Here is a 134,607-nt window from a genome sequence, read left to right as displayed (position 1 = left end):
AAAAAAACCTCTCAGAGGGATCAAAACTAGGATCTGATAGCCTCACACCATGGCCTATATCTGAGAAAACCGCCGATCAAAAGGCGCAGGCACCCGAGGCAAACTGCAGGCCTGCTTCTGTTTCGGAGTCCTGGCTCACTCTGCTCACCGCAAGACAGGCCAGTGAATTTGAGAGACGAGGGGTTGTGGCAAGGAAGAGACTTTAATAGAGGAGGCAGCTGAGCAAGAAGATGGCAGGCTAGCGCCTTGATAACCATCTTGTCAGGGCTTGGTTGCCCGTTCTTTTATGGATCATAGATGAGGGGGGGAGGTGAGGAAATTAAAAAAAAAAAAGACTATTCAATCCCTGCAAATATCCCCTAGAATGGCGAGCCTCAGGCGGGGGAACGTGTTAGCTCCACTTCCTTAGAGTCCTTCACAGGTGGGGAGCTTGGGTTATTTCCCTGAAGAAGGCCTTTATGTATATTTATAATAACAAAAAAGGATTAACGTCACAGGAGATCCAGTGTAAATTAAAATTAACCCTTCCTGGTAACAAATCCCCCTGTCTCAGTGTCCATCCCACAATCTTGTGGGAGAACGGGGGCCGTTTTGCTTGTCAGATGGGTCTTCCTGGGAGTGCCTGCCATTGGTGCCGGTGTTTTTAAATGTTGCGACTTGTCTTTCTTTGTTCCTCTTGGAAAAGTGCCTACTTTACACCTGTAGACTTAGAAATATTTAACTTTAAACATAAGAGGCAGCATCTCAAGTTAAGAAATTTATCACTTTTCTATGCATGGGAAGACGTAAGAGTCAGGGCTCATTAAATCTATTTAATATATCTTAGCTAACTGGGGCCTGTCATCCTGCTTTCTCAGAGTCTTCTCAAGGTTCACCACAGGAAGTGGGTAGAGTGGCTGCAGTCTAAGGACTTTCAGGGGGATGGCATACCCCTTTCTCAGGGCACACTGGCTCCATTGAAGGGCTGCAGTTGTTGATTCCATTCCTCAGGCCTTCCCCTCTAGCTCATGAATGACCATTACTGGGAAACATTTCATGATCAAAGTTTGTCCCAAGGCACTGGGAGCTTCATTACAGTTCACTCAAAAATTTCTTGATTTTTTATCACTCCAGGTGTTAAGTTCCAGGTGTTAAACTTCCATCAATAATTAAAATTCTCTGGATTCTAATTATAAACCAGGAGACATTTTCCCTGATTGCTTCTTCCCATACCAAGAACCACAAATACTACAATTATTTCCTCTAAAATGCTTAGTCATAGAAGCTTTGTTGGAGGCCTGATTTACACACTGGTTACTGTAAGAGATAACAACCTTACAAATTAGAGAGGGTATAAGTAACGCAGACAAGGACACAGAGCAGCATAGACACGAAGCATGATTTGAAAACAAAGAGCAAATGTAACAAATGATTAGTATAACTAGCTATAATCCACTTATAATAATAGAGTGGCCGAAGGAGCTATAATTGACTTAATGAGGTATCTGCAATTTCATCGTACTGAAATTGCCATACACATTTACTCACAGCTTAATCTTTGAAACAAGCATATGTTACTGGCAGGATCAACCAAGTAGAGAGAAAAAGATAAATGTTACAAAAGACATAATCTACCAAACTATTTATTGCAAGTCATAATGAATTGAAGAAGTTTTTCTTACACCTGGAAAACACAGATTTAAACCAAAAATTCTTTCAGATAGAAACCATAATATTACAACCATGCTTACCAGTTTACTTAGTTCTATGTAACTAATCCTTTTTGTCAACAGCTTCATGAAGTCCTCCGGTTTCTCAATATAATGCTTCAATTCTTTTTTTTACTCAGTTCAGTGTTATGTTCTGAAAGTTAGAAACTTTAAGTCCTTTTCATAAATCTTGAAGAGGAAACATTTTGCAAAGGCATTAGACTGAAACCATCAAGTACGGTGATACAGATGGTCACCATACATCGCCAGATGGTCAATACTGAAATCAGATTGATTATATTCTTTGCAGAAGATGGAGAAGCTCTATAAAGTCAGCAAAAACAAGACAGGGAGCTGACTGTGGCTCAGATCATGAACTTCTTATTGCAAAATTCAGACTTCAATTGAAGACAGTAGGGAAAACCACTAGACCTTTCAGATATGACCTAAATCAAATCTCTTACAATTATACAGTGGATGTGAAAAATAGATTCAAGGAATTAGACTGAATAGACAGAGTACCTGTAACTATGGATGGAGGTTCGTGACACTGTACAGGAGGCAGTGATCAAGACCATCCCCAAGAAAAAGAAACGCAAAAAGGCAAAATGGTTGTCTGAGGAGGCCTTGCAAATAGCTGAGAAAAGAAAAGAAGCAAAGGCAAAGGAGAAAAGTAAAGATTCAAATGAATCCCATTTAAATGCAGAGTTCCAAAGAATAGCACAGCAAGGTAAGAAAGCCTTCCTCAGTGATCAATGCAAAGAAATAGAGGAAAACAATACAATGGGAAAGCCTAGAAATATCTTCAAGAAAATTAGAGATACAAAGGGAACATTTCATGCAAAGATGGGCACAATAAAGGATAGAAATGGTATGGGCCTAACAGAAGCAGATGATATTAAAAGAGGTAGCAAGAATACACAGAACTATACAAAAAAAGATCTTCATGACCCAGATAACCACGATGGTGTGATCACCCATCTAGAGCCAGACATCCTGGAATGAGAAATCAAGTGGGCCTTAGGAAGCATCACTACCAACAAAGCTAGTGGAGGTGATGGAATTCCAGTTGAGCTATTTCATATCCTAAAAGATGATGCTGTGAAAGTGCTGCACTCAATATGCCAGCAAATTTAGAAAACTCAGCAATGGCTACAGGACTAGAAAAGGTCAGTTTTCATTCCAATCCCAAAGAAAGGCAATGCCAAAGAATGCTCAAACTACCGCACAATGGCACTCATCTCACATGCTAGCAAAGTAATGCTCAAAATTCTCTGAGCCAGGCTTCAATAGTATATGAACCGTGAACTTCCAGACGTTCGAGCTGGATTTAGAAAAGGCAGAGGAACCAGAGATCAAATGGCCAACATCTGCTGGATCATCAAAAAAACAAGAGAGTTCCAGAAAAACATCTTCTTCTGCTTTATTGACTACACAAAAGGCTTTGACTGTGCGGATCACAACAAACTGGAAAATTCTTCAAGAGATGCGAATACCAGACCACCTGACCTGCCTCCTGAGAAATCTCTATGCAGGTCAAGAAGCAACAGAACTGAACATGGAACAACAGATTGGTTCCAAATTGGGAAAGGAGTATGTCAAGGCTGTATATTATCACCCTGCTTATTTAACTTCTATGCAGAGTATATTACGCGAAATGCCAGGCTGGATGAAACACAGAGTGCCTCATTCCTAGTTTCCGCCCTGAACTCCTTTCCGGGGTGTTGAAGGTCAGCAGCTTCAGTCACCATGATTTAATCTTTGTACAGGTAGATGGCAGAGCCCCTTCAGGGTCATAAATTTGACCACAGATGGGGGCATTACATAATCGTTTTGTCACACACTTGGTGATGTAAGGGACAAAACTTTTTTTTTAATTTTAAAAAATTTATTTTAATTGGAGTACAATTACTTTACAATATCGTGGTGGTTTCTACCATACATCAACATGAATCAGCCATGGGTGTACATGTGTCCCCCATCCTGAACCCCTCCTCCCACCTCCCCTTCCCCCATCCCTCTGGGTTGTCCCAGAGCACCGGCTTTGGGTGCCCTGCTTCATGCATTGAACTTGCACTGGTCACCTGTTTTACATATGGTAATATACATGTTTCAATGCTATTTTCTCAAATCATCCCACCCTCACCTTCTCCCATGGAGTCCAAAAGTCTGTTTTTACATCTGTTTCTCTTTTGCTGCTTGCATATAAGGTCATTGTTACCATCTTTCTAAATTCCATATATATGCATTAATATACTGTATTGGTGTTTCTCTTTCTGACTTACTTCACTCTGTATAATAGGCTCGGGACAGCACTTTTGAAACAGGCAATATAGGTAGCAATAATAAGGTCATCAGTAAGAACTTAAGTCAAGAACTTCCATTATGTGTAGCCCAGTATATACCTAAATCATCTGCCTTAGTTTGTTCCACACCAAACTTTATTTTTTAGGGAAACTATATATTGGCATTGTCCATAAGGCACCCAGCCTAGCTTTCTAGTGTTGTTAGACTGATTATCCTTAGTATGATTTAATTGTTCCCAGTATAGAGGAGACTAAATAGGTGCAAAGTTTAGCTCCTGCAGAGTTAGGGGGCAGGAAAGCAAACTTAATTATAGACATGCAGAATTAGGAGTGGCTAAAGTGAAAAAAAAACACCAACTAGGAATGTTCAGGGCTGCTCACTGTTCCCTTTATCTTCTTTGCTCTCAGGAGGCAGAAAGAGAAAAACTCATCTCTTTTTTTTTTTTTTTTTTTTACTACAACGAATTCCTCTTTTTCCCCCTTTCACTGCAACACAAGTACCTTAGGACCCAGCAGTGCCACACATGGGCATCAGTTCAGCTCAGTTCAGTCGCCCAGTCATGTCCGGCCCTTAGCAACCCCATGAATCGCAGCAGGCCAGGCCTCCCTGTCCATCACCAACTCCCGGAGTTCACTCAGACCCACGTAGAAAATAAAAAATTTAAAAGACACGGGAACCCCTGCAATCTCAGCCCAACAAGGTACAATAGTCAAGTCTGGGAAGCAAGCTGAATGTAGAAATTACGATGAATGGAAACAGGAGACGGGCACATGTACACAATGCAATATTTCTCAAGGATGAGAAAGCAGGAAATAATGCCAAGTCCAGCCCCAGGAGATAAAGGAGCGATGATCATCCCAAGTGAAGCAGGGAGACAGGGAGAGACAAGTATCTATGCTATTACCTGTAGGTATAATCTAACAGTGGATACAAATTAAGTTCTTTCCCAAAGAAACACAGCCTAACAGATTTAGAAAAGAAGCTTCTGGTCACCAAGAAAATCAAGCTGCATTAGATTGAAAAGGAAAAAAAAAAAAAACCCACAAGATTGTAATTCACCTATATACTCCAGTTCAAATCATAGGGCAAAAACAGAAAAATATGGAAGAGAAATGCTGATTCTATTCCCCTGAGGCCATAAGTGACCTGGGCTGGTGTCACATCCCTGGAGCCTGATTGGCTTGGGTTCCAAGGCTGGAGTGTCCTGGGGCTGAGGGAACTGGGAGCATGTGCAGGGAGTGCTCCTCCACGATGGACCTGGAGTGTCTCTTGCCCTCTGCAGAGACCCCAACCTTCAGAAACAAGTGGGAGAAATTAACAGTTTGGAATTAATATATTCACAGTAACATACCTCAAATAGATGATTAAAAAGTAACTACTGAATAGCGTAATCACCCATACGGGAAAATGAACACAAAGAAAACAAATGAATGTCTACCCATAACTGAATCGTGCATCTGTGCAACTGAAACAAACACACCAGAAATCAACAATCTTCCAACATGAAATAACAAGGAAATTACTGGGGAAAAAAAGGAGTGGGACATGAAGAAGTGCTGCTCCCTTGTGGCCTTTTCATTTAACAACACCATGAAAAGCAGCGCTGCTGGGTATTTAATATGCACAAGCATCAAGGGGCTGTAAGTAAAAAATACCTGCCTTCAAGAAATAGCCTAGGTGTCACTGAAAAAAAATTCGAAACAGGGCAGATGTTCAAGTGGCCGATTTCAAGAGGTAAGTTTAACTCACACCCTTTCAAAGAACCACATGAAAAGATGTCCACATCACTAAATATTAGACATGCAAATTAAAACTACAATGAGGTGTTTCCTCACATGGCTCACAATGACTCCTGTCCAAAAGTTGACAAGCAATAAATGCTGGAGAAAGTGTGAAGAAAAGGGAACCCTCCCACACTGTTAGTGAAAAGGCAGAAATCACTACGGGTGGTGACTGCAGCCGTGAAATTAAAAGACGCTTCCTCCTTGGAAGAAAAGCTATGACCAACCTAGACAGCATATTCAAAAGCAGAGACATTACTTTGCCAACAAACGTCCGTCTAGTCAAGGCTATGGTTTTCCCAGTGGTCATGTACGGAGGTGAGAGTTGGGTTGTGAAGAAGACTGAGCGCTGAAGAATTGATGCTTTTGAACTATGGTGTTGGAGAAGACTCTTGAGAGTCCCTTGGACTGCAAGGAAATTCAACCAGTCCATTCTGAAGGAGATCAGTCATGAGTGTTCATTGGAAGGACTGATGTTGAAGCTGAAACTCCAGTACTTTGGCCATCTGATGCGAACAGCTGACTCATTTGAAAAGACCCTGAAGCTGGGAAAGATTGAGGGCAGGAGAATAAGGGGATGACAGAGGATGAGATGGTTGGATGGAATCACTGACTCAATGGACATGAGTTTGGGTAAACTTCAGGAGTTGGTGATGGACAGGGAGGCCTGGCGTCCTTTGGTCCATGGTCCGACTCACAAACAGTCGGACACAACTGAGCGACTGAACTGAACCGAACTATGAAGAACAGTGTGCGGGGTTTTTAAGAAATGGTCATGAGGATGAAATTAGAATAGTACCTGACAGCATGCACAAAAGTAAGCTCCAAATAGTCCAAAGACCTAGATAAAAGCACAGATAATATGAAACTCTTAAGGGAAAAAGCAGAACACACTTTGACATAAAATGCGGCAAGTTTTTCTTGGACCCATCTTTTAGAATCATGAAAAATAAAACAAAAATAAATAAATCAGACCTAACTCCCCTTAAAAGCGCTGGCACATCAGAGGAAACCATAAACACAATGAAAAGACAAAACTCATAATGGAACTAATATGTGCAAACAAAGACACACACGAGGAATTTCTCTCCAAAACATACAAACAGCTTATTCACCTTGATATCGAAGAAACAACCCAGCCAACTAGGGGTACAAGATTTAAATGGACCTTTCTCCAAAGAAGACATAGAGATAGCCAAGAAGCACATGAAAAGATAGTCAGTTCAGTTCAGTTCAGTTCAGTCTCTCTGTCGTGTCTGACTCTTTGAGACCCCATGAAATGCAGCACGCCAGGCCTCCCTGTCCATCACCGTCTCCCGGAGTTCACTCAGACTCACATCCATCGAGTCCGTGATGCCATCCAGCCATCTCATCCTCGGTCGTCCCCTTCTCCTCCTGCCCCCAATTCCTCCCAGCATCAGAGTCTTTTCCAATGAGTCAACTCTTCGCATGAGGTGGCCAAAGTACTGGAGTTTCAGCTTTAGCATCATTCCTTCCAAAGAAATCCCAGGACTGATCTCCTTCAGAATGGACTGGTTGGATCTCCTTGCAGTCCAAGGGACTCTCAAGAGTCTTCTCCAAGAACACAGTTCAAAAGCATCAGTTCTTCAGTGCTCAGCCTTCTTCACAGTCCAACTCTCACATCCATACATGACCACTGGAAAAACCATAGCCTTGACTAGACGGACCTTAGTCGGCAAAGTAATATCTCTGCTTTTGAATATGCTATCTAGGTTGGTCCTAACTTTTCTTCCAAGGAGTAAGCGTCTTTTAATTTCATGGCTGCAATCACCATCTGCACTGGTTTTGGAGCCCCCCAAAATAAAGTCTGACACTGTTTCCACTGTTTCCCCATCTATTTCCCATGAAGTGATGGGACCGGATGCCATGATCTTCGTTTACTGAATGTTCAGCTTTAAGCCAACTTTTTCACTCTCCTCTTTCACTTTCATCAAGAGGCTTTTGAGTTCCTCTTCACTTTCTGCCATAAGGGTGGTGTCATCTGCACATCTGAGGTTATTGATATTTCTCCTGGCAATCTTGATTCCAGCTTGAGTCTCTTCCAGTCCAGCATTTCTCATTATGTACTCTGCATATAAGTTAAATAACCAGGGTGACAATATACAGACTTGACATACTCCTTTTCCTATTTGGAACCAGTCTGTTGTTCCATGTCTGGTTCTAACTGTTGCTTCCTGACCTGCATACAGTTCTCAAGAGGCAGGTCAGGTGGTCTGGTATTCCCATCTCTCTCAGAATTTTCCACAGTTTATTGTGACCCACACAGTCAAAGGCTTTGGCATAGTCAATAAAGCAGAAATAGATGTTTTTCTGGAACTCTCTTGCTTTTTTGATGATCCAGCAGATGTTGGCCATTTGATCTCTGGTTCCTCTGCCTTTTCTAAAACCAGCTTGAACATCTGGAATTTCACGGTTCACGTATTGCTGAAGCCTGGCTTGGAGAATTTTGAGCATTACTTTACTAGCATGTGAGATGAGTGCAACTGTGCAGTAGTTTGAGCATTCTTTGGCATTGCCTTTCTTTGGGATTGGAATGAAAACTGACCTTTTCAGTCCTGAGGCCACTGCTGAGTTTTCCAAATTTGCTGGCATATTGAGTGGAGTACTTTCACAGCATCATCTTTCAGGATTTGAAATAGCTCAACTGGAATTCCATCACCTCCACTAGCTTTGTTCCTAGTGATGCTTTCTAAAGCCCACTTGACTTCACATTCCAGGATGTCTGGCTCTAGATGAGTGATCACACCATCATGATTATCCAGGTCGTGAAGATCGTTTTTGTACAGTTCTTCTGTGTATTCTTGCCACCTCTTCTTAATATCTTCTGCTTCTGTTAGGTCCATACCATTTTTGTCCTTTATCGAGCCCATCTTTGCATGAAATATTCCCTCGGTATCTCTAATTTTCTTGAAGAGATCTCTAGTCTTTCCCATTTTGTTGTTTTCCTCTATTTCTTTGCATTGATTGCTAAAGAAGGCTTTCTTATCTCTTCTTGCTATTCTTTGGAACTCTGCATTCAGATTCTTATATCTTTCCTTTTCTCCTTTGCTTTTCGCTTCTCTTCTTTTCATAGCTATTTGTAAGGCCTCCCCAGACAGCCATTTTGCTTTTTTGCAATTTTTTCCATGGGGATGGTCTTGATCCCTGTCTCCTGTAACAATGTCACGAATCTCATTCCATAGTTCATCAGGCACTCTATCTATCAGTTCTAGCCCCTTAAATCTATTTCTCACTTCCAATGTATAATCATAAGGGATTTGATTTAGGTCATACCTGAATGGTCTAGCGGTTTTCCCTACTTTCTTCAATTTAAGTCTGAATTTGGTAATAAGGAGTTCATGATCTGAGCCACAGTCAGCTCCTGGTCTTGTTTTTGTTGACTGTATAGAGTTTCTCCATCTTTGGCTCCAAAGAATATAATCAATCTGATTTCGGTGTTGACCATCTGGTGATGTCCATGTGTAGAGTCTTCTCTTGTGTTGCTGGAAGAGGGTGTTTGCTATGACCAGTGCATTTTCTTGGCAAAACTCTATTAGTCTTTCCCTGCTTCATTCTGCATTCCAAGGCCAAATTTGCCTGTTACTCCAGGTGTTTCTAGACTTCCTACTTTTGCATTCCAGTCCCCTATAATGAAAAGGACATCTTTTTTGGATGTTAGTTCTAAAAGGTCTTGTAGGTCTTCGTAGAACCGTTCAACTTCAGCTTCTTCAGCGTTACTGGTTGGGGCATAGACTTGGATTACCGTGATATTGAATGGTTTGCCTTGGAAACGAACAGAGATCATTCTGTCGTTTTTGAGATTGCATCCAAGTACTGCATTTCGGACTCTTTTGTTAGCATCTATAAATATTAGAGAACTGTGAATCAGAAGTGGCATCACCTCTCACACGTCAGAATGGTCAGCATAGAAAATCTACAACAATAAATGCTGGAGAGGTAACAGAGGAAAAGAACCCTCCTCACCGTTGGTGGGAATGAAAGTTAGTAAATCCACAAAGGAGAACAGGACAAAGGGTCATGAAAACCTAAACAGAGAAGTACCATAGGACCCAGCAATCCCATTCCTGGGTGCAGAACCACAGAAAACCAAAATTTTAAAAGACAGGTGCACCGCAATGTTCACGGCAGTGCTGTGTACAAGAACCAAGACGTGGGTGAAGCCTCAGTGAGTGAGGACAGATGAATGGGTCAGCAAGGTGGGGTACATGCACAGAGCAATACCACTCAGCCATAAAGAGGGTGACATCACACTATGTCCAGCAACAAGGAAGGAAGTAGAGACCGTCATCCTAAGTGATGTAAGGAAGGCAAAGGAAGACAAGTATTATATGCTATCTCTTGGAGGTGGATTCTAAAAATGGATACAAATTAACTTCTCTACCAAACAGAAGCAGCCTCACAACACAGCAAAGTGCCTTATGGTTAGCAAAAGGGAAAGGCGGTGGGTAAAGGAAGCGAGAAGCTGGAGATGAACATATACACGTGACTCTTTATAGAATAAGCAACAAGAACCCACAGTAGGACAAGGACCCCAACTCAACAGTGCATAATAAACTATATGGGAAGAGAACCCAGAAAAGAACATGTACACGTAGACACAATGAAATATTACTCAGTTATTTAAAAGAATGTATTTGAATCCGTTCTAATGAGCCTATTATACAGAGTGAAGTAAGTCAGAAAGAAAAGCACAGATACAGTATATTAATGCATATATATGGAATTTAGAAAGATAGTAACGATGACCCTAAATGAAGACAGCAAAAGAGACACAGATGTAAAGAACAGACTTTTGGACTCTCTGGGAGAAGGCGAGGGTGGGATGATTCAAGAGAACAGCATTGAAACATGTATATTACCATGTGTGAAATAATCGCCAGCCCAAGTCCAGTGCATGAGACAGGGCGCTCAGGGCCAGTGCACTGGGATGACCCTGAGGGATGGGGAGAGGGGAGGGGGCTCAGGATGGGGACACACGTGCACCCATGGCTGATTCATGTCACTGCATGGCAAAAACCACCACAATATTATAATTAGCCTCCAATTAAAGAAATAAATTTAAAAATAAAAGAACATGTACACGGCTATGCATGAGTGAATCATGTTGCTGTACACTTGAAACAAAAAACCAAACACACTCTACAGCATGGTAAGTCACGTCTACACCAATACAAAATACAAACCACAGAAAGAGAATGCTGACCCTATTCCCTTCAGGCCTTAGTGACCTGGGCTGCTGCCACATCCCTGAAGCCTAGGCCGGCTTGAGTCTCTTGGATGAACTGTCTTGGGGCTGAGGGAGGTTGGGAGGACGTGCCAGTCAATGAGCCCTGTCCCATGGACTGGCGTGTCTTCCCCTCTGCACCGGCCCACGGCCTCTAGATCCTGGCAGTTTCACTGCAGGAGGTGCAGTGAAACTATACCTACTTCACCCAAAGGATGTGGAGCTTCTGGGCTGGAAGAGCTCTGAAAAGCCCCCTGGGCTGCATGTCTCCAGGTGATGGGGTTCCCACCTTCAGCTTCCTTCCTTAGGGTCACCCCACCTATGATGAAAGCCCCCTCCACAGAGCGGTGCTGCAGGAACTGGGATGTGTCCAGGGCATAGGGGGAAGGAAGGAAGAAGGAGTGGGATGCAAGCCTTGGGTGTTTCTTCTAGCACATTCTACTCTAATTGACAATCCAGGAACAGGACTTTCCCTAAGGCTCTGGTTCCCCCAGTAACCAGGGTAGGGGCCCAAAGGCATACTGCCACCTTGTGGCTATTTCCCAGAACAACAACTTTGAAACCTTTGCTCACAGGTACACAGGTACTAGGCTTGAGGGCTGTAAGTAAAAAACACCTGCCTTCAAGAAATGTCCTAGGGGCGGACAACAGAAAAATATTACAAACAGAGCAGGAGTTCAAGAAGCCAATTTGAATAAGTACGTTTAACTCACACTGTTTTAAAAAATCACATGTAAAGATGTCAACATCGCTAGATATGAGAGAAATGCAAATCAAAACTTCAAGGAGGTACCACCTCACACCAGTCAGAATGGCCATAGATGGAAATTCTATAAACAATAATTGCTGGAGAGGGTGTGCAGCAAAGGGGACCCTCCTATGCAGATGCTGGGAATGGAAATTGGGAGCAGCCACTTGGAGGACACCGGGCAGGTTCCTTAGCCTCTCATGAAAATGAGAATGAAGTTAGAATGCTCCCTAACACCATACACAAAAATAAATTCCAAATAGATGAAAGATCTAAATAAAAGGACAGATACTATGAAACTCTTAAGGAAAAGAGCACGCGTCTTGACATAAAATGCAAGTTCTTTTTTGATCCACCTCATAGAATCATGAAAATAAAACAAAAATAAACAAATGGGACCTAAGAAACATTAAAAGCATCTGCACAACAAAGGAAACCATCAGTGAAAGAAAAAGACAACCCTCAGAATGGAAAAAAATTCTTGCAAAGAAAACTATAGGGAATTTCTCTTCAACACATACAAACCACTAGTACAGCTCAATATGAAAAAAAAAAAAGCAAACAACCCAATAAAAAATTGGCCAACCAATAAATGCACATTTCTCCAAAGAAGTCATCAAGATGGCCATAAAGTACATGAAACGATGCTCAGCATCACTAGTTCTTAGAGAAAGACAAATCAAATGTACAATGGGGTATCACCTCACATTGATCAGAATGGCCACATCGAAAGCCTGCAGAGGGTGTGGAGAAAAGGGAACCCTCCTACACTGTTGGGGGGAATGTAAGTCAGTACACCCACTAGGGACAACATTATGGAGGTTCTTAAAAAACTAAACATAGATGTACCCAATGACTCAGCATCCCATACCTAGGCATAGATCCAGAGGAAACCAAAATTTAAAAAGACACCTGCACCCAACAATCATGGCAGCGCTAGGTACAATAACCAAGACACGGAAGCAACTCAAATGTACAAGGACAGATGAATGAAGACAGGAAACGGGGTACATGTACACAAGGCAATATGATTCAGACATGAAGAAGGATGACATAATCCCATTTCCAGTTACCAGGAAGAAACTAGAGATAATCATATTAAGTGTAGTAAGAGATAAAGACAAGTATAAGGTATTACTTCCTGTGGAATTAAACAAATAAACTTCTTTACAAAAAGGAAACAGTCTCATAGACTTAGAATAGAAACTCACGGTTACCAAAAAAGAAAGGCGGAGGGACAGGGAGTAATTAGCTGGTTCAGATAACCTTAAAACAGATGCTAAAGGGCTCATAATAGTCACAAGTCCAAGAGGGCTGTAAATGTCACCTGCCCTCAAGAAATGTCCTGGGGTGAATCATCGGGAAAAAATTCCAAACAGGGTCAACTTTCAAGAAGCCAGACTGAAGAGGTAAACTGTTCTCACAAGATGTAAAAAAAATAATGAAAGCACATGGAAAGAGAGTCCACATGAGTAATTATCAAGTCAATACCAAACAAAACTATGAGGTACCACCTCACTGGCGCCAGGGGTCACCATTGAAAAGATCTACACAGAATAATTACTGCAGAGAATGTGCAGAGAATAAAATCCTCCCGCAGTCTTGGTGGGATGCAAATGGTGAAGCCACGATGGAAAAAGCACGGAGGTTCCCTGAAACACTAAACATCGTATGATCCTGCAATCCCATTCCTCGGCTTAGGTCCAGAGAAAACCACCATTCCAAATGACACGTGCGCCTTGATTTTCAGGGCAGCACTATTACAACAGTCAAGACACAGAATCCACCAAAATGTCCACTGACAGAAAAATGAAGACTCCGCGGTACATCTGCACACTGGGATGCTGCTCAGCCATAAAACAGAATGAAATAACAATACTGGCAGCAGCTTCGATATACCAAGAAATTATCATTTGACAAATACTTTCCAGAGAGAAAAGGACGACTATCCTAAGGTTTCATGTTCAGGCGGAATCTATAAGTTCACACCAATGAACTAATTTACAGAATAGAAAAAGACCCACAGACTGAGAAAATAAAATTATGATTATCAAAAGAAGATTAGAAGGGACAGATAAATTAAGAGCTTGGGATGAAAATATTTACACTAATATATATCAAGTTGATAATGAAAAAGGACCTACTTGATAGGACTGGAGACTCTACTGAACAAAGAATAAATATACATCTATGTATAATTAAATCAAGTTCATGTGCACCTAAAACAAACAAAACAATGGAAATCAACTCTACCCCAATATAAAATAACAATAACTTACAAATTAAATGACATGAGCTCGGTCTAGAGGAGGCCAGACAGTGGTGACCCTATGAATTAGATACGTGACATGCTACAATATCAATAGGACACCACCGAAGGTTCTCTTTCACTCAGCAGAACGCAGAGCAGCAACTCACTCAGAGGCGCCTGACCTCATGTGAACGCAGCTATATGAAGAGAAGAAAAAGGACCACAGGTTAATCAGCGCAACACCCTCAGTTCAGATGCTGGAAACCTCAGAGGGGACAAGACACACTGAAGTAGAGCACATATGGGGTCTCCAGGTACAGGATCCAGACCCATGTGGATGGGGTGAGACACACACAATCCCCAGACCCTGCACCTCGGTCACACAGCCACAGTCTCCAGGGTGACCCCCCCAGACCCTGCACCTGGGGTCACACAGCCACAGTCTCCAGGGTGACCCCCCAGACCCTGCACCTGAGGTCACACAGCCACAGTCTCCAGGGTGACCCCCCAGACCCTGCACCTGGGGTCACACAGCCACAGTCTCCAGCGTGACCCCCCCCAGACCCTGCACCTGGGGTCACACAGCCACAGTCTCCAGGGTGACCCCCCCAGACCCTGCACCTGGGGTCACACAGCCACAGTCTCCAGAGTGACCCCCCAGACCCTCCACCTGGGGTCACACAGCCACAGTCTCCAGGGTGACCCCCCCAGACCCTGCACCTGGGGTCACACAGCCACAGTCTCCAGGGTGACCCCCCAGACCCTCCACCTGGGGTCACACAGCCACAGTCTCCAGGGTGACCCCCCAGACCCTCCACCTGGGGTCACACAGCCACAGTCTCCAGGGTGACCCCCCAGACCCTGCACCTGAGGTCACACAGCCACAGTCTCCAGCGTGACCCCCCCAGACCCTGCACCTGGGGTCACACAACCACAGTCTCCAGGGTGACCCCCAGACCCTGCACCTGGGGGTCACACATCCACAGTCTCCAGGATGACACCCCCAGACCATGCACCTGGGGTCACACAGCCACAGTCTCCAGGGTGACCCCCTCAGACCCCACACCTGGGGTCACACAGCCACAGTCTCCAGGGTGACCCCCCCAGACCCCGCACCTGGGGTCACATAGCCACAGTCTCCAGGGTGACCCCCCCAGACCCCGCACCTGGGGTCACACAGCCACAGTCTCCAGGATGATGCCCCCAGACCCTGCACCTGGGGTCACACAGCCACAGTCTCCAGGGTGACCCCCCCAGACCCTGCACCTGGGGTCACAGAGCCACAGTCTCCAGGGTGACCCCCCAGACCCTCCACCTGGGGTCACACAGCCACAGTCTCCAGCGTGACCCCCCCCAGACCCTGCACCTGGGGTCACACAGCCACAGTCTCCAGGGTGACCCCCCAGACCCTGCACCTGGGGTCACACAGCCACAGTCTCCAGGGTGACCACACCTCCCAGACCCTGCACCTGGGGTCACACATCCAGTCTCTAGGGTGACACCCCCTCCCAGACCCTGCATCTGGGGTGGCAAGACGCTTGGTTAGGACACCAGGTCTCTGTTGGTTGGGCCCCTATGGCAGAAACGAGTGAGTTCCTGTAACCTCCTGGTTTGGTAGATAGAGGAGTTGGTCAGTCTCCTTCCCCCACACTTGTCCCAGAGAAGTCCTCCTCTTTTCCCTTCAGTTCTGTGTAATAGTAATTGCTTTTACAGCCATCATGATAATGTTGAACACATTACCTTGGTGTTGGCAGTCTTGGTCTTTTGTTGTCCTGCTGAGGTGCTGTGATGCTGGGCTGGAAGGCGAGGGGCAGGTCTGGTCTCTGCTGAGTATGGACGCTCTACTGCAAGGAGATCACAGCAGCAACCTCACCTGCTGCCCCTTGGTTTTTTGCCTGATCCATGTGCCCTGCAATCAATTGGCCGGGTAAACCTGCTCTCTTCTTGTCATGCTTGTGCTGGTGAATTGGAATAATTACCAGGTAGCTCTCCTGAGGAGTCTCCAGGAGCCCCAGGGATGGGGAACCTCACAGGAGTAAAGAGGGAAGAGGCACAGGCCTGTATAAAATGATACTGAAAAGCATTAATTCCTAAACACAAGTGGAGCTCACATGTATTCTTCTCTTTTTCTTAGTTTTGTGTACATCCCTCTGCACATGATTTTGACCCACGCAGATGGGGTGAGACACAGTCCCCAGATACCCCTGCTAACCTGGGGTCACATATTCCCTTGGTCAGGACACCATGGCTGTGGTTGGCGGCAGGCCCCCAATATGTAAACAAGCCAGGTCCATATAGTAAGCTATGGTTTTTCCAATAGTCCTATATGGATGTGAGTTGGACCATAAAGAAGGCTGAGCACCGAAGAACTGATGCTTTCCAGTGGTGCTGGAGAAGACTTTTGAGAGACTTTGGATGGCAAGGAGATCAAACAAGTCAATTCTAAAAGAAATCAGCTGTGAATATTCATTGGAAAGATTGATGCTGAAGCTGAAGCTCCAATACCCTGGCCACCTGATGGGAAAAGCTGACTCCTTGGAAAAGATCCTGATGCTGGGAAACATTGAAGGCAGGAGGAAAAGGGGATGACAGAGGATGAGATGGCTGGATGGCATCACCATAGCAACAGCCATGAGTTTGAGCAAACACCAGGAGATAGAGGAGGCCAGGGAAGCCTGGTGTGCTGCAGTCCACGGGATCACAAAGAGTCAGACGTGACTCAGAGACTGAACGACAACCAGGTAGCCTGCTGGCGGTGTCTCGATGAGCCCCAGGGAAGGTGAACTTGTCAGAGGGGAGGATTAAGAGCCCTACCTCCACGCTGACCCTGGGAGGGCCATGGAACGCCACTCAGAGAACAGCACAATTACCCAGAGAAATCCACCTCAGCTCCAGACCCCAGACATCAGAGCACTGACATTCAGACACAGGCATGGAGTTTTCCAGGGCAGAGGCCAGGTGGGGTCTCTACCCAGGTCTCCATGTCCTACTGCACAGAAAACCCGGTCAGGTGTAAATGTTCTCATTGTAGAAGCACACAGTCTCATCTAAACTTAATCAGTGTAGACAGGACTTAGAGAGGTCTGAATCTACCATGTAGATTCAAAGTCGCTTAGGGCTGCGCTCCAGGAGACACAGGTCACACACCTGGGGTGTCTCATCTTTGGACAGGGCGCTCATCCACGTGTACCTTTCTTGAAGAAGAAATCATCACTGGGCTCTACACTTCACCCACATCAGCAAACGGAATAAAAGCTGTGTCACTAAACATTTCAACGGGCAAAACAAAACGGTGACCAGGTTCTACGGCCACCTGGTGGTCAGGGCCCAGGCGAGAGCCAGGAACCTCGTGGAGCGCAGCGCAGTGCTCTGCAAGGACAGACCGGAAGTGGCCCGGCTGCAGCGTCCCAGGCTTCCAGCAGGAGGCGCTGCCCCAGACGCCCAGGGAGAACAGTCTTTTAGGGTCGGGCGGGGAGAGCGGGTCCGTCCATTCCGATGGTTAGTTATGGGTGGAGCGCGCCCAGGTCCTGCTTCCTCGCAGGGTAGGGAGAAGGGTGGGCTGACACCTAGGCTCCTAGTCTGGGCACTGCGCTGCATCCAAGCAGAAATGTGGGCAGAGGCGGGGCATAGATGCCATCAGAGCAGAGAACCCAAGGGGAGCTCCCACCTGCGCCTGCCTGCCCACCTCTGGCCCCAAGCCCCCCAGCCCACGACCCACTACCAGCCCTCCCCCCCACTCCCCGCACACATATGCGCTGCACACCTACACACACTGTGCACACGGATAGCACATGTCTGCAAACAGGTGCACGCACACGCATTGCACACACGGGAATAAAATGAATACCCTAAAGCATTCGTTCCTAAACACAGGTGAAGCTCACATACGTTCTTCCCTTCTTCCGAGCTTTGATGGATTTCAAAACATGAAAGCTTATAAAGTAGCTAATGGTGAATGACGTTTGGATCATGGGACTTTCTGAAGTTATTCCACAAATATTACAAGACATGAGAGATGAATGTAGATATCTCATGTGTCCCTCAACAGAAGAATGGACATGAAGACCGTGGTCCATCCACACAATGAATGTTGTCCAGTCTGAAAGGAGGGCAGTTCTGACACAGCTACAGGTGGATGAAGCCTGAGGGCATTGTGCTCAGTGACATTAGCCAGACACGGAATCCAGTGTCCCTGATTTAAATTTGTAGAGCCCTGCTTCTACAAGATTACATTTCTTGGATTTTGTATTTGTTTCCAACACCTCCACCACATCTTGCTGCATTTTTATTCTCTTCTCTGATTTCTTGCTTCTCAGTACTTTTTAGGATCTTCTGTATATAGGAAGCAGAGAAGGCAATGACACCCCACTCCAGTACTCTTGCCTGGAAAATCCCATGGACAGAGGAGCCTGGTGGGCTGTAGTCCATGGGGTCACTAAGAGTCGGATACGACTGAGCGACTTCACTCTGACTTTTCACTTTCATGCATTGGAGAAGGAAATGGCAACCCACTCCAGTGTTCTTGCCTGGAGAATCCCAGGGACGGGGGAGCCTGGTGGGCTGCCGTCTGTGGGGTCGCACAGAGTCAGACACGACTGAAGTGACTTAGCGGCAGCAGCAGTATATAGGAAGAACTTGAAAAAGAATAGATGTGCATTTAGGCATGACTGAATTAAGTTCCTGTATGCCTTATACAAACACAACATTGGAAATCAACTCTATTCCAATATAAGATCAAAATGAAATTGCACAGAAAGAAAAACAAAAAGGTGGCAGGAAAAACGCTGCCGCCTTGTGGCCATTTACCATAACAACAAGATCAAAAGCTGCACTGATGGGCACATAACATTCATAAGACTCCTGAGGTTGCAAGTAAACAACACCTGCCTTCAAGGAATGTTCTGGGAGTGTTCATTAAAGCACAGGGCAAACGTTCAAGAGTCAGTTGCAAGATGTTTCACTCACACCCTTTAAAAAAATCACAGGACTGCTCCAGGGAGGTGAGGGGAAGAGCCAGGTTATACAGAACTTTGTAACAAAGGGCAGGTAGTCCAAATGTCAAAAGATTATTGTTAAAGATATCCTAAGTCAAGGAATTCAGCACTTTTCTATGTATGGGAAGATGCAAGAGTGGGGCTCATGAAATCATTCCTTTCATATGCACCTCACCTATCTGGGGCCAGCATCCTGAGCTTCCTTTCCTCAGGGCTCACCTTAGGGAATGGCTGCAGTCTGGTGGCTGCTAGAGAGCAGATATTCTTCTCCTTCCTGAATTCCTGAGCGCTCACTGGCTCACACTGGAAGGCTGCAATTGCTGATGACTATGACATCCTTTGGCATTACCTAAACGATGATGCTGTTAAAGTGCTGCACTCAATATGCCAGCAAATTTGGAAAACTCAGCAGTGGCCACAGGACTGGAGAATGTCAGTTTTCATTCCAATCCCAAAGAAAGGCAATGGCAAAGAATGTTCAAACTATCACACAATTATACTCATCTCACACACTAGCAAAGTAATGCTCAAAATACTCCAAGTGAGGCTTCAACAGTACGTGAACCAGGAACTTCCAGATGTTCAAGCTGGATTTAGAAAACGTAGAGGAACCAGAGATCAAATTGCCAACATCTGCTGGATCATAGAAAAAGCTAGAGAATTCCAGAAAAACATCTACTTCTGCTTTATTGACTACACAAAAGCCTTTGATTGTGTGGATCACAACAAACTGTGGAAAATTCTTCAAGAGATGGGAATACCAGACCACCTGACCTGCCTCCCGAGAAATCTCTGTGCAAGTCAAGAAGCAACAGTTAGAACCAGACACAGAACAACAGACTGGTTCCAAATTGGGAAAGGAGTATGTCAAGGCTGTATATTGTCACCCTGCTTATTTAACTTCTATGCAGAGTATGTCATGAGAAATGCCAAGCTGGATGAAGCACAAGCGAATTTCAAGATTGCTGGGAAAAGTATCAATAACCTCAGATACGCAGATGACACCACCCTTATGGCAGAAAGTGAAGAAGAACTGAAGAGCCTCTTGATGAAAGTGAAAGAGGAGAGTGAAAAAGCTGGCTTAAAACTCAACATTCAGAAAATGAAGATCATGGCATTCAGTCCCATCACTTCATGGCAAATAGATGGGGAAACAATGGAAACAGTGACAGACTTTATTTTCTTGGGCTCAAAAATCATTGCATATGGTGACCGCAGCCTTGAAATTAAAAGACATTTGCTCCTTGGAAGAAAAGTTATGACCTACCTAGACAGCATATTAAAAAGCAGAGACATTACTTTGCCAACAAAGGTCCATCTAGTCAAAGCTATGGTTTTTCTAGTATGTATGGATGTGAGAGTTGGACCATAAAGGAAATTGAGCACTGAAGAACTGATGCTTTTGAACTGTCGTGTGGGAGAAGACTCTTGAGAGTCCCTTGGACTGCAAGGAGATCAAACCAGTCAACCCTAAAGGAAATCAGTCCTGAATATTCATTGGAAGGACTGATGCTGAAGTTGAAGCTCCAATACTTTGGCCACCTGCTGCAAAGAACTGCCTCACTGGAAAAGACCCTGATGCTAGGCAAGATTGAAGGCAGGAGGAGAAGGGAACAACAGAGGATGATATGGCTGGATGTCATCACCAACTCAATGGACATGAGTCTGAGCAGGCTCCCGCAGTTGGTGATGGACAGGGAAGTCTGGCGTGCTGTAATCCACGGTGTCTCAAAGATTCAGACAGGACTGAGTGACTGAACTGAAGTTCCTTGGTGGCTCAGGTGGTAAACAATCCGCTTGCAATGCAGAAGACCCAGGTTAGATCCCTGGATCAGGAAGATCCCCTGGACAAGGGAATAGCAACCCACTCCAGGGTTCTCTCCTAGAAAATCCCATGGACAGAGGAGCCTGGTAGGCTACAGTTACTGGGTCGCACAGAGTTGGACACGACTGAACCTACCAACATACCTTCATGTCTAAAGTCTTTTCAAAGGCAGAGAGATTAGCAGTGAAGGCAGAAAGTTCAGCCCACTGGGACGCGGGAGTGACAAGAGAAGGTCAACAACCTTTTTGCCTCACCTCCTTGACATGTTTCCTGTTTGTTCATCCGGGGACCCTCAGTCATTCCTGGAGGGTGTTTGACTTATAGGCTTATGGGTCACTGAACCACCCCCAGCCGTGTCTAAGCTGGTGGTGGCCTTTAGAGGGCGCTGTTTACATAGCCAGTCCCAGGAGTTTTCATTCATTCTGCAGCTGCTGCTAAGTTGCTTCAATCGTGTTCAACTCTGTGCAACCTCACAGACGGCAGCCCACCAGGCTCCCCCGTCCCTGGGATTCTCCAGGCAAGAACGCTGGAGTGGGTTGCCATTTCCTTCTCCAATGCATGAAAGTGAAAAGTGAAAGTGAAGTCGCTCTGGGGGTTCAGCAATTTTTAGGAAAACATCATAGGCAAGAAAGGTGAGAGGCCATTTCCTATCCTGCCTGGCCAACTCTAGGACACTGGGGCTGTCCACAGGGATATCACTCACACCAAAAATGCCTGATATTGAAGAAAAATTTGGAGAGGCAGCGAAAAAAACTTGGGAGGAGACAACTGGAGCCGTGACAAACCTTGACAGTATTAAAAACCAGACATCCCTTGTCGACAAAGGTCCACATAGTCGAAAGCTGTGATTTTTCCAGCAGTCATGTAGGGATGTGAGAGTTGGCCCATAAAGAAGGCTAAGCACAGAAGAACTGGTGCTTTCAAACTGTGGTGCTTGAGTAGACTCTTGAGAGTCCCTTGGACAGCAAGGAGATCAAACCAGTCAACCCGAAAGGGAATCAACCCTGAATATTCATTGGAAGGACTGATGCTGAAGCTCCAATACTTTGGTCACCTGATGTGAAGAGCCAACGCATTGAAAAAGACCCTGATGCTGGCAAAGATCGAAAATCAAAGGAGAAGAGGGTAACAGAGGATGAGATGTTTGGATAGCATCACTGACGTGAGTCTGAGCAAACTCCAAGAGATAGTGAAGGTCAGAGGAGCCTGGTGTGCTGCAGTCCATGGGGTGGCAAAAAGTCAGACACAACTTAGTGTCTGAACAAAAAATAACAACTGGAGATCAGGCTTTGCCATCCAAAAACATGCCACTCTGGTGTAAGAATGACTCTGAGCTGAAACCCTCTGCGCTCCTGAAATTTCTTCTCTGCCTAAACACAGAGCTTTGCATTGTCATAAATCTCTGCCTAGAGTCAACTCTAATTTTCTCTTCTGGGAGAAGACAAGTGGCCTCCCAGACAGAGTTTGTCATAAAGTGTCATGTCTCTCAACTATTCTCCAAAGGCCCATTTATCTTCCCTAAAGTTCGTCTGCTCTCCCATCAGTGGCCTCTCTCGCCCACCTCTCCTCTAATATGATGGTCTGAAAGTGAAAGTGTTAGTCGCTCAGTTGTGTCTAACTCTTTGTGACCCCATGGACTGTAGCCTGCCAGGCTCCTCTGTCCATGGACTTCTCCAGGCAAGAATACCAGGAGTTGGTTGCTATTCCCTTCTGCAGGGCATCTTCCCAATCCAGGAATCAAACCTAGGTCTCTTGCATTGCAGGCAGATTCTTTACCATCTGAGCCATCAGGGAAGCTCATGACAGTCTATGAGCTCTCAAATCTCACTGTTCCTTTGGGGATTCACCTCTTTGATGCCCCAAGCATTTAAAATTAAAAATCAATACAGTTATACACTCTATCTACTGTTAAAAAATATTGTTTGTCAGGTTAATCTGCAGGCCCCCACTTATACATGTAAGAGGGTGGAGGAGGGACTTCTTTGGTGTTCTGGTGGATAAGAATGTGCCTGCCAATGCAGGGGACTTGGGTTCTGTGGCGGCAGTTCAACCATGGGTTGGAAAAGAATTTCCAGACACAAGGCATTTCAGAAAGAAGTGAGTTTATTAAGAACAAAGAGCAGAGATGATGAGGGCTCTATAAAAGCAGTGGGTTAACTTCATGACAGATCAGGGAGAGTCAATGCTTTACATGGGTTAGTAGCCAATGTTTTTAGCCTTAGGACAAAGAAAATTCCTGCTGGAAGATTGCCGTTAGGTGATTGGTTAGTGTGCTGGTAACCAATTGGTTAGGTGATTGGTTAGCACTGGAGTGGGCATCTTTGCCTCATTTGTGGTCAGGAAGTCTGCTGGCAATGATCGGGGTTGCTTTCAGTTCAGTTGCTCAGTCATGTTCGACTCTTTGCGACCCCATGGACCGCAGCACGCCAGGCTTCCCTGTCCATCACCAACTGCCGGAGCCTGCTCAAACTCATGTCCATTGAGTCGGTGATGCCATCCAACCGTCTCATCCTCTGTTGTCCACTTCTCCTGCCTTCAATCTTTCCTAGCATCAGGGTCTTTTCTGATGAGTCGGTTCTTTGCATCAGGGGGCCAAAGTATTGGAGCTTCAGCTTCAGCATCAGTCCTTCCAGTGAATATTCAGGACTGATTCCCTTTAGGATGGACTGGTTGGATCTCCTTGCAGTCCAAGGGACTCTCAAGAGTCTTCTCCAACACCACAGTTCAAAAGCATCAATTCTTTGGTGCTCAGCTTTCTTTATAGTCCAACTCTCACATCCATACATGACCACTGGAAAAACCATTGCTTTGACTAGATGGACCTTTGTCAGCCAAGTAATGTCTCTGGTTTTTAATATGCTGTCTAGATTGGTCATAGCTTTTCTTCCAAGGAGCAAGTGTCTTTTAATTTCATGGCTGCAGTCACCATCTGCAGTGATTTTGAAGCCCCCCCAAAAATAAAGTCACTCACTGTTTCCAGAGGACGACAGAGGATGAGATGGTTGGATGGCATCACCAACTCAATGGACACGAGTTTGAGTAAACTCCGGGAGTTGGTGATGGACAGGAAAGCCTGGCATGCTGCAGTCCATGGGGTTGCAAAGCGTCGGACACGACTGAGTGACTGAACTGAACAGAACTGTTTCCGTTGTTTCCCCATCTATTTGCCATGAAGTGATGGGACTGGATGTCATGATCTTAGTTTTCTGAATGTTGAGTTTTAAGCCAATTTTTTCACTCTCCTCTTTCACTTTCATCAAGAGGCTCTTCAGTTCTTTGCTTTCTGCCATAAAGCTTGTGTCATCTGTATATCTTGGGTTGATTTTTCTCCAGGCAATTTTGATTTCAGCTTGCGCTTCATCCAGCACAGCATTTTGCATGATGTACTCTGCATAGAAGTTAAATAAGCAGGGTGACAATATACAGCATTGAAGTACTCCTTTCCCAATTTGGAACCAGTCTGTTGTTCTGTATCCGGTTTTAACTGTTGCTTCTTGACCTGCATAGAGATTTCTCAGGGGGCAGGTCAGGTGGTCTGGTATTCTCATCTCTTGAAGAATTTTCCACAGTTTGTTGTGATCCACACAGTCAAAGGCTTTGGTGTAGTCAATAAAGCAGAAGTAGATGTTTTCCTGTAACTCTCTTGCTTTTTCAGTGACCAATGGATATTGGCAATTTGATCTTTGGGCAACAATCAAATTGGGGAGGGGGGGGGGGGGCTTTGGGCAATGGTTATAAAAGGGAGTCAGTCAGCTTTGGAGATGACCTTGGCTCTGGGCCCCACTTCTGTGGCCTTGGTGCAAACCTTGCACCTGTGGCCTTGGGGCAAGACTCCACTGCTCCACTCCCTGGTCTGGGAGGATCCCACATGCCGAGGAGCAACTAAGCCCGCATGCCACAACTACCAACCCTGTGCTCTAAAGCCTGGGAACCACAACTCCCGAAGCCTGCACACTCTAGAGCCCGTGTTCCACAAGAGAGGCTCACACGCCACAACAAAGAGTAGCCCCCGCTCACCACAACTAGAGGAAAGCCCATGTGCAGCAACAAAAACCCAGCACAGCCTAAAATTAATAAAAGGTTTTTAAACATTACAAAGAAAAAGTAAGAATTAATACACCAGTACATTTTGTCTCCTGTTAAAATATCTTTTGTCGGTTTAATTCTCAGGCTGTCCCTCATAAATATAAGAGTGTAGAGGAGGGACTTCCCTGGTGGTCCAGCGGCTAAGACTCCACACTCCCAGTGGAAAGGGCCAGGTCCAATCCTTGGTCAGGGAGCTAGATCCCACATGCCACAACTAAGGCCTGGCCAGGCAAATAAATAAATAATTCTTTTAAGAGTCTTTATTTTTTTTTTTAAAAAAGAAGAAGTTAGAGGAAAACATTTTCCTTGCCCATACCACGAGGTCAACTGTTGGCTGATGCTTCTTGCTTCTACTTGGCCTAAATCATCCAGCGTCCAAGGTGGAAACACTTCTGAGAAGCTAGCCCTCAGCCTCTCCTTGGAATCCTAAGGGGACCACTTACGAAGGCGGACAGTGACCCCAAACAGGTGGGACCCAGCCCAGGCCAGTTGCTCTGTCTGGATTTAGTTTTGGGGCCATTTAAGTTCTCACACCCCATCAGACTGTAGAGTTTGCTAGACCTCAGAGTAGAAGATTCACCCAAGAGACAGCACAACCCGCATTAGGTCATAAACTGAGGATGTGACTGGATTTGGGGAAAGGAAGAAGACAGCTTCAACCAAGTGCAGCCAGTTGTTTGAAACTCTTCATGAAATTATTGGTCACAGCAGTGATGATCGGTGGTGTTGAGATAACTAGGTGAATCACGAAAGGGAGAAATCAAGCTACTCTGCATGCTGGAAGCTTGTCTCAGGAGTTTGGGGAACGGAAAACTAAAGCTAGAGTTACCATACGATCCACAATCCCACTTCGGGGCAGAGACTCAGGGAAAACTATAATTTGAAAAGATACCTGCACCCCTACGTTCATGGCAGCAGTATCAACAATAACCGAGACCTGGAAGCAACCTAAATTCCACTGAGAGATGGATGGATAAGCAGTGGTACATATACACAGTGACACACTCAGCCATTAAAGAAACATGAAGTAATGCCATTTGCAGCAACACGGATGCAACTATAAATGACCATACTACGTGGTCATCAGAAAAAGACAAATACCCTATGATATCACTTAAATGCAGAATCTGAAATACGGCACAGGGCTTCCCTAGAGGCTCAGTGGTAAAGAAGCCACCTGTCAATGCAGGAGACATGGGTTCACTTCCTGGTCTAGGAGGATCCCACATGCCACAGAGCAACTGAGCCTGCATGCCGTAAGTACTCTGGAGCCTGGGGACCATGACTACTGAGCTCATGTGCTGCAACTACTGGAGCCCTCAAACCCCAGAGCCTGTGCTCTGCAACAAGAGAGGCCACCACAGTGAGCAGCCTGCACACTGCAACGAAGAACAGCCCCCCCTTGCCACGACCAGAGAAAAGCCCAGGCAGCAAGGAAGACACAGCACAGCCAGAAATGATGAATGAATAAAACACAGCACAAATGTGCCGGGGTCCAGCCCCGGAGGATCCAGGGTGATTCGCAGGGGAGACGGAGTAGGCGTCCTAGGAAAAAACTTATTTAATTATGGATAGATAGAGAGATTAGAAACGGATAGTGTAGTAGGAAAATTAGTGGAGAAAAGGAGGCTGAAAAACTTGGTTCACGTGGAATACCAATCACCACCTACGCAGGCCACAGGCGTCTTTCCGTTCTCCTGAGGGAGAGAAGGCACTGAGGCCTCCCCGGTCCGATCTTAGAAGCCCAGGCAAAATTAGCAGGTTTGGTGAGTACCCACGTACCAGATGGGAATTCAGCCAGAAGGGGAAAGAATGGCACAGGGGAATCAGTCTTTCCAGAAACTGATCCCATTTCTTTATTTTTCAGGTTTGCTTATATACCTTCTGTTATACATAGGGATGAATACAGAGTCACGCGGGGGTCAGCAGACCCGAACTTTGTCAAAATCAGGTGCTTCATATAAATGTATACAAAGGTCTTATGGGTTTTACATCATTTTCTGGCCATGAGGCCTGCTTACATTTTATGGCCCTTTCTGATAATGGTCAGTCAACCAGAAAACTTATTTTTTCCAGGGGTGATTTTTTCTTAAACCAAGCGCCACCCTCCAAATAAAGTTGCATTCCTATAGGGTGAGGGTGTAGTGGGTTACAATCAAGAAAGGAATTTACTTAGCCTAAGGTTTAACATGATTAATCTTAAAGGTTAATACTTATTTCTCCTATATGCTAGTTATATTCATTATAAGGGCAGGGAATATGGAGATTTAGCAGCAAATATTGGCTCAACAAATGAAAAACCCTTTAGCAATATAATTTCTAATCAATCTACTATACTATACTAATAATTTTCTAACTTCTCAAAAGAGTCTATATTTAGAAAGTTTTAAAGCATCTCGTGCCTCTCATGGTTGAGAGGCTGTAAACAATCACATGTGGCCAGAGGAACCCGCTCAGGCAGGCTAGATAACCTTCAGACGAGTTCGTAAGTTGAAACACTCTTGTCACGCCCAGGAATTTTTATTAACTGGAGCTGCAAGTTAACTCCTCCGAGAGAAATGGTGATGGAGGACAGCCCCCCGTAAAGTCAGAGGTGTAGGTGAGAGCATAAAACAGACTCTGGTTTTGGGGGTAGATGCTCGGGAACAGGGGGTCTCCTGAGGCTCGATCTCGCCTTTGCGTAATGCCGAGCCTCCTTCCTCATGACCTTTGCCAAGGGCGGAGTTCCTCACACTGGCTCCCGGCACAAATGAACCTATCTGTGAAACAGAAACACACTTCCAGACATGGAGAACAGACTTATGGTTGCCAAAGGGGAAGAGGGTAGGAGAGGGAAGGATTGGGAGCTTGAGGCTAGCAGATGCAAACTATTACATATAGGATGGATAAACAAGGTCCTACTGCATAGCACAGGAAACTCTATTTAATATCCTGTGATAAAACACAATGGAAAAGAATACAAAAAAATAAAAGAATGTGGGCATTTTCCTGGTGATCCAATGGTTAAGAATCCAGCTTCCAATTCAGGGGACTCAGGTTCCATCGCTGGTCAGGGAACTAAGATCCCACATGCCTCAAAGCAACTAGCTCCACGTATCGAAACTAGACTCGAGGCAGCCAAGTTAATTAATTAAAAGTGGTGACTTAAAAAAAAACTGTATATATAACTGAATTACTTTGCTGGACAGCAGAAATTACCACCATATTGTAAATCAACTTATAATTCAATAACAAACATTTTTTTAATTCAATAAATAAATAAATGGAAGGGAACGCACAAGACAGGCAACCAAGACTGGCAGTTCCACCCAAATGGCCCTCAATGCAGGGTTTGAAGATAAATCTTCTACCTCCTGGGGCTTCCCTAGAGGTCCAGCGGTTAGGACTCCATGCTTCCAGTGCAGGGGCCCAGGTTTGATCTCTGGTCAGGGAATTAAGATCCCATGTGCCTCAAGGTGCAACCAAACATAAAAGAAAGGAAGAATGAGCAAGGGAGTGAACGAGCGATTGAGAAAGCTCTTACACCTCTGGAGAGGTAGGAGGTCTGGGGCTCAGTCACCTGAGCTCCCCCAACCTCTGCTTCTCCCTTGCCTCCAAGTCCTCGTCTCCCAGAAGGTTCTGGGCACCTAAATTCTTCACAAGGTGAAGTTCCCCCTTCCTGGCTCCTCCCTGAGCCAGGGGAGGCCCCTGATACCAAACATGCTCAGCCAAGGAAGCAAAACAAACAAGACCAGACAAGCACTCCAAAGGGTAGGCCTGCAGGTGACGTGACCTGACACACCAGGCATGGGGATCCCCCGGGTCCCATGGCAGTGGGAGGATGGTTACTCTGTGGGCAGGGCCCGCGCCATCCCTGGCTATCAGGAAAATCGTGGACATTGCAAATTGAAACATTTATTCCCTTGGGATTCTTTTTCAGCCCATGGTGCAAATATATTTTACATATGTTTATTCTGGGATGTAAAGTGGTTCTGATGTGGAACTGACAAACACGTAACTTCCTTAACGACAGGAAGACAGGCAGAGAGGAGAGTGTGAGGGAGGCCGCGCTCCAGCTAAGGACACATCCGCTCCACGCCTGCGGGCGGGTGACTCCCACGGCTGCACCTCCTCCGTGTCCCCATCTGAGACACCTCCTCCCTGCTGAGATACCCAGAGCGCCCCCAGCCTCAAATGCAGGGCATAGGGTGCTCCCGCTCCCACTGGGTCCCTGAGCCCTGCTTCCAAGTCTTGCTCTGTGGTGTGCGTCCTGGTGGGGTGTGCGTGTGTGTTAGTCGCTCAGTTGTGTCTGACTCTCTGCAACCCATGAACTGTAGCCCACCAGGCTCCTCTGCCCATGGGATTCTCCAGGCAAGGATACTGGAGTGGGTTGCATTCCCTTGTCCGGAGGATCTTCCTGACCCAAGGGTGGAACCTGGGTTTTCTGCACTGCAGGCAGATTCTTTACCATCTGAGCGACCACCAGCGGCACACCTCTGCAGATGGGGTGTATTCCCTCATGTGGCCATCAGGGGGAGTGAGACCCAAGGATCTGCACCAGCAAGAGGTAAAGGTATGAAGGATGGGGGACCCTACTCTCCTGGTACTCCAGTGCCTTGACCCATTTTCCAGATGGGCATATTGAGCACAAACCCAGTCTCACATGCCAGGGCCAGAACCATATGGAGCTGATTAGAAGGCCAGGAGAGACCACCCATCCAGATGCCTCACTCACTCAGCCTGTCCCACTACATTTATTGAGCACCAACCATACGGCTGAGGCTCAGGACAAACAGACTGAGGATCAACCAAGGACTGGGGGTGAAACACAGATACTGGGCCTTGCGACCTGCATTCTCCAAAGGGGTAGGGAGGACAGTATTCCCCCTAGACCAAAGAAATGTATTAATAAATAAATGAAAGGGAACTCAACTGCACTGGCCACGTTGCACCTGCTCAGTAGCCACATGTGGCTGATAGCTGCAAAGACAGAGAACAGGCTCACTGCTCCAGGAGGTCCTACCAGAAGGCACCTGCTTCCATGGCCCCCCGATACCTTCTCCTGGGTTGGCCCAAAATTCTGTTCAGGTTTTTCCATGACATCTTAGAGAAAAACCCAAACTTTTTGGGCAACCCCATATTTTCAAGTGAGCACAAGAAATAAGTGGAGTTTTGTTTTACTTTGAGACCAAAGGGAGGAGGAACTGCAAACACACAAGTGAATAAGAGAAAGTGGTTACTTGCTAATAAGATTGTAGCATGTCAGGATCCTGCTTGTGACATTGTAATAGACTTTTGCACAATGTTACCACTAGGGGAAATGTTAGTTCTTACAACTGCTGGGAATTCACTGGTCTTCCAGCAAACATTCTCAGCACAAACATTACCTCCATGACCAAATTTGTGTGTGTGCGTGCTCAGTTGCTCAGTTGTGTCCGACTTTTTTTGCAACCCCATGGACTGTAGCCCGCCAGGCTCCTCTGTCCACGGGATTTACCAGGCAAGAATACTGGATTGGGTAGCCATTTCCCACCCCAGGGGATCTTTCTGACCCAAGGGTCAAACCTGTTTCCTGCATTGCAGGCAGTTTGCACCCCCTTAAATTTTAGGCCCAGGCGAGGGTCCTGGCCCAGGTTTGGAGTGGTGATGAGCAGCTTTCTCACCATGGTGTGCTTGGCATCAGTCCCCCAGTGAAGTGAGAAGCGGTCCAGGAAGTAAGGACCATGATGGGACCAGAGACTGGACAAGGGTGACCCACTGGGCTGATAACCTCGGCTGGGGGGCACCAGGGCTCCAACTCACAACCTTCATGTGGTTCTTGTACCTGTGGAGTGGATGCCCCTTTGGACACAGGGCTTCCCTTGTGGCCCAGTGGTGAAGGCTCTGCGCTCCCACTGTGAGAGCACGGGTTTGATCCCTGGTTGCAGAATTAAAGTCCCACATGCTATGTGGCACGGTCAAAACAGAACAAAAGCGCTAGCAACAGGATCGCATCCCTGTTTGTCCCCCAGTCTGTGCTGGGGACTTGCCACCAGACACTCTCCCCAGGGCCCTTCCACACCACCATCCCAGGGCCCAGATCCTGGAGGCCTCCTTGGTCCCTGAGCCAAGGATGTGGCACTGGGCAGACCCCCTCTGGTGGCTTCCTCTCACGAGGTCATCAAAGGGAAACCAAGGCAGGAGAGAGCTGGAACTGGTAGATGTCATGGAAACCCCACAGCACCTTCCCAAAGTTGCCCACAAACCCCAAACCCTGTATGAAGGGGAGCATAAGTCCCAGCAGATGGAAGAGATGAACACAGCCCAGTGTTAGGACCAGAGAGGGTTCACGGCACATGATGAACCCAGAGCCACCGGGCTCCAGACACTCGTCCAAATCCCAGAGGTGAGCAGTCGGGCTGGGAGCGCCTGGCTCATTCATGGGCCCTGCCCCAAGAACCCAGCCCTCCCTTCCTCCTTCCTGTGCCAGCTCACCCCATCCAGGCTTCAACCAACGAGGTAAGTCCTTCCTCTGACTGAATTTCATCACGCTTCACTTTAAACCAGTTTGTCTTCTTTCTGGGTGAGTCAAAGACCAGGACAGGCTGCAGTTTCCTGGGACGGGATGATGAAAGAAGCTGTGAGGATGAACCACCAGGAGGGCCTGGTGTGCGGACTAATGACAGCATTGGGAACAAAACCTGCAACAAATCCCTAAACTCTAGGGTGGAGACGCCTGTGCTGGTGATAAATCACTTTCCCATACACTGAGTGAGCACTTACTGTGTCCCAGACTCAGTACAGACTCAGTCCTGTCATCTTTTTCATTCTTATTGCAGGGAAATTCACAGAATATGAAATTCACCCATTTAAAATGAACACTTCAGGGAATTCCCTGATGGTCCAGTGGTTAAGACTCCAGGCTTCCATTGCAAGGGGCACAGGTTCAAACCCTGGTGGGGAAGCCAAGATCCCACCTACTCCATGGCACAACCAAATAAGATAAAATGAAGACTTTAGCGGCATTTAGCATATTCACAGGGCTGTGTAACCATGACTTGTAGTTCCAGAACATTCCATCACCCCAAAAGAAACCCAGTGCCACCGGCTGTCATCCTCAGCCCCTGACAACCAGGAACTCACTCTCTGTCTTCAATGAGATTTGCTTGTTGTGGACGCTTCACATAAGTGGGATCACACATTATGTGACCTTTTGTATCTGGCCTATTTCACGTTATTTTTTAAATAAAATTTCTTTTTTAAAAAACAGTTTTGAGAGACTTCCCTGGTGACCCAGTGGCTAAGACTTCATGCTCCTCTTGCAGGAGGCCTGGGTTCAATCCTTGGTTAGGGAACTAGATCCCGCAAACTGCAACTAAAGATCCTGCATGCTACAACTAAGTCAGCAAGCACAAGGCTGGGAGCTGACTGTGGCTCAGATCATGAACTCCTTATTGCAAAATTCAGGCTTAAGTTGAAGAAAGTAGGGGAAACCACTAGACCATTCAGATATGACCTAAATCAAATTCCTTATGATTATACAGTGGAGGTGACAAATAGATTCAAGGGATTAGATCTGGTAGACAGTGCCTAAAGAACTGTGGGTGGAGGTTTGTAACATTGTACAGGAGGCAGTGACCAAACCTATCCCAAAGAGAAAGAAATTCAAGAAGGCTAAGTGGTTGTCTGAGGAGTCTTTACAAATAACTGAGGAAAGAAGAAAAGTGAAGGGCAAAGGAGAAAGGGAAAGACATACCCAACTGAATGCACAGTTCCAGAGAATAGCAAGGAGGGATAAGAAGGCCTTCTTAAATGAATAATGCAAAGAAATAGAGCAAAACAATAGAATAGGAAAGACTAGAAATCTGTCCAAGAAAATCAGAGATACCAATGGAACATTTCATACAAGGGTGGGCATGATAATGGACAGAAATGGTAAGGACCTAACACAAGCAGAAGAAATTAAGAAGTGGCAAGAATACACAGAAGAACTATGCAGGACCTAATGCAACCTAATAAATAAATCAGTTCAGTTCAGTTCAGGCGCCAGGCCTCCCTGTCCATCACCAACTCCCGCAGTTTACCTAAACTCATGTCCATTGAGTCGGTGATGCCATCCAACCATCTCATCCTCTGTCGTCCCCTTCTCCTCCTGCCTTCAATCTTTCCCAACATCAGGGTCTTTTCAAATAAATAAGTAAATATTTCTTTAAAAAAAGTTTTAAGGGACTTCCCTGGCAGTCTAGCAGCTAAGACTCCAGCCTTCCAACGCAGGGAGGCGTGCGTGCTTTACAAGCTGGGACGATAATACAAAATGTCGGGACGTACACTAGCCCTGTTTTCCCTATCCTTAGCACTGTGGAAGCTGGGGGAGGGCAGCTCCAGAATCACCCGTGATTCCTCGTAATCTCGGGGTGACAGGTCCATTTTGCAGAAGCCCTGGACCAGCTGCCTGCCTTGAGCTCCGTTTCCTGAGGCGCAGACAGAAGGCCCCAACGCCACCCCGGAAAGCCTTCAGCTCCTCTGTCTCCAGGATTTTCCTGCCACTCCTCCACGTGGAAAGGCCGGGGCCGGCCGTGAAAGGGGCGGGGCCGGCCTGGGATGGGTGGGGCCGGCCTTGAAAGGGGCGGGGTCGGCCTAGGAGGGGTGGGGCCGGCCGAGAGGAAACCGCAAACATCAAACTTAGGGCTGCAGCTGAGAGAACAAGCTGTGCCTGGTGGCCGGGTCTTGGCAGGCGGCAGGGGGCAGGCAGAGGTCAGTGGCGTGGTCTGGCAGGGCTAGGCAGGGCCCCATGCCACCTGGGAGGGTGGTGGCTTAGCATGTGGCACCCACCCCATTTCCCTCGCATGTGCCAGGCCGGGCAAGGGACAGCATTGAGCTCGGGCTTTGGGGAAACTAGGCAGGGGGCCGTGGTCCTGGCTGGGGCAGGGTAGCTGTGGGGTTTGAGAAGAGGGCTCCAGAGGGCGGCTGAGCAAATGCAGGAGCGGGGCCAGGCTCCAAGGTATCCCTGAAGATTCCTCAGGTAGGGCCAAGTCAGGGAGGAGGTGCCACTTGCCAAGCCTGGGGTCCTAGGCAAGAGAGGGGATCCCAGTGCCTACGCCTTTCCAGGAAGCCTTCCGAGCAGCTGGGAGAGCCCCCTTTGAGCCCCACTTCACAACATCCAGGCTGTCCCTAAGCACCGCTAGATACCACTCCCTGCAAAGCACCTATCTGCTCTGTGGGCTCCACCCTTGTAGGCCTGTCAGCCCTCACTGGGCTGGCTGCAAGGGAGACAGTGGTGCCCCACGGGGTCCTTTGGCCCCTAGCCCACACTCCACATGGCATCAAGATCAGTCCTTCTGAAATGACATCCAATGGGGCCTGTGCCCTGCTCGCATTCCTTCTATGGGTGTCCACCCAAGGGCAATGAAACAACATCCAGGCAAACATATGCTATGTGTTCTCAGCAGCACAACTCGCTACTCCAGAAAGCAGGACGCCTCAGTGTCCATCGGTGGGTAGCAGATAAACACAAGTGTGGTCCAGACAATGGGGCTATGACTCAGGTGTGAAGAGGAGAGAGGCACCAACGCACGCTGCAACACATGTGAATCTTGAGGACGTGCTGTTTGGAGACAGAAGCCAGACACACAGAAGGCTCCAGGGGCTGATCCTAGACCGGCCCATTCCAGGCCCTGCAGAGGATTTCCCCCCTCCAACCCTTTGGTGGCACCACATGGTATGATGTTAGTTCCCCAACCAGGGATGAAACCCATGCCCCCTGCATTGGCAGCACGTTGTCCTAACCGCTGGACTGCTTTCTTCTTGTCTTCTTGCTGTGCTACCTGCTGGTTTCACCTGGCTTTTCCTCAAGACCCCTGCTGTCAGATGAGGGAACTGATAAGCACAGCAGTCTGAAAGGGCCTGGAGTTCCAGCCTGTCTGCTGTCCTTAACCACTGGACTTCACAGCCCCCTACCCTTTGGCTTCTGCCTCCCGGAAGCCCTCCCTAACACACTGCTTCTCCCTCTTCCCGCCAGGATCTGAAGTCAGCCCTGGCTGTCCAGCAAAGACCTGCAGATGGCAGGAATATAATCACAGCTGAGAAAGGAGTCTAGAGAGGGAGGAGGGCCAGCCATGAGGGGGAGGTCTGAATTACTGGGTTTTGTTGAATTACGTTGCATTGTCCAGAGGTGCCCCACCCCAACTCAAAGCTGTTTTCCTCCCTCCCTTTGGACCTGGGACAGCTGCTTGCTGACCTCCACTGACCTTGGACTTGGGGAGGCCATGCAGCATGACTTCTGAAGCCAGGCTGCTCAGATCAGCCAGCCACATGAGGAAGCCCAAGTCACACAAGAGACCCCCTGTGGGCACCTGGCCCAGGTTCCGGCCTCAGTATGAGCCCAGCCCACGGTGATGAACCTTCCCAGTGGAGGACCCAGGTGTCCTAGCACAAGGACAAACTGAGCCTTTCAAGCCCTGTCTGCATCCTTGACTCATAGCACTGCCAGGAATAACAACATGGGACACTAGGTTTGGGGCAGTTTGTTGCAGGACAACAGAAAGCCGCAACGTGAGCATGCAAACGGGTTTTTATGACTTTTATTAAATCCTTACAAAACAGAATACAAAATTCCGGCATTGACAGTTGGTGAAAAGGAAAACTTCTGAGCTGTATCAGCTCACCTGGTAGAGTGGAGTTAAAGTGCTTGGATGTTTTTCCCCCACTTAAAAAAAATTTTTTTTTTTTTTTACCCATCTTAACGTTGAAACACTGCTGTGCCCCCTTCCCCCAGCGCCGGAGAAGCCTGACAGCCAGGCTCATTCACAGTAACGGTTCTGACCAGTCCTCCGGGCCGCACTGTTCGAGACAGCGGGGAGGAAGTGGATGTCCCACCTTTGGATTTAAAAAATAAAAAAAAAAAAAGCGGCTCACAGCTCAGCTTTCCCGAGTAAAATGGCCATGGCGCCTCGCAGCGGGCGAGAGTCCGTTGTTTCTTTTTTTTTTTTTTTTTTTACAAAAAGGCAGAATTCTCGGCTGCAAAACGTGGAATCACAAATGGGAGAGAAATGATGGTGGGGGGGTTGCCTCCCCACCCCCGGAGTCTTTGGAAAGGCCAGTCCACAGATCCTGCGGGCGGGGAGGGGAGGCGGCCCCCACCAGCCACCTAGGACTGTGGCAACATCCAGACGTGGGGGGACCACCGAGACTGCGCCGAGCTCCCCACGCCTCGAACCCCTCCCCCCGCATTCAAGTATTCTTCAAGAACAGGGAAGGGAAGTCAACTTTTGTTTTAGAAAACTAACGAAACAGAACGAACGACTAGAAGCCAGATCGGGGTACCCGCAGAAGCCGGCCGGGACCCTGGGGACCGCCTGCCCGCGCCCGCCACCCCGCCCCCGCCCCGGCAGAAGCCCCTGTGCACGTAGAAAAGGAAGCCTGTGTATTGCATAGTGTCTCCCACCCGAAGCCCAGGCGTCAGATCGGGGAGGGCCCAGACTCCCCAGACCGGCGGGTCACGCGACAACATCTGACTCGGGCGCGGGCGGACCGGGCAGCAGCTGCGGCCTTTTCCTGAAGGTGGGCGGGGCAGAGACACCGCCCGGGGTGGGGGAGGGGGCTGACGGGGCATCCACACCGGACCCGCGGGGCGGCCGGGCAGGACGTGGCCGTGGTCAGACTGAGCCCTGAGAAGGGGCACTCGGGTGCCCGGGTCTGGGGTCCGTGGGACCCCCACGTCGGCTGACGGGCGCCTGTCCAGCCCCTCCCGCTTGCCCTGGCGCCCTCCTCCCGGGTGGGCAGTCCCCAGTGGAGGGGCCAGAGGAGGGCCCATCAGCTGCAGCTTAAGGTCAAGGTTCGAGGGAGCCCCGATTGTCAGTCGGCGGGAGGGGTGGGGTGTCCAGTGGGCGTCACTCCGCCCTCCCCGCCCCAGGCTCCGCTCCCGCGACTGCGGAGACCTGAGAAACCCCCGGCCCCGCCGCCCACCAGGGTGTCTATGGGGAGGGAAGAAGCTGCCGTCTCATCCAGGGGAGGTGGGGGGTGGACCGGTCCCTGAAAACACCGCGAGGGCCAGAGAGGGCGGCGGGGCCCCGCCCGGCCCAGGAGACGCCACGCCCTCCTCTCTTGAGTCCCGCGGGGGGAGGGAGGGGCCTTCACAGTGGCCGAGGCGTCCCGGGCGGGGCGGCGGGAGGGAGGGCCCACCCAGCCGCGCGCCCGCAGCTCTCCCCCCGGAGCCTGCTTTGCTTTTAACACCATTGGAAGAGGGGGTTGCGGGGAGAGAAAAAGAAAAAAAAAAAAACCAACAGCAAAAACCTTATATAAAAAGACCCCCGAGCTGAGCAGAGCGCCTCGGAATCCAGCCGGGAGGGGGAAGGAAGGGATGGGGGGAGGGGAGCCCGCTGGTCATGGCGGGCGGGCAATAGCTTAAAAAATCTTTTTAGATCTGACAGGTGGGGAAGGCCTATGTACAGAGGGAAGGAAGGCGTCACGCGTGGTCTCCCACCAGGACCACGGGGGCCGCGGACAGGCTGGCGCGCTGCCGCCGCTGGGCCAGCTTAGACTGGGAGGGCGGGGACAGCTGCAAGCAGCGTGAGGTAGCTCGGATGACCACGGGCTGGCCCTGCTCCGCCTCCTCCTCCGCGGCGTCTTCCTCGCGCTGGGCCAGCTGCCGGTTCATGGCAATGGCCTCGGCCGCGAACGAAGTGAGGTCTTTGGCACAGCTGTTCCTGGGGACCGGGCGGGGGTGGGGGTCACCAAGGAGGGACCGCAGACCCTAAAAGGTCCCAGTCTCCGATGGGTGGGTGTGGGGCTGGGGCGGCAGTGGGTTGGAGTCACAAACTCCCCCCGTGGAGTCACAAACTCTGCACCTAACAGGAGGACACCCAAGCGCTTGGACAGCTTCCCTGCCCTAGGACTGAAAGGGTTTTTTACATCTTAACATTCAGCGCCCCTCATGGACTTGGGGCTCCCCACTTAGGGCCTCACCTCTGCAGGACCATGGGCGTGGGCAGGGTGTTCTCCGGGGCGCACTGCAAGAAGACAGGAGAGGCGAGGTTGGAGAGGAGAGCCCGCCCGCCCGCGTGGCGCCCGGCTGACTCTGAGAACACCAGAGCACAGGGGCGGTGAACGCAGCGCACCAACCCGCTAAGTTGGGGGCGGGGCCTGCCTCTCAGCACAGCTGCCCCTTCCAGGTGGTTCCCAGCTCCTGGAAGAGGGTGGAAGCCCCCTCCACCTTGAGTCTTTGCTCCCCACGGTGCCGACCTTTGGCCTAAGCACCTGCCCCCTGGGACGACCACTGGGCAGAAGACAGACACATCGCGCTTTTCCCAGACTGGTGGGTAGAGAGCCTGGAACTGCCGTTGGCAGGCCATGAATCTACCTTGGCTTGCTGCCCGAGTGCCACCTGGCTGACCTCAGCTTGACGCTGTTCGAGAAAAGAGGCCCCAGCACCTCCTGGACACAGCTTGGCAACAAGGAGCGCCTGCAGTGCAGACTGAACTTGGCCAGCAGGCAGTGGGGGTTTCCCTACTGTGCCCTAGCTCACTCTGGGGCTCTTCGACCCTTGCTCTGAGTAACCCTGGCCCATTGGCAGAGGCTTGATGGAGGTCTGAGTACTCCCACGCTTCCTGGGGCTCCCACTCACCCCCTGCACCCAGGGGTGCTGCAGGACTTGGGCAGCGCTCAGTCTCTGCTTGGCATCGCGGACGAGGAGCTTGGAGATGAGGTCTTTGGCAGCAAAGGAGATGTGGGCCCAGTCCTTATCTGGAAACTCGTACTTGCCCTCCTGGATGCTCTCAAACAGCATGTTCTGGAGAGGACACGGGGAGAGGGGTCAGCTGCAACTAGCAAGGGCTGAGCCCATGTCCCCAGTGCCTGGATGGGCAAACCCAGACCTGGAGGAGCACCCCTCCTCCACCACATCCCGTGTGACCTGGGCCTGGGCTTAGGGAAAGTGTTCTGAGCTCAGCTAGCAAAGCAGGGGTACTGGGAGGCTGGGCCAGAGAGTGGCTTCCGGGAGGCACTTGGGCTCTACTGGAGTGAGCTGAATCAAGGGGAAATCAGGCCATGACGCCTGAGCCTCAGGTGGTCTATAGAAGGCTAGAACCTGACCACCCCAAACCATAGGCCTTGCCTTTGGAAACGAAGAGGCAGTGGCCTGCTAATGTGGCCAGCGGTTGGAGGCCAAGCCCTAAGGGGTGCTCAGAGGTACACAAGACAGGATCTGCGGTTGGGTGTGGGTTTGTGTGCAAACAGGGCAGCCCTGGGGGGTGCACGAGCCGGTCCCCAGGGTAGCGGGCAAGTGTGTACATAGACCAGGCCTTGGGGTGCACCAGGCAGGCCGCGGTGAAGGTGCACAGCCTGTGTGTACGAGTGTGTGTGCAGGCCGAGGCAGGCCTGGCGGGGTGCTGGGGAAGGGGTGCACAGCAGGCCGCCACTCGCACCTGGCAGGCGGGGCAGGCCTCCCCGCGGTCCCAGCCGCAGTCGCTGCCGCAGTGGCCCACGAAGGGCGGATAGCCGCTGAGCAGGATGTAGAGGATGACGCCCAGGCTCCAGAGGTCGCAGCGCTTGTCGTAGATACTGGCCTCCTCGCTGAAGGCCTCCACTACCTCCGGGGCCATGTACTCCGCGGAGCCGCACTGTAGGCGAAGGCAGGGCGTTAGGGCCGGCGGAGGCGGGAGGGGGCTCACTGACTTGGACTTCCTGAAGCCCGTGCCCGGCCAATCAGAGGCTACTAAAGAAAACAGCCCCTCCTTCGCCCTGCCGGCCAATCAGAAGCCACCGAGGGAGCCGGCCCCACCCCCAACCCTCACCCCCACCCAATCAACAGGTGCCGGGAGCACGCCCAGGCCCACAGACTCGGCTGCGGCCCTGCCCAGCCAATCAGCGGCTGTTGCTAAGCGGAAGCTCAAACTTTGAGGCCTCAGCAGTCAAGCAGGATCCACACCTTGAGGTTATGCAACTGCGGTCTGGGACCGGATTCGGGACCATTCCCGCCCCCTCCGCCCCTGCCAGCACTGCCCCTCCTCGCAGGCCCTCACCGGGGTGAGCAGTTCTGGGGTGGAGATGGGGGAGCAGTCCCCGTTGAGTTTGATGCCACTGCCCAGGTCAAAGTCGCAGATCTTCACGGGGGATACCTGGGTGGGGTTGGAACGGGCTGTGAGGGCTGGGTCCTGGGGGCCTGGTCAGAAAGGAAAGCCACCCCCTTCTGTACCCCTCACCTGGTTGGGGTGCTCACAGAGGATGTTTTCCGGCTTTAGGTCCCTGTGGGCGATGCCTGCCGGGAGAACCAAAAACCAAGGTCAAGGGTGGGTGGGCACGCTTTTCAGGGGTCCTGGGGAGGTGGACTGGGTGCAAGCCACCCACCTTTGTTGTGCAGGAAGTCCAGGGCACTGGCTACGTCCTGCACCACCACGCTGGCCTCCAGCTCATTAAAGTGCCGCCGCTTGTGTATGTGGCTGAGAATGGAGCCTGGGCCAGAATACACAGGTGTCACCTCCACTGCCCAATGCCCAGCACCCACCCCACCCTGGCAGGGAAGCCCCCACTCTGGCTTCTTTGAGTCCTAAGTACTCCAACCTGAGCTGGGGCCACCACCCTGGACCCCTAATGTCCCTCTGATGGGCAGGCCCCCTGGAAGTTTCTCCTTGGTGGCCCTGAGCCCCCAGGCCCATCGGGATCCAGACAGAAATTGAGCCAGGCCACACGTACCACCCCGCATCTTCTCAAACACCAGGTAGAAACGGTCCTCCTCCTCAAAGAACTCAATCAGCTCGAGGACGTTCCTGGGGTGCAGGGCAGAGGGGCAGGGGAAGGGTTGAGGCTTCCTCAGGCCCGCGTGCAGCCGCAGCCACAGCCCTGCCCAGGAGGGGTGCGCCTCCTCCACCTCCACCTGCCGGCAGGAGGCATGGGCCTAGGGCCATGGGCCTGCTTCCACCTTGCCCACCTCGGACTGTCTGGCTTGCCCACCACTGGGCCCACCCACAACACAGGGCCTGGCACACAGTGGGTGCTCATTAAGTGGCCACTGTGGGTGATGAGGAGGCTCTTGGGCCCATTTATCCACTGAAAGGTGGCTAGGGGCCCAGTGCTGTGACGAGGCTAGGTCACATTACCTGTGTCCCTGGCACTGATACAGCATCTCCACTTCCCTGAAAACCCTGCTCCGAATGTGGCCCGGCTGCTTCTCAATGATCTGAAACGGCCGGGGGTGGGGGATATACGAGTGGTGAGGACCGACACACATACAGAAACACAACTGGGCCAGCCGGATCCTCCACAGCCCGCCAGAAACTTCCCCTGGGTCATGCCTGAAACTCATCAGAGCTTAGACTTTTAAGCTCCGGAAAGCAGAGCTCTCCTACGGGGGCCCAGAATTTACCGGAAGTCAAACTGTGGTGTCAGCACAAACAGGGCAGCATGTCCCCAGAGGCCTCCCAGGAGGGGTGACATGGCAGGAGAGGCAGAGAGGAGCTGGAGCTCTCCTTCTGGAGCAGGCCGATTTGGACCTGGAGCCCCTGCAACTTATCCCTTCAGGGCACCAGGTTCTTTAGACGAGGTGCCCCCCCCACCCCACCGCCCAGAGCAGGAGACTGGGGGCCACTGTGGTGACTCACACCCCACCCAGGGGAGTAGGGGCGCCTGGGGCAACTAGCTCCCGCCAAGCTCTCTTCCTTCCCCGGGCACCACATCACCACATCTTGTCTCCCAGTCCCATGCTAATCTGGGGAACACCCCCAGCACCTGCTGGGACCTTCTTCCTAGGCTGGACCTTGGGCTCCCTCTCACTGGGTGGGTGGACAGGCTTGGTCACCAGCATGCTTGGGGCTCCGGCCCACCAGCAGCCTAGGGGAATGCCTATGGTGTGTTCTGCTGGCCAGGCTCCAGCAACAAGCTGGCACCATGTCCACTGGCCAATGGGCCGTCACCCGAAGTGCTCTCCCACCTGTCGAGTGACAGATACACCTGCCCAACAAATTCCAGGGGCTCCTTGACACAGTGCCACCAGTCATGCCCTTCTGGAGTTAACTGAACCTCATCCCATCTCCTGGGAACATGGCTAGGGCCCCCACTCCATGGAGGAGACAGCAGTCCCTCTCAGGAGGGATGTGGCCTTCTGGGGTTCCCACCCAAACACCTAGCCTAACCACTCCCCACCTTGGTCTCCCTGTCCGTCAGAGTGACAGGAGCCAGCCTGCCCAGCAGGGCCCGTAGAAAGGAGGGTTCGGGAGCCCCCCAACCATGCAGAGAGTGCTTGATGCTAGGTGTCCAGTCCTGTGGCACCATCACCCACCCCACCCGGGCACTCCCAAGGGGCAGGGGCCACAGCCACCCAGGTCACCAGGCTTCCGCCAAGGCCTGAGGTTTCCAGCCAGTTCTGCTTGCCTTGGAGTACCTGGCCCTCCTTCCTGGGCAACCAGCCTCCCATGACCTCACCCAGCCCAGAAGCCTGGAAGGCTTCTCAGAAGGTGGGGTCTGATGCCTGGCCAGGCACACAGGCTGCGTGGCCACACCCTGGGTCAGGGCAGCACAGGGTAGGCAGGAGGCTCTCACAGGCCTGCCCTGGTCTCCCCAGCTGCCCACCTCCCCAGACTCAGAGTACAGGGTTTTGATCTCTGTATAAATACCCAGAAGCATTCCTTAGCCCTGGAACAGGAGCCTGAATGACCCAGCACGGAAGCACTGGCTCTGACTGAACCCCCAGCTCTCGGCGACCCCTCTGGCAGCAGGTTCTTGGCCACCTGTGCTGGCGTGCCACCCCTGGTCACTTCTCACCTGGACTTGGGGGCTCAGCCTGGGCTGACCTAGATTCCCAGGGGTGGCCTGAGTCACCAGCCTTGGGGCCATTTTTAGACACTGGTTTTCCCCAGCTGTCAGTCTGGCAGCTCAGATGCCAGCTCCCTTCCTTCTGCCACCTCTAGTGGTGCCAGACCCTGGCGCTGCTGGGGAGAGGCAAGGGGCGTGCTCCGGTGCCATGGGCTGGCTCACCTTGACAGCATACTCCTGGTTGGTGATGAGGTTGATGCAGGTCTGCACACGGGCATGGGCACCCTCCCCAAGCACGTCCTCCTGCAGCTGGTAGACATCTGTGGACCCGGCGGTGGAGGTGAGAGCCTCCCTGGGCCAGCCCATCTTCCCAAAGCTCCCACCCCAGCCCGCTCCGCTCACCTTCAAACTTGCCCGAAAAGCTGTCGGTGGCCCGGCATCTCTTCTTCTTTTTGCCTCTCTTCTTGGCATCAGGGATGTCGATGGGCTGGCTCGTGGGCATATCTGTGCCGGGAGGGCTGGAGGTAAGGCCCAACCAGCTTGGGAGGCGGCCCAGCCCCCCCCTACCCCGCTCCACCACCAGAGACGTGCCCTCCCCTCAGCCCCTCACCAGGGCGGGTTGGGCACTCTGGACTGAAGTCAGGCTCCCCGTGGCGGGCCTGGTCTAGGGTGAAGGCCAGCTCGAAAGGATTCTGCCCCTGCAGGAGAGGAAAGGACAGAGCTCAGGCCCTCTCCCTGTCCACACACTGAGGGGCACAAAGCCTGGCTTTGCTGGGCCACCAGAAAATTGACCCTTCACTCCCCACCTGCAGCCATCAGGGCCTATGCTGAGGGGATGTGGTACAGGAAGAGGCTGGTTGCAGGTAGGGAGTGTCGCTTCCCAGGCCAGGCCTGAGTTACCGTGGGGCCCAGGCTGTGTCATGAGCCCTGGTCTGTTCACCTGCAGGATGGGGCCAGCACCACTACTTGGCACAGGGATCAAAGGTGTGGGGCAGCCACTGGGAGGGACTGAGTCACTGGCTTCCCTGGGTGGGGCTGCCAGCCAGGTGGCCCTGCCTGCTTTCCCATGGCCTCCTGGACTCAGTTTTCCCCTCTGTGAAATGGGGCAGCACGGTCCCCTTTGCTTCACACTGTCCTCTCGTCCCCACTGCACCTTCTTCCCACCACAGTGCCTGTGATGTACCCCCATCCCCCAACTCTGAGCCTCCTCTCCTGCTCTCACCCCCTCCTCGTCTGCTTTCAGATCCTCAGCACCATGACCCATGCAGGGACACAAGGGAGAGGTGCCTACGGTCTGCCACATGAGCACTGGCTGCTCCTTGCCCAGCCCTGCCCTGGCCACAGCCCACAGGAGGGAACCCCTCACAGGCCCTGGTGTCCAGCTAAGGAAACAACCCGTGTAGCAAGCAGGGGCCAGCTCAAGGTCACCCCCGACAGCCTCCAGGTCCTCTGCAAGGGACCCTAACCCGGGAACAAAGGTGGCTAGGGTTCCTCCCAACAAAAGACAACTGGGATAAATATGTTCCTGCAGAGCAGGTTGAGCGTGATGACTGGCAGCCATGGCAAGGCACGAGGGTCGGGACGCTGAGGCCCACCAGCTCAGCTTGCTCTCCTGAGCTCCACGAGTCAGGGCAGACCAGGTGGCCAGGGCTTCAGGTGGGTGTGGGGGCCCTGCACACACAGCCATGGTGCCAGCCCTGACAGTGGATGACTTGGGTCAAGTTGCTGCCCCTCTCTGGGCCTTGGAACAACTGGACCCAGGGCTTTGGCAGGAGGGCCATCTGACAGAGAAGAAATGCCAGGAGACCCTCCAGGAACACCCAGGGGTCCACCGGCAGAAGAGGCTAGGCCAGATTCCTTCAGACAGGAGGCCCGGAAGCCAGTCCGGCAGCAGACGGGCAGGCAGAGGTCAGAGGGAGCGGCTGAAAAACAGGCGTGGGCCCGCCCGGACTCCCCACCCGCCTGCAGATAGTTGCTAGGAGGCCCAGCGGGCGGGGGCGAGGAAGGGAGGCAGCACTGCAGCCAGTGTGTGCGGGATCAGCCACCAGCCCCTGCCCTGCCTGCCCAGGGCTCTGGCACCCATGGGGTCAGGGACACAGCTGCGCCGGCGCTGGCAATCTGCTCCAATAAGTTGGCGCCGAGTGACCACCTCCACCGGGGAGGAGAGGAGGGGTAGCGCTTTGGGGGTGATCCGGAGTGGACGTGAGGCTTGGGGCTAGCAGCTCCTCACCAGCTACCCGACCCCAGCCTACTGATCTGAGCACCTGGGGGAATCGTAGGACTACCAAAGGGTGCAAGGACCTGAGAGAGCCTCTGGGTCCTGACCAACCCCCTGCCCCGTCCTAGCCTCCAGTGCAAAGAGCACTGGAGAAGAGATGGCCAAGCCACCAAGACGAAGGGACAGCAGGCCTGCTCCTGTGTCCTTGTCACCAAGTGCAGAGGGCCTGCAGGGTGGGGTGGGGGGAAGGCTCACGCCTTCCAAGCCTCTACTTTCCCATCTTAAAAGGGGGAAAACACATCAGAGACATCTGGCAGACCAGGGGAGCAGCTGGGTGCAGCTGGAGGAGATGCTGAGAGTGGCCAGCCCTGGCCACCAAGAGGGCCACCTCAGAGCTAGGACTCCCTGCCCAGGGTCCTTCCAACTCCCTCAGGGCTCCCACAGTCCCACCTTGGTGCAGGGCTGTTGTGTGGCCTGCAGAGGCCAGTCCGTGCTACCAGGCAGTGTACCCAGACCAGGCCTAGGCCTGGCTGCAGGCCTCCAGGCAGCAGGCCTTGGCAGGAGGTGGGTGGAACCATCCAGAAAGTTCAAGTGTGCTTTGGCCACCATGCTGGCCCCACATGCTAACCCCATCTTGGCTCCCATCCAGCCCCCAGAGGGGACAGACCACTACCAGGGATGTCTCTCGTCCACCCTGCTCCTGCCCAGTCCCAAACACTTGGACAGGCCAAGGCTGGAGCTGCCCCGGGAGGCAGGGGGAAGCCAGGATGACAGGCGTGTGGGCAGGGGCGGGGCGCTGGCCTGGGACGCTGCCTGGATGGGCTGGGAATTTTAACCTAGTCTCAGCTTGCTCCTCCTACTGTGGTTGCAGTTCACCTGTAGGCACTGGAGCTCAAGCATGCACATACACAGACACAGACACACACACACACACACCCAGGTCCTGCCTTCTCTACAGGGCAACAGGTCCTTGCCCAAGAAGGCCCAGGGAAGCCATTACATAACCCGGCCAGTGGGGTGGGGTGGCCATTGACATCACTGCCTCCCCAGGGCCAGGCTCTGTGGGGCCCCTGCCTAACACCTGCCTGCCCCCCCAGACTCGCTCATCTGAGACCAGAACTCGACTGCCACAGCCATGGGGCCGCCACAGAAACTTCCTGCTCTGACAGGAAATAGCACTTGGGCCTGGGGTGTCTGGGAGGTGCAGAGCTGGGAAGGCATTCAATCCACTGCCGCATTCTGTAGACCACCCAGGAGGGTGTCCCGGGGACTGCAGCCCTGTCTGGGGCTCCTGGAGGAAGGACCCAACAGACCCTCCCAAGCCCTCCCAAGCCCTCTCATGACGCTGGGGACAGGACTATGGCTGCTGACTACCCCAGCAGTGCACACTAGTTGGGGTCTGCAGGGGACACACAGCCAGGGGCCCTCATGGGCAGGGGCCCCTCAGTTCTGCCTGGGGTTCTTGGAGTAAAGACCCCAGAGGCCCCAGGGCACTAGGGACTGACTGTGGCATACTGAATCCCTCCCCATACCAGCACATGCCTGGCTGGGGTCTTCATGGATACACATGGGTACAGGCCCCACAGACTGGGGAGCTCCGGGAAGAAAGACCCCACAGGTCCCAGGGTGCTTGAGACTGGACTCTGGCCCAGGATCACCTCCCCCCGCAATGAATACCAGGCTGGGGCAGCCACAGGCAAAGGGTGAGGTTGGCATGAGCCGCGGGAACTGGGGGCGGGCTCCAAGTCCAGTGGTCCCGCCCTGGGCGCCCCCAAACCGACCTGACCCTCACCTTGAAGGAACGGTGGAAGCCCTGAAGTTCGGCTGTTTTCTTCTGCACCATCTTCTGTCCGGGCCCCGCCAGCGGGGGAGGGGACGCGGGGCCCGGAGGGGCGGCCCGTGGGAGAGGGGCGGCAGGGGAGGGGACCCTGAAGGCGGGAGCAGACAAAGGAGGGCGTTGAGTGGCCGCGGCCGGCTGCGCCGGGAGCCCGGGCCAGGGCGGCGAAGCTCCTTGGGGCCCGATCCCCGCGCCCGGGCCGGGGCCGGGCCGGGCCGGAGTCGCAGGGCCACACTCACCGGGGTCGGACTCGGGCCGGGGCCGCAGTGCCGCCGCCCGAGACGCGCAGCCCGGACCCCGCTGCGCGGACCGCGCGGGGAACAGCGCCGCCACCGCCGCTGCCACCACCGCGGACTCCTCGGCCTGGGCCGCCACAGCCGAGAGGAGCCGGGCGCGTCGCGTCGCCTTCGCCTTTATAGGCCAGGCTCGGCCCCGCCCCGACGCAGACCCCACCCCTCTGGGCTCCGCCCATGCGCACACGGCAGGGGCGGGGCTGGAAGGCCCCTCCGGCTATGGGGAGTGTCTGCGCGCCTGCGCCGTGCGTGGCGCGGGGCTCGGGGCGCGGGACTAGGGGAGGATCTTGGCTTGCTTGGACAGGTCTGCCGGAGGCTCGAGGAGACCCGCGGGACCCTGATTCCGAGCTGGAGTCCGGCCCTGCCCTCTGGCAACAGCCCTAGTCTACCGGGCAGGGCCTAGGATGCACTGACTTTTATGGGCAACACGCCTGCTCTAGAACCTGCTATAGCTCCCACTTGGATCTCTCGGCTCTAGGATCTGCCGTGGCTCTTTTTCAGCTCCCGGATCCTGGCCCCAGCTGTCGTCCAGGCGCACCAGCTGTCGTGCAGGCCCACCCCAATAGGCTTATAGGCCCAGCTGCTTCCCCAGGTTGCTCCCCAAGAGTTCATCCAATTGTTGACTGGGAAAGGGGACGCAGTAGCGGTTGGCGACAGATCTGTGAAGAACCGTCCCTCAGTCCTGCAGAAAGGAACGTTTCCCTTGACTGATGGAGAAAAAGCCCAAGGGGGTAGCGGTGACCAGGACAGGAGGCAAAACACAGCCCCATTTTGGCTGGAGCCCTTGACCCAGGCCCTGAGAGAATGAACCAGCTCTCCATCCCCACAACCCTGCCGCGGATGATCCTCAGAGCCCGTATCTGGACACTTAGTGTCTCACGTTTGCAGAGTAGACTGTCCTCCCTCCCATCCAGGGCTCAGCCTGTCCACTGAAGTATACGTGCATGCGTGCATGTCTATGTGCACTCATAGACGGGCTGGGTAAGATGTGAGCTTCCAGAGGCTGCTTCTGGAGCCCAGAAGTCTGAAATTCAGGTGTCATCCTCAAGACCACACCCTCTCCGAAGGCCCCATGGGAGGATCCTTCCTACTTCTTCCAGCTTCTGGTACTTGTTGGCAATCCCCAGTACTCCTTGGCTGGTAGCCACATCACCCATTCTCCACCTGTCTTCATGTGACCATCTTTTCTGTCTCCCTGTGTTTCCTCTCTCTGCTAAGGACACCAGTCATTGCATTAAGGCCACCCTAATCTAGTACAACCTCATTTTAATTTGATCACACCTGGAGACTTCCCTGCTGGTCTGGTGGCTAAGACTGTGCTCCCAATGGAGGGGACCTGGGTTTGATCCCTGTCAGGGAACAAGATTCCACGGGCCGCAACGAAGAACATGCATGCTGCTGACCTCAGGGAATAGAAATGAACTGAGGCCTTGCCTCAGGGCTATCTTCCTAGGTCCAGTGGAGCTCCAGTCCTGTGCAGCCTGATTTGGGAGTCTGGCTGGTGGGGGCATATTTTTTTCCCTAAACCGGAAGCCAGGTCCAGCACTGGGCACTGCTCAGAGGAGCTCTTGTACTCTCACACAGTCTGGACAGGTGGTCCCTTGGTGAGCCCAGTAACGTGGGTGGGGAAACAGGAAACAGAGATGGGAAGATAGCCCCCACCTGTAAGGTCCTTCCACCTAGGTCTCCTCTCCTCAACCTAGCTGAACAGCCTCCCTGGCTCCTACCCATTCAATGCCAGGAGCCTCACCCCCTACCAGTCGTGACAACCAGACACCTCCCAGCATCTCCTGGAGAGGAGGATCACCCCCCCACACATACTGCTTATGCCCTCTGGGTGCCCTGAATCCTGCAGACCCCATCCTGTGCTTGAGGAGGGAGCACTTGGTTGGGTGCTGGGAGGGGGTCCTGGTGCACACATGAGCTCTTCAACAAGGGTAGGGGCCATGCATGTGTGTGCTGGAAACGAGTTCTTGCATGTGTTGTGTGTGTCCATAAAAACCACTGCAGATCCCCTGGAATGGGACACTTGAGTCCCCAGGACTGAGCAACAGAATTGGCCTGGGTGCTGGCCGTTGTGGGGGCCTGGGTTGTGCTGGCTAAGGCGAGACAGCCAGGCCCAGCCCCAGCCCAGTCTGCACTGGGGGGCAGGTGCTGGCAATGGGAATGGGAGAGGGGGAGGGACCTCTGAGCCTGAGCTCCTGGCACAGAGGCCTCAGTCCTGTCCTGTCACAGACTGGTGGCCAGCTCTGGGCAACCTATTGCTGCCATCTTCCTTGAGGACAGCCCTGTTTGCAGGCCAAGCTCCCAGGGGTGCTGGGTGCCCAGGGGCTGGGAGGTACCTGGGGAGCTGGCCACCCTGCCCACCTCACCCTGGGACCCAAGGAGTCTTGCCTTCCTCTAGGAGACCCCACCTGCCAAGGAGGTGAGGCAGAAAGCCTGGGCCCTGGCTCCATCCCCTCCTGCTGGCCAGTGTCCCCCTTTGGGGCCCTGTTGGGGTTGGGGCAGTAAGGCTTAGTCAGGGGCTGGTCCAGCAGGGGGAATGATGATACAGAGCTGTGGGCAGGATGGGCAGACTCTGGAACAAGGATATTCCCCCCCACCCAAAGGATGGCAGGGAGGCAGACAGCTGGGGAAGGGGTCTCAGGATTGCCCTTGAAGAGCAGGAGTCAGAAGGCACTGGCCTGATCAAGGAGGACAAATTTCCTGTATCAGTTGGAGCAGTTCCGGGGCTACACAGCTTTTCCCTCCCCTCCCCAATTGCAGATCCATCCCAGCTTCCTTTGTGGCATCCTAGGTGGCCAAGAGGAGAGGGGTCTGGCCTCCATCTTCCACCTCAGTCATGGATGAGGCTTGGCAGAACTCAGGCCAGAGGTGCAGGGAACCAGCTCTCTGAGAAGTAAATTCTACAAGGTGACTCTGCCCCTGTTGTATGTGGGCATCTCCCCTAAAGCCTAGAGGAGACAACAGGCAGGTTCTGAACCCCCGGGCCTCTGCTCCTCCTGCCCTCTGTGGGCCTGAGGAGCCAGGCTGGTTGGCTGGGTGGGGTCCACTCTGACCACCTCCTCCTAGGCCTGGCAGGGTAGCTGAGCCCTGAGATCCTGGGGCCTCAGTCGTGCAGAGATCACCCCCCAGACAGCAGCCAGGGAATCCAAGGACAGCTCAGGACCTCCAGACCCAGCAGGGAGAGCCCCCAGATTTAGCAAATAAAAATACAAGATGTCACTTTAAAGTTGAATTTCATATAATGAATAACCTTTCAGTATCATTCTCATGTATATCCCATGCATTAGTATATCCAAAATAATTATTCATTGTTTGTCTGAAATTCAAATTTAAATGTGTATTCTCTATTTTAACCTGGCAATCCTACCAAGGGGTAATGGTAAAGACTTTTGTCTTCCAGTGCTAAAAAGAAGTACCCAGACTTCCCTGGTTGTCCAGTGGTTAGGACTCTGAGCTTCCAGTGGCTCACTGCGTGGGGCACAGGTTTGACCCCTGGTCAGGGAACTAAGATCCCACATGCCACTCGTAGTGAGGCCAAAAAATAAAAGCAGAACTTGTTGGGTGCTAGTGTGTGCGAGTGTGACCAGACTAGGGTGTGCATGTGTCTGTACACGTTTAGAGAGGCACTAAGCCTGTGTCCGCGTAGGGCAGACTGTGCGCAGGTGGAAGTGGATAGAGAGGGTGCATATGCACAACAAAGCAGTAGGTGCCTGTGCCTGGTGAGGGATGGGCGTGCTGGGACCACCGCAGTACCCTTATAAGCCCCTGCCTTTGTGTGGAGCGCTGGGTCCCTCCCTCAGCTCAGGCACCTGAGGCTTGGAGGGGGCACAGGGCTGGCAGAAGCCTGCTCCAGACACAGCTTCCAAGTCAGGATCAGGGTGTCAGAATCAGTCGGATCAGTACTCGGGGTTGAGGTGGCTGTGGTTCTAAGGGGCAGGTAGAGTTGACATCACGGGCTGGCACCCAGTCTGGTCTGTACCTTCTCTGCATGTTCTCACCTGTCCAGGGACAGGAACCACCAGTCCCCGGTCTTATCAGATCCCCAGGTAAGTGAGGGTCATGGTTAGGGTCATCACTGGGCCCTCACTGGGCTGGGGCCTCTGGACGTGAGGGCCGGTGGCAGGAACATCTGATGCAAGTGGCTGTAAGTGTCCCTTCCTTCTGGCTGACTCACAGCCCGCTCCATTCCCGTGGCTCAGCAGTCCCGGGGAGGGAGCCAGGACCGCTGTCCTCAGTGGGGGTGGGGAGAGGGCAGGGAAAAGGGAAAGCAGGGGCGGGTGTGGCCAGGAGCCACAAGCTGGCTTGCCAGCCTGGCTGTGGGTGTCTCTGCAGCTGTGGAGCCTGCTCTGCTGTGGCGGTTGTGTGGCCTCTCAGGGGTCAGGCACTGAAAGTTCCCAAGGGGGTGCAGGGGTGGGGTTGGGGCCGAGCAGTGCTGCCCTAACAGATGGCCAAAGGCTATACTTTGCCACTGAGATGGGTAGTTTGGCTTGTCGTCCACTTTCTCTCTGGGTCTCAGGCAGTGGTCACCCTGGTGGCCGTCAGGGGAGTCAGGTCTCCCACTCCCAGCTCCCCTGCCCCCCAGTAGTGATCTGGGCATCACCTACAAGAGTGCTTGGTTTAAGGAGGGTGAGGGGCTTTCCCGGGAACCTGTGGATATGAAACCTTACGAGGCAGAAGGGACTTTACAAATGAGATCAAGGGCCAAGAGATGGGGATGATCCTGGATTAGGGGGTCAGGCAGTGTCATCACAGGGTCCTTATAAGAGGGAGGAGGAGGGTCAGAGGCAGAGAGAGATGGAGAAGTTGTGCTGCTGGCTGTGAGGCTGGAGGGAGGGGCCACAATCCAGGGAGGCGGGCACCTCCAGAACATGGGAAAGGCAGGAGCCAGTGCTCCCCTGGAGTCTCTGGAGGGACCGGCCCTGCCCATGCCTGGATTTAACCCCATGAGACCAGAAGACCCCTGACCTTCAGAACTGTCAGAAAATAAATTTCTGTCAGTTTTGAGCCCCTAAATCTGTGGTATTTTATTACAGCGGCGGTAGGAGGCTCATACAGGCACTAACCCCAGCAGCATCCCAGAGTCCCCATTTAGCAGATGAGCAAAATGAGGCAAGTCCAGCCAGGCCTGGAGAAGGCCAACCGATCTGGCTTCCCGGCCAGGAACAGGGACTGGGGACAGGGGCAATGTCTTCAGTGGCCCTTGCAACTTGGACACCTGGGCCCAGTGTCTGCTGACCTGCCAAAGGCCCCAGAAGCCTCTATGGCCGGAGGCGGGGGTTCTGGATGACCCTGGGGCTGGCGCAGGGACCACGTTCCAGGAATGTCCTCCCCTGGTGTTGAATTTGCTTGTACTGCTAAATGCTCGGGCCGATCTGCTGCCTGGCGTGTGACCCGGTCCCTTTGAACCCTCCCCGCAATCTGCAGCGGGACGCCAGCAGCGCCCAGCCGGTTCCCACGCCGTGACCACCGTCAGGCATGCCCTTCCCGGACGCCTCCTCATTCTCGTAAGCTGGGTCTCCCGGGGCGCCCTTCGCTAGCTGCCCTGAAGTGGCGGTCGGCCTGGGGCGATGACCGGAGAGCGGGCGCCGTGATCTGTAGCACTAGGTGCCTCGGAGGCGTGGAAGGCCCCCCCTGCGCGTTGGCTGTGGCTTGGGGTCCTTGGGCCCCTCAGCGGGACCCGTTGCCGGGGCAACGCGTTTGCGTCAGCGAACCTGGCTCAGAGCCGGAGCTCCCTTGGAGTGGGAGGTGGGGCCCTGGCGTTAGGCCAATAGAATTCCAGAGATTGAACTCAAGGGGCGTGGCCGCGGCCTGCTCTCGGGCCAATGGGATTGCTGTTGTCTAGGTCGTGCTAGGAGGGCCACGTCCCTTTAAAGGGACCGCGCGAATCTCACTGCGTCGGGCTTGCCTCGGAGTTCAGGGAGAACGACATGGTTTGGGATTAGGGGTCTGCTCCCCAGGTGAGCATAGCAAGAGCGCGGAGGCACTGCATCTGGATCCCACAGCTCCCCAGAAGGCGCCCCCTGCTCAGCATGCTGTGCTCCCCCCTCCAACCCCGCCCGGAGGATCAGTTACGCCCCAGGAGGTTAGGGCGAATCCCTCGCACCCCTGCCCTCGCCAAGACCCTACTGCAGCTGGGGAATCAGATTTGTCCCCAGGCCTGGGTCCCTGCACCCATCCCTATTCCTCGAGGGCCAGGAAACATCGCTCACGAGGACCCCGTCTCCACCTGTAGGTCCAGGAGGTTGGCCCCCTTGTGCCCAGGTCTCATGCCCCCGCACTATCCACTCCCCCCCCCCCACTCTTCTCAGTTCCTGCAAAGGAAAGCAAAGGGGGTCGGTAGTGTGGGTCTATTTCTTGTGGACTCTGGGGGCAATGTCCCCTCACTCTGGACAGGCCCTCCTGTCTGCTGTCTGGTGGTCCGTGTCAATGAAAGACAAATCAGGAGTAAGAAGTGACATTGGCAGATCCTGGATGCAGAGAGCAGCCAGAAGTGACCCCCACACACACAGAAATAAAACACATTCACTTGCACCCTCTGAGTCCCACACCTGGTGTGCCCTCAGGGGTGGCCTATGGGGCCTAGAAATGCCCAAGGCCCGGGCCTCTGCCATGGCTGGTCCCAAAGAATAGAGAGGGGTGGCTGGACCCAGAGATCTGGGGAGGAGAGGGACAAAGAGATGGTTAGGGTCCCTGGTCCATGTCAGGCTTTGAGATGTGGACCCAGCTTCCCCCTGGTGGGCCTCTTTCCTGTCCCTCAATCACCCCTCACCCCAGCACCCGGAAAACCACTAACCTGAGATGTCCTGCTTTGGTCTTTGTCCTCTGGCCTTGTGAGATGTTAGTTTTAGTGGCAACTGGGTGGAGGGCATCTGGGATCTCATGGTACCATTTCTGCAACTTTTCTGTGAATCTGAAACTAGTTCAACATGAAGCAAAAATGATAAATCACACCACTAGTGTTAAGTAATCTCTAAACATTTTGTTGTTGCCTGCCTCCCGCCACTAACCCATAACAGATGACCAGCAAGTGCAGCACGGCCCTCCAAGACGTGGGGCCGGACATGTTCCAGAAGACCCACGGCCTCCAGCTGTTCTGGAAGGACCTTCCCTGCTTCCAAGCAGGCCCTGTTCTTGGAGGGCTGGCTTTGGTCTGTGAAGCGGGGAGGGCCATTGGCACCCAGCCCCCTGAGACCCTTCTGGTGGGCTGTCTACGATGTCCATACTCTCCAGGGACACTCCAGCCAGCAGGAAGCTCATCCATCACATGTTCAGGATTCTTTGAGGTTTACGAAGGTACCACTGGGGTGGGCTGTCTGTTTCCAGGGGGACAGCATGCTGTGCTGCTGGCTGTGAGGATGGAGGGAGGGGCCGTAAGCCAGGGAAATGGTGCCTCTAGAAGCTGGGAAAGGCAGGAGCCAGTCAGTGCTCCCCAGAGCCTCCAGAGAGACTAGCCCTACCCATTCCTGGATTTTAGCCCAGTGTAACCCATGTGGGACTCCTGACCTCCAGAACTGTGAGATGACAAATGTGTGTGGGTTTTTTTTGGCTGTATCTTGCATCTTTCGGAAGCTCTTAGTTCCTTGATCGGGAATCAAACCCATGCCCCCTGCAGTGGAAGCACTGATTCCTAATCACTGGACCACTGAGGAAGTCCCAAACGTGTGGTTTTAAACCTTCAAGTTTTGGTGATTCATCACAGCAGTCACGAGAAACCAACAACCTCGGCCTAAGGGTTGAGCATGCAGGGCTGACTAGCTGTTGCTGCTCTAACAAACTGAAGCTGCTCCTGTACTGGTGCTGGGGGCCTGGACTGAAGGAAGAGCACATTCATTTGACAGAGTCCCTGCAAGAACTTGCAGGGGCCCTGGAGTGGAGTCAGAGGAACAAGCAGGGAGACAGGCTCACACCAAGTAAGGAAACAGGCCAGATGGTGGTAGAAGGGTGGTGGAGCCAGCACGTGCCAGGCGTCTTGAGGCCGCCTCCCTGACTCATGCCCAACCAGGTGCCTTGCTCACTGAGGTCAGGACTAGGGCCCAGTACTTGGCCAGAGGGAGAAGTTTCCAGTCACTTGGGCTGGGGGTCCTGGGCTGGGAGGCTTGGTGGGGACCACCTGACTCCAGCTCTACCTTCTAGTAAAGTGCTAAAAGGATCAAGTGTCCCCGTGGGACATCATGAGCTAGGTGCTCAGACAGACCCCTGGGAGGTGGGCCGTGGGGGGACCATGAAAGCCTGGCGGGTGTAGGGAGTGGCCTCCCCCGCCATCTGTTTCCCAGGTGGCCTTCCTGGAGCAGCGGGTATTCAAGGCCCTCAGTGGCAGTGGAGCCTGGAGCAGAGTCACTGGTATTTAAAACGTTCAGAACAAGCAAATCCACAGCGAAAATGGGGAATGGAGAGGGGCGGTGATTGCTAGTGGACGTGGGACTTCTTTTACAGGGGTGAGAATGTTTTGGCACTGGAAAGAGGTGACAGCTGGAAGACCTGTGAGTGGACCGAAAGCCCAGAACTGTCCACTGTAAATGGATGGACTGCAGAGAGTGTTGGCGATGGCTCACCGAGATGCTTGTCAACAGGAGACGTTGCACGGCCCAGTGGCGGCTGGCGACTGTGGTGACAGTGCCAGGTGCACACGGAGAGAGCTCTGCTGTCCTCTTAACTGAGGTTGGACGTGAAGTAAACATCCACACAGTTCATGTTTCCTGGCTGTGGTGGGGTGTGGAAGGAAAGCGTCTGGGTGGACAAAGAGGAGGAAACCAGTGAGCATCCGCTGCAGATCAGGAGCTGTGTGCTGAAGACTGTGCTTTCCAAAAACATCCATGGTGGGGAACAGCCACTGAGACAACACCTGCTCTCTCTTGCAAGAAAGTTCAGTGTACGTGAGAGAGGACACGGCTCAGAGGTGGTGCTGGTGGGGTCGTGAGGTCGGCAGCACCCCCGGATGCTACCCGGTGGGTCGAGGAAGGTGTCAACTTTCTGTGCCAGGAGCGTGCCCTGGAGCCTTCACACACGTGAGGGTCCTGCCCCCAGGAGACACTGGGATGATGGTGGGGGGCTCCTGGCATCGAGGGGGTGATGCCAAGGAGGCAGCTCCACACCCCACAGCACCCAGGATGCCCCCCACAGAGGATGATAAGCCCCAGTGCCAGCAGCACTAAGGGGGACAACTGGTCCAGAGAGCCTTCCCAGGAGGGAGCAGGAGGAAGCATCAGGAATGTCTCTGTAGGTACAGTGTTAATTGCTCAGCTGTATCTGACTCTTTTCAACCCTGTGGACTATAGCCCATCATGCTCCTCTGTCCATGGAATTCTCCAGGCAAGAATACCTTGTGGGTGTCCATTCCCCTCTCCAGAGGATCTTCCCAACCCAGGGATTGAACCCAGGTCTCCTGCACTGCAGGTAAATTCTTTACCATCTGGGCCACCCAGGAAGATCCACCTGGGAAGACCTCTCCAGAGATGAATAACTGACTGCCTTCATGTCAGCAAATAGCCACCATCTGCGTTCCTGTCATGTGATGGAGTGACCCAGTATTTCAATGGTGGGATTCATGTCCACTTAATGAAAAAAAGCTGGACGGCTCTCAGGCGGCCACTGTGTTCCCACTTCCCAGTGGTCACACCCTGGTGCCATTCCCTCCCAAGTGTGAGCAGCACCAATGAATGGGGCAATAGTTATGTTGGGTTGTAATGCCCGTCTGGCTCACTGTCTCTCTTGTTGGCTCTGATGAAGCACGTGGCCATGCAGGGGTGGCCCGCGTGGCAGGGGCCTGAGGGTGGCCTCTGGTTGATAGCCAGTGAGAAACTGAGGCCCTCAGTACGGCCACTGTAGGGAGCTGAACTCTGCCAACAACCACGAGAGCATCAAATAGAGTAGGATCCCTCCGTAGCTGGGCTTCCAGGTGAGACCCGCCCCCTCCAAACCCAGTCTCACTGCCACCTTAACTGCAGCCCAGGAAGGGGGATGCAGCTGGCCAGGGCCTGGACTCCTGCCCCATGGGAACTGTGAGATTGCAAATGTGCACTGTCTCAAGTTGTTCTGTGTGTGGTTTTGTTATATAGCACTAGCTGACTAATACAGTGATTCCATTATTAATAACTAACTAACAGCTTCTCTTAAGAGAAGGCGATGGCACCCCACTCCAGTACTCTTGCCTGGAAAATCCCATGGACAGAGGAGCCTGGTGGGCTGCAGCCCATGGGGTTGCAAAAGAGTCGGACACAACTCAGCGACTTCACTTTCACGCGCTGGAGAAGGAAATGGCAACCCACTCCAGTGTTCTTGCCTGGAGAATCCCAGGGACAGGGGAGCCTGGTGGGCTGCTGTCTTTGGGGTCGCACGGAGTCAGACACGACTAAAGTGACTTAGCAGCAGCAGCAACAGTCAGGACACTTCCCTTAAAATCTGGCCTCTTAAATAAACCCATGCAGCTATGGGTACCCTATTTTTGACAAAGGAGGCAAGAATATACAATGGGGCAAAGACAGCCTCTTCAATAAATGGTTCTGGGAAAACTGGACAGCTACATGTTAAAGAATGAAGTTAGAACATTTCCTAACACCATACACAAAGATAAACGCAAAATGGATTAAAGATCTAAATGTAAGACCAGAAACTATAAAACTCTTAGAGGAAAACATGGGCAGAACACTCGATGACATAAATCAAAGCAAGGTCCTCTGTGACCTACCTCCTAGAGTAAGGGAAATACAAACAAAAGTAAACAAGTGGGACCTGATTAAACATAAAAGTTTTTGTACAGCAAAGGAAACTACAAGTAAGGTGAAAAGACAACCCTCAGAATAAGAGAAAATAATAGCAAATGAAACAACTGACAAAGGATTAATTTCCAAAATATACAAGCAGGTCAAAAAACTCAGTACCAGAAAAACAAACAAACCAATCAAAAAGTGGGAAAACTACCTAAACAGACATTTCTCCAAAGAAGACATACAGATGGCTAACAAACATATGAAAAGATGCTCAGCATAGCTCATTATTAGAGAAATGCAAATCAAAATTACAAAGAGATATCACCTCACACCAGTCAGAATGGCCATTATTAAAAAGTCTACAATCAATGCTGGAGATGGTGTGGAGAAAAGGGGACACTCTTGCACTGTTGGTGGAGTGTAAATTGATACAGCAACTATGGAAGATGGTATGGAGAGTCCTTAAAAAACTAGGAATAAAACTACCATATGACCCAGCAATCCCACTCTTAGGTATATACCCTGAGGAAACCAAAATTGAAAGAGACACAGGTATCCCAGTGTTCACTGCAGCACTATTTACAATAGCTAGAACATGGAGAAGGAAGTGGCAAGCCACTCCAGTGTTCTTGCCTGGAGAATTTTAGGGACGGCGGAGCCTGGTGGGCTGCCATCTATGGGGTCGCACTGAGTCGGACACGACTGAAGCGACTTAGCAGCAGAAGCAGAACATGGAAGCAACCTAGATGTCCATCAACAGATGAATGGATAAAGAAGTTGTGGTACCTATCCACAGTGGAATATTACTCAGCCATAAAAAGGAATGCCTTTGAGTCAGTTCTAATGAGGTGGATGAACCTAGAACCTATTATACAGAGTGAAGTTGAATCAGACATAAAAAGATAAATACTGTATTCTAACACATATATACAAAATCTAGAAAAATGGTACTGAAGAATTTATTTACAGGGCAACAATGGAGAAATAGACATCGAGAACAGACTTATGGACATGGGGAGAGGAGAGGAGAGGGTGAGATGTATGAAAGAGTAACATGGAAACTTACATTACCAAATGTAAAATAGATAGCCAACAGGAATTTTCTGTATGTCTCAGGAAACTCAAATAGGGGCTCTGTATCAACCTAGGGGGCGGGATGGGGAGGGAGATGGGAGGGAATTTCAAAAAGGAGGGGATATATGTATGTATACCTATGGCTGATTCATGTTGAGGTTTGACGGAAAACAGTAGAATTTTGCAAAGCAATTATCCTTCAATAAAAAATAAATTAATTTAAAAAAAACCTGGGCTCTTGGGCTTTCCTGGTGGTCCAGTGGTTAAGACTCCAAGCTTCTACTGCAGAGGGATGGATTTGATTCCTGATCAGGGAAGTAAGATTCTGCATCCTGCACAATAGGACCAAAAATTTTTTTTAATAAAAAAATATCTGGGCCCTTCCCCCTCATGCAGAGGTATCCATTCTGGAGAAAGTTTAGTATATTTCTATTGGCTGAGAGTTAGTTAACCTCAGGCTATTAATTTCTAGTTTCACTGCTGTCCTGTAAGCCCTGACAGTTGATTTTTTGTTCTTTTTTTGTAACACAAGTGCCTGACTTACACGCTTTGACTGCCAAGGTACCCACTTCAAAGACGGCATCTGGAATAAACACCTTGCAGGCAACAAGGTGGCTTGTTAAAAACCAGGTGACCTCCCCCACTGAGTTAGAGATCTCAGTTGGTATGCATAACCGACCATTTGGACTGCTTGCTTTTTCTCTTCTCACACTTTAAACTCCTGCTCGTATGTTTGGAATTCACCAATAAATAGTGAGCCTATGGAACCTAGGCCCCCACCCTCAACCCCAATAAAACCAGAACCAGACTCCCCAGCTTTCTCTCTACCCAAGACCTTGCTGTGTGGGCCCAGGTCTTATAAGTAATAAACTTTTTTTTTTTCCTAAAAGTCTCCTGATAGTTATTGCAGGTTGTCCTGCAATCGTAGTAAGACCCACAGGAGCTGGTCCAGCCACACTGGTTTTCAAGAAGCTGAAACCCACTTACAACAATCACCTTCTGATTAGAGGTGACAGCCTGTACAGTTTGGGGTATTATCTCATGTATTTCTGGAATTTGACATTTTTCCTATAGTCGAAGAAATCATCAATTAAAAAAGAAAATCAGTTTTTACAAATGCTCTGACAATAGTCTAGCAAAAATAGAGTTTCTCCAGTTTAAATTTAAAACACTGATAGCAAATAAACTTTAATAAATGACCTATGTATAAAACATCTTATGTTTATAATATTTAATACATTAATTTGTAAATGAATTATAGGAAACAAAGTAATATGTTAAGAAATCAATGTATCATTTTATAATTAATCTATCCATAAATTTATATATTGATATGTTGTTGTTGTTTAGTTGCTAAACTGTGTCTGCCTCTTTTCCGACCCCCTGGACCGTAGCCTGCCAGGCTCCTCTGTCCATTGGATTTCCCAGTCAAGAAAACAGGAGTGATATATTGATATATCACTAAATTAATACATTTTCTTAGCTGGCAGGAGAAGTAACTGTAAATGTTTAATAAATCATTCTGCCATGTTTTCCTTGAATTTCTTTTTTTTATTGAACTATAGTTGATTTACAAAGTTGTGTTCATTTCAGGTGTACAGCAAATTGATTCAGTTATATGTGTGTGTGTGTGTTTTCATATTCTTTTTCCTTAAAGCTTATGACAAAATGTAGAGTATAGTTCCCTTTATTTTCTTTCCTGGCCATGCTGCGTGTCTTGCAGGATCTTAATTCTCTGACCAAGGACTGAACCTGAGCCCTTGGCAGTGAAAGTGCACAGCCCTAACCATTGGACCACCAGGGAACTCCCAAGTATAGTTCCCTTTGCTATACAGTAAGTTCTTGTCATTAATTTCTTTTAAGAAATATTTACTTACTTGGCTGCATAGAGTCTTAGTTGCAGCATATGGATCTTTAGTTATGCACTGAGGATCTTTAGTTGTGGACTCTTAATTTTGGAATGTGGGATCTCGTTCCCTGATCAGGGATGAAATCCAGGGCCCCTGCATTAGGATTACTGAGTCTTAGCCAGTGGACCACCAGGGCAGTCCCTGATTATCTATTTTATATATAGTAGTGTGTGGGATTCTCCAGGCAAGAACACTGGAGTGGGTTGCCATTTCCTTCTCCAATGCATGAAAGGGAAAAGCGAAAGTGAAGTCGCTCAGTCATGTCTGACTCTTAGCGACCCCATGGACTGCAGCCCACCTGGCTCCTCCATCCATGGGATTTTCCAGGCAAAAGTACTGGAGTGGGGTGCCATTGCCTTCTCCGGTCTATTAATCCCATCCTCCTAATTTATCCCTCTTCCTATTTCCCCTTTGGTAACCATAACTTTGTTTCCTATGTCTGTGGGTCTACTGTTGTTTTGTAGATAAGTTCACTGGTATCATTTTCTAAGTCTTCCTTGAATTTCTATTTCATTTAATGTATTTCAATACATAAAGTTTTCTAACTAATATATTTTCCCTATAGCGATATTAATCAGGAAACTTGGTCAAAATAAGTATACTGTTTCCTGTATGTATTAATATTGCAATCACTGCTTTTTCATGGTTGGCTTTGCTTAGGTATAACTTGGCCTTATCTACTCTGAACTGTGCCATGCCATTTATATAAGAACTTTATTGGGATAGAAGTCACATGAGATTCTCCCAAGGTAAGCATACAGCCCAGGGGTTAGGATGCACAGAACTGTCTAGGTCTGTGTGAAAAGAAGAAAATGCTAAGATCACGGTTTTACTTCTGAGACACTCTCATATTTTACTAGGAGAATCAACCTCAATTTCAGGGGTAAGCCAACTTTTTCCATGAAGGCCCGAGAGTGGCTGTTTTCAGCTTCTGTGGGACAACTGCCTCTTGTGTTATATAGGTGATATACAGGTGAACGTGCAGGGTCAGGTACCAATAAAACCTTATTTATAAAACCAGGTGGGGACTCCATATAGCCAAGCCTGGTCTATGACTGCTGCCTTAGTTTTCCATGAAATAATCCCGTATATGCTTTAAAATATTCATCTTTGCTGTTTACTGTATTTTCTATCTTTTGTAGCTGCTGTTGTTCCTGTCTTTGTCCCTCCAGTTAATTTCAAAGGATGCATATTATTTTACATTTTACTACTGGTTAGTCATATATATGTATGTGTGTGTGTGTATATATATATATATATATAGTGATAACTGGTGAAATTAAGTTCACTGTTAATATATATTATCATATATTATTATATTAATATATATCATATTGTAATACACAATCATATATACTAATACATAATACATCATTATGTATTAATATATATATATTGACAGAGCAAACAATTTTGCCAATTACCATCATCTATGAAACAGCATCTAAGGAGTTCCCAGATTGTCCAATGGTTAGGGCTCCATGCTTCCATTGCAGGGGGCACCAGTTCCGTCACTGGTCAGGAAACCAAGATCCCACATACTGCGTGGCGTAGCCAAAAAATAAAAATAAATAGTAAATAAAACTGAAAAAAAAAAACCCAGGCTGTTTATAAAGATACAACTAGAGGAATATTATTGTAGCCATAAATAGTGGCAACAACCCACAGGGGCGTTGTCAACTTGGAGGCACCTATAAAATGCATGCTCAACAGAGGAATGAATCTATCTGGGCTTTTTCTTTTCTTTCTTTTTGATGTGTACCATTCTTAAAGTCTTTATTGAATTTGTTACAATACCTCTCCTGTTTTATGTTTTGTTTTTTTGGCTGATAGGTATGTGGGATCTTAGCTCCCCAACCAGGTATGGAACTTGCACTCTCTGCATTGGAAGGCAATGTCTTAACCAGTGGACTGCCAGGGAAATCCCTGTCTGGGCTTTTCCAAGTCCTCCATCTGTCCCCAGAGCCGCCTTCCCCTCTTCAACCCCACACGGCCCCTCCTTTTGGTGGTCAAGATGCAAACCACTTATCAAATTCCAGACTTCAGTCAATCTTTATGAATTGGAAAAGGATTCAAATTGTCTCTACCTTAAAAAAAAAGTCTCTATCTTGACATTTGTTCTGACTCAGGAACAACTTGTAGAAGCAGCGCCAACCAACAGTAGCAGAAAATGGGGGTCGTGGAGACGACTGACGAGGGCTAGTGTGAAGGAGCTGAGGATGTTTTCTGTTTAGCTGATCTTGAATTAGAATTTCAATAGCCCCTGTGGCTAGCGGCTGCCATATTGAATAGTACCAGTCAAGGACAATGCCTGCCCCAGTTTGGAAGTTTCCAGTAGCAAGGGGGTTCCTGATCTTCCGAGATGGCCCTACTGTGACCCCACTTTCTTCTTCTCCACTTTCTGGAAGAACACCCCTTCTGGGTTATTCTGCCTTCTTTGTCACGTCTATTGTGATGACTCACATCCACAGCCATGCCTCAGTGGTGGCCAGGAGGGAACAGGGCCAGCTGGTTTTGTCCAAGAAACACAGCTGGTTCCTTTTGCCACTGCCTCCTCTGGTACCATTCCAGACACCATTTCCTACCTCCCACAACCTCTCCTGGTTGAACAAGTTTTGGGGTGAACTGTCCTGTTAGAATGAGTGATTACCAGGCCAGTGGAGGGAAGGGCTGCCCAGAAGCTAGCCTGGCTAATCTTAGCATTATGGCAGCCCAAGTCAGTAGGTCCCAGGAGTTCAGTGTATGAAACACTTCCTTCCAAAGGGTGCATGAGTTCCCCGTGGCAGCCCTAACAAGTCAGCAAACTCATTGGCTTAAATAACACTAACTTTTTTCCTTAAAGTCCTGGAGGTCCGAAGTCCAACTCGGGCCTCAAGGAGCTAAATCCAGGCGTAGGCAGGGCTGGTCCCTCTGGAGGCTCCAGGGAGCACCGGTTGCTGCCTTTTCCAGATTCTAGAGGTGCCTTATCCCTGGCTCGCAGCCTCTCCCTCCATGCTCATAGCCAGCAGCACCTCCCCCCGCCTCTTATAAGGACCCTGCGATGACACTGGGACCCCAGGAATCCAGCATCTCAGGGGCCTATACTTAACCCCTCCTGCAAAGTCTCCTCTGCCCACTGAAGTGACATGTTCACAGGTACCAGGACCAGGACAAGGACAACTTTGGGGGCTGTTGTTCCAAATAACGGCAAATAGCTCCCCAGACTTTAAACTGGTCCTGGAAGTCTCTGTGGTGTATTTGCAAAATCCAGGGGTAAGGAAACACAGGCTTCATTAGAAAGTATTTATTTCCAAGTAACCAGGAGTCCCCTGAAGACACTCTCTCCCTGCAATGGAGACGGCGCGCCCTCTAGGGGAAGGAAGCCACACACCGGGCTGGAATCCACCGGATCGAGCTTCTCATAAGACCGCTCTGTTGGCCCCAGGACCCCTGAGAGTAACACAATCCCATATTTTGCATGTAAGAGATGTCTGGGGTAAACTCATGTGCTAAGGACACAGGATACCTAGGATGGAGAAAACACCCCTCTGTTTGTTCCCTCTCACTCTATTCTTCTGCACCCAGTTCAAAGTTTTCTGGAACGTTTTTATGTTGCAAAGAGGCAACAGTTAAAATCACGTTTGCTCAGTGTCTAGAGCAATGCGAGAGAAAGCAGAAGTGGGGGAGAGGTGGGTGCCTTCTCAGTCTGTTTTCCAGATGCCGGGCACCCTGTGAAATTCTAGTCCCACCAATATGCTGTGCGTCTGATCATCTACTCGGGCACTCTGGGGGCCACAAACCGTTGTGACAGTGAAGATTTCTTTGCCCCTTGGACAAGGGCACCTTGGTGACAATTGTGGTGATGTGTCCTAACTCTAGGAAGACAAAAATGACAGTCATCAGCTGCAGATAAGGAGACTGGTTTATTCTGATGTCCCTGTGGGAATACCCACAGGTGCAGGAGGGTGGGCAGGGGACTCTCTCCCCTAGTCGCACTGCCTTCCTTGACCTGGCTGGTGACCTGGAGAGGCACAGTGGTTACGGCGTTTGGTTGTGGTTCTGCATCTAAAAGGAGCTACATTCGATTGGCCGGTTTCATAAAGTCCTTCTAGGCCTCCAGGAGCAGGGGTGGCAGCTTCTGAAGGACTGAGGCCCAGGTTGCATTCGTTAATTGCACTTGTTTGGTGTCGGTGGTGGACCCTCTCCCTGACACCTCGAGGTAACTTGGAACCAGTGTGGCCTGGGCAGGTAGGGTTGCCATGGCCAAAGACCACCAAGGATGCTGCTCGTGGGCAGGGAGGTGGCTGGTGGAGTGCCCCTGCTCCAGCTTCTGCAGGGAGAAGGTGCTGGGGTTTGGTTCCAGAGTCCTGGGGTCGGGGGGGGGGCCGGGTGGCACACAAAGGGTTTCCATATGATGTTGGCAGGCATTAGGTGAAATTCAGAGGTTGTACACCCAGGGAGAGGGGCTCCCTGGGAGAGTCACCCTGTTATTCATGGCAAAAAGGGGACATTTTTCTAGAAGGCAAGGGGAAGACTACCTGTAGGTAAAATGCTTTTTTTTTTCTCCTAGTAACATCTCACAGCAGTTGTATATGAAACTATAAAAATTCACTCTTTTATGTGACATGAAGCAGCCCCAAGAAATGTGGGATGCAGGCGCAGGCTTGGGAAACTGATGGATGAGCCCAGGGTCCTGGAGGAACGGCAGACAGAAGTGGCTAGGGGAGGACGTAGGGACGACAGAAGCCAGGTGCTCGTACCGCTCAAAACCAGACCTGGGCCATGGTGGGAAGTGCTGCACGGCCATGGCCTTGCTGTTGGGCCCCAGAGCCCATGGCCAAGCATGCTGGCTAGTCGGGAGACAGACCCAAGGTGGGCCAGCCTCCAGGCAGATGCAAGTGGTTTCCAAACAAAGTGGGTTTTCCTGGTTGCTCACAACACAGAGAATCACAGAGTTCAAATTCCATCTCCCTCATGATGTGATAGCTGAGGAGACTGGGGCCCAGAGAGGACCGGACTAATGGCTGCTGCCACCTTGGAACCGGAGAGAGGATGCAACCCTGACAGCCCATAATCTGCTGGGCTAGAAAACACTGGTCCCTGCGCTGGAGATGTGGCGCATAGCCGCAGCGGGCCTCCAGGGTGTGGCCGCAGAGATGACAGGGCCGAGGGCTCTCAGTGGCACATCCGTGCGGTCATTTCTTTCTGTTAAGAACAAGCAGGACATCAGGAGTCACAAAGGGAAGTCGGAGTGCATGGTCTCAAGGGGCCCACAGGCCTCATTTAACACAAACCTTACTAAACAGGGCATAGACAGTATGTGCCTCAGGCCAGGCGGCAGGCTCTTTATGAGAAGGGTCACAGTTTCTGCCTCCAGAAAGAACTCTAAGCGTCAACGCAGGAGAAAGGACCATGGGATCAGGATACTAAGTGAAAAACCATGAGTGTATCATAAAACTGCCCATGACTATTTTCCGTATTTGGTGAGATTCACATAAAATGAACTGTCCTCCTCAACAGTGGACAACCCCCACCTCTACCTGGTCCCAGAACATTCCACTACCCCAGAGGGAAACCCCTTCCCTACTAGCCAGAGCCTACAAGAGAATATACAAACACGAAAAAACTATGTTGAGATGTTTTTAGAGATTTTTAAAAGTTGTCAAAGATAAGCCTTTTGCAAAGACCCAAAGCAATGAAAGGAATCAGGGAAAAAGGTCACATGTAAAGCAAATTGGTGCCACCACTATGGAGAATACGGAGGTCCCATAGATTGATTCAGCCATCCTACTTCTGGGCATGTATCCAGATAAAACTATAATTTGAAAAGATAAATGTACCCTAATGCTCACAGCAGCACTATTTACAATAACCAAGACATGGAAACACGCTAAATGCCTACTGACAGGGGAGTGGAGAACGGAGACACGGTGCATCTATACAGCAGACTGTTATTCGGCCATGAGAAAGAGTGAGCTAATGCCATCTGCAACAACATGGATGGACTTGGAGGGCTTTACGCTTAGCAATGTGACTCGGAGAAAGAAACACCACGTGATGTCACTTCTATGTGGAATCTAAAGTATGGCACAGATGAACTTATTTATGAAAGAGAAACAGACTCAGACATAAGGGAGAAAAGAAATAGGGATAAATTAGGTGTTTGGGATTAACGGATACACACTACTATATATAAAATTGATAAACATTTAAGTCCTGCTATATAGCACTGCTGCTGCTAAGTCGCTTCAGTCATGTCTGACTCTGTGCGACCCCGTAGAGGGCAGCCCACCAGGCTTCCCCGTCCCTGGGATTCTCCAGGCAAGAATACTGGAGTGGGTTGCCATTTCCTTCTCCAATGCATGAAAGTGAAAAGTCAAAGTGAAGTCGCTCAGTCGTGTCCGACTCTTAGCGACCCCATGGACTGCAGCCCACCAGGCTCCTCCGTCCATGGGATTTTCCAGGCAAGAGTGCTGGAGTGGGGTGCCATCGCCTTCTCCAGCTATATAGCACAGGGAACTATATTCAGTGTCCTGTGATAAACCATAATGGAAAAATTATGAAAAAGAATACATGTTTAACTGAGTCACAGTGCTGTACACCTGAAACCAACACAAGGTTGTAATCAAGTGTACTCAAATAAAAGGCCTTCCAAACAGGCCCACATGGAGGCCCAGGGTCCTGCCAGGAAAGGTACAATTGGGGCGGGATATCCAGAGCGATGATCTTGTCTCCCAGGAATAGACCCGCATACCCAGTCACCAACCGGTCCCTGGAAGGTTCTGGCATTTCTGAGCTTGGGGAGATGTTCCCACTTCTTATAATGACCCCCATGAACAGTGGCAGCAGCTGGTGGGCACTGGGAGAGCAACCACCTGTGCCCTCTGACCTTGCAGGTCCTGCTCAGAGCCATTTGGGTAACACAGTATGGCATACGGGTTCCATGTCACAGCCCACGGGACCTGACTCAGGCACCTGAAATCTCCCATTTCTGGGGATGTGGGGGAGTCAATACTGACCAATTCGGCAAATCCCCCCAGACAGAAAGTGGGTGAGTGGTTGCAGGGCCTGAGGACGGGGTGACTGCTGATGTGAAGGCTGCTTTGGGGGTTGTGAAAGGTTCTGGAACTGGATTGAGGTGACGGTTGCAGGACCCTGTGAATGTACTAAACACCACTGAATTGTTCGTTTTTACATCAGTGGTTTTACCACATGTAAAGTTTACCTCAATTAAAACCAGAAAAAGAAGTAGCTCCTTGCTCTCCTGCCGCTTTGGCAGGAGCGATGGGCACCCCCACAGAGAAGCAGGGGCAACTGCAGGCAGGCGCCCCTCTGGGCCACTGAAACGGGGGGACCCCGTGCACCCGCTGCCTACCCCACGACGCTCCCCGCTCACCAGTGGCTCCAGCTCCTTGGTGTCGATAAGGCCGAACTCAGTGACAAAGTAGTAGAAGTGCTTGTAGCAGGTGTTGACGTGAGCCTCGGAGCCCAGCTGCGCGATGCGGTCAAAGTGGTGGATGTACACGTGCACGAACACGCGGAAGAGCCGCGACAGGATCTTCTTCACCACCTGCGGGAAGTTCTTGGGGAACGGCGTGCCTGTGGGGCGACGAGCATGGCTCAGCTTCCCTTCCCTCCAGGACCTGCGCCTCTCTGCCCCAGACAGCGCCGGGGGGCGGGCAGGGGCAGTCCTGCAGGCCCAGACATCCTGCCCTTCTCGCTCTCCGCGTCTGCCGGGCAGTGGACCTGACATCCCGCTTCCGGGTGGCTCACAGGCTTCTGTGTCTATTTCTGGTTACATTTATTTTTCGGATAGGAACTGGGCAATGCATAAAAACCTATGTTCTGGACTTTGATGCTTTTCCCTTAATATATTTATGTCGTTCCATCTAAGTATGCTTCATGGTACAGCTTACATTTGAACATACACATCCTAACAATTGCATACACATCCTAACTTAATTGCATACATACATACATGCACCTTGTTTTTCTATTACTGAAATACATTTATTTCTATTTTTAAATTTTTAAAAAATTTTTTAAAATTGTGGTAAGGCTTGTCGCCCCAGCTGGGGGTGACCCTCTGGCATCAGGCACATTCATGGGCTGCGCCAACATGCCCCTCCCCACTTTGTGTGTCCTCCTCGGCCCAGAGGATAGATGCCATGCACTCACACCACGTGACCAGCGCTACCGGGGGCTGCCCGGGACCAGGACGGACAGGTCCTATGTCCTTCATGAGAGGGGCTCCACCCAGCCTGTGGACAGCCAGCCTGTGGACAGCCACAACACTCTGGGATGCACTCACAGAAAATGGAATGGCAGCTGCTGGTTGGGAAGCAAATCTCCAAAGACATCCAAGTAGGTGCTCAGGATCTGTGTGCTCAGCAGCTCAAGGGGTGGTGTCAGCGGCCAGTCAGGGACGACTAGCCTGAGTGAGGGTTTCTCACGCCAGAGGCAGGTCCCAGGGTGTGGAGGCACGAGGCAAATGGGAAAGACCTTCCCCAAGACCAACCGTCATGCTCCTGGCCAGCTCCCTCCTGTGTGTATGCGTGTCCCATACTGCTGATGGCACTGGTACTCCAGGCTGGGTGTCTGGGGATGTTCCTTTGCAGAAGGCTTGTTCAGCATCAGTGAGGCCTCTGGGTTTCCTGCCTCCATCCAACAGGAGAAAAGAGCTAAACAGAAGGAATGCTTGACTCTTTTAAACTAATTAAAAAATTTTTTGACTGTGCTAGGGCTTCGTTGCTGAGCGCAGGTTCTCTTGAGTTGTGTGTGCAGGCTTCTCACTGCGGTGGCTTCTCTTGTCGCAGAGCACAGGCCCTAAGTGCATGAGCTCAGTAGTTGAAGCACGCAGGCTTAGCTGCTCTGCCGCATGTGGGATGTTCCCAGACCAGGGATTGAACTCATGTTTCCTACATTGGCAGGTGGATTCTTAACCATCAGGGAAGCCCAAGAATACTTGACTCTTGGGAAAAACCATGTTCACAGGGCATCTGAGGCTCACCTGCCGTCCGTGAAGACCCATGAAACTTGAGTGGTGGGACAGTGGCCTTGAGGGCAGGAGGACCCCCCACAAGGGGAGGTCTCCTCAGCATTGGGAGGTCGGAGGGAACAGAGCCTATGGCAGGCAGAGGAAGGCAGCACAGCATATAGCCACCACCTGCCACACAGGATCCTGGGCCCCACTAGGCCAAGGCCCCACCATGCCCCCTTTCCTGGGGGGTCCTCCTGGGTCATCCCAGGTGGAGAGGGAGTGACAGCCCCATAGGAGAAGGGCCTGGACACAGGATCTTCTGGGACTGCACTGCCCACGCCTGCAAGATGCCCTCACATGAAGTCACAAACCTGGTCCACCACCCACTTCTGTAGGTAAGTTTTACTGGAACGCAGGCCTACTCCTCATGCACACTTGTTTACATGTCATCCGTGATGGCTTTTGGGTTGCATGGCAGATCTGAGTATCCGAGGCAGCCCATCTGGTCCTTTATGGGAAAAGCGTGTGGACGGATCTCGGGTCTAAACTCAAGAGTACCCAGGTGGCTTTGGGGCTAAGTGGATGTTCAGGCATGGAAGCACCAGCATGGGGGGCAGGATGAACTTTTGGACCTGTGGTTTCTCTGTCTGGCCACAGATCTAGCCCTGAAGAGCACGGGAGGCGCCTGTTCTGAGCAGCACCGCAAACAAGCAAAGAGAAGCACTTCAGTCCTCCGGGGGTGGGGGTGCGGGTGGAACCAGGCCAAGGGGTGGGGCTGGCCCTGGGGTTTGTGGACAGGGCTGGAAGATACGGCCTGGGCCAGGCAGCCCCTACCCTCTGCTGGGCAGCTGGGTGACATCTGCCCAGTTCATTTCTCTCGCTCTTTTCATGCTCTCCTTTCTGGTGTGTGAGCACTGACTCGAGGCAAGCCTGAGTTCTAGGAAGTGGACCCCGCAGGGCCCCAGATGGTCCCAGCAAAGCAGTGACTCAGGATGACAACGAGAAGGTGCATACTTGGACCCAGGAACCTGACAGGGGACCACCCAGGAATCTGTTTCGGGAAAGTGATGAGTGTGGGATGGCCTTTTCCCAGGTGGGTCCCTGGAAGCCCCTTGCCAGAGTCAACGTGGTTCACTGTACGGACGGTGAGTGAGGCCTGGGGGTGAGAAACTCAATGAAGCACGTAGCATGCCAGCAGCCCAAAGCCAGGCCTGAGGCCTGCTCACCAGTCAGCCTACCAGGACTCCAAGCAGCTCGGGTGAACATGAGAATAACATCTGCTGTTTCCTGGGGCCGCTCAGCGGCTCAGGACAATTCTCTCCCAGTTCCTAAGGCCAGAGTCCACATGGTGCCGAGCTGGAGTCCAGCTGTGGGCAGAGCTGGGTCCTCCACAGGCTCCAGGTAAAACCCGGTCCCATCTTTTCTGGGCTTACGGTCCCTTCTTCCTCCCATCACCTCACCACCTTCTGCCTCCCTGGGCAACAAGTCTCCCTCTGCCCCCTCATCAGGACCTTGTGATGACATTTAGGGCTCACTCAGATAATCCAGAACTGTCTATCTCAAGATCCCTTAACTCTGTGTGTTTAGTCGCTCAGCTGGGTCTGGCTCTTTGCTATCCCATGGAGTGCAGCCTGCCAGGTTCCTCTGTCCATGGAATTCTCCAGGCAAGGATACTAGAGGAGGTAGCTATTCCCTTCTCCCAGGGATTGAACCTGGGTCTCCTGCACTGCATGCAGATTCTTTAAAATCTGAGCCACCAGGGAAGCCTCTGCTTGAACCAAAATGTGTCCCTTCACACACAGGAGCATCACTCAGTCATGAAAAGGAGAGAAGCCCTGACACTCGCTACCGCGTGGATGGACCCTGAGAACACGACGCTCAGTGTGAGAAGCAGACACAGGACACACAGGGTGTGATTCCACCAATGGGAAACGTTCAGAACAGGAAAAGCCACAGACGCAGACAGTGGGTTCCTGGTAGTCAGGGGCTGGGGAGGCAGTGAGGGTGACTGCTGAAGGGGATGGGGCTTCTTTTAGGGTGATGGACTTTTTTTCCTTGGCTGTGCAGGGTCTTCACTGCTGCACGTGGGCTTTCTCCAGCTGCAGTGCGCAGGCTTCTCTTGTTGCAGAGTATGGGCTCTAGAGTACAGACTCAGTAGCTGTGGAGCACAGGCTTAGCTGCCCCTCAGCATGTGGGATCTTCCCAGACCAGGGATGCAACCCATGTCCCCTGCACTGGCAGGCGGATTCTTAACCACTGGGCCAGAGAAGCCTCCAGGGAGATGGATTTAGATAGAGCTGATAGCTGCACGACACTGTGAATGTACTATAACGCCACTGAACTGCCTTTTTTTATTTGCCTTACCATGTAGCATGTGAGGTCTTAGTTCCCCAACTGTGCCCCATGAAGCAGAAGCGTGGAGTCCCAACCACTGGACCACCAGGGAAGCCCCTGAACCATGCACTTTAAATGAGTGGATGTAGCGGTGTGTGGACTCCATCCCAATAAAGTTGACCCTAAAAGAACACAAAAGCGCAGAGACTCACCGACATTGGTGGGGAAGATGTCCTCATTGTTGATCTGCACCTCAATCCAGTCCATGAGCAGGTCCATGTAGCGGGGGGCTGACAGTGCCGTGGGCCGCCGGAACTTGTGCTCGTCCTGCCAACGGTACTCGTACTTGGGGCCGCCCGACATGATGGGGCAGGAGCGCTCGGTGCAGCCGTCACTGATGGTGCCATAGATGAGGTTGACGCGGTTGAAGAAGTCCACCACGTGCACGGCCACCCAGTCGTTGAGCTCCTCGCCAGCGGGCAGCTGCACTGCCAGCTTCAGGTCCAACCCTGCGTTCAGCGAGGCCTGCGCCTTCTTGTGCAGCTCGAAGCGCTGGGTGCCTGGCTCAAACTTGCGCTTGGGCCGGAAGGTCTTGTCCTTGTTGAAGACCTGCTTTAGGAAGGGGTTGGACATCTTGGCCGCGCTCTCGGGACAACCCCCACGAGGTTTCCGAGGGGAGGGCTGGGCAGGACACTCACGACAGGAAGGTCACAGGGCCCCCAGGGCTCCCTCAGACCTGGAACACACAAAAAGGAAACATCGTGAGCCTCCTTGAAACCCTGTTCTAGAACCACCAGCGGGTGGACTGGGGACGCTCCTGGGACTTGTGGTTTTGAGTTCAACAAAAGGGCACACAGAACTGCCCCGGCACATCCCCTCTGTGCCCAGAGGCTTTTGGTAAAGAGAAAGTTGCTGGCCCCACATGCCACCTGAGGGCGGGCCCCTCAGGCTAGGTGGCAGCCTCTGTGAAGAGATGTCCATAGCCAGGGATCTGTGAATGAATCTTATCTGGAAAGAGAGTCTTTGCAGACTGATTAAGGATCTTGGGTTGCCCTATTCCTGGACTATCCGGGCACCCAAAATCCAGTGATGAGTTTGTAAGAGGCCGTGTGATGATGGACACAGAGATGGAGACTCCAAGGACCAGGGGCACTGGTGGAGCTGGGAGGGAGCCCCAGGAGGAACTAGCTCTGCCCACAGCCTGACCGTGGGGCTTCTGGGCTCCAGGGCTGGAAGGGCGTGGACTCCTGCTGCCTCTCCTCCTCTCTGTGGCTTGTGTCACAGTCTCGTCTCTGGACCAGGGCCCTCCATAACCCCATGGGCCCTCAGCTCTCTAGCCTAACATCTGCACAGATCCACGTCCAAGGGACAGATAGGAATCTGGGGGACACTACCCACCCCGATGTACCACCTAAGTGAAGATGCCTCCACGAGTGGTCTGGGCTTGTGACAGATGCTGCTTATCTTGGGGACGAGGCCCCAGTGTAGAGGCTACACTGCCATGGCCCTGCTCCAAGCCTCTGTTCTGTACTGTCTTCCCTGTCACATTGGGAGTAATAGACCCCACCGCAGGGGGCACGAAAGGGTGAAATCAAGCACAAGGAGCCTGGGTCTGGCTCATACTTGGGACCAGTCACGCGCTGCTCCTTCACCATCACCGCTCTGATGGCCACAATGGCCCACCGCCCCTTGTCTCCATCTCCGGCTGGGGTAGATATGCTTTCCTGGGAGTGGACCTGGTCAGGACTGGGTGGGGTGGAGGTATCCTGGGAGCTCACCCAGGAGCAGCAGCAGAGGGGGAAGTGCGCCCAGGCTGGGGGAAGCGGAAGCACTGCCCAGGCGGGGCTCCAGCACACACAGCCCTGCACTCCTGGTGAGATGAAAAACACTTACACGTAATGTTGTAATATACACATAATGTTGTAATATATACGTAATGTTGTAATAAACACCTTTGGAGTCAGTCCCTTGGTCCTGGGACCTTGACCCTCCAGACCAAGCATGCTGTGCAGCAAACTGCGACAAACCGAGGGGCTTCAAACAGCCTACATTTACAGTCAGAAACTTCTGGACATTCCATGTCTGAAAGGACATCGCGTGTCCTTGCACAGGGATCCCGTCACCCCCAGGGGACAATGTCATGCCACTAGGCTGACCTCAGTGATGGAGAAGCTGTGCCAGGGGATGGGCCTGAGGCAGGCAGGTCTGGTCACCTCAGCCCAGTTCACCCATGTCTGCACCCATGTCCAAGGTCCAGATGGGGCGACCAGGAAGGGAAGGACCTCAGCAGGCGGTTAGTAAGCGCTGAGTCACGACCCACCACATCCTGGAGCCCAGCATCTCCTGCAGGCTCGGCGCTTCTACACGTCAGCAGGTCGGAAATCAGACTGATCCCCATTGGCCTGGGCCTCCTGGCACCTCTGGGTTAATTCCAGAGGCTGGACGGATAATGTGAAGGGCACACACCAGTGTTCTAGCCAGGGTGTCCTGCCTGTAGAGCCAGGAATAATTCTGACTCTTGGGTTATGAGAAACTAACAAGAAAGAGGTTGCTCTGGTCTCAAGTGAGAGGGATGGCGGTAAGCTGGGCCCTTAGAGTACTTCTTCTGGAGCATGGAGTGTGGAGGGCGGGGTCCAAAGGAGGGGTCCAGCACCTCTCCCCTTGGGGCAGGCGCAACCCTGACCCTACCTCTTTCCCCCTTCTGTGTCCTCCGCATGTCCACAGGGCCTGCTAACAGAGTCAGAGGCAGAGAAACGGGAGATGCTGCTCTGCTGGCTGGAAGGATGGAGGGAGGGGCTGCAAGCCAGGGATGCGGCGCCTCTAGAAGCTGGAAAAGGCAGGAGCCAAAGCTCCCCCGGAGCCTCTGGAGGGACCGGCCCTGCCCACACCTGGATTTTAGCCCTGAGAGGCCTGAGCTGGACTCAACCTCTCGAACTGTAAGAGGATAATCTGTGTGGTTTGAGCTACAAAGTCTGTGGTGATTTGTTACAGCAGCCATTGGAAACTCAGACAGAGGCTATACAGGACATCTGAAGGGACGCCAGGGAGGGTAACTCACAGCTGACACAACTGGGTCACTTGGGCCCTGGTTACACGCAGGCTGGGGACCATCTGTCCTCCCCACTGGTAGGTGAAGCCTGCTCATTCTTCTGGGCCCCACTTGACACTGTGGGTACTGGAAGGTTGATTCAAAGCAGCATGAACTATGCAAAACACAGAGGCTGGGCATCCAGGAATGGAGCCAGATGTAGGGAGCCCAGTGAGGAGGGGAGGGACCTGCCGCCCCCAACGAGGACAGTGTAATCAAACAGGACAGTCAACAGGAACCCTCCTGCGCTGCTGGGGTAATGTAAAATGGGGTGGCTGCTGAGGAAAAGAGCCCAGCAGTTTAAAAACTGCAGTTACCATCTCACCAGCAGCTCTCTCCTAAGTGTCCATCCAAGTGATAACACTTGTGGGCGACACATGTCCACACAAAAACCTGTACATAAGTGTGTCCAGCAGCATGATTCCTAACAGCCAAAAGGTGGAAACACCCAAATGCCCAGTAGTGGGTGAGCTGATCCACACATGGAAGCATCACTCAGCCATGGAAAAGAGAGAAGCTCTGACACTCGCTACCACATGGACAGACCCTGAGGACACGGAGCTCAGTGAGAGAGGCAGACACAGAAGGACACACAGGGTGACTCCACTGATGGGAAACGTGCAGAGCAGGCAGATCCGCAGACACAGGGAGTGGGTTCCTGGTGGTCAGGGGCTGGGGCAAGGGATGGGGTGACTGCTGACGGGAACAAGGTTTCTTCTGAGGTGACAGAATGTTCTGGAACTGGAGAGAGGTGGTGTTGCGGACAATGTGAATGGACTGAAAACAGCGGACTGCACACATGAAAGGCGGAGAGTCTGGAACATCAATGAGAGCCAGGAAAGCTGTTATTTTTAAAGTAGGGTGAGGAGACAGAGCAAGTGTGGGCTGAAGTGCTGCTCTGGGAACCACAAAGAACAGGCCATTTCCCTCTGGGTTCAAGCTGGGGCCAGAACTGCCTGTAAAATCTGCTTACCGTGCGAGGTGACAGCACAAACTCAGAAGACCACATGGGTGAAAGGCGCAGGCACTGACGTGTCAGAGGGAACGCGCGCAGACAGGCCGCCTGGCGACGGGGCAGGAAGCCACCTGTGCTCTGGCACGAGGAGGCCTGTCCAGAGACCAGAAGAGCTGCCCCTGAGGCCCCACCCAACAGCATCACTTCCTGCCACCTTGGTTAACGCCCAGTGAGGCAGTCACGGTAACCCACAGAGCAAAGCAGAACCCTACTTTAAAGCTGGAAAGACTGAAGCCCAGACTTGCCACTACTGACATTGGGGCCACCCTGGGCACTATGGGGGTGAGCAGCAGCCCTGCCCCCTCATGTGAGGAGCATCCCCCATTGTGACGACCACAGATGTCCCCAGATGTGATCCAGTATCCCCTGAGGGCAGGAGCATCCCAGGTGAGAAACACTGGGCTAGAAGATGGTGACTCAGTACTAACCATTAACTACTAGTGGTCACCATTAACTACTACCCAGTTAATGAGTAAATCACTGTTAGGCTGCACAGTTGGTAGCAGAAGGAGTCAGTGTTTGCACCCTGGACCATGGGGATGAAACTGTGGTCCCTTCTGCCTGGCCACCCACCTCCACTGCCCCACCCTCCACTCTTCATCCCAAATCCAGGGCCAAATCCCTCCTAGCTGGGGCTGCTCCCGCACCAGGCACCTCTGCCGCACCTGCAGTCTGGTGTAGGTGCCTCCGGTTCTGACCCTCCCTGGTTCTGGAGGTATGGTAGAGACCTGTGCCTAGGGCCTGGAGGGCAGGAAGAGGTGCCTCCAAAAAGGGAGGGCAGCCACAAAGAGCCCAGCTGCCGTTTTTCTCCCAATGTGGATGATCTGAGACCCCCAGGAGGCCCCAGTTAAGAGGCCACCTGCCCTGACCCTCTGTTGCAGAGACTAGTCACATCCCCTGTGCTGGGCAGCAGGGACTCCTCTGTATGAGGGCACTTGTGCTGGATGTGGCGGGTGGGGGCCCTGAGCCTCCACCTGCCCCCCGACCATGACTGCTAACTGCCGAGGGGCCGTGCGCCCGCCCAGGTGGTTCATCTGTAAACCAAGCAGCTCTCAGGGCCACTCCAAGAGCAGGTCAAGGGACAGTCCCTGGGTGTGGACTGACCAGAAATCCAAGCTGCCCTCCCCTGCACCTACCGCCTGCCAGCAATTTCTCACCCACAACTCACTTTAGCCTCCAAACACCCTCTGCCCAGGCTGAATGCAGCCTCACTTAGGCCATGAGAAGACAAAGCAGGGTGCTATCCCTCATCCAGCCAGAGTGGGGTTGGCCTGGGCTGGCCCCTGAGCCCCTACAGCGGCCTCTGTGCACGCAGGTGTCCAGGCTCCTTATCTGCCCTATAGCCGGCCTTCTCACCCTCACAGAGAACCACAACACCAAGAAAAATGCAACCTGCCCGCACCCCACTGCTACCTTCTATTGACTTTGGGGTCTCTGGGGCCACGTGACCTGTCAGACAGGCACAGGCTGTGGGGTGGTGAGAAGCGGGCAGGGACCCCACTGACCCGGGCGACCCCACAGCTCTATCTACAGCCCGTCAAGCCACGGACCAGACCCGCACCAGGATGGTTCTAGAAGATGGGGCAGGGTGATGAAGCAGGCTTATAAGGTTCCTGCCTACCTTTCTGTCTCCTGAGAAAGTGGGAGGGTTTTTTTTTTAAGTGGAAGCAATGATTTTTGAAAAACTTCCTGGATGGACAGAGTTCCCATCAACACCAAACAGCACTTTCTATAAAAAACACACTCCCTTGGGCTCCTATGACCAAGGAGTGGGCAGCCACTGGAAAGTGCCTGTTCCTTGAGAAGCACCCGGAAGTCACTGCAGCAGCCTCCCGCCACCAAAATCCCAGGTACCGTTTCTGGAGATCCCGGGTTTCTGCCCTCTCTTAGAAGACCTCCAAGGGCAGCAAAGGGAAAACCAGGAGAGGCTTCTCGGAATCCAGCACAAGGGGCTCCCCTGGGTCTTCCTGCACACTAGATGAATGTGGCACTTACAAACTCCAAGAGTGACAAAGGTTAAAATGACAAAATTCCCCTGCCCCAGCACACACCCACCCACCCCTGTTCTTTTTCTAAAAACAAAACACAGTTCCTGTTGGCAACCGCCACACCTCAGCCCCGTCGCCACTTCCTTCCGGTGCCTCCACATCCTGCCTGGCTGATGACATTTGCCACTGTTGTGTGTAAACCCTGCCCCTGGCCCAGCAGCCTTTGTGGCTGGCTAGAAGATGCTCACAGCCCAGGATCTGTCCTGTTAAAGATGGTTGCACCTCAGGGATGTCTCCCATAGTCTAAATGTTTGTGTTTAAATACTGAGACTGCTCCCTGGGTGGGGAGGCTGCCTACATCCTGAAGGACACAACAAAGGCCAGGTGCTTTAGATGGGCTCGCTATAGTCCAGCCCTCCTAGTAATCCCTTTTTTCCCCCACAAAAGCCAACTGATATATAATTCACATGACTATAAACCTACACAATTCAATGGATTTTAGTAAAATCATGAAGCGTGCAACCATCACCACTACCTGTAAGAACCGCCACGGGAAGAAAGAGCCACCTCTATGGACCGTTGATGAGGGCCTTTATTGGGCGGTCGCTCTCGGGCAGAACTCCCGGGGGCGAGTGAGCAAGGAGACAAAGGGAGTCTGCGAGGTATGAGGGGTGGGGGAAAGATTTTATAGCTGGGGCCGGGTTCCCATATAAGGAAGAAAGTGCGGGCTCAGCGGTGATTGGCGTCCAAGGGCTCCGTGTCAGCTCCTGGTTGGTCAGCTTGGTTGCCGGCCTGTCTCCGAGGTGTGTCTGCAGTCCTCTGCCGGGTCATGTCCCGACATGCCCAGGCAGGCCCAGGCCTGCCTTAACCATCTTGCTCTGACCTCTCATCCCGGCCTTTTTGATATAGGACAAGGGGCGCCGATTCTTTCTGGCTACTTCCTGCTGAACGGGGGCGACGGGGGGTAGGGTGAGGCCGGGATGACGTGGGGTATCTGTCGTTGATCTTGTCATGGAGGGTTTGTTGGAAGCCCCTGGTACTGCTGTCGCAGCACCATCAGCTGGACCGTGTTGAGCCGTTGCTTGATAAAGGCCAAAAGCTTGTTTAGGATACAGGGCCCAAAAGTCAGGAGCAGTAAGAAAATGATGAGTGGTCCCATTAAGGAGGATAGCAAAGTCGTCAGCCAAGGGGAGCTTTGGAACCAAGACTCAAACCAGCCCTGCTGGGCCTCCCTTTCTCTCTTCCTGCGTTCTAATCCCTCTCTTACTTTAGCCATGGACTCTCGAACCACCCCAGTATGATCAGCGTAGAAACAGCATTCTTCTTTGAGGGCCGCACAGAGGCCCCCCTGTTGCAAAAAGATCAGGTCTAGCCCTCTGTGGTTTTGTAATACTACTTCGGAAAGGGAAGTTAAGGACTTCTCTAGGGCCATCATGGACTTCTCTATGCGGGCGATGTCTTCGTCAATTGCGGCCCTCAGGGTGGTCAGGCCCTGATGTTGTGTGGTCAGGGAAGCAATGCCCGTGCCCGTCCCAGCTGGCCCCAGGGTGAACAGCGTTGCCAGAGTAACAGCTGTAACGGGCTCCCTCTTGTGTCTAGGAGCTGGGGTGTCTCGGTCCCAAAAGTTGTAGAGGACCTCCTCTGGGTGGTATGTAATCTTGGGTACTACTGCTACCATGACACAGAATTCCCTGCTCCAGTTGAAGACAGCCAAGTGGAGACAGGGCGTTAGCCCAGTCTGTGAGCACACCCACCACCCCCCGGTTTCGGGTATGACGTAGGTCTTATTGGTGAAGTTGGTATCATTGCCAGTCTGGGCGCACAAGGTTTGTTTATCTGTAGGAACCGTGCCTAAGCAGGTCCCCGAACCCCATACTTGTTTCATGGTAAGGCCCACCTTGCGGTCTCCCCAAGAGCACTGTGGTGGGTTGGAGATAACGGATAAGTTGTAGGTAGCATTTAAGCCCACGGCCTCGTAGTAAGGTGGATATAGGGTGTAACAAAGCCAGCAGGATTGGGTCACATTAGGATTGGAGTGGTTAAGGGCCCCGTAGGCTTCCTTGACCAAGGCCCACAGGGGTTCCTGGGTCTCTGGTGGGTCAGTCCGGGTCAGCTGAGGGGGGAGGGGGGTGAGGGTAGACGAGGTCACATTTGTGGCGTTTGTCCCCCGTGGTGAGGGGCGCGGGGGTGCAATAACCTGGTTGGGCCCCACAGCATGCGTCTGAGCGGGTTGCAGGACTTGCTGGACATATAGTATTGCGCTTGGGGCCCCCCAGCCATCATAGACCTGTATTCCCCAGGCTAGCCCGGAGATCCATCTGTTTTCAGTCCGTCCTTGCTGTGTGAATGATAGTCTGACTAAGTCACAGTCGGGGCAGTACTTTGTGAATCTGTGGTTCCACATGTCCTGGGTGATGGGATTTATGAAGGACATATTGATCAGGTCTGGCTTGGTCACCGACCATTTCCAGTACCCATCGTTGGAAGTGACACAGTCCCAGGATTTACAGTAGCGGCTCACCATTCCCCCACAGGTCTTTATGTTTTCCCGCTGATGTCCCGGACAGGCATAAAACCCGACCTTTCTGAGATATGCCCGGGCCCATGAGGTCTCGGTTAGCTGTTGAAGGTGAAAGTACAGGTCAGGCCACCACGTATCTTTCGGTTGGGTGGCTGTGGTCCGGTTTAGCTCTTCGTAGGTCTCTCCATTTTTTAAGACCCAGGTGACCTGAAAGGGCTGGTGGGGGTTTTGGTTGGTGTGCCCCCTTTTTTCCAGGACTCCCAGTACCCCCAGAGTAACCCAAAGTAGAGAGCCCCGCATCGTTCTGAGGTTGGAGTGAAAGGTCTCCAGGCTATTCAGGAATCGACGGCAGAGGGGTTCGGGTAATGGTCAGTTTGGTCGGCCCCGTGAGGGTGGAGCGGTAGGAGTGATCAGGAGGAGGGGTCGGGGCCAGGGCCACCCCTGTCTCTGGGAGACCCGGGGGAGCTCATTTGAGGCGGGTCAGGTGGTACCAGGGCTCGTGTCCCAGGAGTTTGGCTGCTGTAGGAGTGGTGAGGATTACAGTATGGGGTCCCGTCCAGCGAGGCTGTAGTGGGCGGGGACTCAGGGTTTTGAGCAGTACCTGATCTCCTGGTGCCAGAGGCCGGGTGGGCCCCTCGTCATCTGTTGGTTGTGGCAGGACCCGGTCTGCGTGTTCCCTCAGCAAGGATCGTAGGAGGGAGAAGAGGGGGAGGTACCCCATGAGTGGGGGAGCCTCTCCTGCGGGGAGGTGAGTCAGGAGATAGGGCCTGCCATAGAGCAGTTCAAAAGGGGTCAAACCTGTTTTGGAGTGGGGTGTGGTGCGAATGCGAGTGAGCGCCAGAGGAAGGAGGTCGACCCAAGACAGCCGTAGTTCTGAGGCAAGCTTGGTCAGATGCGTCTTGATGATGCCGTTCACCCGCTCTACCTTGCCTGACGATTGGGGCCGATAGGGGATGTGGAGATGCCAGTCGATACCCAGGGCCGCAGCCACCAGCTGAGAGATCTGCGAGATAAAAGCAGGCCCATTGTCAGACTGGAGAGTTTGGCAACCCAAATCTGGGGATGAGATGGGCCATCAAGACCTCCTCCACCGCCGCTGCCGTCTCTCGGGCAGTCGGGAAGGCCTCGACCCATCCTGAAAAGGTATCCACCAAGACCAGTAGATAGCGGTGGGTTCGACGTCTGGGCATATGGGTGAAGTCTATCTGCCAACCCTGCCGGGGCATATGTCCCCTCAACTGGTGAGTCTCCTGTGGGGGTCGGAGTCCTCCTTGAGGAGAGGTGGAGGCACATGTTAGGCAGGAGCGGTGGACGGCATATATGGTCTGTCTGAGATGTAGGGGAGAAAAGACAGGGCTGAGAAAGGAAAAGAGAGCCCTTGGCCCGATGTGGAGAGTATTGTGGATTTGGGATATTATGGCCTTAGCCTGGCGCTCAGGAAGCACTGGTTTATCATGGAGTAGTATCCATCCCGACGGGTGCCTCTGAGCCCCTTCTTGCGCCAGCAAGGCTCTGGCTTCCCTACTGGAATAATCTGGGTTGAAGGTGGATCTCAAAGTCAGCAAGGGCTCGGGGGCTTGTTGTAAGGTAATCTGCCGAGCCACTTGGTCTGCCATATTGTTACCCAGCGCGACAGTGTCATGGGAATTTTGGTGTCCCTTGCAGTGTATGATAGCGACCTCTTTGGGCAGGGATAAGGCATCCAACAGCCGAGTAATGTGGGGGGCATTACAGATGGGGGATCCTTTAGTGGTCAGGAAGCCCCGTTCCTTCCAGATTGCCGCGTGAGAATGGGCAATCAAGAAGGAATACTTGGAGTCTGTGTAAATATTGGCCCTCTTCCCTTCTGCTAGGTGTAAGGCTCTAGTTAGGGCCGTTAGTTCAGCCTTCTGAGAAGTCGTCCCGGGTGGCAAGGGTTGAGCTTCTAGGACTTCCCGGGTGGTCACCATAGCGTAGGCCGCCCGTCGGTTTCCATTGGGATCTCGCTTTGAGCTCCCATCGACGAACAAAGTCAGCTCCGGATTCGGTAGAGGTCTGGAGAACAGGTTGTGGGGTGGTTGCATAAGGGACTCAAGGGCCTCCGAGCATGAGTGGGTTGGGGGTTCTGAGGAGAGAGTGAGGGAGGGTAGTGAGGAAAGCGGGTTTAATTGTGGGGAGCGGGCCACGGAAACCTGAGGATTGTCCAGGAACACCAGGTGAAACTGTTGTAGCCTGGACTCGCTAAGTTCGGAAAGGAATCTAGAGGCTAAAAGGTCACCCAGACGGTGAGGCGAAAAGATGGTCAAGGGTTGGCCATGAATCAGCTTCTTTGCATCAGCATACAGTGTCGCCGCCGCCGCTAGTGCCCGCAGGCAGGGGAACCATCCCCTGGCTGTGGGGTCAAGTTGTTTGGATATGTAAGCAATAGGCAGCAATTCTGGGCCGATCGGTTGCACCAAAGCTCCAAAGGCTATCCCTCCCTTTTCATCAGTGTATAGGTGGTGTGGATAGTTGGGGTTTGGGAGAAAGAGAGGAGGCGCAGCCAATAGGGTTGAGCGTAAAGCGTGGAAGGCCCAAATCACTTCAGTGGGGGAAGACAGCGGCCCTGTGGGAGTTTCTTTAGCTGGCGCGTATAAAGGTTTGGCCAGGGTAGCATAGTTTGGGACCCAGTGTCGGAAGAATCCTGTCAGTCCTAAGGAGGACAATATCTGGTCTCCGTTGGTCGGAGGGCAAATGGACCGGAGGAGGCTACACCGGTCTGTGATCAGGGCTTTAGTGGTCAGAGTGATTTGGAGGCCCAGATAGACGACAGAAGTCTGAGTCAGTTGGGCTTTCGATTGTGAGGCTCTGTAACCCTGGGAGCCAAGCAAATTGAGGAGAGTTGCAGTATGTTGTCGGGAGGTCTCTTCTGAGGGACTGCAAAGGAACAAGTCATCAACGTACTGGAGAAGGGTGCTAGGGCGAAGCGAGCACTTAGCCAGGTCCCGGGACAGAGCCTGCCCGAAGTAGTGGGGACTGTCTCTGAACCCCTGAGGAAGTACGGTCCATGTGAGTTGCGTGGTTAGCTGGGTGTCGGGGTCAGTCCAGGTGAAGGCAAAGAGGAATTGGCAGTCGGGATGGAGTGGAATGGTAAAAAAGGCATCCTTGAGGTCAATAACAGTGAAATGAGAGGTCTGAGGAGGTATGGAAGAAAGGAGGGTGTAGGGGTTAGGGACGAGTGGATGGGCAGGGACCATCGCCGCGTTGATCAGGCGGAGATCCTGCACTAGCCGGTAGTCTCCTGAAGCCTTTCAAACAGGGAGGATGGGCGTGTTACAAGGGGAGGTCATAGGGATCAGGAGACCCTGTCCCAGGAGACGGTCGATGATAGGCTTTAGCCCTCTGAGGTTGCGAGCAGACAAAGGAAACTGGGGCTGGGTTGGGAAACAGGTAGGGTCTCTTAGCCAAATGAGAACTGGAGGGTGGTGCTGAGCCACCACCGGGACTCGGGTGTCCCAGACCTCAGGATTAACAGAAGAGGTTGGAGGGTCAACAAGTAGCATTAGGAAGGCCCCTGACGTAGGAGCCGATCCTGGAGCTAGCTGAAGAGTGGCCCTCAGCTTAGCAAGTATATATCTTCCCAAGAGAGGAGTAGGGCAGGAGGGGCTGACCAAAAAGGAGTGGGTAAATAGACAGGAGTCTAACTGACAGGCTAGTGGTTGGGTTTGGAGCAGACACGAGGGTTGGCCGTCAATGCCCATAACCGAAACCTGGGAAGGACGTAGAGTGCCTCCGAAAGAGGGAAGGACCGAATAGGTAGCCCCCGTATCAACCAGAAAATTGATGGACTTACCCGCTACCTGGAGTGTTACCCTGGGCTCAGCTTGGGTTATTGGGGTCCCCGAGTCTGGGCGGTGTCAGTCGCCGTCGAAGCTCAGCAGCTCCAAAGCCGGAGGAGGGCAGGAGGTCTCCCTGGGGCGCTCTGGTCCCCGGCCCCTAGAGGTCAAGGCCCGAGAGGCCTGGGGACAGTCACTAGCCCAGTGTCCTCGTCGCTTGCACAACGGGCACGGCTTGGAAGGAGGCCGCGGATTGGGGCACATCTTGGCCTAGTGCCCTTCTTGGCCGCACTTGAAGCAAGCCCCCGGAGGGGGGTTTTGGGGCCCCGAGCCCGCCGCCGGCCGCAGGGCCGCTACCAAGGCCTAGGTTTGCTGGTTTAGGAGGCTTGCCTGAAATTCGGCCTTTTGCTTGAGCCTTGCCTTTCGGCTGGCCTCAGCAGTTTCCTCGCGGGCATTGTAGACCTTAAAAGCCATTTTTACCAGGTCTCGGATAGGGGTCTGAGGGCCGTCCTCGGCCTTGGCCAGCTTTTTCCGGATATCGGGGGCAGATTGGGAAATAAAACGATTGGCCAAGGTGGCCGCCCCGATGGGGGACTCAGGGGACAGCCGGGTGTATTGGACGAGGGCCTCGGTCAGCCGATTAAGGAACATGGCTGGGTTTTCGTCGGGCCCCTGGGTCACCTCATCTAATTTGAGGAGGTTTACAACCTTATGAGAGGACGTTTCCACCCCATCGAGGATACATTCTATCATGTAGCGTGCTCGCAACTGGCCGCCACCCCCTTCCTGGTAGTTCCAATCAGGGTCGGTGTCAGGAACCGCCTGAGCCCCCGGGGGGCGCTCGGGGGAGGGGTTAGCATAGTGCCGCTGGTCGGCCTGAGCTTTGGCCGCCATCCAGATGGCCTGCCTCTCTTCGGGGGTGGTGGTAGACCCCAGAATGACATATATGTCCTGCCATGTCAAGGCATAGGCGCGGGTCAGACCAGTAAACTGCTTGATGTACTGAGTAGGGTTGGAGGAGAAGGACCCCAGTTTGGCCTCAATCTGTGCTAGGTCTTGGAGGGAGAAGGGGACATGGACTTGGGCTAGGCCCTCAGCTCCGGCTACTTGTCGGAGAGGGAGTAGCGGGGCTGGGGGAAGGGAAGGGGAGGCTCCCGGAGGGTTGCTGTGGGAGCGAGTGTGGGAGCTAACCGGAGAAGGGGAGGGAGTGACGGGGGGAAGAGGAGGATACAAGATGGGGTTAAGGGCCGGAGGATCCGGGGCCGGTGGTGGCATCTCGGGGGCGGGAGCGGAGGTAGGAGAGGCCGGAGTGGAGGGGGAGGGGGCAGGAGCCGGAGCGGAAGGGGTGGGGGCCATGGGAGAGGTATAGGGAGGAGGGGCCACCAGGTCTTCCGGGGGAACAGAGAAGGCAGAGGACTCAGAGACGGGAGGAGCTGGCTTGGCCCGGGAGGGTGGAGTCGGGGGAGCCATGGTAAGTAGGATTTGGCTGGGAGCGCACATGGTGCATAGGGTGGGGCGAGAGCGCAATGCCCAAAAGGCCTGAACATAGGGGACCTCAGACCATTTTCCCGTTCTCCGGCAGTAATTATCTAAATCACGGAGGACGTCAAAGTCAAATGTCCCTGTGGCTGGCCACTGTGAACCATTATCTTAGGGGATATTGAGGCCAGGCTTGTGAACACAGAAGTGAGCTGCTTGGGGCGGATATATCCCTTTAGTCTTAGGGTCCGCAGGTTAGCCAGCAGACACTCTAAGGGGGTGGAGTATTGGGGGTCGGGTTTGGAGGCCGTCGATCCCATGGCGACCACAGAGCGTGGAGGCAACCCCCGCTGCCCGAACATCTTCGGACACGTCAGGGGAAGCTGGAGGTCCGTACAGCCGCTCGGAACGTCTTCCTCACGGGCTGGGGACCAGGAAAGGCCGAAGCCGGAGGCCTACCTAGCCGTTGGGGACGTCTCCCCCACGAGCTGGTGACCAGAGAGCCCAGTAAGTGCGCACCCGTTACCGGGCCCTAGGAGGTGGTCGCCAGGGAGGGCGGGCCCCAAAGCCGAAGGGACTTACCCCGTATCCTGCCGTCCGGGGGGGTTGGTCAGCCACCTGAGTCCGGGGCTACCGCGGCGGTGGAGCTCGAGGGGGCCTCAACGGCAAGTGCCGGGGGCCCTCACCTCAAGCCCCACGTTGGGCGCCAAATGTAAGAACCGCCGCGGGAAGAAAGAGCCACCTCTATGGACCGTTGATGAGGGCCTTTATTGGGCGGTCGCTCTCGGGCAGAACTCCCGGGGGGCGAGTGAGCAAGGAGATAAAGGGAGTCTGCGAGGTATGAGGGGTGGGGGAAAGGTTTTATAGCTGGGGCCGGGTTCCCATATAAGGAAGAAAGTGCGGGCTCAGCGGTGATTGGCGTCCAAGGGCTCCGTGTCAGCTCCTGATTGGTCAGCTTGGTTGCCGGCCTGTCTCCGAGGTGTGTCTGCAGTCCTCTGCCGGGTCATGTCCCGACATGCCTGGGCAGGCCCAGGCCTGCCTTAACCATCTTGCCCTGACCTCTCACTACCTAATTCCAGAACATTCTTATCACCCCACAAAGAAACCCCATGCCCATCAGCAGTTATCTCCTATCGCCCTTTTATAAGCAGAATCACATCCCCCCTCAAAAGATGTGCTGAAGTCTTAACAGGTGAAGTGATCCCATGTGGAAGCAGGACCACTGCAGACGTACTTAAGTTGAGGTCACCGTGTCCCACAAGAAGAGGGGATCTGGACACAGACACAGACAGCCATGTGGCGGAGGCAGAGATCATGTGCTGCGTCTACAAGCCCTCCAAGCCGCGGGATGACCAGGATCACTGGCCTCACAGGAAGCGGGGGGCGAGGCAGCAAGGACCCTTCCTGGTGCCTCTGAGAGCCCTGAGCCCATGGCAGATAAGAGATGGCCTGGGATTTAGGCCCAGCTGTCCCCACCTCTACTGTCTTCTGCTCTGCCAAGACAAAGAGGGGCTGCCAGGTGTCCACAGCCCAGCGCCATGATTCTCCTTTGAAGCTCCTCCCTCTGTCTCAGTTCCCCACGGGGGCAAACAGATTCTCTGTTCAACAAAACGGTGTTGGGGGTCGGGGGACAGAAAGGAGAGAAATGCAGGAGAGGTCGTGGGTGGTGTGTCCATGAAGGAGTCACACCTCTTCCTTCTGAGGACTTGTTCCAAAGCTGCAGAAGCCTTCACTGCGTGGTTGACTGACTGGAGAACTGAGTGTCAGAAAGGGAATACACAAGAAACCATGCCTCCAAACTTCCATCCACCACAAGCCCCACCTTTTCTGGCTGCCCAAACTTCCTCTCAACATCAGGGTCCTCGCGACTTGCCTGTGCACTGACCCCAGTCTGTGGGGAGGGTATCCACCAGGCAACACACTCTCCAGGCGTTGGGAGAGCTCCCTCCATGCTCAGCTACAGCCATGGTCTCAAATTCGGTGACCCTGCCCCCCAGCGACCACAGGGGAACGGGGCACTCCTGGCACTGAATGGATGGGGCCAGGGATATTGCTCCACATCCCACAGAGAGTGCCCAGGATGGCCCCCCATGGAAAGCAGCCCAGCCCTGGATGTATTATTTAGGACTCAGCAGCCACAGGAATGACCATCTCCTTCCCAGAACCTGGTTTCTGAAGTCAGATTCCCCTTTTTGGCTTAAGCAGCCTGAACCTCGCAATTCCAGGAAGTCAGGAGCTCACCAGCTGGGGCATGTCCAGAAGTTCCCCGAGTAAAAACCCAAGTTCCAAGTCAGCTGCTTAGGGAATTTTTGTTCAACCTCCATTTCAAGAACCCCTGGAGATGGAAGAGCAGCTCCCGGAATGATGGTTAATGGCTGACTCTTCCATGAACTTGGCTGGCTTGGGAGCATCATCACATATGAAGCAGACTGCCTTAACCTTGTTAGGAATACGAATCATCTAGAGCCCAGGAACTGAAATAGTACTTCCAAGAACCCTCTTCGGGACTGAAACAACCACTTCTACTTTTGTTGAGAGAGAGGCACATATAGTACTCAGCTTGTCACAGCTATGTGGGGCGCCTGGTAGGCAAACACCATGGTCCAGATTTGAGAGATGATAGACACACTTTCTCCTTTAGATGGTTCAAAACAAAAGTATACTATCAAGCCTCAAAAAGATAGGAGGAGCTGGAAGTGTGCACCATTAAGTGAAAGAACCACATGTGAGAAGGTGACATCGTGATTCCCACTCTATGATGTTCTGGAGACGGCAGAGCTGAGCTCTGGGGACAGAAGAAGGATCAGAGGTTGTGGGGGGCCATTGTGGGGGTGGGGAGTTTACAGGGGAGATGAACAAATGGAGCGCAGGGGATTTTTAGGGATGTGAAACTACTCTGTGTGAAAAAATGATGGGTATGTGTCAGTGCACATCTGTCCAAACCCAGAGAGCATGCACCACTGAGCGTGAACCCACCAAATGTGCTCTGGATGCTGGCTGACAGGGATGTGTCAGTGGAGGTTCATCCTGGTGACAAATGTCCTGCTCTGGTGGGAGATGCTGATAACCGGGGAGGCAATGCACACGTGGGGGCAGGGGGCATACAGGAATTCCCTGTACCTTCCGCTCAATTATGCAGTAAGCTTAAACCTGCTCTAGAAAACTTAAGTCTATTAAAAAAAAAATTACTGGGGCTTCCCTGGTGGCTCAGTGGTAAAGAATCTGCCTGCCAATGAAGGAGCAACTAAGCCCAGAAGTGACAATAACTGAGACCACATGCTGCAACTGCTGAAGCCCATGCACCTAGAGCCTGTGCTCCGCGACAAGAGAAGCCACGGCAATGAGAGGCTCGCATGCCACGGTGGAGAGTGGCCCCCACTCACTGCAACGAGAGCAAAGTCCAAGCGCAACCAAGGCCCAGAACAACCAAAAAGTGAATGAATAAAAGTAAGACCAATTTAAAACTGTATAGCTAACACGAATTTATCAATTACAACACACCAGGCATTTGGCCAAATCCTGTGAATTGCTCACCCCATTTAAGAAATGACTAAAGCCACAGATAGGAAGCAGAAAATGATGAATCCTAAGAAAGAAGGCATAAATAAAGAACACATTTAGACATCCTGGCATAAAGAACAAATGCCGTGGGATTTCCTTGGTGGTCCAGTGGCTAAGACTCTGCTCTCAACGCAAGGGAACCTGGTCAGGGAACTAGATCCTAAATGCAGAAACTAAGAGTTCATATGCTACAAATAAAAAAGATCCTGCTTGCTGCACCCAAGACCTGATGCAGTCAAATAAATATTTTTTTAAAAATGCCTTGGAAGACACTGAAATACATGCTGCATGTGTAATTTTTAACTTTTTGGTAGCCACATTAAAAAGTAACAAAAAGAAAAGAAACAAGTGACTTTAACATTGATTTATATATATATATATATATATACATACATATATATATACATATATACACACACACACACATACACACACACATACTACTGAGCCTAAGAGCACCAAAATATCACTTTAACATCTAACCAGTATAGAAAATACTAAGGACTGGTGCAGGGGGATGACCCAGAGGGATGTTGTTGGGAGGGAGATGGGGGGGGGTTCATGTTTGGGATTGCATGTACACCTATGGTGGATTCATGTCAATGTATGGCAAAATCAATACAGTATTGTAAAGTAAAATAAAGTAAAAATAGAAATTAAAAAAATAAAATAAAATACTAAGGAACTATTTTACACACCTCCTACCCCACCCCCACCTTAACACTCCAAGTTTCCAGAGACTGCTGTGTATTTTACACGAAGGGTACATCCCATTTTGGAATAGCCACGTTCAAGTGATCACTAGCCATGAATGGCCAGTGGCTACTGCACAGGACAGCTCAACTCTGAAGGGTTATAAAAGGGGGAACCACCCGTGTCACCATCAGGACAGAAGCAGTGGGAGAGGTGCTATTTGAGGTGGGACTCTGGGGAGGGGAGAGGCTGTGGACTGGAGCAGGCTGAGGTTCCCCGTAAACAAACAAAGGGCACTTTCGGAAGGGAGGGGAGAAACAGAGTACCCCAGGGTGTGGGCAGGCAGGGTGGGGCAGCCAAGACTTCCACTTGCTTCATTCCATAATCAGTACAACAGACACTGACAGGCTACCATGAACTTGAGGCAGGGTGGGAGGTGGATGGGCACTCAGGGCTTTGGGAGGCTGCAGCACCCTATCCTGACATTGGCCAGGGCCAGGATTCTTGGTATCACTCATCATTCTTGGCTGAGTCTGTAAAATGGGCTCATAAGAGTCCCTGAACTTTATGCTGGGTGGAGGGAGGAATGAATAAGCAGCTAGCAAAGACCACACGTAACAGAAACAAGTCCAAGATCACAAAGTGCAGACAGGCAGTGGGGTGAAATATGCAAAATGCTTGTGTATCACATGCCAAAATTTATCCAAGTGTATCTCTGAATGAATGCAGTTGATTGGGCGTCAACCAAGACTCTAGAAAAAGGTTAAAAAAAAAAAAAGCAAGGGGTAGAAAGCACCTGCAGATAAAGAATGGAAGACTTTTACTCCAAATGAGCAGTGGCTCTCTGGGTGGGAGCATCACTGGCTATTTATTTGCTACTCTGACTCTGTATTTTCCAGTCAACCTCCGGCTTCCCTTTTCAGTGACATTTAGTAAAGTACATAATCATTTAAAGCAAATGCAAGCCCTTCAGTCAGTGAAGAGATGAAGCAGGGGGGTTAGCTGGTGGGCAGTGCCAACATTCAAACACGTCCCGCCCAGGCCGTGCCCACTGCTCAGGGGCTCTGGGGACCAGGAAGACTGCTTTCAGAGGGCGGGGGTCACAGTGCGCTAGGGGCCCTAAAATCTTGTGGACTTTCCATCCAAACCAGGAGGTGGGGTCCTGGTTATTGACACCAGAAGGGGGTGGCCCTGGTAACCACTACTGCTACTGCTAAGTCGCTTCAGTAGTGCCCGACTCTGTGCGACCCCATAGACGGCAGCCCACCAGGCTCCCCCGTCCCTGGGACTCTCCAGGCAAAAACACTGGAGTGGCTTGCATTTCCTCCTCCACTGGTAACCACTAATTCCATCAAGGGCCCGCCACCGGCTCCCGCCCCTCCACCACCGTCCATCCCTCTGAGGGACCCGGCCTTCCCGCGGCCCGCGGTTGCCCCCCTGAGTGACCCGGCCTTCCCGCCGTCTCTCCCCTGAGGGATCCGGCCTCCCCGCCGTCTCCCCTCTCAGGAACCCGGCCTCTCCGCCTTCGCCCCCCTGAGGGACCTGGCCTCCTTTCTACTCGCGGTCGCCCCTCTGAGGGGCCCGACCTCCCTGCCGGGCGCGCTGGCCTCTCTGAGGACTCACCTGCCACCTGCCTCCTGCTGCCGGAAGAGTTGGGTCAAGTTCGCCGCTGGACCCAGCTCCCGGGCCGCTGGCCAGTCCGGCCTCGTTGCCAGGCCCGGAGTAATTTCGCACACGACCGCCCCGCCCCTCACCGGATATACTTCCGCTCCAGGGCAAGGCCTCCCCGGAAACGAGAGCCGGGGAGGCCTGCTGGCGGAACTTGCTGTGTGCCGAGAGCAAGAGACTCGGTCTCGAATTGGGAGGCCCGCCTGGTAGGAGGAGCTTTGCGATGGCTGTGGGCGCATGCGTGAGGCGCGGCCGGGGGGCGGGACCAACAAAGGGGTGGAGCTTCCTCTTGGAGAGGCCGCTCCTGGGCGGGGCCTGAAAGAGGAACCTGCGCCCTCTGTTGCCCGTTACAGGGGCTAGGCCTACGCCGCGGGAGGGGCAGGGTCGTGGCCCTCCCTAGAGGGCGCCGTTGGTTGGTGCGCGGCGGAGGGGCGTGGCACGGGGGCGCCGTTGGTTGGTGCGCGGCGGACGAGGGAGTGGCGCGGGAGGCGCCGTCGGTTGGTCGGCGGCGGGCGGGGGCGGGCCATGGCCCTGCTGCTGTGCCTGGGCCTGACAGCAGCGCTGGCCCGCGGCTGCTTGCACTGCCATGGTAACTTCTCGGATAAGTTTTCCTTCTACCGCCATCATGTGAACCTAAAGTCCTGGTGGGTGGGCGACATCCCCGTGTCGGGCTCTCTGCTGAGCGACTGGAGCCAGGACACAATGAAGGAGCTGCACCTGGCCATCCCCGCGGAGATCAGTGAGTGCGGGGGTCCTGCACGGGCGGAGCCCCCGGCCCGGCCAGACCCCGGATCCAGGCGGCTCACACGCCTCCTTCTCCCGCCCCCAGCCCGGGAGAAGCTGAACCAAGTGGCGAACGCCGTGTACCAGAGGATGGATCAACTGTACCAGGGAAAGATGTATTTCCCGGGTGAGGGGCCCACCGCCGAGGGCTGGAAAATGAAGCAGAGCCCAACCGGCCCCAGACATTTAAAGTCCACCCGCCGCTTGAGTCTGACCGCCGGAGGCTGACAGCCCCCTCTCCGCCTCCTCTTATCAGGGTATTTCCCCAGCGAGCTGCGAGCTATCTTCCGGGAGCAGGTGCACCTCATCCAGAATGCCATCATCGAAAGTGAGCAAAGGAGAGGGCTGGCGGGGCAGCGGGGAGGATTCTGCCCAAGCCCTGAGGACCCAGGGTCATGGGAGTATTTCAGTCTCCTTACAGGCCAGAGTCTGGTCAGGGTGTGGCTCAGGGTGGAGTAATATGAACAGGGAGTCCGGCGTGGTGCAGCCAGGTGCCAGGACTCAGAAAGGCCATTGGGGGTGGGGTGGGGGAAAAGGGCAGCTCTCTGCAGGGGTAACCGTTTCATCCAGTGGGCACCAACAGGACACCTTGATGGATAAATCCCACCTATCCCTGCCACCTCCCCTATGGGTCCCTGGAGGCCTCAGAGCTTTGCTGCCACCCTCCCATCTGCTTTGCTCCATCCCAGGCTGGGGCCGGGGACTCTCTGGTGGCTCAGTGGTAAAGAACCTACCTGCCAGTGCAGGGGACACTGGTTTGATCCCTGGGTCGAGAAGAACCCCCTGGAGAAGGAAATGGCAACCCACTCCAGTCTTCTTGCTTGGAGAAGCCCTGGAGCCTGGCATGCTACAGTCCATGGGGTCACAAAGAGTCGGACATGACTTCGTGACTGAATGACAACAAACAATGGGACTTCTAATGCAGGGGGTCCAGGTTAGATTCCTGGTCACGAACTATATCCCACATGCTGCAACACAGACAACAACAGCAAGGCTGGGGCCCACCTAAGTGGCCAATGGACAGGGGCTGAACCTTGGGCAACCTGGGAGGCGGGGGCTGGGGAGGAACAGGCGAACAGGCCAGGCCTAATAAGGCACCATCTGTGCCCTTGCCCTACCACAGGCCGCATCGACTGTCAGCGTCACTGTGGTGAGTGAGCCTTGGTCCTGGCTGTGGGGTGCTGCAGCAGCTGGGGCCTCCAAGGCTGAGGGTTAGGGGAGCCCGCAGCACCTCTGGTGTGTTTCAGGCATCTTCCAGTATGAGACTATCTCCTGCACCAACTGCACGGATTCGCACGTCGTCTGCTTTGGCTACAACTGCGAGTAGGGCTAAGGCGTGGGCAGCTGCCTGTGCTGAGAGGCCCCTGCCCACAGGGTCCCAGGCTCTCTCCCTGAAGGGGCCCCTCATCACCCGGGTAAGGGGGAGGGGAGCCCTGCAGCTGGCCCCTGAGTGTCCATGCCTGTGTTCCTGCAGGTCGTCAGCGCAGTGGGAGAGAGCAGTGCAGGGCCTCCTCCAGTACATGTGAGTGGGGGCAGCTGGGCACAGGGCGAGGGGATCCTGATTGAGGCCACTTGGCCCCTGACTCCAAGACTGCTGTCGTTGTAGAAATAAGTGGCACAAGTAAGTCCCCTCTCCCCAAGAGCAATGTGCGTGTGCCCTCACCGGTAAGTATGTGCCCAGGCAGCCACAGGAGACAGCACCTGGCCCTGGTGTTGGGGACCGAGCCTCTACCTCCCAGGGTCTCTGAGCTCAGCTGGCACAAGGGTGTACATCCTGGTTTGGGGGTCCCCACAGACCCAGGCCCTACCCCTGCCTCAGGTGGGTGGTGGGGCTCTGGTCAGAGCTGGTGAGGGCACCCCTGGTGAACATGTGCCCCCATGGAGGGGCCTGAGGAACACAGACACAGCCTTACCCCCAAAGCTCGGAGCTAACCAGAGCCCTGTCATGTATTTCAGAATGGACACCAATACAAGGTAAGGTCCCCCCAGACCCATCCTCCTGGGAGTGTGGGCAGTGTGGACTTTTCCAGGTCAGTGGGGGCAGACAGGGCATTGTATGGGATGGGTGCAGCCAGGCAGGATGTCACCTCGGCAATCACATCCATGTAATCACGCCATGAATAAACATGAGCTCCCCTCCTCCTCGCCTGGAGGCACAGAACCACTCCAGCCTTGTGAGTGACCCAGTGGGCAGAAGCTACAGGGACCCGGGCGGGCTCTGCCTAAGCCAGAGGTCAAAACCCCAGGCCCTCCTGCCCCTGCCCCACCCTGCTCCCTTCACAGACCCTGTCGTGAGAGTGTTGGGTGTGACCCCACTGGGGTCTAAGCCCAGCTCGAGGGTCTGTCTGGAGCCCTGCTACATGCCCCCGCTGGGACGAGGGGCCTGGGCCCCAGCAGAGGTCCGCCAGGGAGGACGAGGCAGGGCAGGAGAGGAAGGACTGGGGCGCCCCATCTCCTTGCAGCTTGATATCACCAAGCTTCACATGTCTGGAGCCCCCACACCTGGCCAACCTGACCCTGGAAAACGCCTCCGAGTGCCTGACGCAGCACTGAGGGCGGCCCGGCCGGCCAGACCGGTCGCGCCGCAGTGCGGGGCCAGAACTCCACTGGACCGGCTCGGCCAGACCCTGTGGAACAGGCCTACTGCTGCCTGGGGGGCCCCACCCGCCTTGGAGCCCGGGGCCGGGCCAGGCCAGGGCCGGGAGGAGGGGATGGGAGATAGATGACTTTGTATATAGCGCAGCATAGATGTGGGCAGGATCGCAGCCATGTGATGGAATGATTAAACATCCCTGATGTTTCTCCTCCCAGAGCTGTCCTTGTTGGGGCTGTGGGCTGGGACCCAAGCGAGGTGTGTGCCAGGTGCAGGGAGGGCTTCCCAGGGACCTGGAATGTCCAGTGGTTAAGAATCCGCCTGCCATTTCAGGGGATAACCATTATATCCCCGATCAGGGAACTAGAGCCCACATGCCGCACAGCAACTAAGCCCACGTGCTGCAACCACTGAAGCCTGCATGCCCTGGGGTGTGTGCACCGCAACTAGAGAGTAGCCTGTGCACAGCAACAAAGAACCAGCACGGGAAAAAAAAGTACCTGGCGGGCCGCACACAACCAGCCTTCAGGGCAACTGGCTCTTCGGATGACTCAAGGGAAGGCTGTTTGGTAAAAACCAGGGCCAGCTTCGGTGCGTCCTGGGGCTCTTGTCACACCAGCTGCACCATGGCACCTGCTGTCACCACCATGGCCTGGCTTCTTTCTCAGATGCCACACATGGGCTGTGAAAGGACAGGCCCAAACTGGCTCAGCTTCGGTCCAGCAAATGGGAGGGGATGGAAGCACACCATGGCAAGTCTGGCACTTCTGGGAGTCCTGGGCTGGGCCCTTCCTGGCCTGGGTGGCTGCCAACCTCCCTACTCAGATAAGGGGCCTCTGCTCGGGGTGGAGGTGCCTTCCAGCCGAGGTTTCACTGATGGACTGCTAGCTTCCACTTGCCCAGGAGCACTGAGGTCAGGGGATTGGTGAGTGGAAGACTGGGGAACTCAGACGCCCAGGACCTGAGCTGGGCCCACACACCGTAGCAGGATGGGCTAATGATCCGGGGGCCACCGAGGGGCTTTTGTGCAGGGCTCTGCAACTGCCCCCGTTTTGGGTTTCAGGTTAGAGGTGATCTGGGCTGTCTGCTGACACAACCCTCCATCCACATGGGATCAGTATGGCTGTCACGAACATAGGGAATCGAGACAGCAGCAGGGCCTCTCTTCCAGCATCTGCTCCTGCCAATCCTTGGGGCTCTGGGCCCCGCACTGTGTCTGGACCCGTCCCTCCCCTCTTCTCATTGCGTGCTGCCAAGATTAGAAATGAGGGGTTCGAGTGTGCTTTTTCATTGCACTTAAACTGTAGTGATATTTCCACTCATCCTGCACAACCTTTACCAGAGGGGTTCCCTGGAAAGGGACAGCAGTTGCTGGGCCCCGTGGAGTCCTGTGAGGGGATGGGTATCAGGTGTCTCCTTGCTGTTACCGCTGGGGCCCAGGAGCCCAGAGGACCACACCCCTCCGGAGGGGTAAGAGGTACAGGCAGAAGGGCAGGGGCGCCATAGCTTCACAATGTAACCTGCACAAGGGTGCCCTCTGACCCTGAGTGCTGCAAGACTCCCCAGAAGTCTGGCTGTATGCTGACCCCCCACACTGGGGGAGAATCCTCTACTCAGGGCATACATTGCCAAAGACAAGAGACTCAATGGATAAACGCCTGTTTCGCAAGTTTATTGGATCATCTTGACACAAAATCATTACAGCAGCATGATATGTCTCTCCTTTACACGGGAATGTCGATAGCAAATAAATTCTTATATAACACATCGTACAATTTAGAGATTCTAGAATCACTGCACAGGATTCTGTAATAGGTTACTCTACATGCTAAAGTGACAGTTTTCATCAAAAGAAGTTAAAATGTCATTGAGGACCATCATCTTTGAGGAAAGTTCAGTCTCACGGGGGTGGGCTGGGGTCCCTCCTGCCCCTGATGCACATCTCAGGGGCCCAGCCACCCCCGGACCCACGTGCTTCCCAGCAAGGAAACAGGGCCAGGCCCGGGCCTTCCACAGGTGCAGACACAGACCTGCAGAGCATCCAGTGACGACAGGGGAGCCAGAGCTGTAGCTCTCCACCACTCACCACAGCACCCAGCTGGGTGCGGAGGCCAAGGCCCTGGATCCCTGCCGGGCACCCCCCTCAGCAGATACACAGGACACGGTGGTGGAACAAACAGGATGTGATGGACGGCAGCCTGCAAGACTCTGCCCCATCGTGTGTCCTGGGGAGGACGTGCCCCTCAGTGTGGGGTGAAGAGGAATGTCTCCCTCGAACAGCTGGCCCGGCCTCCACTCCCAGGGCCTGCGGGCAGGAATCTGGGAACTCGTGGGATTCGGACGACTTGACAGAAGTGAGACGCGCCACTCTGTCCGGTCCCCATCCAGCCCCCGCCAGGTCCTGGCCTCGACAGTGGTCACGCTCACCCTCGGGCAGCCCCTGTGGCCACAGGCACAGTCCGCTCCAGCCAGAGGAGCCCTGGCTGGCTTGGGGACTGGAAAGGGCTGCTGCTCGCCAGAGAGGAGAGAGAAGCAAAGTAAAAAAGATGACAAGGTAAATCAACGTAACGTAAACTGCGAGGTCTACACAGTGGACGATGGCGGACTTGGTCAACTCCTGGCTGGACCCAGTGTGTGCAGCACGTGGCCGCCCTCCTGCGGCAGGTGGCACTCAGCATGTGGCCAGCGTCTCCTTCATCTCCTCCAGCAGGTTGCTCAGCAGCGTGGGGTCGCTGCACTTCCCATCCACTGACACCGACTTTTCACCCTGTGAGGGAAACGACAGCTGGCACTCAAGAGGCGCCACCCTCTGGACATCCTCTCCTACTTCAGGGTGCTCCGATAAGCCTCTCCTATTCTGGGGTGTTTGATAACCAAGAAGAGGGGATCCAGGTAGGACAGAGCAGGCACACCACACCCCATATCTCCCACACCCCATGGGAGGAGCTGTAGGACCTGGAGAGGCCAGAACTGCAGGGGCTCAGGACTGATGCTCTGGCCAAGGCAGGGATCCCAGCCCCACAAAGGACACACAGCCCCTGCCTGGCCCAGCCCCTCAGGGGCACAGGGAACAGCTGAGTGTAGCACCAGATGTCCTGCAGATGGAACCTGAGTGCCAACCTTCTCCACAGGTGTGAAGAAGGCCCACAGACTCCAATTCAAAACTTCCAAAATCACTCCGCACTCCAAGACCACGGAAATCTTAGCTCACGTGGAAAAGATAACCCACAAATACCCACGGAGAAGAGATGGATGTCAGAATCACCTGACAGGCTTTAAAGTAGTGACTCCAAGAACCTCCCATCAGCAATCACATACATCCCTGAAGCAAGCAGGAGAACACAACATCTCAGCAAAGAAAAGGAAGAAATAAAGATCTACCCAGGGAACTTCTATACCAGCTGCACACAACAGAACTTGCGTGACAGAAGAGTCTATGACCCTGACAAGAGATTAATGGGAATGATCCAATCTGAACAGACCAGTGGAAAGGAGGTGGAGGTGGGTGAAGTAGCGAAGATTCACATCACAGGGACCCGAGACAGAGAAAGCAGTGCTGAAAAGGTACCTAAAATCATAGCTGAGAACTGAGTTGTGCAAAAGACAGAAACGCACAGATCAGCACATTCAACAGACTCCACACTATTAACAGGAGCTAGGTCCCCTTCCAGGGAACCCCTCTGGTAAAGGTTGTGCAGGATGAGTGGAAATATCACTAAAGTTTAAGTCCAGTGAAAGCACACTTGAACCCCTCATTTCTAATCTCGGCAGCACGCAATGAGAAGAGGGCAGGGACAGGGATCCAGACACAGTGCAGGGCCCAGAGCCCCAGGGATTGGCAGGAGAAGATGCTGGAAGGGAGGCCCTGCCACCGTTTCAATTCCCTACGTTCCCAACAGCTTTACTGACACCACGTGGATGGAGGGTTGTGTCAGCAGACCGCCCAGATCAATGAAGTCAATACCAAGACATGTCACAAACTGCTAAAACTAAGAACAAAGGAAAACCTGAAACAGCCAGGGGGAAACAATGCATTTCTTCATAAAGGGAAAACATTCCCTATTGGAAACCGAGATTCCAAAAGGAAATGGCCTAGTTTTGAAGCACTGTGTGAGAAAAAAACATCAAAGCAAAAATTCTATACTCACCAAAAACAGCCTTGACAAACAGTAAAACAAAGAATGATCGGATGAAGGAAACTGAGAGAACTCACACAGCCAAGAGACCTGATCTAAAGTTCTTTAGACAGAGAGAAATGAGGTAGAATAAAGGGTGGAATGAGCAGTGAAAGCGACAGAAACAGCAGGCACGCAGGTGGGCAGACGACGCTGTCTTGTCTCCTGACGTCTCCGGAATCTCTAAAAGGTGCCTTCAGTGTCTGCAGAAGCAAAACCTGAGACCACCTCCTATATAGGGGGAGGGTCAAGGGTAAGCCAGTGTGAGGTTTTCATGTTCCGCCTGAGCTCCAAGTAGACTTTGAACACCAAGGGTGGGGATATAGTCCCCAGAGCTTCAGACACACAGAGACTCTGTTGACATATAAACGTGGGACACTGGTAACGCTCACATATGCCACAGAAGGTGAGAGCAGAAGGATGAAAGAAAAGACACAGGGAACAAACTAACTGCAAGACAAACCCAAAAATAACAGTAATACTTTAAGCACAATGCTCTCAACAGTACAACTGAAAGAGACTGACAGAATGAATAAGGACATGGTATCCATAAGAAATCCTTTCCAATACAAGGATAAAGGCAGGTTTACCACAAAGGATTTGCCACATAAGCACAGACCAAATGACAGCAAGAGGGCTTCCCTGGTAGCTCAGTGGTAAAGAATCTGCCTGCCAAGGCAGAGGACATGGGTTCCATCCCTGGTCTGGAAAGATCCCACATGCTGAGGGGCAATCAAGCCCGTGTGCCACAACTAGAGAATGGCCCATGCAGCAACAAAGACCCAGCAGTGCTACAAGTAAGTAAATAAATGTGAAGCGAAAGTCCCTCAGTCGTGTCTGACTCTGTGACCCCATGGACTGTACAGTCCATGGAATTCTCCAAGCCAGAATATTCGAGTGGGTAGACTTTCCCTTTTCCAGGAGATCTTCCCAACACAGGGATCAAATCTAGGTCTCCCACACTGCAGGTGGATTCTTTACCAGCTGAGCCACAAGGGAAGCCCAAGAATACTGGAGTAGTAAGCCTATCCCCTTTTCCAGGAGATCTTCCCGACCCAGGAGTCCAACCGGGGTCTCCTATACATTGCAGGCAGATTCTTTCCAACTGACCTATCAGGGAAGCCCAAGTAAATAAATAAACGTTATTAAAACACACACACACACACACACACAGAATGGCTGTACTGACACCAGACAAAGTGGACTTCAGAGCAAAGACACACCACAGGACAGAGACGAACACACCAACTGGTGAGGGGATCCACTCGCCCAGATCCACGATTCTAACGGCCCACAGTCAGTAGACCAGCGGACCACCACTGGCTTCATGTTCCTTGCTCACTCGTGGAGGACTGGCAGAGAGAAAATCTGCAAGGATCCAGAAGAATCAAAAGCAGTCAACCAGCAGGATCTGGGTAACACACATATCGCAGGAACACCTGCAGAACAGCTGTCCAGAGGGAGCACACTCAGGACAGAGCTCCAGTCTCAGCACCTTTCAGAGGCCTGAGAGGTCACACCAGAAACCAAGGGCCAGGAAGCAACAGGGAACTCTCCCAATGCTTAGAAATAAGTCCACAGGTCAGTGAGGAGGTAGTGATAGAAATTAGAAAGTATTTGGAACTGTATACACATGAAAATGAATCATAAAATCCTGTGGGGTTCAGCTAAACAAGTATTTAGAGAAAAGTTCCTAACATTAAAGACTTTATTAGAAGAGACAGGCCTGTTGGAAAGGTCTAAGTTTTCACCTTATGTATTTGCAAAAGAGCAAAATAAATCCAAAGCAGGCAGAAATAAAGAGATATGCAGCAATATTCAGTAAAAAAAATTTTTTTTTTTTTTGGCTATACCTCACTGCTTGTGGGGACTTCCCAAATGGCTCAGTGGTCAAGAACCCACCTGCCAAAGCAGGAGACACAGGAGACCTGAATTCAATCCCTGGGTCAGTAAGATCCCCTGGAGAAGGGAATGGCAACTCACTCCAGCATTCTTGCCTAGAGAATCCCATGGACAGAGGAGCCTCACGGGCTGCAGCCCAAGGGGTTGCAAAGAGCAGAACACAACTGATCACACATGCACTGCATTGCCATTGCTTGTGGGATCTCAGTTCCCCAACCAGGAATCAAACCCAGTCCCTGGCAGCGGAAGTGCAGAGTTCTAACCACTGGACCTCCAAGGAATTCTCCAACTCTTCAAAAAAACTGGCTACTAAACTGATCGTCCAAAATGGATAAATAAGCCTTCTAGCCAAGATAACCAAGAAAAAGGAAAGGAGACAATTACCAATATCAGGAATGAAAGTTTTTATCACCACTGATCCCTCAGACACTAAAAGGAAAAGAAAAGAACCAGATGACTTGATCCACCATCACCTCCATAATCCAGATGAAACCAACCACTTCTTTGAAGACTACAAACTACTGAAACTCACACAGTAAGAAACAGACAAAGGAAGGAACCCTACAAGTATCAAAGAAACAAGATTTCCCTGGTGGTACAGTGGACAGGACTCCACCTGCCAATGCAGAGAACACAGATTCCATCCCTGGTCTGGGAAGATCCCACCTGCTGAGGGGCAACTAAGCCCGTGTGCCTAGAGTCCGTGCTCCTCAACAAGAGAAGCCATGCAATGAGAAGTCCTTGCACCAAAACTAGAGCGTAGCCAGTGCTCACTGCAACTAGAGAAAGCCTGCAGCAAGCAACAAAGACCTGGAGCAACCAAAAATAAATTTTTAAAAAAGAATAAAGCAGTTATGAAAAAAAAGAAACTGAACTTGCAGATTAAAACTTTTCAGAAAAGAACTCCCTAGACCCAGATGCTTTCCTTGAATTCTACAATAATATGCCACAAGAAACACACTGACTAAACATGACCTCTTCCAGGAGATGTGAAAGGAGGGAACGTGCCAGGCGGAGGAAAGGCCGACACTGCTCAGGAGCACAGGGTCAGAGCCTTCAGCAAAATCATCTCAGACTGAACTCAGAGCAGAGCAGCTCCGCTGGAGGACAGTGGTGAAGCTGGGCAGGCCCTCCAGACCCTGAGGGCTCACCTTCTTCACCAGGAGGCAGACGTGGTGGCCCTGGATGGAGCGGCTGTACATGGAGGCGCAGGAGTCCACTCGCTCCACAACTACAAGAGAGGGCGATGTGAGGCTGGGCCAGCCCCAGGCAGTGGGGGAGGCCCATGTGCGGGAAGAAGGCCAAGCAGTCTATCAGCTATGTCCAGTCTTACCAGAAAAACGGTGATGAAAACAGATCTTTGCCAAGAGGTTATGGAATGACATACTAATGCCATCCACCTTGATCGAGCTCATGCTCAGGTCCCCAGACTCCAGCAACTTGGCAAAGGCATCGCTGTGGGAAGGACAGAGAGAGGGTGGCAACAGGGGGCCCAGCCCAGGGGTGGGCGCCTCCTCTGAGGGCCTGTGGCTCAGGGTCTGCACTAGTCCTGTAAGAAGTCAACACCTGAACAGTGTCCCCAAAGCCCCTACGTTTCAGCCCTGACACCCAGGCCGTGGGAATGTGACTGGGTTTGGTGACAGAACCCCAATGCAATGTAATAGGGGTCCTGGTGTGAACAGGAGGTCAGGACGCAGATGTGCGAGAAGGACGAGCATGTGTGCCCACAGAGGAAGGCAGCCATCTGCATGCCACTGTGCAAGGCCTCAAGAGGACCCAGCCCTGCCCATGTTCTGGGTCTGGAGTCCAGCGTCTGGTCCAGGGAGGGATGCCAGGCCTGTTGTTTGGGCTGCTGGGGATGTGTTGAGCCTGAGGTGCCAGCCGGTCACCTGACACCCTGCCCACATCCTCTCCTCAGGTCAGAGAGCATTGCGGAGATGACTATCTGGAGACCCCCATGGTAGGAAAGCAGGGAGCTGGGGGCAGGAGGGAGGGCAGCGCACCTGTAGCATGGTGTGGTGACCAGGTACGAGGTGCAGGTGAAGTGCAGTTTGAAGTCAAGCTTCTCGTGGGTGGAGCCTTCGTCGTTCTGTGGGGCAGAGGGGGTGCAGGGTGAGGGGGCGCAGGGCGAGGGGGTGCGGGGCAGGGCCTTTGAGCTTGGGTGCATGACTGACCCTTGGGGCACCCACCCCCGTACCTTGGCAATGAAAGACAGGGTCCCCTTGAGCTTCTGGGCCATGACAATGCTCTGAATGGTGAAGACAAATTGGGCCTCGTTGGAAATACCTGGTGCGGGCAAGACATGGGCCTGAGGAGTGGTGCAGGATGCCGTCACCTAGGCAGGCGGCGGGGAGTTAAGGCTGCCAGGATCTGTCCCCAGCACCGCTGTCCCAGGCCGCTGAGCCAGGCTCACTTACCAGGAGGCAGCTGGAAAGGCACGGGGACACCGTCGTGCACCGAGGAGCCCTCGGGCCGGGCCAGCCGGGCATTGAGTGAGTCCAGCACATTGAGCTCCATGCTCTTGAGAAAGCTGTCGCTCTGGTTCTCCAGGACCACGGAGACTGTGACCTGGCTGTCCTTCTGTAGGCTGCCCTGCACGTCGTACGTCTGTAGAGCAGGACCCAGGGTCAGTGGTGCAGGGGAGCCACTGGGGACCCCATGCCTAGAGAGTGTGGGCACCCCTTCATGTCCACAGAAAGGAGCCCTGAGCCTCAAGCACTCTTGGCCCCACCTCCTGAAAGTCAAGCTTCGCTTACCATCTTGATGTAAGAATTTTCAGCCAGAAGGGTATAGCTGGACATGGGCTGTGGACAAAAGAGAAACATGTCAGCTCTGGGCAGTGAGGACCTGAGAGTGATGGTGAGGGCTGCTGGGGGGCCCCCCCATCAGGAAACATCAGGAGCGTGAGAACGGGGGGACAGGGAGACCCCACGTCCCAGAGGCTTCCAGCACCGGCTGGGTTGGGAGGACCCTCACCGGGAGGGGCTCCTCATCCAGTGTGCCATTCTCCATGGGCTCAGCAGCCTCCTCGTCCGTTGGCAGCACCTTCTTCTTGGACTTCCTCTTGTCCTTGGGCCGCTCCTCCTTATCTTTCTTGTGTTTCTTCTTCTTGTGCTTAGAGGGTTTCTGGAGCGGGAACAGGCCTGAGTCAGCCCTGGGCTCCTCTAACGAGTCACAGCCCAACAGCACTGCGCAATTAGGACCCAGCGAGCTTGGCAACAGGAGACTGCTGTTAGGAGCCCCAGCAGTGTGGGAGCGCTGCCCCCAGCCCAGCCCCCGCACACGCGCCCCCACCTTCTCCAGCTCCTGCTCCCTGTCCTCATCGGCGTGCTGTTCCTCTCCCCGGGGCTCCTCCTGCCCCACCTTCAGGACAGTGACTGTGGTGTTCACCTCCAGCTCTTCCTATGGGGGGCCAGGCTGGGGTTGGTGGTGGGGGACTTCAAAGGCAGCCGAGGCCCAGGATGGGGAGTCCTGCGCCCCCGACCTGCCTTGCCCTGGAATACCCTGCCCTGATAAGCCTCCCTCCTGACGGTGTATGGCTCCCCCTCCAAGTGCTGGTGGCCAGCACACAGGAGAGGAGGCCTGGCATGAGGCTGGCTAGCACTGATCCAGAAGACCCCAGAGCCACCAGGCCCCAGACACAGACACGAAGCCACTGCCCAAGACTGCTGCCTGGCTCTGAGACAAGGGCCCACCACGAAACCATTGCCTGCACAAGACCCTGAGCATGGGACTAAGCCGGCCCAGACCTGGCTGGTCTACCTGAGGATCACCCCACATCCCTCTGCCCCCAGTGAGTGGGAGCCCCCTAATGCCTCTAAGCTATCCAAGGCTGAAAAGCACGGGTGTCCAGCTGAGGAGCACTTGCAGTCAGCCCAAGTCACAACCAGGCTCTTACCGGGGCTGGTGTGGCAGCAGGTGGCGTAGTAGACAGCCAGAAGTCCAAGTCCTCACCCTGAAACCACAGGAACACAGGCCTTTAGCTGGAGAAGCTGGATGGGCCCTGAGAAGGCGCGGCTGCCCTGACAGGCACAGGACACTAAGCCCCACAGGACCTGAGTGCGCTGGGAGCCAGTGGTGACTCCAGCTCTCTTGCCATGGGTCCAGGCACCTACTGGAACCACACATCCAGGCAAAGTCGTGTTGCTCGAGAGCGAGGTAACACAACCTGTGCGTGGTAGCTCTGCCAAACCCTCCCTCCATGTGCAGGACACGCACGCCATGGGGGAGGGGAGGTAACAGCCCAGGACATCCCTGCCCCACCCCGTCTGATAAGACAAGTGAGCCTGGCCTCTCACCTTCTCCACCTTCTTCTTCTTCTCCCGCTCCTTCTCCTTGTGCTTCTTCTCCTTCTTCTTGGGTTTCTTGCTCTTCTTCTCCACGAGGGGGACATCCTCTTTCTCAGGGGACTTGGAGGTCTCAGCGTTTCTGTGTTTCTGGACGGGCAGCTTCTCACTATCAGCTAGGGGCCTGGGGGTGGTCACAGGATGAGTGGCCTGGGATGAGGCCTGGAGGGAAGTAGCCCACTATGCTGCCGGGACCCTTACCCCAGGCCATGCTGAGCAATCAAGAGAGGACAGGGGGAGGGACCACGATGTGGGGAACCCAGGCCACGTCCAGCCCCGTGGGCAGCTGCCCTGGCCTTACTCCCAGTACTTACTTATCCAGGTCTATGTCCAGGGCCCTGTAAGGGTCATTGGGATCTTTGTCGTCCTCGTCACTGGGCAGGGCGTTCTGAGGGATGACAGGAATGCTGTGTCTGGATCAACCCACCCTCCCCACAAGCCCACTGGGCCCCCACCTCCCTTCTCAGAGACAAACCAGTAGGTCCATACCCATGAGAGCATCTGATCTGGGGCCTGGCGCTCAGCGTGAGCGGTGGATCAGACAGTTAATGGAACAGAAGTGCAGGAGGTGCTCACATCGCACAGGGTAGAGCTGACCAGGGGCCCAGGGGCGGGGCGGGGCGGGCAACTGACCTCAGGCATCTCCTCGGTGACAATGTCCACGCGCTGGGCAGGTGCGATGTCCTCATCACTCTCCGTGTGTAGCGAGCTGTGACGCCGCGTGCCACGGCGCTCGCGCTCCCGCTTCTTCTTCTTCCGTTTATCCTTCTCCAGCCGTTGCCGGTGCCGCCTCTCCTCCTCCAGCTTCACGTACTGGTCTGATAGGGGCATCCCTGCTGGGACGTGGGTGCTCACCCCACAGCCTGAGAGTCACGCCCTGCCCCCACCTGGGGGACACTGCCCTGACTACTGGGATGCAGACAGGGGGCCCAGGGCGGTGTGGGGCTAGACCTAGGGACCCGTGTACACGACCCCTGCTGGCAGGGCAATGAGGGGGAGGATGCTGGCTGGACAGAGCCAGAGCTGGGGCAGGTCTGAAGCTGGTCCGCAACACCCTCACCCCACGCAGACACTTGCCTGGCACCTTCAAGGGCACCGATAGGTCGATCTGCACCACGGGGATGTGCTCCACGCCTGGCGCGTCCTGATACCGCTGTGGGGAGACAGCAAGGCTGATCACCACGCAGGGCAGAGGGCCCAGCATGACGCTGAAGCTGCAGAGCAGGGCTCATGGAGAGGGGCGGGTCTGTCAGTGCAGGGAGTACAGGACAGGAGCAAGACTTGTCCATTTTTTCATTTGAATCTTTTTTCAAGTTGAAAGTCATACTTCGGAAGCACAGAAACACAGGGCTTCCTGCCTCTGGAAAGCGGGCATCAGCAAGCCTGACACACGTGGAGCCATGTCTCCCTGGGGGAGCCCAAGGCAGCCGACAGGTCTGCTGGCTGGAGGGGGACAGATGGTGGCAGTGGCACCTGCAAAAACCCCATGTCCCTCGTGCTCACTCGCTTCCCGCTAAGGCAGAGGAGCCTGAGCTCAACCACGCAGAACTTCCTCCCCGCTTATTGCTACTGGGGGCACCTTGCGGTCCTGCCCCTGGACCTGCTGACAGCCTCACATGGCCCAGAGATGGAGAGCAGATGGGGCCCTGGCCCGTTCCTCCAGAACAAGGAGTCCAGCCTTACCTTCTGGGGGGACGGGGAACTCTTGATGTAAAACGGGTTGTTGGCCTGCTCTTGCCTGCGGGCCTCGCGGCGCTGCGGGACAGGATTCAGTGAGCACATCAGTGGGTGTATGGAGTGCTCGCCCTGCACCCTCCCAGACTACCTGCACAAGCCAGACCTAGGGGACAGGACCCCTCGCCACTTTCACTGATGGCTTTGGGCCAACAGAGAGGGAAGCCAGCATGGGGAGGGGTGGAGAGGGGCGGCCAGTGGGACCACCTGGGAGCTCCATGGCTGGGGCACGGGGATAGGACCACCCGGGAGCTCCATGGCTGGGGCAGGGGAGGAGCAGAGGAGGGAACGATGCACATCTCATACCCAAGTCCGCACGTTGTCCCCAGGCCCCACACCCAAAAGGGCAACGGTCATGACCCAAAGCTCTCCCTGGGGAGCTCTGGCCCAAGAGAACAAGCCCACCCAAGGTCTGCCCAGAGGGGCATGGGCCATAGGCCAGAGTGACTGCCCTGCCTCACCCGGGCCAGCTCCTGCTCATCTGCCTCGGGCGCCCGTGGCTTGGTGTGTCGCTGCTCCTCGTCCTGGAACATGGCCTTGGGCTTCTCATCCTCAGACTCGCTGTCCGAGAGTGGCTCGTTAATCCAGGCATCCAGGTCCAGGCTGTGGGACACAGGGGTCACATGGTGGCTCTGGCTTGCAGGCCCGGCCCTGGACACTGCTGTCCCCTTGGAGACCAGGACATGAAGGCCAGGCAGCGGCCGTGGGCACAGAGGACAGACCAAGGACGGTGAAGCTTGACTGCCCCAAGGTCGACAGGCAAGGACCGCCCACTTACCTTCTCAGGAACGGCACCAGGGTGGGGACAGCAGAGCCCCAGAGAAGCAGCCAAGCACCCTGCACTGTGTGAGGAGTTGGTCTCCTGATCTCAGGAAACGTCCTTCCGTTCCCTCCACCACTACTGGCTGGACAGAAGCCTGGGGGGCCCCTCATGCCACCTGGCCCCAGGTCCTCTAATGGCCGCACACTTACCCTTCGGGGACTGGAACCTTCTTCTGTGCCTTGGGAGCCACCGGGTTCAGTTCCCCGGCAAAGAGGGCACTCACTTCCTCTGCCATCGGCACGTCCTTGGCCTGAAGCTTCTGCACGTGCTTGACCAGCTGCAAGATGCAGGATGCCTGTGGGGGCCCCAGAGGAGTCAGGAGGGGACCCCGGAGGACCGGCCCTGAAGGCCACTCAGCCCTTACAGGGCACAGCACACACAGACACCTCGCTGCTCCTGACTAGAGCCTGGCTGAGAATGTCTGGAAGGCTCTATGAGGAGCCACTTGGCCATGGGGCCTAGCCAGAAAAACACAGACCTATTGCCATCTCCTTCAGAAGGAGTTAGTGACAGAAACCGGGTTCTGAGCAAGATGAAGGGTTAACGGGGCTGAAGAAGTGCCACCCCATTGGGCAATCACTCCAAGAACATTGTCCCCGACCTCTGGGAGGCACCAGGGTGCCTTCTCTCGGCTCCAGGGATGGGACCACAGCCAACCCGGGCTCGCGGCCCTCAGCCGACAGACAAGCTCATGCCCAACACCTGACCACGACTGCAGAGACCACTGGGGCCTGCATCACCATAGGGCTCATGAAACAGGCTGCCGGGCCACCAGTGCCCAGCTGCCACCCCAAGCTCTCGTGAACCAGCTCTCCTCCACCCTCCGTCGGCACCCACCAGGATCCGCGGTCACCTTTGCTGCAGCTCCCCCGGGCTGACCACTCACGTTCCACGGCCTCCCACTCCCTCACCGTCTCCCATCCCCACTGTCCCCCGCCAGGCTGCTCCTATGGGACCACCTGGGGCCTCCCCAGCACAGGGGCTCCAAACTGGCCAGCCCTGCCCCTGGCCAAGAGTGGGGAACCACAAAAGGGCCCCCGCCCTGAACTGCCCTCAGATGGACGAGCCACTGCTCACCCGCTCCTGGACCTCCAGGTCCGCACTCTGCACGAACTGTGGCAGCCGCTCCACCAGGAGCTGGGTGACCTCCTGGGCTGCGGACGCATCTGCCGCCTGCTCCTTTTGCTGCAAGATGGCCGCATACAGCTTGACCACGTTCTGCACGTACACCGCCTGGATGTGTCCGGGCAGCGTGGTGACCTTGGGCCGCAGCATGGCCTCCAGTGTCTGCTGGGGCTCCTGCAGGTGTCTGGGGGATGGGAGGGTTGGTGAGTGACCACCCCAACAGCTCCGTGTCCCAGGCTCCTGCCACCCGCTGTGATCCCCCACCTGGCGCTGGGGCTCAGGGAGGGGACCTGGAGGAAGAGACCACAGCCACCCTCCACTCACTCGGAGAACTCCCCGCAAATCCAGGCAGCCGCGTAGAGCACCTCGCAGATGCCGCTGCGCTGCGGGCTGCTGGCCACCAGGTGGGCGCTGTCAAGCAGCGCGGACATCTGTGCCACGGCGAACCTGCGAATGGCCTTCACGCGGATGGCCACATCCAGCATCTGTGCGGCAATGAGGTGGCCGTGGCGGGTGCCCTCCAGCCGCGTCAGTTCCACGAGGATACTGATGTACCTGCGGGACGGGATCTGTGAAGGGCCCCGCCAGCCCCACCGCCACCCGCCACCCTGCCCCGGCCCCGCCGGCCCCCAGGCCGCACCACTCGAAGTTGGTGATGTGCTGATAGTTGGACTGGCTGCAGATGTCGATGATCTTGGTAAGCAGCTCGTCACGGTAGGTCGTGCCCTCGGCCTTGTCCACGTGGGTCATCAGCTTCTTGACGATCTCCATCAGATTCTTCTTGGACACCTGGGGGCAGCGACAGTGAGGGAGGGGCCAGGCCGGCAGGGGGGCAGTGTGGGCGGCAGGGCAGGCACGCACCATTCCATACAGGAGATCGAGGGCCCGCAGGCGGATGGACTCATCCTTGTCGTCCAGGCACTGCAGCACGAGATCCTTGTGTGCCTGCACAGACTTGGGGTGCGTCCTCAGGATCTTGGACATGGCCAGGAGCCCCAGGTACTTCACTGCAGAGACAGTGGGCAGTTGTCACACCTGCACGAGGTTCGGGGGCGAGGCCAGGCTGCAGCTACACCCCAACCACCTGGGCACTGTCGGCCACATCTCCCAGGGACCAGGCTCCCCTCACTGCCAACCTCTAGCACCCCAAACACATGACTGTCTATGCCAGGGGCAGCCAACTGGGCCACAGGTCAGGTCCAGCCACAGCCCGTATCCACAGCAGCATCACTGGCATGTGACATGCCTGCTACCACCCGCCAGGGAACTTCTATGCTACCCTGGCAGAGACCATACGACCTGCAGAGTTGACCTGAGTTACTCCCTGGCCCTTCCCAGGAAGAATTTGGTGACCTCTGCTCAAAACCAACAGATCTGGAGCGCCACCAGGAGTGCCTGTCTGGTTAACCTCCAAGGAGACTGCAGGCCCATGGGGAGGTCTGCCAACGCCCGGCCTGCTCCTACCGGGCCTTGGTGCACCCTTGACGACTCCCCTGTGCTGCCATAGCCTCCCCACCCCTCCCTGGAGTCAGGCCCCCATGGATGCGGGCACAGGGCTGAGTTCAAAGACACTTTCAATGGGCAAAGGGCTGAGCCACACAGCAAGACACCAGGCCACTGTGCAGATGTGTAGCGGCACCCCCAGGCCCTGCAGAGCCTGGAGGGACGAGCAACTCACAGTTCTGATCGGAGTCTTCTATCAATATCCTCAATTTCTGAACGCAGAGCTGCAAAGGGAAGAGTAATACTGGTCACATCTATGCCCACATGGAATTGTGACCTGGAGCCAGGAGGGGAGCCTGGGTCCTGGGACATACCTGGATGCTGGCGCTGTGGTTGGGCATGCCGGATGACAGGGAGATGAGCACTGAAACAGACCACTGGGTGAGGGCCCATGTGACTGGCCTGGGGAGCAGACCACAGTGCCCGGGGACCCAAGGCCCCTGTCGGGGGCAGGCCCGTAGGCCACCTTGCCTGGGACCTGCTGACTGTGATGTGCGATGAACAGGCCATCTCCTATCTGCATCCTCACTCACTCTGCCCATGGCCAGGGCCGGGGCTGTCTGCGGTCCCGCCCCACCTCAGTCCTCCTTGTGGACCTTCCCACACAAAAGGGCCACTCTCCAGCCAGCCTCCCCTGCTCCCAAGTCCCATGCTCGCCCTTCCTCTCTGTAACCGTTGCTGATCCTCGGTGATACTCATGGCCCATGCGGTGGTCATGAGCATGGGCCCGGGGCCAGCTTCCTGAGCCTCGCTGAACTTATAGCTGCCCGTGGGTCTCTGAGGAGCAGCCCAAACTCCAGGCAGGGACAGCCAATGAGACACTGAATCCTCCGGCCACCACCTCCCTCTTCCCACCTATAGGAAATAGGGCTGCAGGGACAAGTGACCCACAGCTAATGGGCTCTAGCAGATTGTGTGGGGAAGGCATACAGGTACCCTCCAAGGACCCTCCTGGCTGCAGTTCCTATACAGGACACCACACGAGAAGCAGCCTGAGGCCTGCTCCAGAATGCTCAGGAAGACGGTCTTGCTGGTGGCGGTGCAGCGTTTATCAATGGAGCCTGAGGCGGCAAAGGTTCTGGCCACAGCAGTGTCCAGTTGCTGACAGGTCCACAGGGCCAGGTCAGGCAACTTCCCAAGTGGGAACCTCAACTCCAGGGGTGTCTGCACCTGCTGGTGAGGTCCTGGGAACAGCCCCCTAGCCGGCGACAGCACCCTGATCCAGAGCGGGTCACCCCAGCACTCACCTGCGATGACGGTGTTGACACACTCGTAAAGAAGGGACATGGCAGACGTGCTGGAGACGGAAACAGAGGAGCCGGGAAGACGGAGGCTGCCTGCCTCCCTTTCACCCCAACAAGATCCCCAGGGAACTGTCTCAGGGAAAGCACTGAGCCCAAGGACTCATCTTCTGATTCTGTGAACCCCATGAAGAGAAGCCAAGTTCCCCAAAGGGCCCTCTCTAGCAGCCCAGACCCCGCTAGCTGGTTTCACTCTGACAGCGAGGTGGCCTGACCTGGCAGGAGGAATACAGAGTCGCAATCCACCCTAGCCCCCTGCCAGGTCACTCAGGCACCAGGTGTGTCCACCCACTCCACTTTGATATTCTCAGTGATGCTTTAGTTCAAACCCCCAAAAGTCAAGAGAATGGGCCACCGGAGTCGGGCCACAAAACAGGTCTCGAGACCGAGGGCCTCACATGAAGACTTTGAAAACCATGGCTACTTCATAATGACTACTGATTTGTTTCAAACAACAACAGGGGCTTCCCTGGGTGGTCCAGTGGTTAAGACTTCACGCTCCTAATACAGGGGGCCCAGGTTCGATTCCTGGTTGGGGAACTAGATCCTGCATGCTGGAACATGCAGTTCCATGTGAACAAGAGTTCACATTCTGCAACTAAAGACTCTGAGTGCCACAACTAACACCCGTCAGTCAAATAAACATATAAATAATAGTAGAGCCAACAGTGTCCTGAGCCATTGGCCACCTCCCAGGGGATCCCAGGAGCACGATCTCCTGGCACTTGCAAGCTCCATCCCCACGATTCAACCACAGGCACCCCAAGTTTCCTACAACATTCTAGAACTGGGTGGGGACACGGTCACCTCAGGCTATTCAACTTGACCAGTGAGAACCCCTGTGCCCCAGAGCTAAGCAGGACAGTTCTCCCCACTGACCTAACTGTGGCTGTTTGCAGACTGAGGAAAGGAGCGCCCAAGGACATGGCTCCAGGCTATGGCAGACCTGCAGGCCTGCTTGCCACTCCCATCCCTCCTGGGGGCGCCCTCCCACACCGGCCCCAGGCCTACCTGTGGATCAGGTTGGTGAGAGGCTCGATCAGCTTCTTGCCCAACCTTGGCTCCAAGGGGGTCAGAGCACCAAACTAGGGGATGAAGAGGCTGGCAGTCACTCACAGCAGGGATGGGACAGTGGTCTGGGGCCCTCAGCAAGGACACCCAGAGGCACTCTGGCAGTGGGTGGGGCAGGCCAGGAGAACACCTACCAGTTTGATAATCTTAATGAGGACCCAGTTGTTGGTGGAAGAGGTCATGAGCTTGAAAAAGAGCGGGGCAAGGGAAAGGTAGTTCTTGGGGTTGCGTCTGGCCAGCTCGCAGATGACGTTGACTGCTGCCGACTGGACTCCTGAGAAGGGAAGGCTCCCATCAGTAACATGGTGTCCTCCGAAGCAGGTGGCCCCCCACGCACTATGGCCTATGGGCACGGCTCTCCCCAACCACCTCGAGGGGTGTCCCCAGAGGGTCAGTCACTCAAGGTATAGGACACCCACCCCACAAAACAACATCCCAAGGAGTGAACGTGGGGTCTGCTGGCCCAGAAGCAACGCCACCCCAGGAGAGGAATGAACACCAACAGCACCCAGGGCTTGGTTTCTAAATCCCACACCAAAAACACAGGAACAGGGTGTTCTGGAGAAGGGTGGACTCCAGGTTGCTGGGAAAGTAGAGGAGGGTCGAGGACAGGGTCCCAAGGCCTAGCACCCCTCCACAGGCCCTCAGTTACACGGGCCCCACAGGGCCTTTCTAACTCAAATCAACATACCAGGGTCGGGATCCTCCAGCTTCTCCTTCAGGCGGGGGAAGGCAGGGCGCAGGGACTCAGGGTACTTCAGGAACACCTTGTACATGATCAGCACCGCCTTCTTCCGGATATACGGCTTGGTGTGTGACATCTGTGGGGCAGACGGCGTAGGTCTCCCTGCTGGCGTCCCTGTGCCCCGCACCCCTCACCTCCTTATCTCACCTTCTACTCCCGGCTCAACTCCTGCTCTCCTCCCACTACCCGGTCTCACTCCTGGCCCCCACCCCCTGCTCATCCCGCACCCCCTCACCTCTACTCCCTCCTGTGCTCATCTCCCACATCTGCCCGCATCTCATCTCTATCACCTGAAGGAAAACCCTCTCTCCAACTCAGCTGGCTCCTGGTCTCTGAGCCCTGTCTGCACATTTACTCTACTGCCCTCCTCCCCACCAAGCCCAGGACCACACAACAGTGTCTTAGAATCACATCCTGCCTCCCTGAGTCCACGACCCCACCCTGCCCTCTGGAGGCCGAGGTCCACCTCCACTGTCAGCCCTGGCCATGAGATCCTTTGGTCACCGAGGCCTGTCCCCAGGGCAGGATGCTGCTCTGCACCCCAACACGGGACCTCAGAGCTCCTCCCCTGCTTTCAGGACTGTGCTCTGGCCACGAGGGCCTCTTGTCTGTAGGTGGGCACACTCCTCACCTGTTGGGGCCCTGGGAACCTGGCCTGAGAAAGCTGCCCTGCCCTCTAGACCCAGCACCAAGACAAATCCCTATCGCCCTCCCATGGGCGTGTGACCACCATCACCTGAATGGGTCCTCACGCCTCCTGAAGTGGGCCAGAGGGTCAGTGCTGTTGGCTTTGTCAGCCAGGGTCTCTTTGTCAGCCAGAGTCTGCCCTGGCCGCTGGGAAGCCCAGGGACACGATGTGGACAAAGGGGCGGGAGCATGTGTGGACACATCATTTACAACAGGCCCCGGACCTAGAAGCTGACTCTACTCACAGCCTTTAAGACTGCAAACCAAGACTGGAGCACCCACACAGCAAACAGGCTACGTCTGGACAGAACGCTTCGGGAGGGACGCACCGCCCTCGCACACGCTGTGACATGGTCAGATGGGGAGCCTCCCAATCACGGAGAATGAGGCGTTGGCGACCCTCTCAGGGCCATGAGGTCTTTGTTCTTTTGTGGTTGTTTTAGAGTCAATTCCAGTTTCATTTTTCTTTCCTTCTTATTTTTACTAGAGTTGAGGGCTGCAATTTCTAAGAACACATCCACATTTCACAACAAGGTTCCTGCCCGCTCTAGAGATCAAAGCTGGCTGGGAATTCTGCTTTTCAGATGAACAGAGCCACTAGACATCAGACTGCACCCAAATGAAGATAAAAGGTGTCCTGGACAGAGACCACCTGACCGTGCTGCCCACTGAGACTACTACCACTGCCACTCATGCCTCAGTAAGAACACACCTGATGGGTCAAGCACCCACCACCACCCCCAGCCAGACCTTGCCCTTCCCGAGAGGACCATTCCAGAGGAGGTGAGGTGAAAGTCGGGCCCATCAGATGATGGAGGGGGAGACGGTGACTAGGTGTCCCAGCTCACCCTAGGAACCCAGGCTGTTTCCACCCGCCCGAGTGTCCTCAGCATGACTTTACAACCAGGTTATCCTGGCACACGAGGCAGTAAAGGCAAGGGCCCACTCCCAGACTCACCAGTGTCATGATGTCGTTGGCCAGGTCTCTGGCAAGATCTGGGGTAACAAAACAGGATAGGCCAGTCAGCGCAACGCCAGTGTCGTACTGGCTGGGGCTGCTCAGGTCCTGGAAAGGGAATGCGAGGGTCAGAGGCGGGCGCCGACCACGGCTTGCTGGGCCCCAGCTGTGCCCACCAGCCCTGCCCTGGGTCTGGAGACGTGCAGAACAAGGATACATGAGGAGCAGCCAGTTCCGCTCTGTCACCAAGAAGAGCTAGGATGGCTCTGGGGGGACAGAGGCGAGGGCTGCCCCTCGCTCCAGGTGTGTAACATGGCAAAGCTGCAGAACCCAGGGCCCTGACCGCCCAGAGGCACGCAGCAGGGGCCCCCCACAGGGAGACACCCACAGATGACTCCTCTAGGCCCCTCCGCAAGTGTTGAGAAGCCTCCACTGGAGCCCCACCTCTCAGGGAGCAGAGAACCAGCAGAAGAAGCGCAACTGCTCTGCCTGACACCCCAGCCTCAGCTCCTGCTGACCTGCGTGGAAGCCCCGTCTTGGCACAGAGGGGGACCCTCCCCACACTTCACATGTGTAAAAGGTGCACCCAGAAGTGTCTGAAGAGTTAACCTCCTAGACTGTGGCGATGGTACAAAAACATAGGCTCTTAAAGTTCACTGCAACCCTGGATGTGGAGACTGGGCCTCACAGCACATCCCTCCTCTCAGAGTGACTCGCAGAGCCTGACACGGGCAGCAGACACCTCACGATGTGCGGAGGCCTCCAGGCAACTCCTGCAGCCTGCCCGCCCCACAGCGCCTGCCCGGGAGCCCAGTCACCTGTCCCCTGCAGGGTGACCACACCAGCTCCTGGGTAGCAGACCTCCCCCAGCCATCTGAGGACCCAGGGCCGCAGGCTCATGGCAGTTCTGTCCAGGAAAGGTGCCTCTGATGGGCCCCTGACCACTCTCAGCAAGAGCTGATCAAGTCCCCGGGCCAGGGCAGAATGGAGCACTCATTGCTCTCACCACAGAGCTGAAAACCACTCAGGGCCAGAGAGACACACCAGCCGATGCCCAGCACCCAGTGGGCAGAAAGTGCCACCCTCTCAGCAGGTTTCCCCACAAGAGGGGTCAGGGGTCGAAAAGAGTGACTAGGGGCAGTCCCCCAACACTAAGAGAACTCAAGAGGAGAGCCACACATGCCGCCCACCACTGTTGTTTCCGAGGAGGGTGGAGATCATCCACTGCCCACTAACCCCTACTCTCCACATGCTTCCATGGCGGGGTGAGAGGCCCCTACCTTGCGGATCTGGTTGGTGGTCAGCATGATGACGTCGGTCCCTTCGTGAAAGCACTGGGAAGCCGCGAGGTAGCCAATTCGCTGTGAGTGCAACAGAGGTGTTGGGCACAAGGGGAGCGGGCCACGCAGCCCTGGCCGGCCCATCCCCCACCAGGAAGAGGACACCCTGCCCTGAGTGCATGGTCTCTGGAACACAGTGGCCATCAAGTCGGCCAGCATGGCCTGTCACTGCCCTGCACACCCTCACCGCCTGCTCAGCAGCTGATAGAATGAGTCTCACAAACACGGCATAACCATGGGCTCCCATCTCTGTGGCTGGGGTGGCCTGGAGGCACACCCACACACAAACGAGTGACACTCCAACACACAGGCAGGGCACCAGCCCAACCTTGGCACACCCAGCATCTCATTTCCTCCCCAGGAGAAACTGGCAGGCAGCATGAATGACCAGATCCCTCAGGAGGACACAGCCTCAGCCTCAGATGCCTGCAGGGCATGTTCCCAGGGAGAACCATGGGACACCCCTAAATAGGCTGCTGGTGGTGAAGACTGCTTTCCAGGACATTTACTAAAGCGGGAGACGACGTGTTCAGTTGTTGTATCAAGTAATAGAAAAGCAATGTCTCAAAGTTGCACGAGTAGGCTCCATGAGATGAAGGCAGAGGGTGCTGAGAAGCACCAGGACAACTGACCAGTGGCAGGCTCTGGGGGGATAATCAGTGCCTGCCTGTGGTGTTTTTTTTTTTTTGAAAGGTTACAAATTTAATTTGTATCACAAAATACATAACCACCCCTACAAACCTTAACTTCACTGACACTACTTATAATGGAAAAGAAAACATGGTGTTAATGGTGCTAACACCTTGCTGGGCAGATGTATGATGGGAATGGGTCTCCAGTGGTTGCCACTGTGTCCCCTCCCACCGCAGCCTCATCACATGATACACGCCTTCCCTCCCCCAGGACCCCACCCAGGGGGTTCAGGACCCACAGCGGGCTGTCCCCTCACCTTGAATGTGAACTTGGAGGCGCTCATCACTTCAATGATGTTGAAGGCAGCCCAGCTGATATCGTAGCCCAGCATCTGCAGCTGTGGCAATAGAGCCAGGGTCTTAGGCTCCTGCCCAGCCCCCCTCCCCCAACTCCCTGAGCCCAGAGGATGAGGAGACAGATGAGGAGAGACAGGGTCTCAGCCCCCCGCCTGACAGAGCGAGTGGCCAGCACTCACATAGGTCAGCTTGCAGACCGCGTTGGCTTTCACTGCGATATTGTCCTGCTTCAGCTCCTGCTTGATTTCATCGATGCACTGAGAGATATATTTTGCCTAAAATGAAAAAAGAAAAATTGAGGAGCTGCCAGTGTCTGGTTTCCCTTAGAGCTCAGTTGGTAAAGAATCCACCTGCAATGCAAGAGACCCCGATTTGATTCCTGGGTCCAGAAGATTCCCTGGAGAAGGGACAGGCTACCCACTCCAGTGTTCTTGGGTTTCCCTTGTGGCTCAGTTGGTAAAGAATCCAGCTGCAATGCAGGAAACCTAGGTTCGATCCTTGAGTTGGGAATCCTTTCCCCTGGAGAAGGGAAAGGCTACCCACTCCAGCATTCTGGCCTGGAAAATTCCATGGACTGTGTATAGTCCATGGGGTCACAAAGAGTCAGACACAACTAAGCAATTCTCACTTTCAAGTGTCTGGCTGAAACCTACGACAGACACAGAACACACAGTGTGCACTTCCCTCGATGGGAAATGTCCAGAAGAGGCAAATCCAGAGACAAAAAATGAGTTCCTGGTTGCCAGGGCCAGGGAGGGGGGAGGTGTCTGCTAATGAGGATGGAGTGGTGGATGTTCTGGAATTAAACAGAACTCTCTGAATGTACTAAAAACCACTGTACCATACACATGAGAGCAAGGAGTCACACTGTATGGGTATGACAACATGGCTGCTATCCTGAGAAATCCTGTCAGTGTGATGAACTGCCCAGGATCCCCCATGGGCCCTCCTCCCGAGGGGCAGGCAGGGGGGCTGGGGGAGAACAGGAGCAGTCCCCAGATGAGCTCACCAGCATGTTCCAGCCCCTGAAGGACTTGTATTTGTGGCCCATGTGAGTGAGAGGGCCCACACAGGCCCCCTGCTCGCTCTGGGGCCAGGCCATCCAGACAGTGTAGGCACATGAGGGCCGCTGGGTGGTGGGGACTGTCCGCCTCCAGCCCTTGGGGCCCCCAGGTCCTCCAAGACCAGCCACCCTGGGCAGGCGGCGCTGCAAATTCCCCTAGGGCTCCCCATTTCTGAGTTCGCGCCACCAGCAGCCTCTCCTGCATGCATCAGGGGCCTGTGTGCAGCCCCCGCCCTCCCCTCAGTGGCGCTGCAGTGTATCTGCGCTCGGCTCCACGGCCACCACGTGTCCATTCTCCCAGCAGGGCAGGGCTCAGAGCCCTCCCACCTTCCCACTTTCCTGACACACGCTGCCATGGGGCAGGGCTCTATGTGGACACATGTTTTCAATTTTCCTGGGTTTCCTGGGTTTCTAGCACTCATACTAGAACACCAATCAAAAGCCTGGACTGACACACGAAGCCCAGAGCAAGGAATGTGCCCCATGAGACGTAAGGCTCCCATCCAGAGACACGCACAGAGGTTACAGTGGCAGTCGCAAGAAAACCCAAACCTGCCAACATGGGAGTCCAGTTGTCACCAGGCTGTGGGGGAGTCTGGTGCCTGCCCCGCCTTCCCAACAGTAGGAGGAGCCTTTGATCTGACCAATAGCAGGGTGGCCAGCACAGCAGCCCTGCTCCCAGTGGCTACACCCTGCATCCAGCATCACCCCAGACCTCTGGGGGCTCCAGCACAGGCTCCTGGGGAAGGCACCCCCAGCGTGAGCCCTCAGCCAGCGTCTGATATATATTCCATGACCGAGTCGGACAATGGAACACAAGTCACCAGATCCTTCCAACAGGCTTCCAATTACTAATCCCCTGGAGCCTCAGTCCCATACCTGTGCAGGGATGACCCCTTTCTGCACCCTGGACCGGCAGTTAATGATTTAAAAGGGAAAGAGCAGAGAGACCATCCCAAGTGTGGAGAACCTGGCCGAGCACATAGCCCTGCAGACTTGCTTCTGCAGTGAAAGTGACGTCGCTCAGTCATGTCCCACTCTTTGAGACCCCATGGATTGTAGCCTACCACGCTCCTCCATCCATGGGATTTTCCAGGCAAGAGTAATGGAGTGGGGTGCCATTGCCTTCTCCAGAGGATCTTCTGGACCCAGGGATTGAGAGGCCTCCCACACTGTAGGCAGACACTTTACTGTCTGAGCTACCAGGGGCAGACGCTTTACCGTCAGCAGTGCCCAGGGGCAAACAGGTGCTCACAAACATGCTCCCATACTGGCACCTCAACACAGAAGCTGGTCAGCTGGTGAAAGGCCAGCACACCATGCTCTCTGCACATGATTTCCAGGCGGCCTAGGGACCCCTTGGCTTAGGGAGGCCAGGCAGAGTCCGTTCTTGCTAACATCTGTGCAGCCATCCTCAGACCAAGCCTCCCGCAGCCCTGTCTGCAAGTGACTCTCCCGCAGCGCAGGGCAGGAGAAACCACTGGGTCCTGCCCCAGCTTTGATCCTGGGCGAATGTAGCCACTGGGGAGTGAGGGGAGACAGGAAAGGGGAGGACAGCCTCACAGGAACCCTGCCCCACGGACCCCAGGACCCCGTCCCCACCAGAATACCGCACACAGCCTGTACTGCAGCCCACTGCAGGGCACACAGAGCCAGAGCTCCAGCCCAGACAAGGTCACCGCCCTAAAACACACCCCTCCCTGTAAAACCAACACTCTGCAGAGAACACAACAGAATCCAGAGTGTCTGCAACACACCATCCACAATGTCTGGGTCACAGTCCATAATTATTCCAATCTGAAACAGGAGAGCTTCCCTAGTGACTTAGTGGTAAAGAATCCACCTGCCAATGCAGGAGACAGGTTCGATCCCTGGTCCGGGAAGATCCCACATGCCACAAGTCATCTAAGTCTGTGTGCCGCAACTACAGAAGTCCATGTGCCTCAGAGCCCGTGCTCCGCAACAAGGGAAGCCACCGCAATGAGAAGCCCAAGCACCACAACTAGAGAGCAACACCCGCTCTCCACAACTAAGAGAAGCCACGCAGCCAACAAAGACTGAAAAAAACCACACCTGCTTAATGTAAAAAACAAATTAGAAACAGGAAACTATAACCTATATCCAAGAAGAAAAACAAAAGATGGCCAGCAAAGACCAACCCTGAGATGTCTCTAGGGATGGAATGAACATACAGAGATTTCAACTCAGCTACTGTAAACCATGCTCCCAGGGCCAAAAAGAAAACATACTCGTAATGAATAAAGAGAAGACGTCTCACAGAGAAAGGAAAGCTACACAGAACCATCAGGTGGAAATCCTGGGAAGGGAAACAGCAGGGACTGAGGAGGGAGCGGAAGCTGAGGAGAGAGGTGGCAGCATGACGGTGGGACAAGAGGGACGCCTTGAACACAGCAGAGTCAGAAAAGGGTGCAATAAAGGGGCAGCAAGCGCACGCCAGAGACCCAGGGAAGGAGGGGCACGGAAAACAGCTGGAAAACTGGCAGCTCAAATCTACCCAAACCTGGTGAAAGACATAAACGGACAACTTCCATAAACCTAGCGCCGGTTCTCCGCAATACGAAACACAAAGGAAAATCACACCCAGACACATCACAGACAAACTGCCGAAAACTGAGACTACGGAGACAGTCTCCAGAGCAGCCAGAGGAGGACCCAGCGGGAAGCCCTGAGCTAGGGGAGGCGGGGGCTCAGGGATCCCCACCCGAGACCGCCCCTCAGAGATGAAAGCAGAGTAACCACCCCTCCACAGCGACCCTGCACCTCAGAGCACCCCCTGGGGCAACAGCCGAGCCCCCAAAAGTGACTGACCCAAGGAAGGACGACCCTTCCTCAACACTAATGTTTAGCCACAACACTAGTGCACAGCGCACAGGCTTGGGGTTCCTACAGGCGGGACAGGGAGGAAACGACTGTGAAATATTAGAAGGATATGCTTCACTCAGGAGTGTTTACATACTTATCTAAAACAGAGTTACACAGACGAAGTTAAAGTAAGGAACGTGGGAGAAAACGGTATATTAGTCTTTGTAGTCTGATTTACACGCGGCATTGCTAACAATGAAGTATTTTTTCTCCTTTTTACAAAGAAGAAAAAAAAAAGGCCAGGGTATACAAAGGATCTAGATACAGTAAATTATACAGGCAGATGTAGGAGGTGTTGTAGGGAGGGGCCCAGACCACCGCAATGCAACGAATGTCGCGATAAAGTGAGTCGCACTGACTAGGGGGTCTCCTGGCGCACGGAAAAGCTACGCTCACACTATTCTGTAGTCTGCTGAATGTGCCACATCATTGTGTCTAAAAACACGTAAGTACACACCTTAATTAAAAATACTTTATTGTGGGACTCCCCTGGTGATCCAGTGGCTAAGATTCTGAGCTCCCAATACAGAGGGTCAGGGTTCGATCCCTGGTCAGGGAACTAGATCCCGTGTGCCACAAATAAGACCTGGTGCAGCCAAAAAAATTTCATTGCAAAAAACGCTAACCCTCATCTGAGGCTTCAGCAAGCCACCTTTTTTGGGGGGACGGGGCAGGATCTTAGTTCCCTAACCAGAGATCAAACCTGGGCCCTCAACAGTGAAAGTGCAGATCCTAACCACTGGACCATCAGGGAATTCCCAGCAAGCCGTATTTTCGCTGGTGAAGGCCCTGCCTCCACTGTGGACTGGGTGGTCATGGCAGATTCTTAAAACAAGTTAACAGTGAAGTCTGCACAATCAGTGGCCTCTTCCTCTCATAGATGGTTTCTCCATCATGGCTGATGCCATCTGATGGCATTTTAACTGCAGGAGAACTTCCTTCACAGCTGGAGTTGATTTTCCCAAACCCTTATCAACGAAGGTACATAATATTCCACCTGCTTTGTTATCACTTCCACAAATGATAGTGCCACGTCTTATGTGGGTGAGGTTCGTGGAGCCCCAAGACAATTGTGAGAGTAACACCAGAGATTGCTGACCGCAGATCACCATCACATAATAACTGAAAATTCGTGAGAATTACCAAAACGTGACTCAGAGACACAAAGTGAAGGAATGCTGTTGGAAAATGTGGCAACATGCTTGCTCACTGTGGGGTCACCAGAGACCTTCCATTTGCGAAACACGCAGTACATGGAAAGCATGATCACGGAGAAAGCAGGAATATAAGGTCTATCTACATTAAAACCAAAAATTAGAAGCTATTTTAAGATCAAAAGTATACATGACTATGTGTCCTTAACACTTGTTTCAAAAACAGAGGTTGGTGATGCGAACATGATGAAATTCTCACCCCTCGGCCTGTTCTGAGCAGCCACACTTCACCACGGAGCACACAATGCTGAGATGGATGTGCAACCCCAAATTTATCCAGAGCAAAGGACACACGCCTGGTATGAACCCGGCAGCTATGGAAAAATAGCCATCCAACCCTGCCTGCTTAGAAGAGCCCCCTGGGTCACTTAAGACACCCCAAGATTCCCAGAGGAGTGGGGTCAGGCCTTGAGGGGTCGACCCAAGAAGCTGCCCTTGACCCTGATGGATTGGCAGGATCAAAAACCACACACCTGGACCAGACAGTCTCTTTTAAAAAAGACTTCTTTATTTTTTAAAGCAGTTTTAGGTTCAAGCAGAACTGAGTGGCAGATAGAGATTCCCGGCTCACCCGCCCCCACGTATGCACAGCCTCCCCAGCAGTGCGCATCTGTACAATCGATGAACCCACACAGACACGTCATCACCCAGGATCTACAGCTGGTCTCAGGGTTCATTCTGTGGGTCTTGACAGATGTATGTACACTGACAGGCACCCAGCGTCACTGTATCACTGAACAGAGTCACTGCCCTAAACCCCTCTGGCCCCGCCCATCCATCCCCCCTTCCCCATAACCACCGATCCTTCTACAGAGCTCTGCCTTTTCCAGAATGTCCCAAAGCTGGAATCACAGTGTGGAGACTTTTCAGACAGTTTCTTCCACTTAGTCATGTGCGTTTAAGGTTCCTCCCTATCTTCCTGGGGCTTGATGACTTCTAATCCAAGTAAAGCAGCATTGTCAGGATGATCTGTCCACCTCCTGGAGGACATCATCTCACTTGCTTGGTCCACTGACATTTCCAAGAGATTCTCTCCGAATCGTCATAAATATGTGGGTCTTGCCATCACCCTCGGCTGCCTGCAGGGTCCCCAGTTCAGAGCCCAGAGCCCCTCCACCCTGCTCCTGTAAGCAGCAGTCCTCAGACTCCTGGAGGAGGGAGCTGCTGGACATGGTTGAGGTCATCACCAGAGATGGACATCTATTACGACAGGGGACCACAGAAGGCTGTCTCTGTCACTCCATCTACGTTGCCAGCAACAACCAGCTGCCGTCTACTACGATCATCACTTCAGTAAGAAAATACACTTTAACCCCAAAATGTAGGCAAGGCAAGTCAGTGTCAGAACAGGAGAATTCTGACAATGTACAAGCTGGCCCACAATGAGGACACTCCCCAAGGGAGGCCATACCTAGGGAGACAGCAAGGCAGGGTGAACCTGTCTTGGCTGTGCCCATCACAGGCCCAGGACTCAGCGTGGATCAGCTGCAGGGGCCGCAGTCAAGCCTCAGACTTTCCAACCTCTCACACCATCTCTCAGTGAGGTCCCAGAGCAAGGTTCCCAGAGAGGCGACCGTGCCCCAGGGGATGCCAGGCCCCACCTGGGACATCTGTGTTCATCAGGACTGGGGGCTCCCGGCACATGAAGGAGCCAGGGAGGCTGCCCCACACTCCAGTGCCCGGGATGCCCCTCCACCCCGAGGATGACTAACTCCTCGTGTCCACAGTGCCGGAGGGGGATCCTGGCCTTGAGCCTGCCTTAGCCACCAGCAGCCTTTCAACCTCCTGGAGCCCTCACACAGCTGGGTATCCCCAGGGGCCACAGAGACCCCCTTCCCCAGACTCGGTCCTCACAGCTGCCGCCACCCATGGCATCTAGACCTACAGTGTACCCTTGAAAACTCCCCCAAGTCAGGGGAAAAATGCACAGAAAGAGGCCCAAATCCTGAAGGGACAGCTTCAAGGAGTCAGCAAAAGGCGCCACGCCAAGCAGAGGGACGGCAGGGAGGCCCCGGGGCTGCTGCTCGAAGCAGAAGCCATAGCAGCCCTCGTGGTGGCCACGGCCCAGGAGGACACCACTCACGAGGACATGGCCGGGGGAGGCTGAGGCTGCTCCCGCTCCCACTCCCGCCACCGCGGCCCGCCCTCCTGTACACAGCAGCACATAAATGCCCCAGGTGGGAAACAAGCCAGATGTCCAGCAATAGTCCAGTGGATAAAGGAACCCTGGTGTAGACAGACAACACACCCCTGTTGGCGACGGAAATGAACAAGTCATGATGGCCCTTTCCCGTGGCAGAGAGTGAGAGCAGCCGCTGCAGGTGACCAGAAGCAAGCAACACTGTCCAGGGACACACATATAAGGGAGAAAACTCTGAGCAAAGCAAGGAAGTGACACGCAGAGAACTTAGCGTGATTACTATCACTACACTTATACTGTACAACGCTAAATTCAGTTCAGGTGTGTCACATTCTGCACAACAAATAAGAATAAGAGGAAAAACAGCACAAACCTGGAAGACACACCCTGCGGGCTGCCTAGGAAACACGGACCATACCCCCCCTCAACCAACCCCGTGACCCTAGGGGGGTCCCACAACTCAGTTGGGTTCTCACACACTGCCAGGAGTCAGCACAGACCCCACAGGTCTGCCCCCACTGCACACACCAACCAGCTGTAAATCAGGGTTCCCAGAAACCCCTTGCCTCAGGGAAGCATTTACTTATGTTTTCCAGCTTATTACATACTAAGGGCACAACAAAGCCAATAGACGGACAGCTGGCCAAAGAGGCAAGGGGGCAGGGTAGGGTGCAGGGCCCAGAGGCAGGACTTCTGCCCTCACAGCAGGTGGTGTGCCACCCCGCACACAGGTGCTTTCACCAACCAAGACTCTCCTGAAGCCCACACTTTAGAGATTTTTATGGAGGCTTCATCACAAATACATGATCCATTATAAACTCCACCTGCAGCCCCTCCTCCTTCTCTAGAGGACTGGAGGGGAGTGTCTGAAAGTTCCAAGTTTCAAACCATGGCCTGGCCTTTCTGGTGCCCCAGTCCCACAAAGAGTCACCTCATCAGAACAAAAGACACCCCATCTCCCAGGAAACCCCAAGGGACTCAGCAGCTTGGGGCCAGGAACCAGGGGCAGAGACTGAACACCCCAACCAGGATGCTCCCAGTTACCTCTGTTGCTTAGGAAGCTACAAAGGTTCCCGGAGCTCTGCCACAGGAGCAGAGACAGGCCTCCTTATCTCACAACCGCATAGGGTCCAACAACACAGTGACAGCACAGGGAACAAGGGTCACCTAGATGAAGGGGAAGCACTAAGGAACCCAGAGAAATCTTCCCTATCAATTATGGTCAGGGGATCCCGCGCCTAGGGGACACTGGGGCGTATCTGGGAACACTGTGATTATCAAGACTGGGGGAGGCCTGGCATCACACAGGTGAGGCCAGAGACACTGCTCAACACCCCACAGTGCCCAGGACAGCCCCCTTCAGGACTGACCCAGACTGAAGTCAGCAGTGCCAAGGGGGAGACACCCTGACTCAGGGTGTTTACTAAACTTCCTATCTTTAGTCTTCTCAGTTTTTAAAATAGTCTTACAGAATAACCAAAAGCACCACACCAGACACAACACATGCTTCAGTAACTGTCCCTAGGGCAAGGAGCAGCAGCCCTGCACACACCTCACGGCCCGAGGAGCCCCAGACACCCTGGCAAGGGCTGAACCCCAGGAAATTGCATTTCTGAGGTCAGAGACCCTAGAATAACAGCACTTCGTACAGTTCAATCTTAATCCCAGATTATGCCCAATTCCAAAATACCACTCCACAGTTAACCCTTGCTGTTGCAGGGGACTGGTTCCAGACCCCCGAAGACACCAGAATCCTCAGACACTCCAGTCCCTCCTATACAATGAACTTCTACATGACGTACACACATCCTTCCGTTCACTTTAACTCATTGTGAGATGACTTACAACACCTGACCCAATGTTAAGTGCTGTGTATTCAAATAGTTGCCAGTGTGCAGCAAATTCAAGTCTTGCTTCTTGGAACTTTCTGGAATTTTTAAAAATATACTTTCAATCCAGTTGGTGAATGCAGAACCTATGGATACACACAGCCAACTATACACAATTAGGACTGAATTTTTCAAGTTCAGAAACCAGCTGAGTAGGTTAGACGCAAGCTCAGACCCCACACAAAAACTGACAACTGCAAGGTGCCACCTGATGGAGTGAGCTGGGACAGACAAAGTGTAACCCACTTGATTGCTGGTGGGGGCAGGGAGGGGGGCGGAGGTGTGCACCCACACTGAGAGGGTTGGTCCTCAGGAGCACTTCAGGGACAGGGACAGCACTCAGGACGGGCTGCCACCATAACAGGGAAGACCAGCACAAAACCTTAACAGAATCTCCCTCAAGTTCTATTTACAGAAAAACCTCTCAAACTGATTTCTGGGAAGAAGTATTTTACCTTTTCACTTTCATAAACACTGAGCTTATTATAAAAAGTTACGCATATAATCTAAAAAGGCTGAGAGGAAAGGTTTTCCCCCAAATATGAAAAGTACTCATAAGAATTCAACATTGAAAATCATTTGTTTTTTTCCTATACACAAGTTTCAGAAGCAAGGACACTCCCAAGTGACTTTCCTCACCTGCCCACGTGAGCTGGTGCTGTATTAATATACATTGAAACTCAAGCACCCCAGAAAGATGGGAATCAGCCCATTATTTTTCAAACTTCTTTGAGTCACTGTAAAAAGCATGTTTTCCATGGTAACCCCACTCACAGGCATGCACATGCTTACTACCCCAAGCAGAAGCAAAAGTTTCACAGTTACTCTGCCAGGGGTCTGGACTTTCTAGATTCTTCTTTGAGGAGCTCACAGAAGCCTGAGTTACAGGCACTCAACAAGATTGGGGGGGGGGGTAGCCGTCCCTCCCACTTTACACTAGGGAACTCTCCCCTCACTCAAATAGGACCAAGAACCTGGACTTGGGTATCACAACGTCACATGCTAAATCATGCCATTCCATCCAGCTTTTTTTAAGGTCACTGCCAAGCCTCACTTCTATGGTGCCACAACAGGAGTTTAAGCTACAATCTATTGTAAACAGTAAACTCTGAGGGAAAACTACACTACTGCCAGTCTTCCTTGGAATGGGGGGTGGTTTGGGAGCTAAGAGTAACTCCATAGCTGCCTGCTGTGCTCCCCAACATCTGGAGCCAGTCATGACCGACCAGATCACAGCTCTTCTGATGAGGGACCCTGGAATCCTGAGCCACATCCTGTGGGAATCGCCCACAGGCCTGGACAGCATCTGCGTGGAACCCAGGCACCACCACCATCAAAATGCCAAATAATGGGCTCCAAGCCTGAGGATCAAGCCATCAGTTCCTACCAATTCCGAGTGAATAGAGCACGATTCAGAGCACTGCCCCTGATAACAGGCTTGCACCCTAAAAAGCAGATGCCCTAACTGGCACTCGCATTTCTCCAGGGCAAAGACCCTCGGCCCCTCCTCAGAATCTCGGAACACACTGCTCCATAACACCCACTACCAGAGGGGGGTATCTGGAGGTCAACCAGCGCAGAAAAAGTAATCTGAGGGCGCAAACTCCTTCCACATATTTGCTTTGCCATGCCCTGGGGTCTGAAATGCAGGCTGACCAGCTATTCCTTCAAAGAGAAACTAAAGATCAGACCAAGAGTTCACTACTGTTGTGACCAGCGGAACTGGCCAGAGTGTTTAACATGATGCAAAACCTAGGTGCCTAGGTGTAGCCAAAGAAGGGAAGGTGGGCGAGTTACAAAAATGAACCAAAATAACCTAATTACATTTCAGCGAGGTCACACCCATTCTGATAAAGTGCAACAGAGGCAGGAACTCAAGCTCTCCTCAGAAGGACAGCGCCCGGGGCTCTTGGTGCCTGCCAGCGAATTCCTTAATGTCCCTGCACTTTCCTCTCGGCTCTGCTGGCTTCCTCGGCGCCACTGTGAGGGCCGGCCAGGTGGCACCTGGTCGTGGGACCTGTCCGACAGCTGCTCTCCATCGGGGAGCCTCACTCTCAGGCAAGGAAAAGGGGACTTGCTCCACCTTCCATTGTGTAAGTGCAGGTTTGGGTCTCCCTCCCCGGAAGCCAGCGGTCTGGTGGTCACTAACTGTCCCCATTCCTCCTAAATCTAGGTCACAGGTTGCGCGGTGGCGGGAGGGAAGAAAATGGTGCCCACTGTTACAACACTACTTCTGGAAAACCTTTTCCCCTCTTGCTTTCGGGTGTCTAGTTGAAGTCTGCTTCCCTATTCCAGGACTCCTGAGCTGCTTCCTTAATTTGGCCTAGAACGTCGGCTGCCCCACCCCTTACCCACTAGGAGGGGCGGCCCCACCTTCTGGGGGACTCGAGCCCAGGAGGCAAGGCCAATTCCGGACCAGACACCGGGGAGCAACCTGGACGTGCGTTTATCCCAGAAAGGGTTTCCTCCAGGGGCGGCCCGCAGAAGAGGAGGGTCCCCCAACAAGGAGTCCAAGGCCTGGGGCGGGGCAGGGGGCTCTGCATTTTGAACAAGAGATACACAAACACATTCAAGATCGGAGATCCGCCGCTAGCGAGGGTGGGGACCTGCGAAGTCTCTTTCGGGCCACCCTCGGGGAGCGGGAGATGGGCCCCCAACTCCAAGAGAATAAACTGAGGCTCGGAGAAGGAACGGGCAGAGGTGCGAAGGTCGAGGCCGCAGGCAGGCGGGGCTCCAGCCGGGAGAGGGGCCGCGGGGGCGGGCGGGGGGCCGGAATCACGGGCAGAGCCGGGAACCGGGTCGGGTCGGACTGGGTCGGTCAGGGCGAGAGTCCGAGCCAGGGCCAGGGTCGGCGCGCTGGGATCACCTCGTCCTCCTTGTGGTTGCGGATGCCGCGCACCAGGTCTTGCAGATTCTTGTCGAACATGCGGTCGATGCTGCCCTTGACCATCTTGAGCGCCATCGCGGCGGCCGCCGCCGGGCTCGAGCCCCGGGAGGCCCACGGCCGACCGCCCTGAGGGAGCCCAGGGGCCGCGCCTGCCGCCCGCGGAGCGCTGTGCTGCCGGCCGCCGCGGAGGGGCGGACTCCCAGGCCAGGTCGGCGGCGGCTGACGGGGCGGCGGCGGCAGCGACCCGCTCGGCAGGCCGCGCTCCCCACCACTCCGGTTCCGCGCCGCGCCGCTTGCAAATGGCCGACAAGATGGCGGCCGGTCAGCTGACGGCGGGAGCCCCGGCCCGGCGGCCGGCCCCCGGAAGCCCCGCCTCCCTACAGGCCCCGCCTCTTCACTCCTAGACGCCGCGTTTCCCTGACGACGCCAGGCCGTCCAATGGAAAAGCAGACAACGGCCTCCGGGCGGCCCAGCCACGCCCCCTGCGTGTCAGCGCTTTTCCCCCTCATAGGTCAGTGACCTCCGGAACTCCACCTACTTCCCCGTTCCGGAATGTTACCACGCCCTCTACGCGCGCCTTCTTGCCCCGCCCCTCAACTCTGTGACAGATGTGGGCGGGGCCTGCTGTGGGCGGGGCGCCCACGTGGAGCTTCTCAAAGAGGTTTCCTGAGAAGAACCTAGCTCCGCCCTGTCTGATTCTAAAAGCTGACGTTGTCAGAGAACCTCCAAATCCCGCTCTGCGGTGGACTGGTCTCGTATGTCCTGCAAGTGTCACAAAATTCTGTGATATGGGGAGTATATGATATGGGCAGAAAGATTGAAGGGAGAAGAAGGGCAATGAAGTATGAAACGGTTGGATGGCATCATCAACTCAATGGACATGACTGAGGAAACTCTGGGAGATGATGAAGGACAGGAAAGCCTGGCATACTGCTGTCCATAGGGACACAAAGTGTTGGACAAGATTGAGCGAGTGAACAACAGGAATTAACGTGCCCACGTAGAGAAATTGAGATCGAGAGATAGGACTTCAACCCATTCACTCGTTCTGTGCTGTGCTTAGTTAGTTGCTCAGTCGTGTACGACTCTTCGCGACGCGATGGGCTGTAGCCCGCCAGGCTCATCTGTCCATGAGATTTCCCAGGCAAGAATACTGGAGTGTGTTGCCATGCCCTTCTCTAGAAGATCTTCCCAACTCAGGGATCGATTGGCGGTTTCCCTTATTGTAGGCAGATTCTTTACCGTCTGAACCACCAAGGAAGCCCAATTCATTCCTTCAACTAACATTTATTGAGTGCCAACTGTGTCCTAGGCCTGGCAAGTGAATGAGATACACTTGGTTCCTGCCCACCAGAATCCACCATGAAGAAAGTAAAAAAAGCAAGCCACAAACTGGGGTAAGATATTTGTAATACATATATTGGACAAAAGATTTATATCCACAATATAATTAAACAGAAAATAAAGCAGAACCAAACAAAAATTCCTACAAATTGTGAAGAAAAAGACAACCCAATTGAAATACGGCACAAGTTGTGAATATGCGCTTCACAAAATAAAAGATGCACATGGCCAATAGGATGCCCTATCTCAGTCATAAAAGAAAAGTAAAAAACCACACTGAGGGGGGCTTCCTTGGCAGTCCAGTGGTTAGGACTCCATGCTTCCACTGCAGGGGACACATGTTCCATCCCTGGTCTGAGAACTAAGGTCCCACACATCGCGGGGTGCTCTAAACTTTAAAAAATTTTGGCTGTATCTTTTAAAGCTAATATATGTATGCCCTTTAACCCAAAAATTCTACCACTGTTCCCAACAGGAAAGCATAAATACATCCACCAAAGACTGGAACAAGAATGTTCACAGTAACTGTATTTATGTTAGCCAAAAACTCAAAAGGATCCAAATATCTATCAACAGAAAATGGATACATAACTCCCTGGTATAACTTTGCAGCAAGGAAAAGAACAAAGTACTAACAGAAAACAAAATAGGTGAAGTACACACACACAATGTTGAACATAATAAACCAAACATTAAAGAGTGTACACAGCATGGTTCTATTGATATGATGCCCAGTTGCATGCAGATTTAATCTATGGCAGGGTCTTCCCTGGCAGTCTGATGGTTGGGACTCTATGTTTGATCCCTGCTCAAAGAACGAGGATCCTGCATGCTATGAGGTGCCAAAATTAATCTATGATGAAAGATTAATGTGCATGCACAGTTGCTCAGTCATGTCCAACCCTTTGCGACCCCACGGACTGCAGTCCACCAAGCTCCTCTGCTCATGGAATTCTCCAAGCAGGAATACTGGAGTGGATTGCCATTTCCTACTCCAGGGGACCTTCCCAACCCAGGGATTGAACCCATGTCTCCTGCCTTGGCAGGCAGATTCTTTACCACTACACCACCTGGGAAGCCCCAGCTTAAGTAACATCATAGGTTAAACAAGTATACAAGAGAGAACTGAAAACTGGATAAATAGGTTCTGGCATAACCACACAATGGATTCCTGACCAGCTATTTAAAAGAAACGTAGTTGGTAAGTCATTGCTATGGGAATTGCCCTTCCACCCAAAACAACTAGGGAACTGGACAAAATATATAAAACCCTGGTTTTCAGATAGCATACAATAGGCAGTGGAGAGAGGAGGGAAACAAACAGGATGAGCCCCAGAGTTGCCCCAGAATTCTGCCTGTAAGTAATTTCCAGGCTGTAGGTCAGAGAGGGGAAACCCAAACAGAACACAGAGTTTTCATAGTCTGAGGAAACAGAGATGGGAGGTGACAGGTCAAAGTGGCTGCAGTCTGGAGGGTGGTGTGCTGGAGAACAGGGAACTATTTTAAGAAACTGCTCTTAAATTTTCACAGGGGTGCCCTCAGGTGTTTGCTTGAATATCCAGCTATAAGTGCATGTGGTGAAACTTCAGGAGGCCAGGCAAAGAACAAGGCTGGGGAAAGGACAATCCCTGAGAGCTTGTCTATTGTGAGGCTGCTTGGAGAACCTGCCAGCAAAGGTTGAGAGAGGGACTTCTCTGGTGGTCCGGCGGGTGTCTCTGTGCTCCAATGCAGGGGGCCCAGTTTCGATCCCTGGCCAGGGAACTAGATCCCACATACTGCAACTAAGACTCAGCACAGTCAAATAAAAATAATAATTTTTTTTAAAGGTGCATTTAATTCATTGAGTATGTGAGGCATTCAGTAGGGACCTCAGAAGTTTTGTGCTTCATTGTAGAATGAAGTCTATTCTAACTGTTCTGGTGTTTTTCTTTGGCCACATAGCATGTGGGATCTTAGTTCCCTGACCAGGGATCAAACTCATCTCCCCTGCAGTGGAAGCGTGTAATCTAAATACTGGACCGCTGGCAAAATCCTGAGATTGATTTTACATCATATTTGAAGTAAAACAACAGTATATGGAGAATGGGAGGTACAAATAGAAATGTAACCTTGTAAGGGTCCTATAAAATGTGCAAAGTAGTATGTTTTAACCCTAGTCAGACCCATAGAAATAGGCAGTAGTTGGTGGGGCCCAGGGGCTAGAGAGTTAGTCTTAAATAGGGCAGAACTTCAGTTTGGGAAGATGAGAAAGTTCTGGAGATGGATGGTGGGGGTGGTTGCCCAAGAATGTGAATGTACAACTGTCACTTAAAAATGGTTAAGATGGGGGCTTCCCTGGTGGTAGAGTGGATGGGAATCTGCCTGCCAATGCAGGGGACATAGGTTCGATCCTTGGTCCGGGAAGATTCCACATGCTGCAGAGCAACTAAGTCCGTGCACCACAATGATTGAACCTGTGCTCTAGAGCCTGGGAGCTTCAACCACTGAGCCCATGTGCCACAACTGATAAACCATAATGAAAAATAATGTGAAAAAGAGTTTATCTATGTATAACTGAGTTAATTTGCTGTACAGCTGTGCAGCAGAAATTAATACAACAGTAATTAATACTATTAATACAATGGTAAACCAACTATACTTCAATTAAGGGGGAAAAAAAGCAGCTCACATTCGAGTGGTTGTTTAATCCAGATAAACTCATTCTCACCTCATTGCCTGCCAGGAGGAAGTGACCCCACTTTCCAGATGAAGAAACTGAGGCCTCTGAGCTGAGCCTGGGCCAAGCCAGTGGGTAGAGCCTGGATTCCCTTTGACGGTGCCATCCTCCTCCAGGAAGCCCTCCCTGATGGCCCCCAACTGCACAGGACTGTGATCCTTTAGCTGCTGCAGAGCCTGGCACTTAAGAGTTGCCTATAAAGGCGAGGTAACCATGCTTTGTGGGTACTCTCACCCCCCACAACCCTCTTTTCCAAGGCTGAGAGACAGAAAGCAATGCTCCCAGGGTCACTGTGGCAGGCCTGGCAATGGTTCTATGTTAGTGGGGGTGGGGCCACCCATCCACCAATGCCTGGCCCTGCTCTGAGGCAGGGGTGTGCTCCCCCCAGGGACCTCAGGGCGGCCCTCCCCCCCCTCCCACAGCAGGCCGAGGAGCTGATTGGCCCACAGCACAGCCTCCAGCCACCTGCTGCTGTCTGTCTGGGGCCACCCTCCCCGCGCTCCATGCTGTCCACCAGGCCCGGCGTGGCGACTGTGGGTAAGAGGGGCACAAGGAGGGCTGGGAAGAGGTGGGGGGTCCCCAGGACCTGGGAGGGCACCCCTGAGGTCCACAGGGGTGTCCCCGACT

General features: G+C 53.2%; 4 protein-coding genes across 7 annotated transcripts; 1 reads left to right on the top strand and 3 right to left on the bottom strand.

Moving 5' to 3' along the window:
* Positions 1-35,623: 35,623 nt before the first annotated feature.
* On the bottom strand, positions 35,624-46,929 carry MKNK2 (MAPK interacting serine/threonine kinase 2). Its single transcript, XM_068979458.1, has 14 exons — positions 46,920-46,929; positions 46,636-46,771; positions 43,236-43,323; positions 43,028-43,129; positions 42,848-42,945; positions 40,975-41,054; positions 40,571-40,644; positions 40,226-40,330; positions 40,081-40,136; positions 39,901-39,996; positions 39,304-39,498; positions 38,505-38,669; positions 37,847-37,890; positions 35,624-37,587 (listed from the first exon to the last, which is right to left on the bottom strand). Exons 2-14 carry the CDS (start codon positions 46,684-46,686, stop codon positions 37,347-37,349), a joined length of 1,395 nt encoding a protein of 464 aa, XP_068835559.1. The 5' UTR covers positions 46,687-46,771; positions 46,920-46,929; the 3' UTR covers positions 35,624-37,346.
* Positions 46,930-65,823: 18,894 nt separating this feature from the next.
* On the bottom strand, positions 65,824-81,410 carry MOB3A (MOB kinase activator 3A). Its single transcript, XM_068979770.1, has 4 exons — positions 81,373-81,410; positions 72,175-72,698; positions 68,045-68,247; positions 65,824-65,853 (listed from the first exon to the last, which is right to left on the bottom strand). The coding sequence occupies exons 2-4, from the start codon at positions 72,593-72,595 to the stop codon at positions 65,824-65,826; spliced, it is 654 nt and encodes a 217-aa protein (XP_068835871.1). The 5' UTR covers positions 72,596-72,698; positions 81,373-81,410.
* Positions 81,411-92,273: 10,863 nt separating this feature from the next.
* On the top strand, positions 92,274-95,288 carry IZUMO4 (IZUMO family member 4). Of its 2 annotated transcripts, XM_068980806.1 has the most exons (9): positions 92,295-92,508; positions 92,599-92,679; positions 92,809-92,880; positions 93,676-93,702; positions 93,800-93,875; positions 94,027-94,074; positions 94,159-94,173; positions 94,509-94,526; positions 95,015-95,288. In XM_068980806.1, exons 1-9 carry the CDS (start codon positions 92,295-92,297, stop codon positions 95,103-95,105), a joined length of 642 nt encoding a protein of 213 aa, XP_068836907.1. In that variant the 3' UTR covers positions 95,106-95,288. The 2 variants fall into 2 exon arrangements, with proteins under 2 accessions (XP_068836908.1, XP_068836907.1); XM_068980807.1 differs by lacking the exon at positions 94,509-94,526 and having other exon boundaries at positions 92,274-92,508.
* Positions 95,289-96,966: 1,678 nt separating this feature from the next.
* Positions 96,967-129,995, bottom strand: AP3D1 (adaptor related protein complex 3 subunit delta 1). 3 transcript variants are annotated; one of them, XM_068981333.1, is made up of 32 exons: positions 129,900-129,995; positions 118,024-118,119; positions 117,805-117,885; positions 116,796-116,876; positions 115,516-115,623; positions 113,817-113,946; positions 113,260-113,399; positions 113,066-113,139; positions 112,001-112,050; positions 111,068-111,117; positions 110,929-110,977; positions 110,112-110,257; positions 109,891-110,039; positions 109,575-109,805; positions 109,203-109,434; positions 108,275-108,420; positions 107,764-107,905; positions 107,252-107,323; positions 106,646-106,721; positions 106,202-106,401; positions 105,883-105,956; positions 105,521-105,692; positions 105,121-105,177; positions 104,517-104,624; positions 104,199-104,348; positions 103,979-104,026; positions 103,640-103,829; positions 103,420-103,508; positions 103,226-103,311; positions 102,556-102,677; positions 102,374-102,453; positions 96,967-97,912 (listed from the first exon to the last, which is right to left on the bottom strand). In XM_068981333.1, exons 1-32 carry the CDS (start codon positions 129,993-129,995, stop codon positions 97,817-97,819), a joined length of 3,621 nt encoding a protein of 1,206 aa, XP_068837434.1. In that variant the 3' UTR covers positions 96,967-97,816. The 3 variants fall into 3 exon arrangements, with proteins under 3 accessions (XP_068837434.1, XP_068837435.1, XP_068837436.1); XM_068981334.1 differs by lacking the exon at positions 104,517-104,624; XM_068981335.1 differs by lacking the exon at positions 105,121-105,177 and having other exon boundaries at positions 104,517-104,525.
* Between the last annotated feature and the right edge of the window lie 4,612 nt (positions 129,996-134,607).

Source organism: Capricornis sumatraensis, chromosome 9, assembly GCF_032405125.1.
Source record: "Capricornis sumatraensis isolate serow.1 chromosome 9, serow.2, whole genome shotgun sequence".
NCBI classification, from domain to species: domain Eukaryota; kingdom Metazoa; phylum Chordata; class Mammalia; order Artiodactyla; family Bovidae; genus Capricornis; species Capricornis sumatraensis.
The sequence above is the reverse complement of the archived record's forward strand: the minus strand, read 5'-3'. Positions and strand labels throughout refer to the sequence as shown.

Excerpts from the sequence above, each read along its gene's own strand:
- IZUMO4 (XM_068980806.1), top strand. The coding sequence starts at position 92,295 with ATGGCCCTGCTGCTGTGCCTGGGCCTGACAGCAGCGCTGGCCCGCGGC. Across the intron at positions 92,509-92,598 it reads GGCCATCCCCGCGGAGATCA|CCCGGGAGAAGCTGAACCAA; the intron begins GTGAGTGCGGGG and ends TCCCGCCCCCAG. Across the intron at positions 92,881-93,675 it reads CCAGAATGCCATCATCGAAA|GCCGCATCGACTGTCAGCGT; the intron begins GTGAGCAAAGGA and ends GCCCTACCACAG.
- MKNK2 (XM_068979458.1), bottom strand. The coding sequence starts at position 46,686 with ATGGTGCAGAAGAAAACAGCCGAACTTCAGGGCTTCCACCGTTCCTTC. Across the intron at positions 42,946-43,027 it reads CTTTTCGGGCAAGTTTGAAG|ATGTCTACCAGCTGCAGGAG; the intron begins GTGAGCGGAGCG and ends CCGGGTCCACAG. Across the intron at positions 40,645-40,974 it reads TATCAGTGCCAGGGACACAG|GAACGTCCTCGAGCTGATTG; the intron begins GTAATGTGACCT and ends CCTGCACCCCAG.
- MOB3A (XM_068979770.1), bottom strand. The coding sequence starts at position 72,595 with ATGTCCAACCCCTTCCTAAAGCAGGTCTTCAACAAGGACAAGACCTTC. Across the intron at positions 68,248-72,174 it reads CATCTTCCCCACCAATGTCG|GCACGCCGTTCCCCAAGAAC; the intron begins GTGAGTCTCTGC and ends GTCGCCCCACAG. Across the intron at positions 65,854-68,044 it reads CCAAGGAGCTGGAGCCACTG|AAAGAAATGACCGCACGGAT; the intron begins GTGAGCGGGGAG and ends TGTTCTTAACAG.
- AP3D1 (XM_068981333.1), bottom strand. The coding sequence starts at position 129,995 with ATGGCGCTCAAGATGGTCAAGGGCAGCATCGACCGCATGTTCGACAAG. Across the intron at positions 118,120-129,899 it reads GCAACCACAAGGAGGACGAG|GCAAAATATATCTCTCAGTG; the intron begins GTGATCCCAGCG and ends TTTTCATTTTAG. Across the intron at positions 112,051-113,065 it reads CTCACCAACCTGATCCACAG|CACGTCTGCCATGTCCCTTC; the intron begins GTAGGCCTGGGG and ends TTCCGTCTCCAG.